The 121,896-nt window shown below is 42.5% G+C and overlaps 3 protein-coding genes across 5 annotated transcripts in view; all 3 read right to left on the bottom strand.

Moving 5' to 3' along the window:
- Positions 1–7,398: 7,398 nt before the first annotated feature.
- Positions 7,399–9,380, bottom strand: LOC306977226 (complement C1q-like protein 4; the record flags this gene model as incomplete). Its single annotated transcript, XM_079575436.1, has 3 exons — positions 7,399–7,799; positions 8,995–9,123; positions 9,212–9,380. 3 exons carry the CDS (start codon positions 9,378–9,380, stop codon positions 7,510–7,512), a joined length of 588 nt encoding a protein of 195 aa, XP_079431562.1. The 3' UTR covers positions 7,399–7,509.
- Positions 9,381–17,439: 8,059 nt separating this feature from the next.
- nfatc2a (nuclear factor of activated T cells 2a) lies at positions 17,440–79,986 on the bottom strand. 3 transcript variants are annotated; one of them, XM_079574888.1, is made up of 13 exons: positions 79,564–79,986; positions 73,500–74,105; positions 71,934–72,237; positions 70,085–70,253; positions 61,672–61,874; positions 59,202–59,374; positions 50,248–50,388; positions 41,702–41,757; positions 41,491–41,623; positions 41,244–41,413; positions 40,174–40,416; positions 38,633–38,873; positions 17,440–17,654 (listed from the first exon to the last, which is right to left on the bottom strand). In XM_079574888.1, the coding sequence occupies exons 1-13, from the start codon at positions 79,619–79,621 to the stop codon at positions 17,599–17,601; spliced, it is 2,553 nt and encodes an 850-aa protein (XP_079431014.1). In that variant the 5' UTR covers positions 79,622–79,986; the 3' UTR covers positions 17,440–17,598. The 3 variants fall into 3 exon arrangements, with proteins under 3 accessions (XP_079431014.1, XP_079431012.1, XP_079431013.1); XM_079574886.1 differs by lacking the exon at positions 79,564–79,986 and adding an exon at positions 76,095–76,250; XM_079574887.1 differs by lacking the exon at positions 79,564–79,986 and adding an exon at positions 76,095–76,250 and having other exon boundaries at positions 38,639–38,873.
- Positions 79,987–118,407: 38,421 nt separating this feature from the next.
- atp9a (ATPase phospholipid transporting 9A) overlaps positions 118,408–121,896 on the bottom strand; it is a 90,156-nt gene continuing 86,667 nt past the window's right edge. The window contains exon 28 of the mRNA XM_079574867.1: positions 118,408–118,571. Within this exon, the coding sequence (XP_079430993.1) occupies positions 118,435–118,571 (137 nt within the window). The 3' untranslated portion in view covers positions 118,408–118,434. The remainder of the gene's footprint in view (positions 118,572–121,896) is intronic.

The following is a 121,896-nucleotide window of genomic DNA, read 5'->3' as shown; positions in this document are numbered from 1 at the left end:
TTTTTTCATTTTTGTGACATTTTTGCCACTTTTTCATCAATTTTTCGTCACTTTTTGTCAAACTTTTCTCACTTTTTTGTCACATTTCCATCATTGTTTTCGTCTCAGTTTTGTCGCTATTTTCACAGCTTTTTTTCCAGAAGCTTTTGGATTGGGGTAAAGCCAAACTGGAGAAAATGTGCTCGGTTCAGGTGGGAGTTAAGGGGTTAAAAGAAAAGCATCCAAAAACAAAAATGCACTGGAAAAGCAACAAAAAAGTGACGAAAACGTGACGACAAAGCAATGAAAAAAGTGATGAAAAAACAACAATAACATGACAAAAATACCCGAAAAACAAGAGACGAAAACACAACGAAAAAGTGACAAAAAAGTGACAAAAAAGCAACAAAAACATGACACAAATGCAGCGACAACGTGACAAAAAGTTACCGTCACTTTTCTAGATTTGAGCTTTCAAATGAGACGTTACAGTGATGCTCTCCAGTCAAGAAGCTTTTAGATTTGGGCAAAGCCGAACTGGAGAAAATGCTCTCGGTTAAGGCGGGGGGTCAGAGGTTCACATGTGTATTTGTGGAAGTGTCACATTTACGCTAGTTAGTTCCAGACTGACCAGAGTCCAGGGCTGGTTTTCAGTCCCAGTCCGGCCCTGCATAAAGCTTTACTCTATGACGCGTTTGTCTCCCTCTACAGGCAGACAGCGGAGGTACAGGGTGATCCGTGCGCTCCCCAGTTCCTCCACTAGATGTCACTGTAACACCAGATAAACACAATCTCCCGAGTCCTGTCACTCTGGTCAGACTGTTTATTTTGACTCATAACTTTTAAGGTCAACATTGATTCATTCCTAATTTACTGATATCCTTGAACAGCTCCATTCAGTCCAGCCTGACACATCTGACTCAGGCTCCGGTTTTTGAGCGTCTCCTTCACACAGACTGTCCTCTCACTCCGGGATTACTGCAATAATGTCATGATGAAATGTTGCTTTGGTTCATATTGACATTAGGGGTGATACCTGTCCCTCTTTGTGTCGCACTGCAGCCATTCAGACCTCACACTGCAAAAAGTGCCCGACTAAAAACAAGGAAAATAAATCTTAAAATAAGACATTTTGTGTTGTTTTAAGGAAGACAATTCTGCCCATGGGATAAGCATTTTTTTTCTTGCTAAGAATTCTTATTTCTAGAATATTTTTCTCATCATAAAACAAGAAAGAAACACTAAATTTAAGCAAATAAATAACTAGAATTAAGCACAATTGTGGATATTTTACTTAAATTACACACATTTTTGAGCAAAATGTTCTTAATAAATACTAATATTTAAGGGAAATACTGCCCACGCCCAGGGACCCGTCTCCATGATGTGGAGCCAGAATCACCTGCTGGAGGATTCACCTATTGTACATGTTTTTAGTGGTAGGGGAAACGTACGCAGACACGGGGAGAACGTGCTCCACACAGAAAGGCCCCGTCCTGGTGGGAACACTCAAAGACGCTTTACATTGCATTATTCATTCACTCCATACCCGGTGGTGGTAAGCTACTATTGCAGCCACAGCTGCCCTGGGGTAGACTGACGGAAGCGAGGCAACCAGTCTGCGCCATCGGCCCCTCCGACCAACACCACTCACTCACTCACTCACTACATTCGCTAGGCTTCCTGGTGTTTCTAAACGGTTTCCCATCCAAGCACCGACCAGGCCCTTCCCTGCTGAGCTTCCGAGGTCTGACGGGCAGAGCAAAGGCGGGATGACCACAATTATTCAATCTGTGAGAATCAGTTCTTAAACTAAGAGTTGTTGATCTTAGTTTTTCTTAAAATAAGAAAAAACATTCTTTGTCTAAAGCTGAAAAAGATTCAAAACGTTTTTCTTTCTTGTTACAAGAAAAATTAGCTTTTTTTTTTAGCAAATATATCTGAACAAGAAATGGCTAGATTTTATTTCCTAAAAGAAGAACTTTTTTCTCAAGAAAACTTTGCTCGGCAAAACAGTATTACTTTTTAGGAAAAAAATAAGAACTTATTTCTTAAAGTAAGAGAGTAGTAGTAGAATCACTTTTTGCAGTGCACCTATTTAGATATTGTCCCACATTTTAATACATTTAGATTTACACAGAGAATGACCAATGATCCATCAGAGTTTTTTGAGAAATTGTGACAAAATCAAGGGAATAAATGTCACTGAAAAGTTGTTTCGATTTGGCGTTACAGCTACATTTCCATAAAGTAATAAAAAATACACAAAAGTATATGCTCCAAAACACATTCACCTGCACGTTTTCATGAAATCAGAGTCAAATAACAGCAACGATGACGCAGGTGCCGCCGTCCCTGTAATACCTCCATCTAGCGGCGGCAGAACAAGCTAGTTTCCCATTAGAAAGCGCTGCTCTTTACACACGTTTTAAACAACTGTAAAGCCTGGTGCCTCATTCTGTTAAACTTTCTACAGCCTTGTCTCCACGTTCACACTATAAACCCGCACATGTTCACAGCTGTCGAAAGCATAACGTGGATGTTTCGTAATATATCGGACAGTAGCCATTTTGTCTTTAGAAATGTGACGTCGTCTGAAAACGCAACAATAGGCCAGTAATTCTCAAACGATGAGCTCATGCGAAATCAAAAGACAGAGAAGAAAATGCCACTCGGGATTTAACGCTCGAGTTTCTGAAAGGCCCAAATGTGGGATGAGTCACAGGGCAAATCTACTCGAGTATTTTCAGGCCTGGACGTTTTAATAAAGTTAGAGTAAATGCGACACTTCCACAAATACGTATGTGAACCTCTGACCCCCCGCCTTAACCCAGAGCATTTTCTCCAGTTCGGCTTTGCCCAAATCTAAAAGCTTCTTGACTGCAGAGCAACACTGTAATGTCTCATTTGAAAGCTCAAATCTAGAAAAGTGACGGTAACTTTTTGTCACGTCGTCGCTGCATTTTTGTCATGTTTTTGTTGCTTTTTCATGACTTTTTGCCGTGTTTTCTTCACTTTTTTGTCACTTTTTCGTTGTGTTTTTCGGTTTTTTTTGTCATGTTATTGTTGTTTTTTCATCGCTTTTTTCATTGCTTTGTCGTCACGTTTTCGTCACATTTTGTTGTGTTTTTGTCACTTTTTTGTCACTTTTTTGTTGCTTTTCCAGCGCATTTTTGTTTTTGGATGCTTTTCTTTAAACCCCTTAACTCCCGCCTGAACCGAGCACAGTTTCTCCAGTTTGGCTTTACCCCAATCCAAAAGCTTCTGGACAAAAGGTGTGAAAATAGTGACAAAACTGAGACGAAAACAATGATGGAAATGTGACAAAAAAGTGAGAAAAGTTTGACAAAAAAGTGACGAAAAATTGATGAAAAAGTGGCAAAAATGTCAAAAAAATGACAAAAAAAGACAAAAAAATGACAAAAAAAAGAAAATTACAAAAAATTACAAAAAATTACAAAAAATGACTAAAAAATGTCAAAAAATGACCAAAAAAATGACAAAAAATGACAAAAAAATGACAAAAAAAATGACAAAAAATGACAAAAGAAATGAGTTACAAAAATGAGTTGAATACCCAACAAAAAAATGCTGGAAAAAACTCTGATGACAGAGGAAAAAGATCCTCTCGGTTCAGGCGGGAGTTAAGAGGTTAAGCTTTTAGATTTGGGTAAAGCTCGGTCACGCCCGGGGGTGAGGGTAAGGTAAAGTGAGAGGCCAGACCGGTGGCCCTTCTGTGCTCTTCCAGAATACAGGACATATGGCCAGTCCGCCCCTGAATATGTTCAAATAAATGATATAAAATCTAAAATGCTGAAAGTGTGCTGGGGGATTCCACAGGGATCCATTCTTGGACCTACATTATTTATTCTAAATGATCCATGTAATGTCTCAAAAAGGCTAAGATCTGTTTTGTTTGCTGATGACACCACCTTGTACAGTTCTGCTGACGATCTAACCTCAAAGTCTGGCTCATGATCTCCTTTTTTATAGGGTTCAAAGACCAATAAACTAAATACAAAATCCCCTTTCCCCGCATGAATCTGACTTTTACTTCTACTTGAGTACATGTACTTTAAAGCTCCCGTTCCTCCTCCCTTTGCCCACGTGCCGCCGCTGAAGGAGCTGGACTGATGTCATGGCCAGGACCCCGCAACACAAGCCTCATTCAGCCGACACAGGAAGTGATGCCAAACAAGCCGTTGCCGTGGGAGACGGGAGCCGCCGGACATCTCCCTCTCTCTCTCTCTCTCTCGCTCCTCCTCCCTCGCTCCCTCTGGCTCATAAACAAGGCATTCATCTGAACATCGGAATATTTGTTTGTAGCTATGGAGCAAACACGCCGCTGTCCGCACTGCGCCGGGAGGACGGGGTGAGGAGGTGCAGCCATGAGTCACTCCTCTAATATTTTGGAATATTTTTGGGTGGAAATAGGCGTCACAGCTCGAGCGCAAGTAAACGGCCACATAATAGTCACTAAATAGAGTTCCTTCCTCGGTAATAGAGATGGGACGTGTGTGTGTTTTCAGCCAGCAGTCTCATTTCAGGCAATTGCTGCCAAAAGAGCTCATCAATGTCCAATATCAGCAAGAGAAACACGAGAGAAGTGGGTTTACTTGATTTGGATACGATTGTTTAGGGCAGTGGTTCTCAACCTGGGGGTCGGGACCCTCAAGGGAGTCGCGAGACACATTTGGGGGCGTCGCCAGATCATGTAGATAAAATACACATACTTTTATTAGCATATAATGTAATATTTGATTGTAGCAGTGACATTATTTGTTCGCAATTTGATGAATTTCATTTTATCCATTTGTTTTTTTTCTTTGTTTTTTCAGAATTATGTAGGCCAGGGGTCGGCAACATCAGGCCCGCACTGCAAAAAGTGGATTCTAAGCAAGTAAAAAATGTCTTACTTTAAGAAATAAGTTCTTATTTTTCCCTAAAAAGTAATAATGTCTTAAGTTAAATTTTCTTGAGAAAAAAAATCTTATTTTAGGAAATAAAATCTAGCCATTTCTTGTTAGATAAATTTGCTAAAAACATGCTGATTTTTCTTGTAACAAGAAAGAAAAACTTTTTGAATCTTCTTCAGTTTTAGACAAAGAATATTTTTTTCTTATTTTCAGACAAACTAAGATCAACAACTCTTACTGTAAGAACTGATTCTCACAGAGAGATAAAACATTCCATTCTTTAAAGTGGGCGGCTCGGTGGCACAGCGGTTAGAGCCTCAGCTTCACAGCTCGAAAGTCCCGGGTTCGATTCCCACCAGGACGGGGCCTTTCTGTGTAGAGCATGTTCTCCCCGTGTCTACCACAAAAACATGTACAATAGGAGAATCCTCCAGCAGGTGATTCTGACCCTCAGCCTGGCTCCACATCATGGAGACGGGTCTCCGGGCAATACTTTCCTTAAATATTAGTATTTATTAACAACATTTTACTTAAATCAAGCAACATTTAAGTAAAATATCCACAATTTTTCACTAAATAAGAATGTTTTCCTTAAATTATTCCATTTTCTGAGGACATTTTGCTTAATTCTAGTTATTTATTTGCTTAAATTTAGTGTTTCTTTCTTGTTTTATGATGAGAAAAATATTCTAGAAATATGAATTCTAAGCAAGAAAATAATGCTGACCCCATTGGCAGAATTTTTTCCTTAAAACAAAACAAAAGATTATTTTAAGATTGTTTTCCTTGTTTTTAGGAGGGCACTTTTTGCAGTGCGAGGGCTAAATCCGGCCCTCCAGCGTAGAAGCTCTGGCCCTCAGGATTTTAAATGATTTTGAAGATGATGTTACTGCACAAACCAGAGGTCAGATTCCTGTTTGAATACTCTAAACATGTGCAAAATACAGTCAAATCTTTCAAAATGTCTAAACAAAACTTTAGGTCATGTATAGGGCTGTGTGCGATGCTTTATTCCATATCTATATTCAAATATAGTGGCGTCGAGAACCAGAAAACAGAACCATAATGTGTGGAAGGAAAATGTGGCTAAAAATAAGGAAAAATTGTATTGGGGGAAAAAATTGCCAAAAATAGGGAATCAATTTAGGAAGATTAGTAAGACGAAAAAAACAATTGCGAAAACTTGGGAAAAATAAGAAAGAAAAAAGATTGTGTGAAATGGGGAAAAACAAATCATTTGATTTGAGCTGAAACAACAAAGTCTCTTCCTTTAATATTGTCCCTGCACTGCAAAAAGTAAATATCAAGCATTGGCTTAAATGACTTGAATTGAGGAAATGTTTCTTGTTTTGAGCGGTTTTCACTAATTTAGTCATTTTTCCTGATCGGACCGAGTTTAATTTGCTTGTTTGAGGACATTTCAGACCAGTTCTAGGGTAAATCTCGCTTGAAATAAGAAAGTAAAATTGCCAATGAGATAAGACCAGTTTTCTTTCCCCATTGGCAAAGAAAATGACCTGAAATAAGGACGAAATGTATCGAAACGAGTCAGAAACATCTCAGAACAAGTGAAACAATTTGGATTATTATGCTCAAATTGAGATGTTTATACTGATCTAGTTAAATACTTTTTGCAGGGTGGACGAACAGCATCAAAGCCTGTTTTTTTTTCTCTCGGTTCCTGCTTTAGATCAGTAGAACCTAAACCTTTTTCCCCGATACCAGACCGGTGTTGTTTAAGTACGGCCATAATCGTGTACAGAGAAGCTGCCATTTGTAGAAAATGGTGCTTCACTTTGGGGTCCGGCCCTTGGTCTTTTTACAATGAAGAAAATCGACCTCCGCCAAGAAAACCTGCCTCCCCCTGATGTCGGCTAATGTTCCTCTTTCTCAGGGTGTGACCCGGACGGGGGTCACGAACCCCTTTAACTGTTAGAATGAGGGTCGCGGCTCCGAAAGGTTGAGCACCGATGATACTGGTATCGGATAACGGAGCCGATATCGGGAATCGGCCACACGTAGGGCGATGGCGGCGCAGCTGGTAGAGCGGCTCGTCTCATGATCGGATCCCGCCTCCTAAAGACTGTTGTTGTGTCTTTGGGCAAGACACTTCACCCACCTCGCCTCCCGTGTCTGCGTACACTGGTGTATGAATGAGAGTGTGTCTAGGTGGAAAATATGAAGTTGTTAAGCTGCGTAGTGAAAGCGATTTGCGACAAAATGATGAGAAGGAGTCAGGTCTGAAGATACGTGGACTTTAATATGACCGAGCTTCAGGGATCTCCTCCTGATGACATCACCAGGTGGGAGGGAGCACGACATGCCGGATACAGGGTCACTCGGACATGAAACAAAGGAATCACATCAGACCAGGGTTAAAGCCACACTGCGGAACATCAGACCAGGGTTAAAGCCACACTGCGGAACATCAGACCAGGGTTAAAGCCACACTGCGGAACATCAGACCAGGGTTAAAGCCACACTGCGGAACATCAGACCAGGGTTAAAGCCACACTGCGGAACATCAGACCAGGGTTAGGGCCACACTGCGGAACATCAGACCAGGGTTAAAGCCACACTGCGGAACATCAGACCAGGATCACGGAGACGACGGTCACATGGGGGAGATCAGGAAGCCGCTGAAGCTGTTCAACTTTTCTCCAATTGCGTCAAAAAAGTGCGTCTTTGCCGGAATCTCCACGAACACCCGGTCTCCTACCTCCAGGGTTACCACGGCGATGCGAGTGGCGGGGTCACTGTTGCCCGCTGTATGGAGGACTAAGGGGTTCACCAGTTCTTCAGTGTTTTTCTTCAGAATGGGACCATTAAAGGGTGGCGAGACCAGACTGGCAAACATGGTCAGGTGGAAGACGTACAAGCCTCTGACTGGAGCCGTGAAGACCCCTGAAGACACAGACCAGTCCAGGTTTAGTCCTGGTTTAGCTGTGGTTTAGTACATTTTACTATTTTTTTTAAGGATGCACATTCTACCCAATTGCTTCAATCAATCAATTGGTGACATTAGCAAGCAGTTATTGATAACCCTTGTGTTGCCTTCGCGGATCATTTTGATGTGGATGCAAGGTGACACAAGGGGGCGCCTTCCAACCTTCTCAGTGTAAATGTGAGTTGACTTTCTTCAGAGTGAGACTTTAGGTCAGACATGAGTGACAGTAACATGAGGCTAAATACAGTGAGCTCTTTGTTTCCAGTAAAAAGGCTGAGGCCTCATTGCTCTTCAGGCACAGACTGAGAAGTGAAGAAGGAAGTCATGGAGCTTCTGACAGAACTTCAGACTTCTGCTGCATGTAAGAGTCATATCATATTCTGAAACTCAAATATGTAGTAAAAACATAGTATATCTATTATTACAATTACAAAAAGAAAAACAAATTGAAAATCCTGTATCTAATAAAAAAAAATGTTTTTTTTAATTTACTCTCATTCTAAACACAAACAAACCCAGGTCATTTGTATCTGCTGTAAAGTCATGTTTGTCCCAGTTCCTCTGAGTCGTGGTGGGTCCTGGTGGACCATGACAGATGTGGACAGGACTGTGGTAGATCTACAGAGGAACTGGGTCAAACATGACCTACAGCAGATACAAATGACCTGGGTTTGTTTTTTTTTAGAATGAGAGTAAATAAAAAAACACATTTTTTGATTAGATACATGATTTTCAATTTTTTTTTTTTTTTGTAACTGTAATAATACTTTTCCATATATGTTTTTACTACATATTTGAGTTTCAGAATATGATCTGACTCTTACCTGAAGCAGAAGTCTGAAGTTCTGTCTAAAGCAGAAGCTCCATGACTTAGCGTCATGTTACTGTCACTCATGTCTGACCTAAAGTCTCACTCTGAAGAAAGTCAACTCACATTTACACTGAGAAGGTTGGAAGGGCGCCCCCTTGTGTCACCTTGCATCCAAATGCCCGGAACATGATTGCGGGTCAAAATGACCCGCGAAGGCGACACAAGGGGAACGGACACAACAGGCAAAACATTTCCTTTTGTTTCGTTTTTTTTTTTCTTTTGTCACCTGGAAACAAACCTTTTTTATGACGACATTAAGTGAAATGCCCCTCAGTCCGTACCTGCGTTATATCCATTGCCGACGTTGGTCACAACTTCAGTGTAGGAGATTGTAGAGGCGACTTCGGTGCTTATGGTTCCTGCTTGTAGGTTTCGGGGGAAAGTAGCAAAGAACGCCACACTAGGACTGTCTGAGGAAACAGAGCTCGAGTCAGACCAGCTCCAAAGAACTGCAATGTGAAGTTTAATGAGTTTTTTTTTTCTTCTGATGACACTCACTTTGCTGCTGTGTCTGGCTGCTCTCCAAGGTCTGGACTTTGGTCTGGAGGGTCTGGACTTTGGTCTGAAGCTTCGTGACCATCGAGAGCAGGTCCGGAGTGTACGTGTCCTCCTCTCCGTGGACAAACAGGCAACCCCCCAAAAGCACCACAAGCACCGCTGGCTGCATCCTGCTGGACCTGGGATAGACCTGGCTTAGACCTGGCTTAGACTTGGTTTGGGAAGGAACTCAGCTGCAATTTCTTTTATCCCAAACGCTGCCCAGGATTTATCCAATGGAAGCAAAGACACTGCACGTTTATTTACCTATTGCTTCATTTGAAATATTGGACTCTGATAAGAAAGCCAGGGTTCATATTTTCCACATCTGTCTGGTTTCAAATGTCTGCTCCGCTGAAGGCACAGACTGAATCTAAGGGCGACACCAGAAAAAAGTCCTGAAACTGAAACTTTATTGACTTCTCACACCGCAATTAGTACTCATTAAATGAGCCCTGGAAAAAAATATTATTTTTGTTATCTATGAAATATGTTCCCCTCCTGGAACCGCCACCTTAACGTGGTGGAGGGGTTTGAGCGCCCGAATGATCCTGGAGCTCTGTTGTCGGGGGCTTCGTGCCCCTGGTAGGGTCTCCCAGGGCAAACAGGTCCTATAGGTGACGGGTCAGACAAAAAGCGGCTCAGAAGCCCCTTATGAGAGACCAACAGGCCCGGTTAGAACCATGAAGCCGTCCTTCTGTGGACCCACCACCTGCAGGAGGAGCCATAGGGGCTGGTGCCATGTGATTTGGGCAACTCCAACAGCCGCCCCCACGACCCGGGAACGGAAAAAATGGATGGATGAAATATGGCTTTGATGTGTGATTTTTTTGGAGATCCTTTGTCCCTGGGTCTGGTTTTGGACCTTCACTCCACCATAACATTCACACTGACTTTCAGTGGGTGCCTCACGTCATTCTCTTTGGTGGCCAGTGCTCATTGTGCCTACACTGAGCTTCAGACACTACGAGAACAGCTTGTTTTCCAGAACTGAGATTGCGGTGCTTTACATCAGTGTTTAGGCTGTACAGATGTACATATCTATTTTAAAGGCCAACTGCCATCTCGCCGATCACGAGTAGTGCGGCTGTCTTCAGTCAGTTCTCCCGCTCTGACCCTCTCCTCTCTCTGTAGAAGCTACATCAACCATTTCCTAGGTTACTTTTAGAAGGACTAATCAACAGTCCTTCCAGGATTTCACGATGTTGCGATCGCAATTAACACAAAATCAAGCACACAACTCTGCACATGGTTCTGTTTTATAGACAATACAACTATTAAAGTAACGTTCATTTAAGTCTTTTCTTATTCCTCATAGTCTCTTTGGTTTCAATCTTGACAAATGAAAAAAAAAACTGATTTTGATGCAAATATGTACTGTTTTAAGCAGAAAGAAAAATCACTTTTCACAGCAACTTTTGGAAAAAAGGGCCCGTTTTAGCCCCGCAACCAGAGCCGGTGCTGGCCCTTCTGGGGCCCGAAGCCATAATCCAGTCGGGGGCCCTACAGTTTGCATCCCATGGTTATTCGACAAAGAGCAAACCCATTTACGGTCAAAAACGGTTCCACTGTGCAGTAGGGCAGGGCCTGTCCCTCTTTGTGAGAGCCACTAACCACTAAGCCACTGTGAATCTGGAATTTTGGACTACTAGTAGTCTATTTCCCAACTTTTTAAAATGATAAATGGCAAACGGTCCCATTCTCTCACTTCTGGCCCCTGACCCACAGTTTGGGAACCGCTGATTTATAACTAACCGACACATGCGCCTGACGGTTGTTTCTGTCTGACCACTGAGAATTAGACTGTGAGAGTAGCCCAACTCGTTTTGTACTGTGCACATTCAGAGAACCAGAGTTCCTGTAAGTAACTGTGTGCATGAGAACCTTGTGGATTCAACTCATCTTTGAGACAAATAGGCCGTAACATCGCGTTGATTCATTAGTGAAACAACACCGTAGTTTGATTGAGATGCGGGGCCCTTGTGGTTGAGCGGGCCCTACGCAACTTGCATAGTTTGCCTATAGGAAAAACCGGCTCTGCCCGCAACGATCACAAGAAATGCCCACAAAATCCTGGAGGGACTGAATCAGTAATCAATAGTTGGATTTCTCTTACGGAGTATTATGCCCAACACGTAGTAGATTGCGTTTATAGAATTTTAGTTTAGTTGTATGGCAGGGGGGGAGGTACATCTTTCAAAGAACTTTCCAAAAAGAAGATGTCCAAATATTTTCCCAGATCATTATTTGGACATGATTGGATTCACAAACTGCCATATTATTCTTTTGGCTGAACCTCCTTTTGATATTGCCACTATTTTGGACACCTTTATGAGGAAATAATTAGACAATAGTTCATATGTGATGGAAGAGATGTAGTCGAGTCATCCATGCCACTCACTGTGGAGAGTTTGTTTCTCAGTGGATTTGTCATGTATGGAGGGTGAATGAACCGTGACCCTTTCAAATATACGAGCAAAGTGCTCCCCATAAAACATGCTGTAGGTGCAATACACATACAAGTCACATTTCATTATGAGGGGGTTGTACACAATAGAAAAAGGCAGAATACACATAGGCCTAAGTATGGTGAGGCGAGACTGGCCTGTCCCAGTCCTTCAGTGAGCTTGACTCATAGACTTAAAAAAGCATTTGAAGACTTTATTATTTAGGACTCAGAGAATAGACTTTAAAACAGCTCTGCTTGTTACAAGTCTCTTCATGGTTTAGCACCAAAGTCCATCTCTGACATGTTAGAGCCGTATGAACCATCTCGGGCCCTGAGAACATCAGGGAGGGGCCTCCTGGTGGTTCCCAGAGTCAGGACTAAACACGGTGAGGCTGCGTTTCAGTTTCATGCAGCTAAAATCTGGCACAGTCTTCACGAGGACGTGAGACAGGCCTCAACTCTGACAATGTTTAAATCCAGGCTGAAAACAGCTCTTTTTACCCGAGCATATGACTGAATGTATTTTAGCTACACTCTTGCCTTTTACTGTAATTGATTAATTTTATGTTGATGTCCAGAGGAGAAGGAGCGACAAAACAGAGGTTAGGTAACTCTGTGTGAACGAGCAAGAAAAAATAGTGCTCAAGACAGAGCGAGTCAAAACAAGACTTAAAAATGCATATAACTGAAAGTATTTTATCTACACTCTTGCCTCTTACTGTAATTGATTAGTTGCTATATAAATAAACTTTACATACTTCCTTTACTGGTTAGCTGGATTTTTCCTCTACTACTACTATCCAACTAACTACTAGGGGGGAAAAAAAGGCTAAAGCTTTTGATGTCTGGACAGAGATGCTGTTCCTTTTTTCCCAGCCTGTCGTTGCCAGTGCTGTGTTTTTGGCTGTTGTGTGCCAGGGGACCTGTATAACAAGCGGGGACGAGAACTGGCTGAATAATTTAGTCCGGAAGTGCGTGTCAGTGATGGAGAGGGGGCTGAACTCTGTGGCAGATCTGGTTGAGGGCAGGATGAGGGTCATGATGAAGGCTATCCTCAGTGACAGTAGTCTCCCTTCGCACGACACTGTGGCCGCTCAGCCAAGCCGCTGCGCTCACAAATCCCTCTCGATGAGCTCCAATACGGAAAGGTTCAAGAGGTTGTTGTTGTTGTGGTCCAGCCACTCCTCCCTTCCTTCCATCTCCCCCTCCCCTTGTGTGTTTACCTTGTTTGTCGGTTCCTGGGCGGTTCCCTCATCAGTTACCTGCTGTGCTCCACACCTGTATCTCATCATGCAATCAACTCTGGAGTTAATGCCACCAGACCTCCACTCCATTGCCAGACTGTTCCGTCACTCATGCGGTGATCATCTCTCAGGCTATTTCATACTATTGTCGTACCTTTTTTCGTGTCCTGTTTAGTTTAGCCATCCGTCCTCTGTCTTTGTATCTGTCTGGATTCCCTACCAACCACCTACCTCCCCTCCGCTGCCGTCCAGGATCCCCCCTTCCACTTACCTTCCTCGCCGTCCAGGATCACCCATCCCCCCCCACAATCCACTTGTCTTGTTACAAATAAAAGAAATCCTTTTGCTTCTGCATTCTGGGTCTGAAGTTCTTGTTCACGACATGTTTATCCTGAGTGCTATAAGACCGTCCATCCATCCGTCTATAAATATATCTAATCCATCTTGGTTCCATCCATCCATCCATCCTGGTTCCATCCATCCATCCATCCTGGTTCCATCCATCCTGGTTCCATCCATCCCATCCATCCTGGTTCCATCCATCCTGGTTCCATCCATCCCATCCATCCTGGTTCCATCCATCCATCCATCCATCCAGCCTGGATCCATCCATCCATCCATCCATCCATCCATCCATCCATCCATCCATCCATCCATCCATCCATCCATCCATCCATCCATCCATCCATCCATCCATCCATCCATCCATCCATCCATCCATCCATCCATCCATCCATCCATCCATCCATCCATCCATCCTGGATCCATCCATCCATCCTGGATCCATCCATCCATCCATTCAACCTGGATCCATCCATCCTGGATCCATCCATCCATCCTGGATCCATCCATCCTGGATCCATCCATCCTGGATCCATCCATCCATCGATCCATCCATCCATCCATCCTGGATCCATCCATCCATCCTGGATCCATCCATCCATCCTGGATCCATCCATCCATCCAGGATCCATCCATCCATCCTGGATCCATCCAGGATCCATCCATCCATCCTGGATCCATCCATCCATCCATCCTGGATCCATCCATCCATCCATCCTGGATCCATCCATCCATCCATCCTGGATCCATCCATCCTGGATCCATCCATCCTGGATCCATCCATCCTGGATCCATCCATCCTGGATCCATCCATCCTGGATCCATCCATCCATCCATCCATCCATCCATCCATCCATCCATCCATCCATCCATCCATCCATCCATCCATCCATCCATCCATCCATCCATCCATCCATCCATCCATCCATCCATCCATCCATCCATCCATCCATCCATCCATCCATCCATCCATCCATCCATCCATCCATCCATCCATCCATCCATCCATCCATCCATCCATCCATCCATCCATCCATCCATCCATCCATCCATCCATCCATCCATCCATCCATCCATCGCGCTTTTTGCAGGTAAAACATTATCAAGTGCTTAAAGAAAAGACAATAAACTACTTGTGAACCTCATGAGATATAACAGACATGTTAAAGTAAAAACACCAAACAAAACTCCACTCGTCTGCTGAATGTGGTTATTTATTGCTCGTTACAGGATACAAAAAACAGCTTTGGCGCAGGAGCTGAAGGCAGTACAGAGTCTAAAGGCACAGAATAAAACAACATTATGTTAAAATCAATCTAAGACGTTTTGTAGCATAATATAAAAATAAGAACACATGAACAAACTTAAATATTTAAGAGAGAATGTTAAAACACATCGGGCAAATGCTCCTTTTATATGATGCAGCTTCTTAATAGCTATTTACAAAGGGGAAGGTTACATTCAAGACTAAAGCTAGTGCACTGGCTCAATAGGAACTGTCTTTCAAAAGGAAAAACGATAAAGTTCTTATTAAATATTAACAATGACATCATTCCCTTTAAAAAGTGATTGTGAATGGCACTTCTTTGGTCAAAATCTACGTCTGGAGATGAAGGCGGACCCTGTTTACCTTTTCTTTGGTTGATATACATATTCCTGCCGTGTTTAGTGCAGTTGGCTTGGTCAAACTTTGGTCACTTGCGTTTGGTCTCTTTGGTGGATATAACGGGGGCGGACGCTGCACTTCTTTTTGGCGACATCACCCCCTCCAGAAAGCGCTCTCTAATATGGAATCCTTTGGTGACTTTACTCTCGCCAAAAACAAGTTTAAAGCCTGACTCTAAATAATATCGTTGTTTCTGAAGATCGAGTTTCCTCCAGTGACAACAACACCAAGGGGAGTATGATATGTTTTAACCACGCTGGGTTTTCCCCTTTAGATGTTTGAAGTTTGAACTTTGATTGATAAGACTGTGGAGGTTCATTGTCGCTCTTCCTGCCCCGTGAGCGTGGGGAGGAGCTTTACCCTTTTCAGGAACATGCTCTGCAAGAGGAGTCTGAACGGCCATCATGGATTCGCTCTCTACTCTTAGTCAAAGAGGGAAGAGTGATACATAAGGGTTTATTGTTATGAGGACTAGATTATCTCCATCAAGTGTGACTCAGGAGTGAATGTTAAGGAGTTAAGGAGCAGGGACCCATCTCTAGATCTTGGGCTCTGAATCCCCCAAAGCTCAAGGATTAACCTCTTGTTCAAGTTCTGAGTAGATGAGGAAACCTTGCCTGGCCAGCCGTCCTCTCCTGCTTTTTTGTATCTGTTCAAAAGCAGGTACATCTGGAACTTTGCCAATAGCCAATCGAATCTCGACACGATCACAGACCGCGTTGTCCCGACAGGAACCAGATTAACTGCTAGTAAAATATTTTCTTAAATGTACTTCACAAGAATGTACCTGCATTATCTTCTCTAGGAGGATTTTCTTCTTATTGCTGTCTATCAAAGTTTTTTTGTTCCGTTCCAAGCATAAGTAAGGATTAAACAACTCGGAGCCGTGCATTAGACGGTTATAATGCACGACTCGGAGTCAAGAACACCACGACACAGTGTTGTTCCTCCTGCATTATAACGTCTAACGCGGCTCCTCGTTGTTTAATCCGCTTATACCAGGGTCCCACAAACCTAACATTTATAATAAATGTTTTTTTCATTGACTAAACACTAAATCTGCCAGACTACGGGACTATTTTGTGTGGGTTATTAGCCGGTCACTGAAGGCTGGTCTCAGAGCGAGTCATTCTCCGCAGCTATTACGAGGATCTCAGTCAGGCTCAACGACACAACATCAGCACAGAATCACAACACAACAGGACGAACCCGGAAACACTTTTCCCTGGAAGTAAACACCGATATGCGGCACTCGTGGGCAGGAGTTATTTACCTTTTACGCTGTTTAACCTGAAGCTAGCTAGCTAGCTAGCTCAACCAGCTCAACTGTTTATGGAAACAGCTGCGGTGGAGTCGCTCACACCTGGGCCCCCCCAACTCAAACTTTTATGTTTGACTTTACTAATCCAGACAAATATGTTTAAATGCAGGATCATTTTATGTACGCCTGAAAATGATGAATAGCCTTAACCGTTTCCAATAGAAATGTAAAGCTCATATGTTATTAACAGTAGCTAACCTAGCTGCTCACTCTCCTCTACAAACATTTAGCAAACACTAAATCCATCTCATACGTTCCTGTCAGTCACTAATTACGCCTTTATCTGACTCAGCTGTGTCATGCGTTGCTATGGCGACGCCACAGCGGAGTGATATCCCAGTGATTTAACTACCGGACTACGTATGCGGTTACACCAAAATAATGCACCAGCCAATCAGAATCCAGTATTCACCCAGACCATGGTGTAAGATGGTTTAAACCACTGTTAGTTACGTTTGATTCTCCTAAACGTTTAGAATCAGAACCTGGTTGCTAATGATACCTTGTTTCCATAGGTTTTTGTTGCAAAAACGCCGCTTGCATCATTTCTGTCCTTTCTCTGATTGGTTAATACGCTTGTCAATCACACCCATTGGGACTTTGAAGAACTCGCCCCTGATCCCAGACTCCTTGTATTCCGGCTGGCCAGGCTAGAGACACGAGGAGAACACTGAAACTTTACATTAGGGAATAGTTGGTCCACTGCGATATGCAAAATACAATATAAACCACTCTAGAAGGCACTGCAAGGATCCGAGGCATAATCATTATCATTATAAAATACTGTATTTGAAGAATTCTATCAAATTTCATCGTAGCTACCTTTAAAAAAACCCACTTACGACAAATATAGTCATACGAGTGAGACAAATCAGACTAAAAACAAAAGACGGTTGGCTCATAATCCCTATACATCATTGTCTCGAGACACTTTGGCACATCTCCTGAATATAAAGCACTTTATAGGCTATTCAACTATATACACTATTTACAGAAATCATTTAAAAAGGAAAACAAAAACAACTTTAAAACTTTAACTCCCTGTTTTTTTCCAACAGTGCAAAAAATTTGAGCCACAATGAAAGGCGGCGTGCGCTTCTTTGCTGCACTTTGGAAAGAGATGAATCGACTTGAAATCTCACGTGAAAATAAAAACAAAATGGCGTCCGTGTTGTGAGAGTGACGTAAATATTGCATCAGAACGATTTTGGAGCTACAGTTTCCACCTGATCCTAAGAAATAACGACGTAGGCACTTTTGTTGTCGGGCGTCGCTGGTGTCGCCGATGCGAGATGCTGACGGTCGCCGTGGTGACGCCTCTCCCCTCTATGTGTGAGCTCTGGCCTGGACCCCGGTCAGGTCTTTCCGGATGATCTCGTTCACTGCGGACAAAGGAGGGAAAACGTCAGTGAGCACAACAGCGCCAGAAAGCAAAAGAGTGGGAAAGATTAATTGATTATAAGTTCCAATCCTGCATACACTGGTGTGTGTGAATGAGAGCGTGAATGGGTGAGTGGTTCCTTGATGTAAAGCGCTTTAAGTGCCTAAAGTAGGTAGAAAGGTGCTGTACGTTTGTTAAGTGTGACGTCACGACTTCCGCTTCCGGGTCCTAGCATACCAGCTAATATGCGAGAAAAAAAAACATTATGCAAAATTGACTTTTTCAAGCTTTCCATCATGTTATTATGTCACTCCCTCATTAAAAACATGGCTGAAGTGTTGCCTTGGCACATTCACGTATTTCTGAGTCATCTGTAAAAACTCTGATGGCGGCCATTTTAGGGATAGGTTTGCCTGAGTCCTCCTAGGAACGCCCCCACCTCCTGGAGACGCCTCCGAGCTTTGGTCACCAGCCGAGTAACCAACCACTGCTCCTCAGCAGAACCCCCTCCCCACTGATGCCACAGGCAGCGTGTGGAGGGGGCGTGTCTAAAGGCTCAGAGGTTCTTAAAGAGACAGAGGCCTATTTCAAGACATTCACTACAGCCATTTTGAGAGAGACATTTTATACAAGGCAGTTATTCTAATTTACTGCATTTACAGACCGACAGAAGGTTTGGTCATCATTGTAGTGTGATATAGACTGGTGCTGTGTGAGTGAAAAAAGAATAGCATGGCGTAGCTGCTCCACCGTTACCATTCATCTCCGCTAAACCGGAAGTACCGATTTTAGTAAAATATTACTTTTTTAGCAGTAGGTGTGGCATTTTTGGCTTATGAGTCTGAGAAATAAGTAGGCCTATGTTTGGCATCCGCACAGTAAAGTGAAGATTACTGCGCGGATTTCGAACTACTCCTGGTATTATTACGCCTTACAATATAGTTCCCCCTTTTATCCGCTTAGAAAATCCACATTGTTTAACTTTGTGTAATTATACTTTGTAGTGGAACACTTCACGTAACCATATTTAAATAGGGAAAACGTGGAAGAGCTTGGTAGCTTCTATCTTGACCTGTTTTGGAGCTATAGAGGAGAGAGGGAGAGGCTAAATGCTAACGCCGTCTGCGCTGTGTTTACGTGACTGAAGGCACGGGGGAAGATCAGACAGGTACAAATGAACTCGTCAAAGCTCAGGTAAGAACATATCTCAGTATGGAAAAACGGTTCCTTTAAATCATCAACTTTCCAGCGGTTTAAACCATAGAAATAAAAAGTTAAACGGTCCAAATCAGAGCTTTCTTCATTGCTTTACGCTAACTATCAATATTGTTCGGTCGTCAAAATAACCCATACCCATAATGCAGCAGGCGACCCGAGAAGGGCATTCGGCTGATTCCCACGTGAATCAACTTTCAGATATGAAATGGCTACAAGAAGCAACAAGTCGCCATCTCTCTCTCTCTCTCTCTCTCTCAGCTAAATGCCCGTCGTGTGTGAATGTAAAAGCGTTCGCTGCGCCTCGGGGAAGTCATTAGGCCCGTGAGTAACGCAAGAATTTCAGCGGGCGCCAAAAAAGCTTTCTGCCGCTAACCGTGCTGTTGCTGTGATTGTGCGTCCATGGCAACGGTCACGAAGAGCCGGTGAGAAAACGCAAAAATGAACATTGTGAGTGAAAGGGCTCAGTGCAGCGGGGAATGTTTTTACTAACCTCTCGTCGGGCAGTGGAGGGTAAAGACTTCCTGTCCACATTTAAAAGCACATTATGAATAAAAGAAGAAGAAGAACTGCCCAACGATCAAGACATTTCCCTAATGGTTTTGTCCCTCATAAACAGGTTCTTGCACATGATGTAATATCTCTTTACGTCAGAGCGGAAAGGGAGCCCCGCGCTCTGCTGTGATCCAGGCTTTTACGGTTTGTGGACCGCGGCGTTCATTGGGCTGTTGCAGCTGTAATGACCCAGAAAACAGAGCATGTGGCCCAGGGGAAAGCTGTTAAAGACACACATTTAGATCTCTACGCAAACCACGCAGCTGTTCGTGTGATGTCAGGACTTTAGAAAGAGTTTCCCAAGAAGAGCCACTTGCCTTGATGATTTTTTTTTTTGATGTGGACAATACTCCCCAGTTATACAAGTGTAGATAAGTAAGTAAAGCCAGCAGGAGTCGCACTTTAGCTCTGGGGACATGGCAAGGTGCTGACAAAAGAAGAGCGACTGACCAGTGACAAAATCAAAACAGGGAAAAGGTGTCTTCTGTGTCTTGGTAGTTGTAAGTACAGGGTGTAGTAAATCTATGAGACTTAGAGGGGTCCCTGTACTCCTGTTGGTTTTGGCGCCCACTTAGTTTCAGTCTTAGTCTTTTGGACGAAAATGCTTAGTCACGTTTTAGTCAGTTTCATAAAAAACATATCACTATTTCCACAAAACATGAATCATAGAAGTGTTTTTAGTTTCTTAAGCTGTTTAGTTTAGTTTATTTGGGCAGCAAGGTCACAGATAGAGCCATTATCAGTCACTACAACAATATTCCCAAAGGCAATGGGCAGAAGAAACTTCTAAATCTCTGCAGTTTAAGTGTTGCACATTTTGCCTCTCATCACGAAGATTCGTCAGTGACACAAATGATCTCTGGTCGCAAGCAGATCAATGGGCGCTGGCCGCTCTGCTTTATGACCACGACACTGGGGGCCGCCATTGCTGTAGTACCTCCATATCGCCACTAGGCCCTCATTGAAAAGCATTGGAGTTTAGACACTTTAAAAACAACTTTAACGCCTGGCTAGATCTTCCTCCTGAGATAACGCTGGGTTAGTCACAATATAAGAAACCAGGCTGGTTTTCGTAAGAAGAATTTTTGAAATCTCGTACTTAATGAGGCTCGGACTGTTAGCATTGGAGCAGCGCCCTTATGCCCTTTTTAGGAACATGAGAGCTGGGGAGGAGGAGTCTGTAATTCCGCCATGAATTCCCCCACGACCGTGGTCATTATGGTAAACGGAGAGGAGTGAGCAGAAGACGTCCATTATTTTTTACAGTCTATGAAGCAGACTTTTAGTCACAGCGTGGTACATTTGGGCTCAAATGAAACATGAAAATGTGTTCTTTACAATGATACCAAAAACAATGGTGTAAATCAGTATCTAATGGGCTGGAAATTGCCTCAACCAAAATATGGACCAGTGTCAAAAGCGACTTTTTTGACATGGGGGTGGTTCACTTCAACAGCTGAAAACTATGAAGAAGCTGTAACTCTGAAAAGGCACAAAAATATAAACCTCAGACATGGACCTACTTAAAAATCAACGATAGCCTTTGCCACCTTTTCGGTACCGATATTTGGTCTGGCCCATGGACTATAAGTAGAGGTGGGCAATTATCCTCTAGAACAGTGGGGTCCGGAGTTCAGAGGCACTACAGCTACAAAGCTTGTCTGCAAAACAAGTACAATGAAAAACGTTCATTTTGACTTAGCCTTCTGTCATTACTAGATGTTGCTTTTTATGTCATTTTAGCAGTAAAATTATTTTAAAAAATGCCTTTGAATTGAGTAAACTATTATGATTTGGGGGGAGAGATTTTCTGATCCATAAGGGGTCCGCGATGTCCTGGACTTTGGGAACGGCTGCTCTAGAATAAAAACAGAATTGCTGTTTGGAAGATATGCAAATGTACAATATCTGCAGTGCTCAGGGGTGGACTGGCCATATGTCCTGTATTCTGGAAGAGCACAGAAGGGCCACAGGCTCTAGGGCCACCGGTCTGGCCTCTAACTTTACCCAAATCTAAAAGCTTAACCTCTTAACTCCCGCCTGAACCGAGAGGATCTTTTTCCTCACGTCATCAGATTTTTTTTCCAATCACTTTTTTGTTAGGTAAACTCATTTTTCTAACTCTTTTTTTTGGTCATTTTTTTGTCAATTTTTTTGTCATTTTTTCGTCTAATTTTCGTCATTTTTTTGTCAAACTTTTCTCACTTTTTTGTCACATTTCCATCATTGTTTTCGTCTCAGTTTTGTCGCTATTTTCACACCTTTTTTCCAGAAGCTTTTGGATTGGGGTAAAGCCAAACTGGAGAAAATGTGCTCGGTTCAGGTGGGAGTTAAGGGGTTAAAAGAAAAGCATCCAAAAAGAAAAACGCGCTGGAAAAGCAACAAAAAAGTGACGAAAACACAACAAAATGTGACGAAAACGTGACGACAAAGCGATGAAAAAAGCGATGAAAAAACAACATAACATGACAAAAAAAACCCGAAAAACAAGAGACGAAAACACAACGAAAAAGTGACAAAAACACGGCAAAAAGCCACAAAAAAGTAATGAACAAGCAACAAAAAAATGAGGCGTTACAGTGTTGCTCTCCAGTCAAGAAGCTTTTAGATTTGGGCAAAGCCGAACTGGAGAAAATGCTCTGGGTTAAGGCGGGGGGTCAGAGGTTCACATATGTGTTTGTGGAAGTGTCACATTTACGCTAATTTGGGCCAGGCTGACCAGAGTCCAGGGCTGGTTTTCAGTCCCAGTCCGGCCCTGGCAGTGCTGCTTATGGCCTCTAGGGGCATGAGTCACCTAGTTCTGCTTTAAGTAAGCAGAGCAGGATGGTCTTGAACTGACTGATACACAGACTGATACCTGACTTTTTTCATGAAAGACCATCAAAAGTTCAAGAAGTAGCGAAGATAATGCTCCTTTAATGGGCTCAGTGTAGTCGGAAAAGGGATCAGTGACCTTCTGGTGAACACGCCGCCGTTGGACTCTCTCCGGGCTGATCACTTGCAGATGTGAGAAAGCCCTACACTGTGCACATTTACAGCCCCGACAGCGCCGCGCAGCCAAGGCCCCGCTGTCGTCACAACCTCGGAGTCTCTGTTTACTTTAGCCGGAGAAGGAATTCCCTCGGACGCCCACCGCCTCGGAGAGCACATACACTTTATTCAGGCTTTTCTGAACGCTGTAAATACATTCTGCTTCGGCGTTTTGATAAAAGATGGATGTTCGAGTGATCCTGTCCGTCTCCAAAACGACTGCCTCGCACCCGCTGATGTCATGGAGTGGTTCTCCGGGAAACACGATCTGAGAAATTGAGGCGCAAACAACATTATGCCGTGGTTGAAAGCTCACAAAAGTTGATTTAGCATCGTTTGTGTGTCTTCGTGAGCCCGATCAGTCAGTTTCCACGTCTTTTCTACACGATTTCAGAGGAACAGGACTGACAGGTGAAGGAACCGATCAAAGAAATGGTCCATCCGTATCACAACATGAATCAAAGACAAAGGTTTTTTAAGCGGTCATCTTTACACACACATCTTGCCTCTCATCAAGAAGATTCGTCAGTGACACTAATGATCTCTGGTCGGAGGCAGACTTTTAAAACCACCAACCACGAAGCAGAGGTGCACTGCAAAAAGTGGATTCTAAGCAAGTAAAAAATGTCTTACTTCAAGAAATAAGTTCTTATTTTTTCCCTAAAAAGTAATAATGTTTTGCAGAGCAAAGTTGTCTTGAGAAAAAAATTCTTCTTGCAGGAAATAAAATCTAGTCATTTCTTGTTCAGATAAATTTGCTAAAAACATGATAATTTTTCTTGTAACAAGAAATAAAAACTTTTTGAATCTTCTTGTTTTAAGAAAAACTAAGATCGCGGCTCGGTGGCACAGCGGTTAGAGCCTCAGCTTCACAGCTCGAAGGTCCTGGGTTCGATTCCCACCAGGACGGGGCCTTTCTGTGTGGAGCAAGTTCTCCCCGTGTCTACCACTAAAAACATGTACAATAGGTGAATCCTCCAGCAGGTGATTCTGACCATCAGCCTGGCTCCACATCATGGAGACGGGTCTCCGGGCGCGGCAATATTTACCTTAAATATTAGTATTTATTAACAACATTCTGCTCAATAATGTGAGTAATTTAGAACATTTTACTTAAATCAAGCAAAATTTAAGTAAAATATCCCACAATTTTTCACTAAATAAGAATGTTTTCCTTAAATTATTCCATTTTCTGAGGACATTTTGCTTATTTCTAGTTATTTATTTGCTTAAATTTAGTGTTTCTTTCTTGTTTTATGATGAGAAAAATATTCTAGAAATAAGAATTCTTTGCAAGAAAAAAATGCTGACCCCATTGGCAGAATTGTTTCCTTAAAACAAGACAAAATGTCTTGTTTTAAGATTGTTTTCCTTGTTTTTAGTCGGGCACTTTTTGCGGTGAAGACAGAGCTCCAGAAGCTCCAGAAGCTCCAGAAGCTCCAGAAGCTCCAGAAGCTCCAGAAGCTCCAGCATTCGACAAAACACCAGACTCCGACTGTCTGCTGGGTCGGGGAACACAAGAGCCCACTCAATGAGTCCAAGTGTTTACCGAGAGAAGAAAGAGAAGAGAGAGCGCCGCACAGGAGCTGACTCGATCACTTTCACTGTGAGTAATGACACCAGAACAAAGCCGAGGCACCACGGAGGAAGTCCACTGACCACAGACATAGCAGGAGGCTGTCGGAGACCTGGACAAGGGCTTTGTTGTCGTCATTTACAGAGAGCAGGGGCGGACTGGCCATATGTCCTGTATTCTGGAAGAGCACAGAAGGGCCACCGGCTCGAGGGCCACCGGTCTGACCTCTCACTTTACCCAAATCTAAAAGCTTAACCTCTTAACTCCCGCCTGAACCGAGAGGATATTTTTCCTCACGTCATCAGATTTTTTTTCCATAATTTTTTTGTTGGGTATTCAACTCATTTCTGTAACTCATTTTTTTGTCATTTTTTGTCACATTTTTGTAATTTTTTTGTCATATTTTTTGTCATTTTTGTGACATTTTTGCCACTTTTTCATCAATTTTTCGTCACTTTTTTGTCACATTTCCATCATTGTTTTTGTCGCTTTTTTGTTGCTTTTCCAGCGCATTTTTGTTTTTGGATGCTTTTCTTTTAAGCCCTTAACTCCCACCTGAACCGAGCACATTTTCTCCAGTTTGGCTTTACCCCAATCCAAAAGCTTCTGGAAAAAAGCTGTGAAAATAGCGACAAAACTGAGACGAAAACAATGATGGAAATGTGACAAAAAAGTGCGAAAAATTGATGAAAAAGTGGCAAAAATGTCACAAAAATGACAAAAAATATGACAAAAAAATGATGAAAAATGTGACAAAAAGTTGATAAAAAAATGACCAAAAATAACAAAAAAAGGGACAAAAAATGACAAAAATGTGACAAAAAAATTACAAAAATGTGACAAAAATTTGATACAAATTTGATAAAAATTTGACCAAAATATGACAAAAATTAGATGAAAAAATGACTAAAAAATTACCAAAAATGACAAAAAAAATGAGTTACAAAAATGAGTTGAAAACCCAACAAAAAAACTATGGAAAAAAAATCTGATGACGTGAGGAAAAACATCCTCTCGGTTCAGGCGGGAGTTAAGCGGTTAAGCTTTTAGATTTGGGTAAAGTGAGAGGCCAGACCGGTGCCCCTAGAGCCAGTGGCCTCTTCCAGAATGGACACATGGCCAGTCCGCCCCTGTTTTTCTAACTCAGATGTGTTGCTTTACAGGTTTACCGGCTGTGGACTCCTCATTGTGACCAGCAGGGGGAGACAGACATCTAATCCAACCATTCTGTGCCACGTTCTGAACAACAGCACCATCACAGAACACACTTCCCTCAAACCTGTCCATCATTTCAAGGCGTAAAGCGTGACACAGCAGGGCGAGCGTGTCCGGAGATGTTTAAGCAAAGCTGAAATGGATCTACAGAGCGGCTCGAGTTCAGTCGGAGTTTGGCCGTCGTTAATGTATGTCCACTGAGCCGCTGCTGCTGTGCTTTATCTCAGTAAGAAGCAGTTGCTCCAGCGCCTCCAGCCTTGTTCCACTCTCCACCGACCTGCTCTGTGCCCCTGGACTCTGCAGCGTATTTAGACTTTCTTCTTCTACACTCAAGGATCAATGCATCAAAGAGGGGAGACCAAATAACCTCAGAATAACAAATGTGTGAATAAGTTTAGAACGTTGCACCGAATCTGACCTCTGTCCCTGGTTTTGTCTCGGGCGGGTCTGTATTTTACACACAAAGCTTGACATAAATAGAGTTTTACTTTTATTGAAATGAAGCTTAAAGGAACCGGCCACCGTTTTTCCATACTGAGATATGTTCTTACCTGAGCTTTCACGAGTTCTTTAGGACCTGTCTGATCTTCAGTCACGTAAACACAGCGCAGACGGCGTTAGCATTTAGCCTCTCCCTCTCTCCTCTATAGCTCCAAAACAGGTCAAGATAGAAGCTACCAAGCTCTTCCACGTTTTCCCTATTTAAATATGGTTACGTGAAGTGTTCCACTACAAAGTATAAGTACACAGAATTAAACAATGTGGATTTTCTAAGCGGATAAAAGGGGGAACTATATTGTAAGGAGTAATAATACCAGGAGTAGTTTGGCATCCGCACAGTAAAGTGAAGATTACTGCAAGGTCGAACTACTCCTGGTATTATTACTCAACAAAAAAATTACAAAAACTCAACAAAAATTTGACAAAAATGTGACAAAAATTCAACAAAAATGTGACAAAAATGTGACAAAAATGTGACAAAAACTCGACAAAAATGTGACAAAAATGTGACAAAAATGTGACAAAAATGTGACAAAAATGTGACAAAAATGTGACAAAAACTCGACAAAAATGTGACAAAAATTCAACAAAAATTCAACAAAAATGTCACAAAATTCAACAAAAATGTGACAAAAATTCAACAAAAATGTGACAAAAATGTGACAAAAATGTGACAAAAATGTGACAAAAATGTGACAAAAATTCAACAAAAATTCAACAAAAATTCAACAAAAATTCAACAAAAATTCAACAAAAATGTGACAAAAAAAATCTTAGAAAATCCACATTGTTTAATTGTGTGTAATTATACTTTGTAGTGGAACACTTCACGTAACCATATTTAAATAGGGAAAACGTGGAAGAGCTTGGTAGCTTCTATCTTGACCTGTTTTGGAGCTATAGAGGAGAGAGGGAGAGGCTAAATGCTAACGCCGTCTGCGCTGTGTTTACGTGACTGAAGGCACGGGGGAAGATCAGACAGGTCCTAAAGAACTCGTCACAGCTCAGGTAAGAACATATCTCAGTATGTAAAAACGGTGGCCTGTTCCAGTTTAATAGATATCATTGATCTGTAACATCATGACAAGAAAAGATAAGAATTTCCTGATCTTAAAATGGAGAAACGAGGAACTTTCACTCAAAAAAGCCACTTGAAAGTCTATTGGTATCAGGTATCAAAAGTATAGTATCGGTATCGGAAGCAAAAAAAGCTGCATCTCTATCAAAGACCTTTTAGAACTTAACACAGAATCCATGTAGTTCACCTCTTCAATCGCTCTAAGGTCAACAATGTCACACGGCGGGTCTTTTCTGGCGGGTTTGTGCGGAGCCAGCGCGACGTGGCATCACCCCCTGTTTTCACACACGGCTGCAGACCGAAGCCTCTGGAGATGACTCATGTTAAAAGCGAAGATCACACCTACGGTAGAGTTTGAAGATGTTTCTGAACCACGGGAAGTCCCCGCTCGAAGGCTGACGAAGGGTGACGGAGGACGAGGGCCCGGTGACGGCGAGCGGCGCTGATAAGAGACGCAGAGCCAGATGTCGAGGTAATGAGGTCTGGGTAACGAGCGTCCAATGAAAGGAAGTGAGGAGGCGGTTAAAGAGGAGGAGCAGGAACAGGACACTGGGTTATTCTACCCACAGCTGAACAGTGTGGACAGGTTACGTGAGGCAGGAGGATTAATCAACTTTTACACAAATTTCAAAAATGTGACGAAAATGTGACGAAAATGTGATGAAAATGTGATGAAAAAGTGAGAAAATTGAGATGAAAAAGTGACATAAATATGACGAAAAAGTGAGAAAAATGTGACGAAAAAGTGACAAAAATGTGACATAAATGTGATGAAAAAGTGACAAAAATGAGATGAAAAAGTGACATAAATGTGACGAAAAAGTGACAAAAATGTGATGAAAAAGTGACAAAAATATGACGAAAAAGTGACAAAAATGAGATGAAAAAGTGACAAAAATATGACGAAAAAGTGATGAAAAAGTGACAAAAATGAGATGAAAAAGTGACGAAAAAGTGACATAAATGTGATGAAAAAGTGACAAAAATGAGATGAAAAAGTGACAAAAATGTGATGAAAAAGTGACAAAAATGAGATGAAAAAGTGACGAAAAAGTGACAAAAATATGACGAAAAAGTGATGAAAAAGTGACAAAAATTAGATGAAAAAGTGACGAAAAAGTGACAAAAATGTGATGAAAAAGTGACAAAAATATGACGAAAAAGTGATGAAAAAGTTACAAAAATGAGATGAAAAAGTGACGAAAAAGTGACAAAAATGTGATGAAAAAGTGACAAAAATGAGATGAAAAAGTGACAAAAATGTGACGAAAAAGTGACAAAAATGAGATGAAAAAGTGACGAAAAAGTGACAAAAATATGACGAAAAAGTGATGAAAAAGTTACAAAAATGAGATGAAAAAGTGACGAAAAAGTGACAAAAATGTGATGAAAAAGTGACAAAAATGAGATGAAAAAGTGACAAAAATGTGACGAAAAAGTTACAAAAATGTGACGAAAAAGTGACAAAAAAGTGACAAAAAATATGATGAAAAAGTGACAAAAAAGTGAGAAAAATGAGATGAAAAAGTGACAAAAATGTGATGAAAAAGTGACGAAAAAGTGACATAAATGTGATGAAAAAGTGAGAAAAATGAGATGAAAAAGTGACATAAATATGACGAAAAAGTGAGAAAAAAGTGACAAAAATGTGATGAAAAAGTGACAAAAATATGACGAAAAAGTGACGAAAAAGTGACAAAAATGTGACGAAAAAGTGATAAAAATGTGACGAAAAAGTGACAGAAATATGATGAAAAAGTGACAAAAAAGTGACAAAAATGAGATGAAAAAGTGACATAAAAGTGAAAAAAGTGATGAAAATGTGATGTAAAAATGTGATGTAAAAAAGTGACAAAACTGACGAAAATGAGACAAAAAAGACACAAAAAGCAACAAAAACGCTACAAAAGAGCAACAGAAATGTAACAAAAACGCAAAACAATAAAAGATGGAAAAAGTAACAAAAACAGCAATGAAAAGAAATATAAAAAAAGTGACTACAACACGGCAACAACGCAAGGAAAACGATCAGTTTAAATGAGTTATGTGTGCCTTAGCTTTCAAATGAGGCGTTGCATTGGCCTATAGGCTGGAACCTTTTAGAAAATAACACAGTATCCAGACTCCACGTGGTCTGGCATCGAACTTGGGAAACTTTAGCCTACTGTACATGTTTTAGGTCAATAGGAAAAACGGAGAAGCCCGGGGATACCAAGACACGCAGGTAAACGTAACCTCAAAAGAGAATTCGACTGGAAAGGAGCATAAATACTAAGAATAGACTCGCACAGAGAACGGCCAAGTTTGAATTCAAGCTAATGCGATTTTCAGGAGATGTTTACGGCTTATTTTGCCAAACGCCCGGAGACAGGGTTTGAAGTTGGATGAGAGAGCGATGTTGTCTGCTCTGAGCGCTTGTCCATTCACAGATTCAAACACGGTCTCTGTTTACTGCTCAGGGAAACCCGGCAGCCGCCGCCAAAAAACACAAATTCGACTTTTTTTCACTCTCTCTCTCTCTCTCTCTCTCTCTCGCTCTCTCTCTTCTCGCTGTTTCAACATTTCCATTGACACAAACACACACATGCGCCCGGGCCCTTTCCCTTTCCTGAGCTCTCCTCCGCCGCCCGCACTCCAAAAAAAAAGAAAAAGAAAAGAGGAATGTCTTTGAGGGAAAATAACACGAATTCATTCAGAGTCATTGTGAAGCCACGAACAATCCCACTTGTCGAGGCAACTTTGGTCAAACCCCAAAACATGAATAAACATGAAACGTGCTCTTCATTATCAACTCGTCTCTGAATGTGCAGTTTTTGCAGTCGGTCAATAAAACGATCCAGATCACGGATTTGGAAAAGCATCTGGAGTTCGGCGTTAATCACAATCATGGGTTTATGTTCTGGAAAAAGAAACACTAATAATCTGTCATTTTTAGTAATAATTTATGTTTTTACTGGAAAGAAAATGTATATTACATATAGGTTTAGCCCCTTATGAGAGACCAACAGGCCCGGTCAGAACCATGAGGCCGTCCTTCTGTGGACCCACCACCTGCAGGGGGCGCCATAGGGGCTGGTGCAATGTGATGTGGGCAGATCTAACAGCTGTTCCCACGACCCGGCAACGGAAAAGTGGAAGAAAATGGATCGATGGAAAAATATGACGAAAAAGTGACAAAAATGTGATGTAAAAAAGTGACAAATTAGTGACGAAAATGGGACGAAAAAGACATAAAAAGCAACAAAAACGCAAAACAATAAAAGATGGAAAAAGTGACAAAAATGTGACAAAAATGTGAGAAAAAAGTGATGTAAAAAAGTGACAAAAATGTGATAAAAAGTGACAAAAATTAGACGAAAAAGTGACGAAAAAGTGACAAAAAATATGACGAAAAAGTGACGAAAAAGTGAAAAAAGTGATGAAAATGTGATGTAAAAATGTGATGTAAAAAAGTGACAAACTAGTGACGAAAATGGGACGAAAAAGACATAAAAAGCAACAAAAACGCAAAACAATAAAAGATGGAAAAAGTGACAAAAATGTGACAAAAAAGTGATAAAAATTAGATGAAAAAGTGACAAAAATTACACAAAAAAGTGAAATAATTGTGACGAAAAAGTGACAAAAAAGTGATGTCAAAAAAGTGACAAAAAAGTGAAAAAAGTGATGAAAATGTGATGTAAAAATGTGACAAAACTGTGACGAAAATGAGACAAAAAAGCAACAAAAACGCTACAAAAGAGCAACAGAAAAGTAACAAAAACGCAAAACAATAAAAGCTGGAAAAAGTAACAAAAACAGCAATGAATAGAAATATAATAAAAGTGACAACAACACGGCACCAACGCAAGGAAAACGATCGGTTTAAATGAGTTTTATGGGCCTTAGCTTTCAAATGAGGCGTTACATTGGCCTATAGGCTGTAACATTTTAGGTTTAGGTTAAGCTGTGGTTCATTGCAAAGGTCTGTCTAATGGATGGATGGATGGATGGATGGATGTAAGGATGGATGGAGGGATGGATGGATGGATGGATGGAGGGATGGATGGATGGATGGATGGATGGATGGATGGATGGATGGATGGATGGATGGATGGATGGATGAAGTCCCTATCTAAGGACGAGGCAGTATGAAGTGAGAGACTTCATCAGGATGTTGGGATTTGGCCTGCGGGCCCTCTGCAGGCAGCGGACAGAACTACACAGGACAGAAAAGTGAACTCAACTGTTAGCTAAAAGCATGCGAGCAAATCTAAGTCATCAAGAACGGTGCAAATTAGCGGGTGCTATAGTGGAACAATATAATCTCCTGTTTTGTGGATGTGCTGCAGCTGATTAAACATTTAAATAATGTGAACAGTACAGTATCAGGGCCACAAATATGTATGTAAATAAGAATGTGTGTCAATAATACGTAATTAAGGAAACGTTGTGCTGTGTGAGTGCTCCTTGTTTTGCACATGAGCAAACGTTTAGTCACTGACCCCCTGAGAGCGGAAGCTGCACAGAGCGGATCCAGCGCTGGATTATGGGGAGGATTATGTTGAGGACTGTCGTTGTGCATCCCCTAAAACTGAATCAACCTCAACTCGTCCAATCCATCCACGTTAGCTACACTGCAAAAAGTGCCGTACTAAAAACAAGGAAAAAATCTTAAAATAAGACACTTTGGCCCAGATCTTGTGGCGGCGCACGGGGCGGCGCAGGCTCTTGGCGAATTATTTTCGAGTGGCGGCGCTATATGTGCCATTGGCCTCCGCCACCTGTGAGGGGGCGTCACAAGAGGAGGCGACTGCACTGATGGAAACACGGCTGACATTCACTTCCTGGTTTACATTGCACTGTCTTGCGTTCTTTCTTAAGCCTTGGGCTCTCACAGGTCAAACTAAAAACTTTATTTACCCCATCGTGAGCTAAACCATGTTCACGTCTCCAGAGAAAAAGAGCTACAGCGTCCGCTGTGGCGCGGATCGGCCGCGCTCGGCGTGAACGCAAAGCAAAACAAAAGCACATGTTCACCCCCCACTCCCACACTCCCACTCTCCTGGAGGTGGAGTCGATCTGGTTGGAGGAAAATGTGTGTCTCCACCCACTTAAATGCGCTAAGTCTGGAGCAAGATCACAAAGTGCTGCTACTGAGGCAAAATGTCTCCGTTTTGATGCACAAGATCGGGCCCTTTGTCTTGTTTTAAGGACAAAATTCTGCCATTGGGGTCAGCGTTTTTTTCTTGCTAAGAATTCTTATTTCTAGAATATTTTTCTCATCATTAAACAAGAAAGAAACACTAAATTTAAGCAAATAAATAACTAGAATTAAGCAAAATGTCCTCAGAAAATTGAATAATTTAAGGAAAACATTCTTATTTAGTGAAAAATTGTGGATATTTTACTTAAATGTTGCTTGATTTAAGTAAAATGTTCTAAATTACACATATTTTTGAGCAAAATGTTCTTAATAAATACTAATATTTAAGGAAAGTATTGCCCGGGGACCCGCCTCCATGATGTGGAGCCAGGCTGATGGTCAGAATCACCTGCTGGAGGATTCACCTATTGTACATGTTTTTAGTGGCAGACATGGGGAGAACATGCTCCACACAGAAAGACCCCGTCCTGGTGGGAATCGAACCCAGGACCTTCGAGCTGTGAAGCTGAGGCTCTAACCGCTGTGCCACCGAGCCGCCCACTTTAAAGAATGGAATGTATTATCTCTCTGTGAGAATCAGTTCTTACATTAAGAGTTGTTGTGATCTTAGTTTTTCCTAAAATAAGAAAAAATATTCTTTGTCTAAAACTGAAGAAGATTCAAAAAGTTTTTCTTTCTTGTTGCATGAAAAACTAGCATGTTTTTAGCAAATATATCTGAACAAGAAATGGCTAGATTTTATTTCCTAAAACAAGATTTTTTTTCTCAAGATAACTTTGCTCAGTGAGACATTACTTTTTAGGGAAAAAATAAGAACTTGTTTCTTAAAGTAAGACATTTTTTACTTGCCTAGAATCCACTTTTTGCAGTGTGAATGTCCTGTATTCTAACGTTCTCTTTGTGCAGTGTAAATGTCCTGTATTCTAACGTTCTCTTTTTGCAGTGTAAATGTCCTGTATTCTAACGTTCTCTTTGTGCAGTGTCCGCCGCGCTACTCGGACCGAGCTGGGTTTCTGGGGGAGAGCAGCAGCTGCAAATAGGATTTCGCGCTGCCAGATACTGTATATTAGCAGAATGTTGTGGTCGGAAAAAAAGCTAATCCTCTGGTGGGTTCCCCCTCAGAAACCAAGGGGCGCGAGGCCAAGGAGGAGTCCCGCCAACTACAACAAACAGAGGCTTCCCCCGCTCTCCCAGGCCGCTTTCCACTTGCGCCGGACAATGGTTGCTATGGAGGTTGTTTTTCGCTTCATAACAGTGTCAACATGTCCACGGCGCGGGACAGTGACACTTTTCTCTCTCTCGCACTTTAAGACCCACTTCCTGAACACATGGACCCGGGGCGGATCACTTTGAACCGTTATGTACTAAGCAGACATTTTAAACATGCCATAATGCGTTTTCCTCGTCGCAAAAAGTGGCAGGACGTTTGTTCTCGAAAGCTGAAAAATGTTTTTAAAGGGACATCACCCTCGCCTCTGGGCCCGTCTGTGTGGAGTTCTTTCTGGGCCCGTCAGCTTCCCCCATCAACCCAAGACATGTCCAAGTGGTCCTTCAGTAAGGGGATATACAGGGGCGGACTGGCCATATGTCCTGTATTCTGGAAGAGCACAGAAGGGCCACTGGCTCCAGGGCCACCGGTCTGGCCTCTCACTTTACCCAAATCTAAAAGCTTAACCTCTTAACTCCCGCCTCAACCGAGAGGATCTTTTTCCTCACGTCATCAGATTTTTTTTTCCATTATTTTTTTGTTGGGTATTCAACTCATTTTTGTAACTCATTTTTCGTCACATTTTTGGTAATTTTGTTGTTGTTATTTTTGTGACATTTTTGCCACTTTTTCATCCATTTTTTGTCACTTTTTTGTCACATTTCCATCATTGTTTTCGTCTCAGTTTTGTCGCTATTTTCACAGCTTTTTTCCAGAAGCTTTTGGATTGGGGTAAAGCCAAACTGGAGAAAATGTGCTCGGTTCAGGTGGGAGTTAAGGGGTTAAAGGAAAAGCATCCAAAAACAAAAACGCGCTGGAAAAGCAACAAAAAAGCGACAAAAAAGTGACAATAACACAACAAAATGTGACGAAAACGTGACGACAAAGCGATGAAAAAAGCGATGAAAAAACAACAATAACATGAAAAAAACCCCGAAAAACAAGAGACGAAAACACAACGAAAACATGACAAAAATGCAGCGACAACGTGACAAAAAGTTACCATCACTTTTCTAGATTTGAGCTTTCAAATGAGATGCTACAGTGTTGCTCTCCAGTCAAGAAGCTTTTAGATTTGGGCAAAGCCGAACTGGAGAAAATGCTCTGGGTTAAGGCGGGGGGTCAGAGGTTCACATGTGTATTTGTGGAAGTGTCACATTTACACTAATTTGGGCCAGGCTGACCGGAGTCCAGGGCTGTTTTTCAGTCCCAGTCCGGCCCCTGGGTATATATCGATACTATACTATACTATATATACTACACTACTATATCGAACTATAATCTCAATAATAGATCACTTTTTTTTGCTATAACATCCTAAAACAAACATGCAGAACTTAAATAAGACTTGATTTTCCTCATTTCGATCCACTGTTGTCTTGTTTTGGGCCTGATTTCGCATTCATCATATACAGTTCCCATCAAAAGTTTGGAAATACTCATACTCGTACTCATTCATGAGGTTCCGATACCAGAAACCGATACCACTTGAAGTGTGGTATCGGTTTCTGAAACCACACGTCCACACCATACCATATCGGTCTCCGCTGAGGAGAGAAGAAGCAACAAACTGGAGAATTGTTTAGTGTAAATACAATAATCCACATAGAGCTGACTTTATTACAGACTGCGCTCTCTAAACCAGAGTCTGAGCTGGATTTAACCAGAGCTTAATGTTGTTAGTGCTGCAGCGTCTGCAGTGTTTACAACATACAGGCAAATGTTGCTAATGTTGCTAACTAGCAGCTAACTCGCGGCTAACAATTCTGGCGATTCTTACGCCGTTTTATGCCCATCTGAAAAACTAATCCAGCGACTAATAAGAAAATGAGCTGCAACAAAACAATGAAAATGCTGAAGCTTCTGGATAAGTTGCTATAAACACATGAGGAAATCCACACGGAGCTGAAGTAAAGGAGAAAAGAGACCATTTATCTGCAGAAATAAGCAACATCTCAATACTATTGTTAAATAAGTAAGGGATAATGTATAGAACGCTGGTCATTATCGGGAAAATAAGCCCCTTCAGGGCGAACCGGTCTTGTTTCGCCCTGAAGGTGCTTATTTTCCCGATAATGACCAGCGTTCTATACATTATCCGCTTATTATTCGGCCATTTGCAAACTGAACACACACAACATAAACTTCGTACACTTTTAAGGTCGAAAGGTTTATTTAATGACTTCCGCGACAAATAGTTCCCAAAAGTTTGCGCGTTGCTCGGCAACGTTTTGCTAGGCTAGAAGCAGCAAGGCTAGCAGCTAGCCTAGCTACTTAGCTGAAGGCGCAGTTGGAGGAATGGTGGTGAATCTCTGGGTAAGTTGAAAGTCAGACTCACGTTAACTTCACGAGCGATTCCCCGACTTCTCTCTCAGTGACGGGACAGAAAGTGTCGCTACTACGTACGTGCGGAGTGATATGAAAGCACCAACTTCAGAGGTCCTTTATCAGAAAATAATGACCGGTAGAACGTTGGGAAATCCCATTCAAATCAACGGAGCTTCTACTTACGTTGTGAAGAGCTGTATAATAAAAGCATAAATAAATGAGTAAAGCAAAAGCATTGAGGAGCTTTATTGCACTGATGGACAGGGCAATAAAAATAAAAAAATATTATTGAATGAAAAAAAATGGCATCTGTTCAATTCTAAAATAACTTCTCTTAAAAGTGTCGCCTACTTTACTGAAGGAAATGTAAATGAGTAAATTAACTAATTACTAACAAATCAACTGTGAAAAAGTCGATGATACAGGAGTACAACGTCCGCACAGTAACTCCTAAAGGTTATTGACGGAAGTGAGCGGGGGAAGTCTTTAGGAGTTACTGCGCGGACGTTGTGCTCCTCGTATCATTACGCCTCACAATATAGTCCCCCTTTTTATTTGCTTATAAAATCCACATGTTACATTTCTGTGTAAATATACTTCGCTTGAAAACACTTCACGTAACTTTATTTAAATAGGGAACACGTGGAAGAGCTTGGTAGCTTCTATCGTGAGCTTTTTTGGAGCTATGTGACATGTGGGAGAGGCTGCGTATGTGCAGAGCGAGAGTATGTAACAGAGCGCACGGACAAAGACCAGACGGGGATATATTAACTCGACTAAGGTTAGGTAAGAACATATCTCAGTATGTAAAAACGGTGGCCTTTTCCTTTAAAAGCATCATCTCCAGTTGCCATTTTGACACTGACCAAAGACAATAAGCGAATCTACGTGAGGAATGTGCCACCCGACAGTTAATTCACTTTCTGGCCTCGCGCGGGGACGGGACGGGGCGGCTCCTGGATGTGACCCGGCATTAATAATCCTCCTGGAGGCTGACGGGGCCGGACAGGCGGCAGCATAAACACATGACTCACGGTCCCGTGTTATTTCCCCCCTCGAGTGGAACATTGCTACACCTTTCGCCGGAGGAGATTGTTTTGCTTCGCGACGCTATAGCGCGGACGCCGATACGGACATGTGCGAGGGGGGATGGAGGTGATACAGTAAATATCCTTGAATTGTTCTTGAGAAAAGCGGCGGTGCCCCGTCTAATCATCCGTTACAGGCAGCTGTCACGGCCGGGTCCAAGACACGCAGCGAGAGGCGAGAGGCGAGAGGCGAGAGGCGAGAGGCGAGAGGCGAGAGGCGAGAGGCGAGAGGCGAGAGGCGAGAGGCGAGAGGCGAGAGGCGAGAGGCGAGAGGCGAGAGGCGAGCTGCTTATCGCCGCGGCCCAGCAACGCAAGCACATTACGCCGAAGATGACCTAATCTGAGCTCCGCGTTATCGGACGGCGGAAAAAGTGATATGAGCTTAACGTGCAGAGAAAAACAGATCTGGTTAAATGGAAAGACGTGCAGATACCGTCAACAATGTGGAAACACTTTAAACAAAATGGCGGCTCTTCATTTTAAACGCTATTTACATTGTGTGACTCTTTGAAGACATTAAAGGGAGTATACGGAGTTTAAAGGGATGTTTCAGGATGTTTGACATAGGGCCTCATTTCCTCGTTATCCAGAGTGATTTCTGGAGATATTTTTTTTTGTAATTCATGCAGTTCTTATATTTGAAGTGTTTCGTGGGGCTAGGATAGTGCAAGGCTAGTGCATGTCTATGGTATCAGCTAGCCTGCATTAAAAACAGTGTGACCTGCTCCACAGAGCACCTGAGGCAAATCACTTATAACACCAGACTAACCATATAAATGTCTGTGTCCGTAGAATCATGTTTGGAATATAACTGACCTGCATCACATGAATGATCGCATTTTGAGGGACTATTTTCTAGCAGATCACTCCGCCGCCGCGTAGCTTATACAACCACGAAGCTGATGCTGCTCAAATGTAAGGTCTTTTAAAGGCAAAATGGTTCAAATTACTCTTAAAAATTATTATAACAAAAACGCCACAAAAGAGGAACAGAAAAATGACAAAAATGTGACAAAAAATTGTTGAAAGTGTTTTGAAAAAGTGACACATTTTTTTGGAAAAAGCGACAATTTAAAAAAAATAGAATAATTTAAATGACAAAAAATGTGACCAAAAAATGTTGAAAATGTTTTGAAAAAGTGACAAAAAAATACTTGAAAAAGCGGCAATAATGGGACAAAGAAAGCAACAAAAACACCACAAAAGAGGAACAGAAAAATGACAAAAATGTGACAAAAAATTGTTGAAAGTGACAATTAAAAAAAAAAATAGTAATAATTTAAATAACAAAAACGTGACAAAAATATAACAAAAAAATGTTGAAAAGGAAAAAAAAAGACTATTTTTTATAGTTGAAAAAGTGACTTTTTTTTGGAAAAAGTGACAATTTAAAAAAAAAATAAAAAAATGTAAATGACAAAAAATATGACAAAAAAATGTTGAAAAAGTGAAAAAAAAAAAAATTATGACAAAAATGTGACAAAAAATTGTTGAAAGTGACAATAAAAAAAAAATAGTAATAATTTAAATGACAAAAATGTGACAAAAATATAACAAAAAAATGTTGAAAAAGTATTAAAAAATATATAGATATTTTTATAGTTGAAAAAGTGACTTTTTTTTTTGAAAAAGTGACAATTTAAAAAAAAAAAAAAAATGTAAATGACAAAAAATGTGACAAAAAATGTGACAAAATATAAAAAAAAATTGTTGAAAATGTTTTGAAAAAGTAACAAAAAAATTATGACTATTTTTTTATGGTTGAAAAAGTGACAAAAATGCCACAAAAGAGCAATGAAAAGAAATGTCAAAAAGTGACTAAAACGTGGCAACAACGTAAGGAAAATGATCAGTTTTGTGGGTCTTAGCTTTCAAATGAGGCGTTACTCTGGCTTCTCGACTGTAACGTTTTACATTTGGGTAGAAAATGCACCTGGTTCAGAGGTCACGGTGATGTTGCAGCCGCAGACAGAGCCTCGAGCGTCTGACTTTACAAGCTCCAGTTTAGTCCCAAAGAGAAGAAGAAAAGCGTGAACTTACACTCACCATCATCTAGGTAGGCCTGGTCCAGGTTCTCCTCTTTGACCGTGACCCTCCTGGGGCCCGTGTGCGCGGGGGAGTCTGAGGCGGCCCGGCCTTTCTGCTGCTGCGGCGGCGGCGGCGGAGGAGGAGCGGGGGGAGGGGGGCTCTTCTGGATGTACTGCTGCTGGATCACGGTGGGGTAGGGCTGCGGGTGGGAGGGGGAGTGGCCCTGGGGGGAGTAGCCCTCGCAGTACACCACCTGGGACACGAGAAGAGGAGATGGAATCAAATACATCAACTACAAGCTTCTGCAGGAGATTACGAGGAAAAATGTGTTGTAGTTTTCTTTCATTTCATGTTTGCACGTAAAAAAGAAGCCATTTTATTTAATATTGTCTCTATTTTCTGAGTAAAATACCAATAATGGATAGATGCAGGTTTATGGTCGGTATGGTTTTCTTTTGTTGGCATATTAGTTACAAAGATTTGTTGTTTTTGAATAAGCTGGGTTTAAGTGAAAAGTCTGTAGGACAGCAGTAGGCAATGTCAGGCCCGGGGGCCAGAACCGGCCCTCCAGCACAGAACCTCTGGCCCACAAGATGAATTTGAGAAATATTATTACGCAAATACGAGATCAAATAATTCTTAACTCCCGCCTGAACCGAGCACATTTTCTCCAATTTGGCTTTACCCCAATCCAAAAGCTTCTGGAAAAAAGGTGTGAAAATAGTGACAGAACTGAGACGAAAACAATGATGAAGATATGACAAAAAAGTGACAAAAATTGACGAAAAAATGACAAATGTGACAAAAAATATACAAAAATTTGACCAAAAATGTATGAAAAAGTGCCAAAAATGTCACAAAAAATTGACAAAAAAAATTAAAAAAAATGGGACAAAAAGTGAAAAAAAATGAAGACAAAATTTCACAAAAAAGTGAAAAAAAATGAGTTGAACACCCCCCCAAAAAAATGATGGAAAAAAAATGTGATGACGTGAGGAAAAAGATTCATTTAGATGAGTTTTGTAGATCTTAGCTTTCAAATGAGGCGTTACACTGGCCTACAGGATTTGGGTAAAGCTGAACTGGAGAAAATGCTCTCAGTTCAGGCGGGAGTTAAGAGGTTAACTGGTGGGTCGGGTTGCAGAAAATGTTTGTTTTTTGTTTATTTGAGGCTTCAATGGTGATGTTCGGCCCTTGATGATAAAAATGGTCCCTCCGCGACACAAACGTGCCTGTCCCGGCTGTTGGAGGTAAAGCTTGGGGAGGGAAGGGCCAGTGCTGTGCATAACATTACCATAGTGGCTACAGTCTGCGATTAAAAACGTAGTGTCATGTGCTACTAAAGTGGATTTGTTGGCACAACAATGTGAGGAAAATGCATTTTGGGAAAATGGCCCTTGAAGTGACAATTTGACGAATAAATCTAAATAGAAACAGCTAAAAAGTGCAATAACTCAACATCTTGTTGTGAAGATTAGGCCATTTCTTTGTTTCACGGTGAAAGTTCATACGTTAGGAGAACTATAAGTTGAAATTGATAATACGAGTCCCACCTGTTGGTTCTCGTGTGGGGGCGGGGCTAAGGCGTCCCCCGCCCTCGGTAGGAGGTGCTGATTGGTCGGGGAGAACTGGATGATTGACGGGTGCTGGGCCGGTGAGCCGGTGTGGACCAGGACGGAGCGGTGGTGCGGGTCGGGCATCACGTCGTGGCCGTGCTGGTGGTACAGGCCGGGGCTGACGTTTTTACCCCCACGAGAGTACACGATGGCTGGGCTCTGCTGCTGGAACCTCCCCTCCTGTGGACAGAGGTGAGAGGAGAGGTCCCAAAAGAACGTGTTAAAGAAAGGAAAGAAACGGCCCACGAAAGAGCAGCACAAAGTATATGTGACTAAACTGTGTCTGATTTAAAGTATTGACTTGGTCTGAAACTCAAAGGTGCAGGTGAACAGGGATTTCTTGTTATACTGCTAATATGTTCTTATAGCCAGACCTGTATCTTATTTCGTATAATGAAATAACATACAGGGCGTGACCCCCAAAATGTTTAAGGTGCAATATGCAACTTTCTATGTGGGAAAAAAAGTTTATTTGCCGCTGTACGAGTGGTCAGCATGGCACCTTTACTTTCCATCACAGTGGTCTCTACGACGCTCCAGGATCAATTGTTTGGAAGGTTTTCACTGTTGATGGAGCCTCTCACCAAAAAAACCTACAAAACAATTGATCCTGGAGCGTCGTAGAGACCACTGTGATGGAAAGTAAAGGCGCCATGCTGACCACTCATCAAAAAAGTTACATAATGCACCTTTAAGGGAGAAAACTTAGCTAAAAATCTCAACATTGAACCCTGAGAGAAAAATGGAGGTTCCAATTGTCGTGTTTTGCCTTAATATAAATCTTTTGTCATCTTTAAAGGGACTATACGGAGTTTAATAATGTCAAAAATTATGTATTCACTCAAAGTGCCGTCATGCACGAGCTTAATATCAAAGGTGCAGTTACACGTATGACCTGAGGTGGCAGGAGTGAGAAAAAAATGTCTAATTTGCATCTAGCCCCTTTTAGACTACTCAAAAGTTTGATGAAACATTGATTAAAGGTACATTTTGTGAGTTCTACCCACCTCTGCTTGTGGCGGGACTCCGGGGCCCAGGCAGGAGGACAGGCTGGACACTAAGCTGTTGTCCGGATGCAGGACGCCCCGTGGACTGTGGTAGTACGTGTGCCCCCCCAACATCTGAGGCATGACGAAGCCCTCGTACTCATCCAACGGCTCGGTTTTGATGGACGGAGCTGAAACAACAGTTCTAAATCACTCAAAGCCATCTATTTTATGTACTGAGAAACATGTGAAACAGCCGTGCTCTCACAGGGCAGCGGGGTGTAGGTGAAGTGCTGCGGCTGGCTGCGCTTCCTCTTGCCGTTGATCACGTAGAAGTTGACTTTGACGGGGCGGCACACGGACGAGTCCCGGTACGAGGGCACCTCCACGAACAGAAGGCTCTGGAAAAGAATTCAGTTCAGGTTTTTTTTTTAAAGCTCGAAACGTACGATCACAGCAGGAGCCTCGTGAACACTCACAGGCTGGCTTTTGTCTTTGTCCACCGTGGCCTCCATCTCCCAGATCTGCTGCCCATCTGCAAAGACAACAACATGTATGTACTGTGTTAATACGACTTCCGAGCAGGAAAAAAAAAAAAAAAATCATTTCAGCCAAAACAGCAGCTGAATATAATATACACCATAGTTTTTGTTTTGTTTGGGATCAAAAGTAAAAAAAAAAAAGATACATTTACTATTTTCTCCAAAAAATAGATTCAATTTGCAACTTTTATTAACCTCTTATTTTCTCCAGATTGGCAATAACCAAATCTAAAAGCTTCTTGAAACAATTGTAGAAATAGCAACAAAAATGAGACGGAAACAGGGATGAAAATGCAGCAAAAGATCGACAAAAACATGACGAAAGATGATGAAAAAAAAGAGACGAAAACACAGCAAAAGAGAGGCGAAAATACGGCAAAAAAGAGACGAAAACACGACAAAAAAGAGACGAAAACATGATATAAAAGAGACGAAAACACGACAAAAAAAGAGACGAAAACACGACAAAAAAGAGACGAAAACACTACAAAAAAAGAGACAAAAACACGACAAAAAAGAGACGAAAACACAACAAAAAAGAGACGAAAACATGATATAAAAGAGACAAAAACATGATACAAAAGAGACGAAAACACGACAAAAAAAGATACGAAAACACGACAAAAAAAGATACGAAAACATGATATAAAAGAGACGAAAACACGACAAAAAAAAGAGACGAAAACATGATATAAGAGACAAAAAAAGAGACGAAAACACGACCAGAAAGAGACTTAAAAGAGACAAAAACACGACAAAAAAAAGAGACGAAAACATGATATAAAAGAGACGAAAACACGACAAAAAAAGAGACGAAAACATGATATAAAAGAGACAAAAACACGACAAAAAAAAGAGACGAAAACATGATATAAGAGACAAAAACACGACAAAAAAGAGACGAAAACACGACCAGAAAGAGACTTAAAAGAGACAAAAACACGACAAAAAAGAGACGAAAACATGATATAAAAGAGACGAAAACACGACAAAAAAAGAGACGAAAACATGATATAAAACAGACAAAAACACGACAAAAAAAAGAGACGAAAACATGATATAAGAGACAAAAACACGACAAAAAAAGAGACGAAAACATGATATAAAAGAGACGAAAACATGACAAAAAAGAGACGAAAACATGACAAAAAAAGAGACAAAAACATGATATAAAAGAGACGAAAACATCATATAAAAGAGACGAAAACACGACATAAAAGAGACGAAAACATGATATAAAAGAGACAAAAACATGATATAAAAGAGACAAAAACATGATATAAAAGAGACAAAACACTACAAAAAAAGAGACGAAAACATGATAAAAAAGAGACGAAAACACGACAAAAAAAGAGACGAAAACATGATAAAAAAGAGACGAAAACACAACATAAAAAAGAGACAAAAACACGACAAAAAAAGAGACGAAAACACAACAAAAAAAGAGACGAAAATACAACAAATAAGAGACAAAAACAGGACACGAAAGAGACAAAAACACGACAAAAAAAGAAACAAAAACGCTTTCAAATGTGATGCGGTGAAAACAGAACAAAAAAGTCACGATTAGTTTTGTGGGTCTTTCAAATGAGGCACACAGCTACACTGGCCTATCGGCTGTGAGCTCCAGTCAAGAAGCTTCTAGATTTGGGTAAAGCTGAACCGGAGAAAATGCGCTTGGTTAAGGCGGGGGGTTAAGCCACCGCTGAGACCGTGAACTCGCTCACATCCACGCCATTAAGCGGAGAGTGTTTGGTTGTTACTGTAGGTGGGAAACCCTGTTCGACTTGAGAATGAGAAACACATGTCCCGAATGAGTCAGCAGCTTAAGAGGGGGATTCCACTGCGCCCGCCAACATTTACTATCCACTACTTTACTACGAGTACTTCGGGATATGTGGAAGTAAAAGCAGCTGAGCAAATAACAGCACGAGTAAAAGCAAATGTAAAATGCTACCGTAGCTGATCTGACCAAGAAAGACCGACTGAATACCAGGATGGATGGACACCAGGGGACCCTGTTATACATGTTTTAGTGGTAAGGGAAACTCAGAGACATGTGAACTCCAAATTGGCGACATAAATGTGTGCAAAAGTTCAGTTTCAGTCGTTTTTCCTAACTTTTTCCGACCAAATTTGATGAAAGAATAAATTGCTTATGATTTTCTTTTGCAGTGAACATGAACATAACATGGCTACAAGTTAAAAATTAAAAGAAATAATCTGTTTACCCAACTAAACGTGAGTAAATGCGCCTCCTAATTGTTATTTTTATGAGCCGTTCTCTCCGCTCCTGCAGTAAAACGTGACTGGGGCCGCTCACTTGGCAGCGGGGGATGTTTGCTCGGTGTTGGAGGGGCCTGACGGAGCGGGATACCCCTTTTTTTTGTTTTTTTTTGGGAGATAATTGTGAACGCATGTGGAAATAATGGACTTTACGGAGCCTGAGGAGGGTTTCCCTGCGCTCGCGCCGTCCAAGAAGCAACAGTTACATGGGCGGGATTCTCTACAGGGCTTTGCGTGGCGTGTTTCCCAAACTGATCATTTCTATTTTCTTGTGGTGTCTTCATTTGGACACATCGTGCATCATTTTCTCCCATGAACTCGCTTGCTTGAACATTGATAATCCAAGTTTTATATCTAAAGAAAGAGGCCTAGTGAATGCTCTTTAAAGATTTCTGTACGGCACTTTGAATTGATTTTTGTACATGTCTTATGAATGAGCCTAAAGCTGAGCACAGACTACATGGTGTTTTTTCAGTCTTAAAAGATTTTGAGAAAAAAGGCCACACTACACGACTGGATTTAGAGCCGTTATAACGACTGGGGGTCACACATAATGAGAGAGAAGCTAGTGGAGAGAAGCTAGTAGGGTTGTGCCGATTTACGATGCCATCAACCATCGTGATGAATGAGCAACATCACGATGGAGAGCCACCATCGTGATGCCACGCCCCCTCCTGTCAGAAACAGGCACTGATCTTCTGTGGGCCTTGTAAACCTTCAAACTTTGCAGGGATTGCACTGTAAATTAAATCACGGATATAACTAATATGCGCGCTAGTTTCAGCAGCCTGTCAGAAGCCATGATGTGTTAGCCGTAGTATCAAAGTAAAGACGCTGCGCTGCTCTATTTGACGCGCGGGTCTCTCTCTCTCTCTCTCTAATAAGCTTCACTTTAACACCGCGTGGTCTCGCTTTGCTTCGTACGAAAACTAAACTAGCTAGCTGAGCGCGCATGGGTTTCACGAAGGACCGAGAGAGGAGAGAGAGAGGCGGTGCAGGACTTACGAGGTTACGGGCGGCGCGTGGAGCAGCTTCAAAAACGTGGCTACGACGCAAACGTGTAAATATTGTCCCGCTCACCCACTGTTTCTTAAACATTACGTTAACATTGAGCAAATGCAAATAATAAGCTCCGATTTACATTTGTATTACAGTGATAAGAGTCTTGGTATTGAGGAGCAGACGACGCTCTGAATCGTTTTCCTCTCAGACTTTACGCACTAGTGTTAACACATTTCTTTTGCAAAAGTCGTGTTCAGATCATGTTTAGTTTAGGTCCATTTATCCTGCAATCTCACATTTTTCCTAACATAAATAATATGCAGCTTCTATATGGGCTATGTAAATGTCTTTAAAAATGCTTATAATGAGAGATGGACGATATCATCGTCCATCACGATGGTTCATTGTAAACATCATCAACGACCAATTAAGGGGACATCGCCCAAGCCTGGAAGCTAGTGGAGACTATAATGCTAGAAGCTAGAAGTTTGAAGCTAGCGAAGTCAAGCTAGTGGAGAGAAGCTATTGGAAAGAAGCTAGTGGAGAGAAGCTAACGGAAAGAAGCTAGTGCAGACAAGCTATTGGAGAGAAGCTATTGGAGAGAAGCTAGAGGAGAGAAGCTAGAGGAGAGAAGCTAGTGGAGAGAAGCAAGAGGAGAGAAGCTAGCGGAGAGAAGCTAGTGGAGAGAAGCTAGTGGAGAGAAGCTAGAGGAGAGAAGCTAGAGGAGAGAAGCTAGCGGAGAGAAGCTAGAGGAGAGAAGCTAGCGGAGAGAAGCTAGAGGAGAGAAGCAAGAGGAGAGAAGCTAGTGGAGAGAAGCAAGAGGAGAGAAGCTAGTGGAGAGAAGCTATTGGAGAGAAGCTATTGGAGAGAAGCTAACAGAGAGAAGCTAACAGAGAGAAGCTAACGGAGAGAAGCTAGTGGAGAGAAGCTAGAGGAGAGAAGCTAACAGAGAGAAGCTAACAGAGAGAAGCTAACGGAGAGAAGCTAGTGGAGAGAAGCTAGAGGAGAGAAGCTAGTGGAGAACTATAACGCTAGAAGCTAGCGAAGTGAAGCTAGTGCAGAGAAACTCAAAAGCTAGCAGAGAGAAGCTAGCAGAGAGAAGCTACCAGATGGAATCTTGCGGAGAGAAGCTCGGTGAGAGACACTCTCTCTGCCCTTACGAGGCCGATGTCTGTCCACCTCCTTTTCTTCACTCTACACTTCCTGCTTCTTTGTGTTGCCTACTTTTAATTTCCTTTGGAGAGAACTATAAACAAGCTCGGGTTCAGTAGCTAGCGGAATTGTCCGAACTCTGTTTGCGGTTGAAATGTGGCTGGAAATAAAAGGCCTGGTCGTCGTCTGCACGTGCATGTTTATAAAAGGCTAAAGCGTTTCACAATGCATTACTTTCTTCTCAGTCACTCTCTGGAATTGAGGGGTAGGGCCTGTTATTATTAACTTCCTCCTACTCCCTTTGAGCAGCACCGCACCAAATATTTATGCTGTTTTGAGTATGCATCTTTTAATGTTGATCAAATAAACTGAAATTGCCACTGTAGTTCGCTCTGGGCAGACAAAATTAGCTACCAACAGTATTAGTAGTAGTTTTAGTATCAGGTTGGAATACTAGTGCCTATATTTACGGTGCTTTATACCCTTAAAGCCAGTGCTAACAGCTGTGTCGAATTGGGAGGTTATTACAAGAGCTTTGCGTAATCATTCTCCAAACCAATGCCATTCCTTTGTTCGCATTGTTTTTTTTTTTTCCAGTTTGGGAGGAAACCAACGACTAGGAAAAAAACAATTAACTGGTGGATGTGCCTCCAAGTTCTTAATGAAAGTTTGTAGCTAAATTCAGAAACTTTGCTGCTGCGGATTCTGTGAGTCATCACTATTTAACATCTCCACCAGACTTTAGTAAGAGTTTTGAGCTGTGTGAGCTTGCTTGTGCGGGCCTAAATGAAAATAATGTTGAATTTCTTGAGCTTTGAAGAGACAAATTCGTAGAAAGTACAAAAAGTGTGGTCCAAAGCACATTCAACTGCATGTTTTGATGACTTTCAGTATTTGTGTGCAGCACTTTGGCCTTGGGGAAACATTTTAAGTTCATAGATATCAATTTGAAACTTTTGCACTACAAAAAGTCAATATCAAGCATTGGCTTAAATGACTTGAATTGTTTTGAGCGGTTTTCACTCATTTAGACACTTTTCCTGATCGGACCGAGTTTCCTTTGCTTGTTTGAGGACATTTCAGACCAGTTCTAGGGTAAATCTCGCTGGTATCCATTGAATTGTCAAAAAACAAAACAAAAACAATAGCAATATAGATTAATCCTGGAGCTACTGTTCTTGTGCCTCAGGTTTTGTTGTTGTTGCAAATTTAGACTTTATTTCATGGTGTAGAGAAAGTTTACGCCAGTGCAACAACATTAAGTCCAACCTATAGGTCTGGTTTAAGGATTTTGGAAGGTAAAAAATGATTTCAAGCATTGGCTTAAATGACTTGAATTGAGGAAATGTTTCTTGTTTTGAGCGGTTTTCACTCATTAAGACACTTTTCCTGATCGGACCAAGTTTCCTTTGCTTGTTTGAGGACATTTCAGACCAGTTCTAGGGTAAATCTCGCTTGAAATAAGAAATTAAAATTGCCAATGAGATAAGACCAATTTTCTTTCAAGAAAATTACCTGAAATAAGGACGAAACGTATCGAAATGAGTCAGAAACATCTCAGAACAAGTGAAATAATCTGGGACAAATGCCCAACAACTTCTTAACTCGTCAAAACAACTAAAATTTGGATTATTGTGCTCAAATTGAGATGTTTATACTGATCTAGTTAAATACTTTTTGCAGTGTGCTGTAGATTACTGACAAAAACGTGTCATGTAATCATGTAAAAATGCCCAAATTGTTTTGCCTGCAGTGTCTTCCCTTAATTTCGCATAAAATGTACAATGTCCTCACTTTCCAGATTAGAATACTTTGTGACACGTGTCTATTTCTGTATGGGTGACTTTGGGCCCAAATAGCAAAGGAAATGATTCAATGCTGATCTAATCTAAGTTTTAGTTTCTCAGTTCTGTCCCTCCATGTCCCACATCACAAAACATGTCCCACTTTCACTACTATTTGAAGCAGTCACCCTAACACTAATCCACAACAGACACATAAGGAAACTTCCCTTTAAATGTTGACTTTGTTTCTAGATTTTTGGCACTCTGCCGCTTGTGGTTCACAGTGAATGTCATTTGATAGAGATCGCAGCTGTCAGCCAGAGAAAGTTTAAGGAAGTCGCGTCTTATCTTTCAGATCACGCAAACGTCTCACGGCACAGGAGCAACGCTTCAAAGCTCTAAAGGCAGAAGTCAAAACATGCAGAGACTCCATTGTTGTTTTCGTAACCACACATTGGGCAATTGTCAGGCACCGATCTTGAACAAACGTGAACAAAGAACATGAAAGGTCATAATGAACTCATGCAGAGGAAACAATGCAACGGGAGACAGGCCACAAACTGTCGCATAAAAGAGACCACCGAAGAGCGCCGACCTACTTGCTACATACTGAGGGGAAAATCCTCTGCGGCTTTTTTAGTGGAGAGGTGGCCCAGAAGGAAGTGAGTGACAATAACTGGGTAATCCTTGGTAATAATGTGTGTATTTAGGGGACACTTTTTGGCCTCTGGAATCTTCAATTTGCTTTGTCCACTTGTATTACGGCAACAACTGTCTGTGTTGGTTGTATATAGGGTAGTGGACGTTTTACCGTTCACCACAAATACTTTGTCGGACACTGAAATGTGCAAATAAAAGTAGCAACCGGATTCATTTACAGATTTAGGAGGAAGGAGCTTTATCTCGTCATTTTTTTAAACTCGGAAATCTACTCTCAACTTCTAACCGAGTATCTATGTCCCTGTAAACAATGACTAGGGGGTCGAGAAATACATGCCTCTGTGACAAAAGGTGGAAAGCTCAAACTCAATCAATGAACATGTTTTGTAGAGCCCAATGTCGCAACAGGAGCAGCCATTAAAAAAATGAAACAGAACAAACAACAATGTGATGTGTAAACAACTGTAGAGTCCAGGCAACCATACTGTAAACGACCCATTCCCAAAGGTGCGCCGCGACCCCCTTCTGTACAAGAAGGGCCAAAGTCGCCTCCATCTTCTGAGGAGACTGAGGTCCTTCGGAGTGAGCAGAACTGTTTATGACTCTGTGGTGGCCTCTGCTCTCCACTACGCTGCCGTGTGCTGGGCCCCGGGCCGCACAGAGCGGGACAAGAACAGGAGGGCCACACTACAAAAAGTAAATATCAAGCATTGGCGTAAATGACTTGAATTGAGGAAATGTATCTCGTTTTGAGCGGTTTTCGCTCATTTAGACACTTTTCCTGATCTGACCGAGTTTGCTTTGCTTGTTTGAGGACATTTCAGACCAGTTCTAGGGTAAATCTCGCTTGAAATAAGAAAGTAAAATTGCCAATGAGATAAGACCAATTTTCTTTCCCCATTGGCAAAGAAAATGACCTGAAATAAGGACGAAATGTATCGAAACGAGTCAGAAACATCTCAGAACAAGTGAAATAATCTGGGACTAATGCCCAAGAACTTCTTAACTAGTCAAAACAACTAAAATTTGGATTAATATGCTCAAATTGAGATGTTTATACTGATCTAGTTGCAGTGTAGCTCTGTCCTGGGCTGCTCCCTGGACTCTGTGGAGGAGGTGAGGGACAGGACAACACCTCTCACCCCCTGCACAGGACTGTAGAGGGGCTGAGCAGCTCTTTCAGTGGAAGACTGAGGGCCCCCTTAGTGCAAGAAGGACCAAGTTCTTCATCCCCACTGCTGTCAGACTGAACAACTACGTGTAATAACCTCTATATCTACGTCACTTTATCTGCATCACTGTTTAGATATTTTTTGTCAATGGCTCCATATATGCCAAATAATTAAAGTCGTTCTGTGTTTTTGTGGTAGTTTAGCGATTTTGCTCCAAGAAATCGCTAATGTTACGTATAAAGTCGACAGTATTTCCTCCTTGATCCTGTCACGGTTTGCCAATAAAAGTCTTCCTCCTTACGATCAATCAACTCTCACATCCTTGAAAGTATTCTCTCACAGCCATAACAACCCTCGTCTCCACCGCAGCAGCAGAACCAGCAGCCTCCCCATCCACAGTGTCTCGTGGCGCAGCGTTTGCACTGACCTTGCGTTTTCTCCGTGAAGAGGACTTTGGAGTCCGAGCTGAAGTTGTGTCCGGTGAGGATCATCTGCTGCCCTCCGAGCACGCAGCAGCTGTCCATGTCCTGCTGCTCCACCAGGGGGAGCTCGTGGGCCGACCGCTGGGCTGTGGAGACATACGGGACAAGAGAAGGGAAAGGAGGATTCATTTATTCTCAGTGGTGTCATGGCGGACATCATTTGACTGGCCCTTTATGCAGTCAAAGGTTTAGCTCATCACTGCCTTAGGACTTGACCAGATGGGTTTCAGAACAGTCTTCTTTGGGGCAGCCACACACATAATCTGAGCCTAATTCCTCTCCACAGTCAACAGACCATGTTAAATAAATGACTTCAATACCTTCATAGATTGTCATAAATTATATAGTGAAAAAAACATCTCAGTGTCCCTTTTCTGCTGTTCACCTGCTTCCAGGCCACATCGTCCTCTCTAATCAAGCCATACATCAGCAAAACTTCACATAAACATTAAAATGAAACAATAAAATATCTCCTTTTGTGGCACTAATGTGTCAAAATGCGATGCTGGCCAGAGTTTGTTGCCCTCATTCGCTGGCTGAGTGACGGCCGGGACTTGATGAGGCAATATAAAGCTTTTTTGAATATCTGAACATTCTTGATTTGCATTTGCTGCAATATCACCTCCAAATAACACTTGGTAAACAGGATTCCAATGGAGACTTTGCACCTCTCAAGCACTGCTTAAAAGCCTGGCTCCAAAGAGTTTATTTTTTCCCTAAAAAGTGCTATGACCCATATGGCAACGCTGGGGAAGGTGTCATATTTTTTTACCACACTGCTTTTTGTACATCAGCATTAAAAAGGTGAAGCCTAAATCTATGATTGACAGGCTCTGGAGCTCTGAAGAGGCTCGTAGGAAGACGTTGTGCAACCGTGTACATTTCACAGACCACTCAGGATCATTACTATGAATGCGGATGAATGGATAACCGGTTATCTCCTGTATATTGTATCTATGGACTCACTTAACAACTTGGTAAAGGGGGGATATTATGCAAGATGGACTTTTTCAAGCTCTACATCATGTTATTCTGTCACTCCCTCATTAAAAACATGGCTGAAGTGTTGCCTTGGCACATTCACGTATTTTTGAGTAATCTGTAAAAACTCTGATGGCGGCCATTTTAGGGATAGGTTTGCCTGAGTCCTCCTAGGAACGCCCCCACCTCCTGGAGACGCCTCCGAGCTTTCGTCACCAGCCGAGTAACCAACCACTGCTCCTCAGCAGAACCCCCTCCCCACTGATGCCACAGACAGCGTGTGGAGGGGGCGTGTCTAAAGGCTCAGAGGTTCTTAAAGAGACAGAGGCCTATTTCAAGACATTCACTACAGCCATTTTGAGAGAGACATTTTATACAAGGCAGTTATTCTAATTTACTGCATTTACAGACCAACAGAAGGTTTGCTCATCATTGTAGTGAGATATAGACTGGTGCTATGGGACTGAAAAAAGCAGAATTTAAGTAAAGTAGGTAAAGTAACAGCGCAGCTAATAAAACACATTCATTGTGCATGACTTAACCCTCTGTACAGCAACACGGGCACAAACCTTCTTCCTTGATTTGATTGAACTTTATTGTGCACCTCGGTGGAAATTTGTCTTTGTCTTGTTGAGAGAAAGTGAAAAAATTACTTTTACTTTAAAGAGGGTGTTCTGCTTTTTTCAATCCCATAGCACCAGTCTATATCACACTACAATGATGACAAACCTTCTGTTGGTCTGTAAATGCAGTAAATTAGAATAACTGCCTTGTATAAAATGTGTCTCTCAAAATGGCTGTAGTGAATGTCTTGAAATAGGCCTCTGTCTCTTTAAGAACCTCTGAGCCTTTAGACACGCCCCCTCCACACGCTGTCTGTGGCATCAGTGGGGAGGGGGTTCTGCTGAGGAGCAGTGGTTGGTTACTCGGCTGGTGACGAAAGCTCGGAGGCGTCTCCAGGAGGTGGGGGCGTTCCTAGGAGGACTCAGGCAAACCTATCCCTAAAATGGCCGCCATCAGAGTTGTTACAGATTACTCAGAAATACGTGAATGTGCCAAGGCAACACTTCAGCCATGTTTTTAATGAGGGAGTGACAGAATAACATGATGGAAAGCTTGAAAAAGTCCATTTTGCATAATACCTAAAGAAATGTAGTGGAGTCGAAGGGTAAGTTCTCAACAAAAACGCTACTCAAGTACAGACCCTACTGACAAACAACCACCTCTGCAATGAAACAACTAGCTTCAGACTCTATGTTTTGTTATTATAGTCCATCTCATTAAGTCGTAGTGGTTTTACAACAACTACCACAACCAGTCATACAGGCTGTGCTTGGCCTGAGCAAACAGCAGCTCCAACACTTCTATCTCTCTCTCTCTGCTCTTCCTCTGGCGTACAGACGAGGCAGCGAGGTGAGAGCAAACAGCCCGCCTGAACTTTGAACAGCTTCACTTCTGCTCCATCGGCCATAAAAAAAAAAAAAGAAAACACAAAGAGGATGAAACTACCGCCGCCTTTGTCTCTTTTCATCCACAGAAGAGTTACACAACCAGTCTGACAGATCGTTTCACACCAAAGAGCATTGGCTTCAAAGATCGAAAGCACAATAGTGGCTTATTCCTTTGCTGAGCTCTTTGCTAAAATGGCCAGATAAAATCCATTTCAACATTGGGGTTTTGGAGACTTTCCGAAACAAGTACAAAGAAGAAATCATGAGGTTCTCCAGCAGCGATTTACGGAGATTTCACTCAAATCGTGAGAGAAACTATTGTGTTGTTTCCTTGCACCAACATGTAGCAAAATAAAAATCAATAATCAAATCAACCAAAAATCAAGATCAGCATCGTTACACTGTCAGAAATATGCAAAACTGTGCTGTCAGACTTCTTAATTTACATGGGTTTGTTGCTCTAACTATTTGGCATCCGCACAGTAAAGTGAAGATTACTGTGTGGATTTCAAACTACTGGTATTCTTACGCCTTACAATATAGTTCCCCCTTTTATCCGCTTAGAAAATCCACATTGTTTAATTTTGTGTAATTATACTGTTGACTTGTTGTGTTCCATACAATTGACCTACTTTTGGGTGTGGGCGGGGCTACACACCGGTGTGCAATTGACAATAAATGGCGGCTGCTCATTCATAAAAAACCTGTTCGCAGGCACGCCAAACAGAAACCTGTGTCTAGTATTTTCCTCCGTATTTTACCCGGCATCTCAAAGCTCTTCATGAGTATGGCTGCGCCAACAGGTTATGGGCCCAGTAGAGATTTTGGGAGCCGATGGAACCGTTTATGTTTTGACGGAGATGAAAAGAATTATGAACTGTGGGAAACGAAATTCCTGGCACATTTGCGTCTGCACGATCTGAAGTCCACTATCCTGAGTGAAGCCCCCGCTGCAGACGCAGAAGGTGCAGAAGCGGACGCCAGTAAAAATGAAGAGGCGTATGCAGTTCTAATTCAGCTGTTGGACGACAAAAGTTTGTCTCTAGTAATGAGAGATGCCGCCGATGATGGCAGGAAGGCGCTGCAGATCCTGCGTGACCATTACGCAGGGAAAGGGAAGCCGCGCGTAATCAGTCTGTACACGGAGCTGACTTCTCTCCAAAAAGGTGTGAATGAGAGCGTCACAGACTATATAATCCGTGCAGAGACTGCCATCACAGCGCTGCGTAATGCAGGAGAGACACTGAGTGACGGTTTACTGACCGCAATGATTTTAAAGGGCCTGCCTGATGTATTCAAACCATTCTCTGTTCACGTTACGCAGAGTGATGAAACGTTGACTTTTGCCGACTTTAAAACTAAACTGAGGAGCTATGAAAGCACGGAAAAGTTTGTTGCTTCTAGCTCAGGAGAAGACAGTGTGATGAAGGTGAAAGGAAGAGACAATTGGAGCTCTAAACTCACCTGTTACACCTGCGGACAAAAGGGACACAAAGCAGCGGAGTGCGCATCGGCTGGGGAGCGCCGAGAGCAGAGGCAGTGGTGCAGCTTCTGTAAAAGCGCAACCCACAAGGACGCAAACTGTCGGCGGAGGAAGCGGGACCAGGTGAAGCAAGCAGTGGATGAGGAGGACCACACGTTCGCATTCAAGGTGCAGTTGGATTCCGCCCCGGACTCGGTCAGCGCGGTGAAGGCGAAGGGCCTCATGGTCGACTCGGGAGCGACGAAGCACATCATCACGGACATCGGGAGATTCGAGGAGTTTGACCCAAGCTTTAAGCCTCAGAGCCATGTTCTGGAGTTGGCTGATGGAGAGCGAGCCAGCGGGATTGCGCTGAAGAAAGGCACCGCCAAAGTGCGCATAATGGACCGTCAAGGCCGCGATGTGGAAATGATCCTGAAGGAGGCGCTCTACGTCCCATCATTTTCCCAGGACATTTTTTCGGTCAAAGCGGCAACAGCGCAAGGTGCGACAGTCATCTTCAAGGAAGGACAGAATCGTCTAATCCACAAAAATGGTACTGCTTTTGACATTAACACACAAGACAGACTATTTTATCTAAGTACTCTGCTAAACGAACCTGATAAATGTAATGTGTGTTATGATGTCCATACATGGCATGAAATATTGGGTCACTGTAATTATGATGACGTGTTACAGTTAGAAAGTGTCGCAGAAGGCATGAAAATTAAAGGGAAAAGTGACAAGGCAAATCTAAAATGTGAAGTGTGTATCAAAGGAAAATTCGCACAGAGCAGAAATACAGATCCAGATGAAAAAGCTAAGGATGTACTGGAACTTGTTCATACAGACCTGGCTGGACCTATAGAGCCAGCAGGTAAAGATGGTTTCAGATATACTCTTGCTTTTACAGATGACTATTCAGGAGCTATGTTCACTTATTTTCTGAAAGCTAAAAGTGATACAGTTAAAGCTACAGAGAGATTCATTGCTGATGTTGCCCCTTATGGAAAGATCAAATGCATAAGGTCAGACAATGGAACAGAGTTCACAGCTTCTGTATTCAAGTCACTGCTAACTCAAAATGCCATCAGACATGAAACCTCAGCTCCTTACTCGCCCCATCAGAATGGGACCGCAGAAAGAGCATGGAGAACCTTGTTTGAAATGGCAAGATGTATGCTGATTGAGAGCAAACTACCAAAAGATTTGTGGACATATGCAGTACAAACGGCTGCAATAATCAGAAATAGATGCTATAACAGACGTCTTGGACAAACCCCATATTACGTGTTGACTGGGAAGAAACCGGACCTGTCCAGAATGAGAGCTTTTGGCTCAGAATGTTATGCATACAAACAGGACAAGAAAAAGTTAGACACACGGTGTGAGAAAGGAATATTTGTTGGTTATGACAAAAACAGTCCAGCATTGTTGGTCTTTTATCCACACACAGGGAAAGTGTCGAAAAACCGACTGGTGAAGTTTGTCACAAAGAAAACAATTGAAAGTGACACTCAGACAGATGAAGACATGTATGAACATTTTGGAAAAGGAAAGAAAGCTGAAAGTCAGCCACCAAAACCTGATGTGACTAATGAAAACCCTCTGGAGGTGAAAATTGAGTTGTGTGAATCTAATACCAACTTAAAGGGTGAAGGTGAGAGCAGCAATAGTGCTCGTTATCCAATGAGGGAGAGGAGACGTCCTCAGTTCTATACTGACTGTGATTATGAAGTCAAATTTGACGAAGATCAAGCGTTGACAAATATTGACTATTGCTATCGTGTGACATGTGACATCCCCCAGACACTGCAGGAAGCCTTGAGCTCTTCAAAATCAGAGCAGTGGGTTAAGGCTATGAATGAAGAAATGGACTCTCTGATTGAGAATGATACCTTCACATTGACACCCTTACCTGTAGGTAAACATGCAGTGGGGGGCAGATGGGTTTATGCCATCAAAGAAAATCCTGTTGAGACAATTTACAAGGCTCGATATGTGGCAAAAGGTTATAGTCAAGTGGCTGGTATTGATTATAACGAAACCTTTTCTCCTACTGCTGATATGACTTCTGTACGTGTCTTAATGCAGCTAGCAGTTCAGTATGATTTAGAACTACATCAGATGGATGTTAAAACTGCATATCTGCATGCCCCAATAGACTGTGAGCTGTACATGGAGCAGCCTGAAGGTTTTGAGGTCAAGACAAAAACAGGAGAAAAATTGGTGTGTAAGCTCAATAAGTCGCTGTATGGTCTGAAGCAGTCAGGACGAAACTGGAATAAGATGCTTCATGATTTCCTTATTGAAAACAAGTTTGTCCAAAACACAGCAGACAATTGTGTTTACAGTAAACAATCTGACAATGAAAGGGTCTTATTGATCATTTGGGTTGATGACCTTATCATTGCAGCAAGTGATTGTCAAATACTCAAAAGTGTAAAGGAAATGTTGGGTGCAAAATTCAAAATTAAAGATCTTGGGAAACTGAGACATTTTCTTGGCATTGATTTCACCCAAAAACAAGGGGAAATAAAAATGAATCAAAAGAGATACATCACCAAAATTTTGGAAAGATTTGACATGACTGACTGTAAACCAAGATTAACACCATGTGAAATGAAAATGAAATTTGACAGTGAGGGTGAACCTGCTGATTCAAAGAAATATCGTGAAATTGTTGGCAGTTTGATCTATGTAATGACATCTACTCGACCAGATCTGAGTTTTGTTGTTGGAAAATTGTCACAATATCTTTCTGAACCAAAACAACAACATTGGGTGGTGGAACACTTCACGTAACCATATTTAAATAGGGAAAACGTGGAAGAGCTTGGTAGCTTCTATCTTGACCTGTTTTGGAGCTATAGAGGAGAGAGGGAGAGGCTAAATGCTAACGCCGTCTGCGCTGTGTTTACGTGACTGAAGATCAGACAGGTCCTAAAGAACTCGTCAAAGCTCAGGTAAGAACATATCTCAGTATGTAAAAACGGTGGCCTGTTCCTTTAAGAATAAGCCAGTGTTAGCTTAGCGCTCATTCATTTCTATGGGTTAGCCTAGCCTAGCGGTGTCCATTGGTTTACATGGAAACAGTTAGCAATGGACATTAAGTTTTCTAGGGGGGAACGACACAAAACCGCTTTTAATAACCAGTGTTAATTTCCTTGATATTTGGCCTCATTTTTGTCAAAGCTATGACTCTGATCTCCTGATATTCTCATCATTTGATAAAGACTAAATAAAAATGAAAAGAAGGGATTAAAGACCTTCCAGTGACGCAGATCGAAAAAGCTTCATGTCGTTTAGATTCACTTCGAAAGGAACAAGTTTAGTCTCTTGTCCATGTGGGAGAAGCTCCATGAAGCAGTGCAACGTGATAAAATATGTTTGAATACTATAAATATAAAGTTATAATACACCATAAAGACCACATTTCAAAACGTTGTCATAAAAGCACTGCTACTGACCTTCTTTTCTCACGTTTATTCCACATTCTGCCGCTATCTAAAGGCAGACAACCAGACGGTGTGTAGTTAAACATCATCTTGTTTGATTTGTGATTAGGCCACTTGCTTCAGTAACACTGTGTACATTTGTGCCCATGTTCCCAAACAGCCGAACATGCAGCTCCCACAGACGGCACAGAGGAGGCTCTGTGTCGGGGCCAACTCATTTGAATATGCCTCCCTTTAATGAGGTTTACGTTGTATCAGGTTCTGGAAAAGACCATCAGGCGCGCGGCCGAAGTTCGCAAACATTTGGATGAATTACTGACCAGGTTTTAAAAGCGCTGAGCCTTGTACCGACACGAGTGATTCGAGTAACTGTCAGTCAAAGCGGCAACCCAGAACAGTCCCATTTACTGTTGGATTAGCGCGAACACTTTGCTCAGAACAATTCAATGCAAGCTAACTTCTTTTTTGTTGTTGTTTTTAACTGGTACTACAATTTAAAGCTGAATTACCCAAATCAAATCGTGAGAGTATAGGAGATAGTCGAGTAAAATCTCCTGCATATCCTGATAGTTCACTTGAGTTCATTAGAAGCTCGTCACAGCCGGAGTTCATAGCGAGACAGAGCTGAAACGTGAACAAGATGGTACGCTAATGCTAACACTGTGCTAATTTAGCCTCGGACTTCCTGGTACATGGAAAGTCCGGGGAGAACATGCTCCACACAGAAAGGCCCCGTCCTGGTGGGAATCGAACCCAGGACCTTCGAGCTGTGAAGCTCCCACCTGAATCGAGCACATTTTCTCCAGTTTGGCTTTACCCCAGTCCAAAAGCTTCTGGAAAAAAGGTGTGAAAAAGCAACAAAACTGAGACGAAAACAATGATGGAAATGTGACAAAAAAGTGACGAAAAATTGATGAAAAAGTGGCAAAAATGTCACAAGAAATTGACAAAAAAATGACCAAAAAAATGACAAAAATGTGACAAAAAAATGACAAAAATGTGACAAAAAAATTACAAAAATGTTACAAAAATTAGTTGAATACCCGACAAAAAAATGATGGAAAAAAAATCTGATGACGTGAGGAAAAAGATCTCTGGGTTCAGGCGGGAGTTAAGAGGTTAAACCTTTGAAAACAAGGTCTCTCTTCTCTTGAACAGTGTTAATTGGGACACAATATTTTAATTCTGTTTTAATCAATTCCTTTCAGTTTTAGTTCAGTTATTCTTATCATGTGAATCAAGTCAATTGAATCTAAAATGTATTGAGTCAACTTTACATTATATTGCTGTATTCAAACATATTTAGTCATAATGTCTGCCTCGCGGAACAAAGCACAGACTTGTTGCCTTGTTTTTTAAATGATAGGAGGATCGTTCAAACTGCGTCATGGAAGTTCACATATTTCTTTTCATTAGTATTTTGAGACTAAATTGAGAGTTGTGAGTAATCCCGCACAAAACAGGTGGAAGTGATTCAGGAAGTTCTGGGCACACAGCACGCGTGGACGCCCCTGAACAATGGACCTTACGGCGATAATGTTTCTTACAGCACTCGATGGGGTGCGAGGCGGCCTGCAGCGACACGGTGGATCCTCCGGGCTGCGGGATGTGAACTCTGAACACCAGACGCACCCGGGTGTTCTTACGACCCACGTCCGTCTCTCCTTTTCTCAGCTCGATGTCGGCGTTTCGGAGCTTCAGGATCCCGGCACAGTCGATTCTGCGAGAGGCAAAAGCAGCGTGAAAAACAGGGAAGTCTGGAGTCTGTTTGAAGGAGTGTGAATGGGTGAGCGGTTCCTTGATGTAAAACAGACACAGTCCCTACATTTAAGACTAGGCTCAAAACGTACCTCTGAGAATGAGCTAAATCAGGTTAGTTTGGTAAAGCTCTGACCCACAGCCTGAAGTAAAGCTGCCTCAGGAGAAACACTGCTGTGGGAAGTACGGTCCACTGAGCGCCTTCCTCTTCTTCTTACTGCTGACTTTGTCTCATCATGATACAATATTTAATTTCGGGAGCGAACGGAGGAACCTGGGTGAACGGAGGAACCTGCATTCTGGAATCTGAGGACTGGACGGTCTGTGATCTTGGCCCGTCTGCTGAGGGATCCTTCGGCCCTGGGTCTCTATAGCCTGTCCGTCCATGGGAGTGGATCTCTCCTCCTGTGGTTCTCCCCAAGGTTTCTCTTTTCTCCTGCCGGGTTTTTGAGTTTTTCCTCGCCGTGCTGGAGAGTCTAAGGACGGGGGACGCCCACGCCGCTCGTCGCTGCCTCCTATTGGACATTATATTTGCCTGGATTCACCTGAACTTTAAATTGTCATATTTATTGCTCTGTTTTATTGCCTTAATGTTCGGTGCAGCTGTGAGGCCACTTCTGTTGTGATATTGGGCTTTACAAAACCATTAAACTTGAAACTTGAAACACTTTGAGTGCCTAATGAAGGTGGAAAAACTCTCTATAAATGTGACCATTTAACCCCACCAGACCCGAGGGGCAAAGGGGTCTAAGGTTGGATCACTTTGGAGGTTTATTTTTGGTTGATCATGTACCGCTCCTCACTTCTATTATATTTATCTGTGTGGACTTTTATTTTGCCCTTAGGCTTTTAATGTGGCATTGTTTGTTTGTTCTGTTTTTTATATTGTGTCTTTTTACATGTTTTACAAATCGCACTTTGAGCTCTTTGCACATTTTTTTCCAATCTGTGGAAATGGGGCTTTATTGAAAGTAAGTGTTGTGGATGAAACCTTTCAGTTTCAGTATGAGTTTGGTTGCCAACCCTGATCAGATGAGAGAAAAGAAGCCCGTGAGACGAGAAGCAAACAACCCAGTCCCAACGCCGGCTCGCAGACAAACTGACTGAGAGTCCATCGGAGTTTTAAAGGGGGGGGTATTATGCAAAATTAGGGCTGTGCAATTAATCGAAATTCGATAACGATTTCGATTACAACAATAAACGATTACAAAATTAGCATAATCGCAAAAAATCAATTATAATTTGTTTTTTCTAATTGTTTTAATTTTTAAAAAAAATAAAAAAAAAATCACGTTTTTTTTCCTAATTTTTAATTTTTTCACTTTTTTGCTGGATTTTTGTCTTTTTTTGATGGATTTTTGTCTTTTTTTGCTGGATTTTTGTCTTTTTTTGATGGATTTTTGTCATTATTTTGCTGGATTTTTGTCACTTTTTTGATGGATTTTTGTCACTTTTTTGATGGATTTTTGTCTTTTTTTTAAAGTTTTTTTGTCATTTTTTTGATGGATTTTTTTAAAGGCAACAAATAATCGTTTGAATAATCGTGATTTCAATTATGACAAAAATAATCGTGATTATTATTTTTTCAATAATCGAGCAGCCCTATGCAAAATGGACTTTTTCAAGCTTTACATCTTGTTATTGTGTCACTCCCTCATTAAAAACATGCCTGAAGTGTTGCCTTGGCACATTCACGTATTTCTGAGTAATCTGTAAAAACTCTGATGGCGGCCATTTTAGGGACAGGTTTGCCTGAGTCCTCCTAGGAACGCCCCCACCTCCTGGAGACGCCTCCGAGCTTTCGTCACCAGCCGAGTAACCGACCACTGCTCCTCAGCAGAACCCCCTCCCCACTTATGCCACAGACAGCGTGTGGAGGGGGCGTGCCTAAAGGCTCAGAGGTTCTTAAAGAGACAGAGGCCTATTTCAAGACATTCACTACAGCCATTTTGAGAGAGACATTTTATACAAGGCAGTTATTCTAATTTACTGCATTTACAGACCAACAGAAGGTTTGTCATCATTGTAGTGTGATATTGGTGCTATGTGATTGAAAAAAGCAGAACACCCCCTCTTTAAAGAGTCGAGATCCTCTTTATTTAACTACTTTGTGATGCCTGTCCAGTCCAGTCGATGATATATGTAAATAACTGCTAAATCAGGACCCATCCGGTGAATCCAGTCATGGAAAGAATATCTATAAAATGATGACTTTATACATAACAGCATCATTCTTTCACACGCTTGCAGGTTGCTTACATTGCCTTCATGTTGTTCTTGGGCTCCAGGGGAATCTCCAGGACTTTGGTGCCGTTGAAGACCTTCTCGTAGCTGCTGGTGGTGACGGTTTTGCCCGTGATGCGGTGGACCTGGTAGAAGGCGTGCGGCTTGAGGATCCGTTCGTCCGCGGTCCCGATGAAGATCTGCAGGCCCAGCGGCTCCTTCCCCCTGTAGCCGTGCAGCTGCAAAACAATCGAGCTCATTCATTCAACGCTGTCGAACATTCTACGGCTTCATTACACATTTACTTTTTAGTCGTAGTTTTCAGGTTGTTGGTTTGCATACAATGTGATAACCAAAGACTTTGTGAGGAAGCGCTTTTTGGGCACTGCAGTTACACGTCAAAGGCAGGTGAAGGTGAAACAGTGAGACCTGAAAGTTTCCATCTGAGGAAGCCTGCAAAAACCACAGAATGTGCAACGCGCTTCAGAGCTGCTCATGCGTATCTCCCACCAGGCAGAGCTTTGTACAAGATAAACGCTAAGTCAAAGTGTCGCTGCTTTGTGGAGGAGAAGGAGGTTTTTAAAGAGCTTACGACATAATACTGTGTGTTAGTCAGAGGTGGCTTGTTTTGGTCCCATAGTTTAATCTTTCAGGTTGGATTTTGACTCTGCAAACAATGAATATCCTGTCTCTGGTAGAGGTGGGCAACATAGATGAAAGAATATCGAAACTGCTGCAGATTTACTATAATGAGTTTATCTCCCCAAGAAAATGGGAGGGGGAGGGGTGGAAATAATGAATTGGGAAATTGTGGATTAGGGAAAATGTTTGAAATAATGAATATCAAAATAATTGGAAAATTGTGGGGGAAAAAAATTAAATAGTGAAAAAAATAATTTAAAAAATGGCGCTAAAAAAATGACAAAAAGAATGTGATAAGAATGTGAAAAAAAGACAACAAAAAAAAGACAAAAATGTGCTAAAAATTTTGAAAAAAAATACAAAAAAATGACGAAAAAATGACAAAAATGTGACAAAAATTTGATGAAAATTTGACAAAAATATGACAAAAAATGACGAAAATGTGATGAAAATTTGGAAAAAAAATTACAAAAAAATACAAAAAAATGACAAAAAAATGACAAAAATGTGATAAAAATTGGACAAAAAAATGACAAAAATTGACAAAAATGTAACAAAAAATTGTCAAAAATGTGATAAAAAATTGACGAAAAAATGACAAAAAAGTTAGGTCTCAGAAAGGTCTCTCTAGCCTGAAAATCTTCTCTTGAACAGTGTTAATTTGGACACAATACTTTAATTCTGTTTTAATCAACTCCTTTCAGTTTGAGTTCAGTTATTCTTATCATGTGAATCAAGTCAATTGAATCTAAAATTTATTGAGTCAACTTTACAACTATATTGCTGTAAAAAAAAAAAAAAGGCGCTAAAAATGAAGAGAGAATGAAAAAAAAATAGAATAAATTTGGAGAAAATGGTTTGGGATGCACCGATACGAGTACGAGTACTTTGATTTAAGTACTCGCCGATACCGAATACCGATACGAGTACAAAGCATTTTCTTCAACATTCTTACTTTCTTCACAGCAGATTGGTTTGTAATTAGTTAATTTACTCATGTACATTTCCTTAAGTAAAGTAGGCGACACATTTAAGAGCAGTTATATTAGAATTGTGCTGCAGCCATTTATTTATTTATCTTATTTTCATTCAATATGATTTTTAATTTTTATGTCTCTGTCCATCATAGAGAGAAAAGCCCATGTCCTAAAGCTCCCAATGCCTGAGCTTTATTCATTTATGTGTTTTTATTTAACAATAGTATTGAGATGTTTCTTAAATGGTCTCTTTTCGTCTTTACTTCAGCTCCTGTAGATTTTCTCGTGTGTTTGTAGTAACTTAGCGAGAAGCTACAGCGTTTTCATTGTTCTGCTGCAGCTCATTTTCCCTCAATATAAACATGCTGTGTGTCTTTAGTTTGGATTTTCTGAGGACTTTTTAGTCGCTGGGTCAGTTTTTCAGATGAATAAACCCCTGGGCTTAAAACGGCGTCAGAATGGCCAAAACTGTTAGCCGCGAGTTAGCATCGTTAGCCTGTATGTTGTAAACACTGCAGACGCTGCAGCACGAACAACATTAAGCTCTGGTTAAATCCAGCTCAGACTCTGGTTTAGAGAGCGCAGTCTGTAATAAAGTCAGCTCTATGTGGATTATTGTGTTTACACTAAACTATTCTCCAGTTTGTTGCTTCTTCTCTCCTCAGCTGAGAGCTGCGCCTCGTAGCTGCGCCTCGTAGCTGCGCCTCGTAGCCGCGCCTCGTAGCCGCGCCTCGTAGCTGCGCCTCGTAGCTGCGCCTCGTAGCTGCGCTCACCGCACGTGAAATGGTATCGGTTTCTGGTATCGGGACCTCATGAATGAGTACGAGTATGTGGTATTGGTATCGGTGCATCCCTAAAAATGGGGGAAAAATAAAGTGTAAAGTGTAAAGTGGTGGTTTGCAAAAATATCGCTTCATCATAGTTATTGAGTCCCCAAAAACACTGAGATATATTAATTTTTGTCAAGCCCTGCTCTCCGGGTTCTTCTCATTTGTAAAGTTTGTTGCCACAGTTCACCCTCAGACTTCCACAAACATGCTCTGAAAAAGAATGGGAGTCTTGTATTAATCGTCAATTTGATATTAGAATCCACAACTTAAAATATTTCATGCGTCGGGTCCTCGAGTTGCCCAAAAGTATTTTTAAAAGCCGACAGGGGCATTTCATGGTAAATTTAACCGGCGCTGACGAAGGAGGAGCTGCTCAGGGACATCTGGGCCTGTTTAAATGCGTCAGTAAAATCGGTGTCTGCAGGTCACCGGGCTCAGAGTAAGCACTAACTATGGCAACCGCAGAGCTCGCACACGATTGGCCTAAACACAGGAAGCAAACGATCTGAAACGGGCCCGTCGTCATGGCAGCGGCTGAGCGGGTGAGTCAGAAGAGAGAGGGATGGTTAAGAGAAGAGAGGCAGAGAGAGTGATGCAGGGACCATGGAATCACCATTCATTCACTTCATACTTGGTGGTGGGGACCTGCTATTGTGGCCACAGCTGCCCTGGAGTTAGACTGATGGAAGTGAGGCTGTCAATCTGTACCATCAGCCCAAACGACCAACGCTCACTGACATTTTCACATATCCAAGATTGGTGAAGTGTGAAGGACAATGACAGAGCTGGAACCACCGACTTTTCTACCATCTGAGCGACTTAAGCTAGACACAGAAAAGACTGTCCATGGAGGAAACATCTATGATAACATGTGGGTGCAATGCCTTCAGTGAAACAGCAACCCTTTGGTCACAAAACAAACTGATTTTTAACTTCAGCAGATTTAAAATACAAATGTACTTTTTGTACTTTTGTATAAGTACCACTTAGGGGGGGCTGAGCTTTGCCTGGTCAGAGGGAACATTCATTTGAGCAAATGATATGGTTGAAATTCATGAAATCTGACTGAGAAAGGACTGCAGGTGCATTAAACACTTATTAGTTTGAAATATAATAGTCATTAGCAATTATTTTCCTGTTCTGATACGTTTGTGGGGGCCACAGTTTGGATGGGGGCGCGGCCCGACTACAGAACACACATTGGGGGGTTTCAAGAACAAAAGTTTTGGTTGGTTTTGGTAGTTAAGGTGGTGTCTGTCGAGCGGGTTTTGTTTTTTTGTTTTTTTGGGGGGGGCCCTAGAAGGTACCGTTCTAGGGCCAGAACTCCCCTGAATGAACAGGAGTCAAATACAAAACATTGTAACCCTAATTTTGGGTTCCCAAACGGTTGAGTAAAGGGCCTCTCTCACCGGCCGAGAGACGAGTCTGGCGACTCGAGCTGGTCATGGAGACGTCTCTGAGACGACCTGGAGACAAGGCGAGTCTCCGGGTCGTCTCAGTGAAAACAAGTAGGTTCGATTTCAGTGGAGACCACATGGAGACCACATGGAGACCACATGGAGACCACATGGAGACCACATGGAGACCACATGGAGACCACATGGAGACTACAAAAAGTCCACATGGTCTAGGAGAGGTCTACGTGGTCTCGAGCAGTTGTGACGTTTCTGTGACGTCCCTGTAATTCCTCTGAGACTCCGGCTCGGTGGCACAGCAGTTAGTGCTCATGCCTCACAGCTGGAATGTCCCTTTCTGTGTGGAGTTTGCATGTTCTCCCCGCGTCTGCATAGGTTTCCTCCGAGGACTCTGGTTTCCCCTACCACTAAAACATGTACAATGGCCAGGATGAACTGAACAGCAAGAGTGTGGGGTGAATATAAAATTGTCTCATGCTTTGTGACTATCAGTGTTAATTTTGACAACATATTTTAGTTTAGTTTTAGTCTTTTGATGAAAATGTAATTCGATTTTAGTCCAGTTTTAGTCAAAAAAATCTCTTCAATATTGGTCTAGTTTTAGTCGACTAAAATTAAGACGAATTGAGTGGACTTTGCATTGATAATATTGATTATAATCATATTTAATGTTGTTCCTCTGCTTCATGTTTCTGCTCCACATGAACAAAGCTCAGAGCTGATCCTTTGGCAGAGAATTTACCTGATCTGAGGCTCTTTCAGACGCTCAATACAAGTTTGGATGATTTTAGTCTCTACTTTTCATTTTTATTTAGTCTTATTTTAGTCGACTAAAACATCTGGACATTTTAGTCACAGTTTTAGTCTCATGAGAAACTTAAAATTTAGTTTTAGTCCAATTTTAGTCACAAAAATATCACTTTGACTAAAATTAAGACTAAATATTTTAGTCGACGAAATTAACACTGGTGACTATGTCTTTGAAATCTCTGACAGGTCAAGGAGACATTGCAGGGACGTCACAGAAACGTCTCACAGGTTTAGGACAATAAATACAGCTGCTGGAGACAGAGTCGACCTCTCGAAGAGTCTACCTGGAGACTCGCCTTATCGCCAGGGGACGTCTCGGAGACATCACCGTGACCAGCAGCAACTCGAGACGAACAAGCCAGGTTTTGTTTTTTACCTTCCATCGTCTTGGGCCGCCGGCTCCAGAAGAACTGCCCCACAACTACTTTCGAGTGAGTTCTTTTTTAGATTAACATGCTTCAGTTACTCCAAGTTACTCTCACTGTTACCACCGCTGTGATTGTAACTACTATAAATACTCGTACTTCCGTTGTGAAGACGACTTGTGAGCCCAGTGAACCTTGAATCCTGCGTTTACTCCTCACTGATACTTGTTCTGTCACTAACAAACTCCACGTTCCTCAAGCCGCTCTCGCTTCTTCCCACCGCTGTTTACAACATCGCCACAGTAACGCAGTAAAGTTATTTTTGGTCGGAATGAGTCACGCTGCGGATTTAACGGGCCACTTTCATTAATTACTTTAAATAGCTCCACGGACGGGCTTTTAAAACGTTGTGTTGCAGTCAGCTTCCTAAAAACCAAAAGTCACCAAACAAAAGGGGAAGTGGACGCAGATATGGTAGTTCTGGTTTGGACTCGATGCGGCGAAACCAAGGTACAAACAGAAACTATTCTGACTCTATATGGGTAAGAAAAAGTCACTGTTTAAGTGGATTTTGAGACGCGGGTTAAAAAAAGGCAGTGAATTTGATATTAGAGCAATCGAAAGTGTCGAAAGTTTAAATTTGGATGGAGAACGTGTGAGATTTCTATGGTGAATGTGTTTCGTCTCAGACCTTGCTCCCATGTGTTGCTGCTTCATAGTGAAGCTACGGCCGGTGTTTTTGCCTGTCGTTGCACTGCGATGGAGGGCAGGTGTGGCAAGAGGCTTTGAGGTTAGAAAAGTGCTGCAAAAACTCACATCTAAATGAGTCAAAATGAGTTGAATTAAGAATATTTGACCATATTTTCAGTCATTTTGACTTGAGTCGACAAATCCGCCAAATGACTGAGTATCTGTCAGGGCTGAACGATATGGACGAAATTTAACATCTCGATATCGATGCGATATAACTACGGGTTAGGTGAAAACCAAGCATTTTTCAGAAAAATAAAATCATAATACAAAAGAGTGCAGTTTTATTGATGAAAATCTATACACTGCAAAAAGTAATTAACTAGATCAGTATAAACATCTCAATCTGAGCACAATAATCCAAAGTTTAGTTGTTTTGTCTAGTTAAGTTGTTCTTGGGCATTTGTCCCGGATTATTTCACTTGTTCTGAGATGTTTCTGACTCGTTTCGATACGTTTCATCCTTATTTCAGGTCATTTTCTTTGCCAATGGGGAAAGAACATTGGTCTTATCTCATTGGCAATTTTACTTTCTTATTTCAAGCGAGATTTACCCTAGAACTGGTCTGAAATGTCCTCAAACAAGCAAAGGAAACTTGGTCCGATCAGGAAAAGTGTCTAAATGAGTGAAAACCGCTCAAAACGAGATACATTTCCTCAATTCAAGTCATTTAAGCCAATGCTTGATATTCACTTTTTGCAGGGTACATCGTTGATATCTTGCTTTTTTATTTTAATATTTTGAATGTTTATATCTCGATTTCAATACGATAACAATATATTTTTCCTTTGCGATATTGATATCTTCAATGTTCATATCCCGATATCGTAGGCCTGGGCGATTAATCGAATTTTAATCTAATCGAGATTATACATCATACATGTGGAGGAACTCATCCAAATCTGAGAGGGTCACCAGGGGAGGATTCTGAGCATGTGGGTTATATGGGACGGAATGACCCTTAAGACAATTTATGCAGATTTTTGAGAAGGTTTGCACTGAAAAAAGAGCCAAAGATACAATCATTTATTTGCTTAAAATAAGATAAATTAACCTACACACTTAAAATAAGACAAAAACACTCGAGACAAAAAGTCAAAAGCACGAAAAATGGTCCAGACCTGCTCAGAATCAGTACAATACCTGGTAATTCAATGCCATTTTAAGTTTTACTCAACCTTCCCAATAACTGTAGGAATCAGAAACATGAGGCACAGGGTCGACGAGTTCAGCCAAAGTAACTGCCTCCCTTTGACATCGACAAACGCTGGAACAGCTCTGGTTTTGTTCAGAGCTCTCATTTTCATAGCGCGAGCCGGGGCATAATGAGCGTATTGTACCGTGTGCGTAGGCAAATAAGATCTTATGCAAAGCTCTTACCAAAACTGAACTCAATATAAATATAAAGTCTGCTTGATAAGAAAGGTTCATCTCAATGCAATTCAGCTTTTCAACAATCAACATGAGCAGGGCTGGACTGGGACTGAAAACCAGCCCTGGACTCTGGTCAGCCTGGCCCAAATCAGCGTAAATGTGATACTTCCACAAATACACATGTGAACCTCTGACCCCCCGCCTTAACCCAGAGCATTTTCTCCAGTTCGGCTTTGCCCAAATCTAAAAGCTTCTTGACTGGAGAGCAACACTGTAACGCCTCATGTTTTTGTTGCTTTTTCATTACTTTTTTGTGGCTTTTTGGCGTGTTTTCGTCACTTTTTTGTCACTTTTTCGTTGTGTTTTCGTCTCTTGTTTATCTGGGTTTTTTTCATGTTTTTTGTGTTTTTTTCATCGCTTTTTTCATTGCTTTGTCGTCACGTTTTCGTCACATTGTTGTTGCTTTTCCAGCACGTTTTTGTTTTTGGATGCTTTTATTTTAACCCCTTAACTCCCACCTGAACCGAGCACATTGAGAAGAGCGACAAAACTGAAACGAAAACAATGATGGAAATGTGACAAAAAAGTGACGAAAAATGGATAAAAAAGTGGCAAAAATGTCACAAAAATGACAAAATAAATGACAAAAAAATTACAAAAAAATGACAAAAATGTGACAAAAAAACGACAAAAAAATGACAAAAATTAGACGAAAAAAGTGACAAAAATTTGATAACAATTTGTCCAAAAAATGACAAAAATTAGACGAAAAAATGACAAAAATGTGACAAAAAATGACAAAAAAATGAGTTACAAAAATGAGTTGAATACGCAACAAAAAAAATGAAAAAAATCTGATGACGTGAGGAAAAAGATCCTCTCGGTTCAGGCGGGAGTTAAGAGGTTAAGCTTTTAGATTTGGGTAAAGCTCGGTTAAGGGTAAGGTAAAGTGAGAGGCCAGACCGGTGGCCCTGGAGCCAGTGGCCCTTCTGTGCTCTTCCAGAACACAGGACATATGGCCAGTCCAGCCCTGAACATGGGTTTAAATGACTTGAATTGAGAATATGAATCTTGTTTTGAGCGGTTTTCACTCATTTAGACTCTGTCCTGATCAGACCAAGTTTACTTTGCTTGTTTGAGGACATTTCTCACTAGTTCTAAGGTCAAATCTTGGAACACCCCGCCTTTCAGATGTATAAAATACATGAATGAACAGTGTTTGATAAAAGCAGCACATTTACTCCTCATGTAAAGGGAGAAACCGTTAGCGTGAGCCTGGGCTGACCTGCACCACTGGGTGTCCTCCGGTGGGGGCCTTGACTGCGCCCCTGCTGCCCTCGGTCTCGTAGTGCGCCCTGTGGTGGGGCTTGGGCTGGACCTCGATGTGCAGCTCGAACTGCTCCGTGCGCTTCGGCAGCGGCCACTCCAGCGGAGGTAGCGAGGACACCGGGAGGCTGCGGGAACAGACGGTACTGTCATTATATTTCACAATCGTGTTCAGGCGAGACAGTGCAGTGGAAAAATAAACTACATTCACAGGCAGTTTGAAACTTAAAGGTGCATTATGCAACTTTTTGTGTGGAAATAAGTTGATATTTCTGAGTATTTGACCTTGTACGAGTTATTAACAGCTGGTAAACTTTGTCTTGCATAATATTACGTAACTAAAGAGCAGACGACTCTTCCCTCAGCAACTTTTATTACATTTAAACGCTCATGCTTTCTGATTATTGACAAAACTTGTACTTTTTTTGTTTTGAAAGCCTACATTTACTACAGACAGATATTTAAAGGCAATCATTCACTAATTACATGTAGAATAAACTGCCTAATTCGACAGTAACATTTATGAAATCATGTTATTTGCTGAAAAAGCGGAACTCGACGGCTGAATGTAAAATGACTCGATAGTTCTGCAGTTCGAGAAGTAGTGCAACTCGACAAGCCGTCTGTTTCGATTGTACGCCGGCCCTTTGCCAGCATGCCGTTGGCTGAAAGTGAAAGCTTGAATTTACTTTTTTACACCTTCTCATTCCTACAGCTGCCTGGCCAATTCAAAATCCGAACAAGCCCAGACTCCTCACGGTCTGTTCCGCACTAAAATCCATGTTTCAGGCAGTGGTTTTGAACCTCAAATGTCATTACGTGAATTAAGAGAAACTAAGGCTTTGAATGTCATTAAAAAGCAAATTCAAACAGGCATTAAATCTCATTATCCTGGAAAATCATGACCGTTTTAACTGTATAAGTTTATCGAAAATACCAATTGTTGCTGAAATTGCAAGTTTTGGCTGAAATTGACCACATTTTCTTGCTCAAAGGTTTCCTGTTTTGCCCAATTCTCTTTCCTCTGATTGACGAAATGTTTGCAAATATTTTTTTCTACGTTTGTGGCATTAATATAAAGTATTTGGCCGTTAAAAATGGCATTAAAAAGGATTCAATTAGATTCAAACAGGCGTTAAATCTCAATATCCTGGAAAATTATGACCGGTTTTACTGCATAAGTTTATCGAAAATGCGATATCGTTTCTCTAAAACATATTTAGTTGTAGTTTTGGCTGAAATTGACCACATTTTCTTGCAGCTGTGGTTGTTGTAAATGTGCTATAGGAATAAAGTCGACCTTGATCAAATTTAAATTGGAATAATAGAGCCAGATGTAAATGTATGGTTTATACAGGGTTTACACGGGCAGAAGGAAGTCAAATGTAAAGCTTCTGAATGCCCAAATACTATGTTTTAATGCAACAAACGCAGAAATCAGCGCATACTTCATTTCTTAAGATTTGCAAACATTTCATCAATCAGAGGAAAGAGAATTGGGCAAAACAGGAAACTTTTGAGCAAGAAAATGTGGTCAATTTCAGCCAAAACTTGCAATTTCAGCAACAATTGGTATTTCCGATAAACTTATACAGTAAAAACGGTCATAATTTACCAGGATATTGAGATTTAACGCCTATTTGAATCTAATTAAATGCTTTTTAATCACATTCAAAGCCTTCATTTCTCTTAATTTAGGTTCAAAACGCAATAAAATCTCAAAATTGACCACAGCGTGAAACATCGATTTTAGAGAGGAATATAGAGTAAGCATAGAGTAAGTAAGTAGACTGCGCCGCGTTTCTCACCTGCAGAGGCTCGACACCAGCGGCTTGGGCCAGATCTGGGGGATGACGAAGAACGGCTCCGGGGCGGCCTTGGTCTTCAGCTCCTGGTCACATGACACCAGGTAGTTGGGCTCCCCGTTGTTCTCCGGGTACAGCGTGTACAGCTGGTTGGCCGTCTTCACGATCTTGGTGGGCACGAGGCCGGGCTGTCCCACGCCAAACCCGTTCATGGCGTCGCCGAGGCCGGGGTAGTGCGCCCCGATGGCGAGCTCCTCGTGCCTGCCGTGGGGGGAGGGGCTTCTCGAGCGGTGCCCTGGGAGCAAAGCTGCGGGGTAGAAAACACACAAGGCATTTTCTTCAACGTTCTTACTTCTTTCACAGCAGATTGGTTTGTAATTAGTTAATTTACTCATGTACATTTCCTTAAGTAAAGTCGGCGACACATTTAAGAGCAGTTATATTAGAATTTTGCTGATGCCATTTATTTATTTTCATTCAATATAATTTTTTATTTTTATGTCTCTGTCCATCACAGACAGAAAAGCCCATGTCCTAAAGCTCCCAATGCCTGAGCTTTATTCATTTATGTGTTTTTTATTTAACAATAGTATTGAGATGTTACTTAAATGGTCTCTTTTCGTCTTTACTTCAGCTCCTGTAGATTTTCTCGTGTGTTTGTAGTAACTTAGCGAGAAGCTACAGCGTTTTCATTGTTCTGCTGCAGCTCATTTTCCCTCAATATAAACATGCTGTGTGTCTTTAAGTTGGATTTTCTGAGGACTTTTTAGTCGCTGGGTTAGTTTTTCAGATGAATAAACCCCTGGGCATAAAACGGCGTCAGAATGGCCAAAACTGCTAGCCGCGAGTTAGCATCGTTAGCCTGTATGTTGTAAACACTGCAGACGCTGCAGCGCTAACAACATTAAGCTCTGGTTAAATCCAGCTCAGACTCTGGTTTAGAGAGCGCAGTCTGTAATAAAGTCAGCTCTATGTGGATTATTGTGTTTACACTAAACAATTCTCCAGTTTGTTGCTTCTTCTCTCCTCAGCTGAGAGCTGCGCCTCGTAGTAAAGTGAAGATTACTGCGCAGATTTCGAACTACTCCTGGTATTATTACGCCTTACAATATAGTCCCCCCTTTTATCCGCTTAGAAAATCCACATTGTTTAATTTTGTGTAATTATACTTTGTAGTGGAACACTTCACGTAACCATATTTAAATAGGGAAAACGTGGAAGAGCTTGGTAGCTTCTATCTTGACCTGTTTTGGAGCTATAGAGGAGAGAGGGAGAGGCTAAATGCTAACGCCGTCTGCGCTGTGTTTACGTGACTGAAGGCACGGGGGAAGATCAGACAGGTCCTGAAGAACTCGTCAAAGCTCAGGTAAGAACATATCTCAGTATGGAAAAACGGTGGCCTGTTCCTTTAATAAAAACAGCATTTAGTGGTAGAGTAACCTCTTTGTTTTCCCTCTCTGGCAGCTTCGAAAATGACCATTTATGGGCAATTCCAACAATGCCATCTGTATCTACACCCCCTCTTTAAAACACATTCTTAGCCTTCCGACAGATCCGTCCCACACAAACCTGGATTGCGGTACATGTCGTAGGTGCGTTTCCCCTGCGGAGACGTGGAGCGCGAGCCGGCCCTGGGGGAGGGAGATCGCGGGCCCAGGCAGCCCTCTTCGGTCAGGCTGGTGCGGGGCGAGGTGCCTGGGGAGGTGCGGGGAGATCCAGTGTGGATGTTCTGGAAGCGCGGGCACAGGTCACCCGGGTTCTGACCGGTGTTGCTCGGGGACACGCAGGGGGACGCCCAGGGGGAGTAGCTCTCCGAGTGCCAGGAGGTGGAGGAGTTGCTGCTGGCGGGGCTCAGGCACTGCGGCTCTCGGTAAGCCAGGTTGTCGTGCCCGGGGACGGTGAGCGTGGGTCTGGGGCTGAGGTTCTGGTGGTGGTTGTGGAGGGGGTCATGCTGGAAGTGCTCGCGGGACGGGGTGATCTCGATGCGGGGGCTGAGGGCCAGGTGGTACCCCCCTCTGGTCTCCGGGTGGTCGTACCCGGGCAGGGCCTCTCCGTGGGTGGGGTCGCTGTAGTGCGGGCTGCAGGACTTGAGGGGGAACGGAGACGGTTCGTCCAGCGGGAAGGAGTGATCCGAGTCGGGACTGAGGACTTTGTGGGAGCCGAGGTTTGGGTCATCTGCAAAAAACACGGATATATCCATATGTTAGGACATGTTTTCAGGATATAATTAATAAAACACATCAGGTTAACTCTCAGACACCCACGCATTCACCTGACCATTCCTAGAACAGTAGAGTTTGTTTGACCCCAGGCTGATTTTTCCCTCGTCATAAGACTAAATATTAGTAGGGCTGAAACGACTAATCGATTATTGAAAGAGTCGACAACTATTTTAGTAATCGATCAATCGTTTTCTGGCTCACACAGACTAAAATGGAGCAAAAATGACCAAAAAATGTAGTATTTTAGATGAAAGCCTACTTTGATTTTATATTTAGGGTCTGTAGTGGTTTGTACAATGTGAATTTCATGATTAGAGCCTTCAAGAAACATTTCCCTTAAGTTTACTCCATCAGCACTTCCTTAACCCCTTAACCCCCGCCTGAACTGAGAGGATCTTTTTCCTCACGTCATCAGATTTTTTTTCCATATTTTTTTTTGTCAGGTATTCACCTCATTTTTGTAACTTTTTTGTCATTTTTTGTCACATTTTTTTCATTTTTTCATAAATTTTTCGTCACTTTTTTCTAAATGTTTTCTCACTTTTTTGTCTCATTTCCATCATTGTTTTCGTCTCAGTTTTGTCACTATTTTCACACCTTTTTTCCAGAAGCTTTTGGATTGGGGTAAAGCCAAACTGGAGAAAATGTGCTCGGTTCAGGTGGGAGTTAAGGGTTAAAAGAAAAGCATCCAAAAAAGAAAAATGTCCTGGAAAAGCAACAAAAAAGTGACAAAAACACAACAAAATGTGACGAAAACGTGACGACAAAGCGATGAAAAAAGTAATGAAAAAGCAACAAAAACATGACAAAAAGTTACCATCACTTTTCTAGATTTTAGCTTCCAAATGAGGCGTTACAGTGTTGCTCTCCAGTCAAGAAGCTTTTAGATTCGGGCAAAGCCGAACTGGAGGAAATGCTCTGGGTTAAGGCGGGGGGGTCAGAGGTTCACATATGTATTTTTGGAAGTGTCACATTTACTCTAATTTGGGCCAGACTGACCAGAGTCCAGGGCTGGTTTTCAGTCCTTTCAGTTTTTTTTTTTATGTTGCATTTTCATGACTTTTTTGTGGCTTTTCGTTGTGTTTTCGTTGCTTGTTTTTCGGGTTTTTTTTCATGTTATTGTTGTTTTTTCATCGCTTTTTTCATCGCTTTGTCGTCACGTTTTCGTCACATTTTGTTGTGTTTTTGTCACTTTTTTGTTGCTTTTCCAGGACATTTTTCTTTTTTGGATGCTTTTCTTTTAACCCTTAACTCCCACCTGAACCGAGCACATTTTCTCCAGTTTGGCTTTACCCCAATCCAAAAGCTTCTGGAAAAAAAGGTGAGAAAATAGTGACAAAACTGAGACGAAAACAATGATGGAAATGTGACAAAAAAGTGAGAAAAGTTTGACAAAAAAATTATGAAAAAGTGGCAAAAATGTCACAAAAATGATTTAAAAAAAGTGACAAAAAAATTAAAAAAAAAAATTACAAAAATGTGACAAAAAATTTATACAAATATGACCAAAAAATGACAAAAATGAGTTGAATACCCAACAAAAAAATTATGGAAAAAAAAATCTGATGACGTGAGGAAAAAGATCCTCTCGGTTCAGGCGGGAGTTAAGAGGTTAAGCTTTTAGATTTGGGTAAAGTGAGAGGCCAGACCGCGGTGGCCCCTCTGTGCTCTTCCAGAATGGACACATGGCCAGTCCGCCCCTGGTCCAGTGTATCTGTTTTGGTCAGTTATACAATGTCCCTGTGTCAAACAAAAACTGCAGTAATGAAGTATCCGAGAGTCTCACATGGAAGCGCGCGCCCAGAGCTGAACAAGTGCACTTCCTCCTTACAAAACTGTGGTAAATAAACAAAGAACCGAAGCACCGTGGAAACAAAAGCCTCAGTGGAAGAAAGTGAAGACTCTGGAGCGCGTGTGACCGTGAAAGCCTGACGGGACCCACCTTGATTCCCCCCCGCCGCGTCGCTGCCAGGAGGCTCGTACTCAAACAGGTACTCAAACTGCAGGTCCTCCTCCGGGCAGCTCACGCCGCTCAGCTCTTCCTCCAGGTCCTTCTGCTCGTAAAACGCGCTCATGTGTCCAACTTTTCCCCCCTCGTTCTCCCCGAATGGTTTTGTTTGGTGTTTTTTGAAAGAAGGAGCCTGCACGCGCGTCGGTGCGCCCTGGGGGGTTTCCTGCTTTCGCTGTCACAGGCGGAGGGAGGCGTGTCCGAAAATGTCAAACTCCGAGCGCCTCTTTTTCAGGTTTGGTTTGGTTTGGTTTGTGCGTCACGCGTCTGTGGCGGAGGAGAGATGAAAGAGGAGTCCCAGAAACGAGGCGCGCGGACGCAGACTGGGGAGGTGCTGCCCCCACGCGGAAGAGGAAGGAAGTGATGAGGCAGACGGGATTTATCACCAAGTTACATTTGGTGTGGCTTTACTTTGAGAGTCGTTTTTATGAGCCTGCCACTGTTGGGGAAGCTACTTTAGAACTGTAATATATTCTATGTTAGTAGTTACAGCTATATCATGTGTTTGTATTACATATTACTGTTTCAAAAATGTAATCCAGTTACACTACTTTGAGTTACTTTTTAGTTACTCTTGGCCAGGGGCGGACTGGGACTGAAAAACGGCCCTGGACTCTGACCAGCCTGGCCCAAGCACTTCCCCAAAGACATATCTTAACCTCTTACCTCCCGTCTTAACCGAGTGCCTTTTCTCGAGTTCAGCTTTACCCAAATCTAAAAGCTTCTCAACTGGAAAGCAACGGTGTAGCGCTTAATTTGAAAGCTAAGCCTACAAAAGTGATTGCTGCATTTTTTGTGTTGTCTTTTTGTTGCTTTTTCATTGCTTTTTTGACTCTTTATTCCTTTTCCATCGCTTTTTTCATTGCTACGTCGTCACGTTTTTGTCACTTTTTTGTTGCTTTTCACCCTCGTTTTCGTCGCTATTTCAATGCTTCTCTTTTAAGCTTTTAGACTTGGGTAAAGCTCGGTTAAGGTGGGGGGTAAGAGGTTAAGGAGAAAATTCAGAGGCGGGACCGGTGGCCCGAGAGCCAGTGGCCCTTCTGTGCTCTTCCAGGATGGACATGTGGCCAGTCCGCCCCTGATCTTGGCAAAATACGACCCGAAAATAGTAATAATGCCACTGAGTAAAACTGCCGTCGAAGATTTCCTTTTTCTTTGCTTCCCACATTCTCTCATGTTTGTTTTGACGACGTTACGGAACCGCAGATCTTACACCAGCGTCGCTGTTAGGGGGAGTTTGGCTTTTTTTTCCTGTACATCAACACAAACCATTTAAATGCACTTGTAACTCTCGAGTTACTTAAAGAGACCAGATGCAGTTGGTCGTTTTATGCTCACTACTGCCACCTCAGGTCTTACGCATAACTGCAGTCTCTATATTCAGCTCGTGCATGACGGCACTTCTGACCCGAAGTAACAACTTTCTGAGTGACAGAGACAGTTGTGGTGAAAAGGTTTGGGCTCATTCTACACATTAGGACATGGAGGAACATACATAATTCTAAAAAAAAATTTAAGGGGGGGTATTATGCAAAATGAACTTTTTCAAGCTTTCCCTCATGTTATTCTGTCACTCCCTCATTAAAAACATGGCTGAAGTGTTGCCTTGGCACATTCACGTATTTCTGAGTCATCTGTAAAAACTCTGATGGCGGCCATTTTAGGGATAGGTTTGCCTGAGTCCTCCTAGGAACGCCCCCACCTCCTGGAGACGCCTCCGAGCTTTCGTCACCAGCCGAGTAACCGACCACTGCTCCTCAGCAGAACCCCCTCCCCACTGATGCCACAGACAGCGTGTGGAGGGGGCGTGTCTAAAGGCTCAGAGGTTCTTAAAGAGACAGAGGCCTATTTCAAGACATTCACTACAGCCATTTTGAGAGAGACATTTTATACAAGGCAGTTATTCTAATTTACTGCATTTACAGACCAACAGAAGGTTTGTCATCATTGTAGTGTGATATAGACTGGTGCTATGGGACTGAAAAAAGCAGAATACCCGCTCTTTAAACTCTGTATAGTCCCTTCAAACTGTAATTACTAATATATTACCATAATTGGTTCAAATATTATGGTTCACCTCTGTGTAACACCTTTGCCTGTCTCTCTGCTGAAATACGCCTCCCTGGAGAAAACAGCCAAATATCAATAACTTTTTCTCCAGTCAAACCAGAACTGACTCTTTATTTGTTCACGTATTGTTTAACCATGTGGCCCCTCGACTTGGTTCAGGCTGATATTGTTCCACCACTTTCCCTTTAATCTGGCAGCACGAGTGCCCTCTGCGGCAGCGCGACATGTACCGCGTCAAATCTCACGCCAAACCCAGTGAACTCGGGCGTGGTGGTGGCAGTGGTCGCTTATTTCCTCTTCTCCGCGCGTAAACGGGGTATTAAACATTCATCACACGTGGATAAACCATCTGGCTCGGCTTTTCCTCCTCTGGTGTTTCGTATCGAGCCTGGACGTGAGACCCGTGTGTCCGCCTCTGATGGGAGTCCCGAAGGGGTTCCCCGAGCCTTAATCCAGCAGCACGTGACCAGCGCACCGTGCGTAAAGAAAAGCAAAGGCGTTCACTGTCACTGCAGGGCGCGTAACTGCTGCGTATAGATTATTTTCCAAGTGTTTTTCGGTTACAAAGGCAGGAAAGGCGGACTTAACACGGATTCACTGCAAAAAGTAAATATCAAGCATTGGCTTAAATGACCTGAATTGAGGAAATGTATCTTGTTTTGAGCGGTTTTCACTCATTTAGACACTTTTCCTGATCGGACCGAGTTTGCTTTGCTTGTTTGAGGACATTTCAGACCAGTTCTAGGGTAAATCTCGCTTGAAATAAGAAAGTAAAATTGCCAATGAGACAAGACCAATTTTCTTTCCCCATTGGCAAAGAAAATGACCTGAAATAAGGACGAAATGTATCGAAACGAGTCAGAAACATCTCAGAACAAGTGAAATATTCTGGGACAAATGACCAACAACTTCTTAACTAGTCAAAACAACTAAAATTTGGATTATTGTGCTCAAATTGAGATGTTTATACTGATCTAGTGCAGTGTTGTTTCTGTCTTTGAGTCTCGTTACGCCGTCATTACGCACAGGCGATGTACAAACGCTCCACAACAGTGATCAATACTCACTTCAAGACCGTAAACACTTATAGTTGATCAGAGCTGAAGTGCCCATGACTGTGGTAAATATGGCACACATGACAACAGGCAACACAGACATGAGTCAAACATGTTCCTCGAGACATCAAATCCAGATCATCCACGCGCACATCATTCACACACAGGCTCGTCCAGGTTCACACATGACATGAAGTAACAAAACGTTGCCAAAAAAGTGAATGAAAATATCAAATTGTAAAGTGTTAGTTACCAGAGACACAACACTGAAGCTGTACCTTGATCCATTGCCCTCATGGCGTGGTACTGCGCCAGCCTCCACGTCTCTCTAAACATCTGGAGGAAAAAAAGTCTTTCAAAAGCGCGAAGTAATGAAAGAATGAACGTCCTTAATCAAAAAAGTCGGTTAGAAACGCCGAAAGGAAATGGAAGCGCACTACAGAGGGAATTGCCATACAGTTCTTGTGCGTAAAAATGCCAAAGAATGTGTCCAAAAACAGGCGTCTGTGGCGGAGAAGTCTCCCCTCGCTCGTGTCCAGGGAGTGTGGAGCGGCTTCCTTCCCCGCTGCCGTGTTTATAATGCTCCCATGCTGTAAAATAACGGGATTCCCTCTTGTGTTTCCTCCTGTTTGCGCGCCTTCGCCATGGAAACCTGGCCGGCGTCCATGTCGGAGACTCAGGGCTTTCCTGCAGCAGGAGCCCCACACTCAGGAATCCATGACGTCTCCGGCCGCCGGAGCCAAGGCATTTCGCTTCACTCTGCGGCCGCGCGCGCTCGCAGTTTCAGACAGTAGCGCACAAGCGGCTCATTGTGGGCGCGAGCGCGTACACCACCCTGCCTGGACTGGGAGGGAGGAGGGAGGGAGGGAGAGAGAGGGGGGTGAGAGGGAGAGAGGAGAAAGAGGAAACAGGGGAGGGGGAGATAGAAGAGGGGGCAAAGGAGAGAGGGAAAGAGAGACAGCAGAGCGCGAGAGGAGAGGGGAGAGAGGAGAGAGAGGAGGAGAGAGGAAACAGGGGAGGGGGAGATAGTGAGAAGGGAGAGGGGGAAAAGGAGAGAGGACAGGAGAGGAGGGAGAGAGAGGGGAAAGAGAGGTGGGAGAGAGGGGGAGAGGAGAGAGAGAGAGGGGGAAGAGAGGAGAGAGAGAGAGGAAACAGGGGAGAGGGAGATAGTGAGAAGGGAGAGGGGGACAAGGAGAGAGGACAGGGAAGAGAGGAGGAGAGAGGAGAGAGAGGGGAGATACAGGAGGAGGGATAGAGAGAGAGGAGAGAGGGAAAGAGAGACAGCAGAGCAAGGGAGGAGAGGGGAGAGAGGGGGGCGAGAGGGAGAGAGGAGAGAGAGGAAACAGGGGAGGGGGAGATAGAAGAGGGGGCAAAGGAGAGAGGGAAGAGAGGAGGAGAGAGAAGAGAGAGAAGAGAGAAAGACAGCAGAGCGAGAGAGGGGAGAGACGAGAGAGAGAGGGGGAAGAGAGGGAAAGAGAGAGAGAGAGGGGGGGAGAGAGGAGGAGAGAGGAGAGAGAGGGGCGATACGGGATAGAGACAGAGCAGAGGGGGAAGAGAGGTGGGAGAGAAAGGAGATGGGGGAGGTAGAGAGGGAGGAAAGAGAAAAGGGAGGGGAGAAAGGAGAGAGAGGGAAGAGACTTTGTAGTGGAGGCATCTGTCAGTGTTCATTTTGAAAACACTCTAAATCTTAGTCTTGGTCTTTAAGAGTCTTTTAGTAATATTTCTGCATGGCTTTAATGTAATTATATTTATACTTGTGTTTTGTGTGTTGCATTGCATGTCTATTAAGCTACAGAGAAAACTGAAAAACAAATCTGAATTTATCTGATTCTACATTAAACCTTTCTCACAGAATCTATTGCACATATCGGATAAAGTGCACGTGTGAAAGCTGGTCAACAGTGGGGGGGCTCATCTGCACATGTTTTACTCACACAAAATGGTCGCTTCAACAGGCCCACAGATAGATTTAGATTTTCCAGCTTGTACTCGCTGCACCTGATGTTGATGTGGCCGCCTCGCTTTACAGGTGTCCAAACATCAGCTTTATCCTGAGAGCAGCGTTTTGGGACAGTTTAGTTGATCTAGAGACGCTAGAGACGTACACGGCGTTCAAAATGATTATGCAAATTGTGTTTCAGTGTCAAAAAGGTAAAAATAACTGACAATCAATCCAGTGTTAATTTTGACAACATATTTTATTTTAGTTTAGTCTTTTGCTAAAATGTAATTTAATTTTAGTCAAGATTTAGTCAAAAAAATCGTTTCAATTTTAGTCTAGTTTTAGTCGACTAAAATTGCATGTCAATTTAGTCGACTAAATTTAAGACTAATTTAGTGGACTTTACATTTATAATATTCATTATAATCATGTTTAATGTTGTTCCTCTGCTTCATGGAGCTGCTCCACATGAACAAAGCTCAGAGCTGATCCTTTAACAGAGAATTTACATGATCTGAGGCTCTTTCAGACGCTCAATAGAAGTTTGGATGATTTTAGTCTCTCCTTTTCATTTTTATTTAGTCTTATTTTAGTCGACTAAAACATCTGGACATTTTTGTCACAGTTTTAGTCTCATGAGAAACTTTTAATATAGTTTTAGTCCAATTTTAGTCGTCAAAAATATCACTTTGACTAAAATTAAGACTAAATATTTTAGTCGACGAAATTAACACTGCATCAATCTCAGGGACCTGGGATGAGAAGTTGTCAGATAAGCCCAGGAAAAACTACTGAAAAATGATTATTAAGCAGATCATCATTTTCAAGCAATATGGGAAAGAAAAAGGATCTCTCTGCTGATGAAAAGCGTGAAATAGTTGAATGCCTTGGACTAGGTGTGAAAACCTTCTTAATCATCGCACTGCTGGTGCCTCTGGAGTCTCCCGAACATGAAGGTGTCGGAACCTCCAGAGGCTGCAGTTGGGCATAAACCTTCTCTCCGGCCTCCCCTAAACTGTTCATTGAAGCTGAAGCAGAAACGGCTGCAGTGGCTCAGAAATACATGAACTCATTTTCAAACAGTCTTGTTCACTGATGTGTGACCCTGGATGGTCAGATGGATGGAGAAGTGGATGTTTGGTGAATGGCCACCATGTCCCAACAAGGCTGTGACGTCAGTAAGGAGGGGGCGGAGTCATGTTTGAGCCAGAATCACGGGGAGAGTCGGCCTCTTTACGATCCCTGACGGTGTGAAAATGACCTCTCTCTGACTGACCACTGTCTTCTCTGGTACAAAAAGAAGAGCCGTGTTTTCCTGAACAAGATCATCTTCCTCATGACAACGCACCATGTCCTGCTGTAAAGAAAACCTCTGCATCACTGGCTGCTATGGGCAGAAAAGGAGAGAAACTCATGATGTGGACCCCCTCCTCCCCTGACCAAAACATCTATGAGGGCGGGAGGCAGTTTTCATCCAAGCAGCAGCTCTTTGAGGCTATTCTGACATCCTGCAAAGAAATCCAAGCAGAAAAAATGAAAATCTTAGAAACATGTCATTTGCATTTCAGTGCACATGGCCTGGAATGATCCTGACCCCAATTAATCCATTAATAATTTCACAGACTGTACAATGGACACCCACTATTCTTAGTCCTGTAAGGATGAGGAAAGCTCAGAGGAAACCCGCGGGGAGCCCCAGGGGAGCGCACACAGACAATAGCTCCTGTCAGGACGTGTAACTGATGAATACAAATACTTTATACACTGGGCAGTCTGTGAAACTACTGGCAGCATCTCGAGGAAAAATGTCATGCGTCGAGAGAAGCAAAGGATGAAGCCAAAAGGTGACGTAAATCACATGTCGAGGTTAAGACAAACTCATAAACATAAATATTAAAGCTCCAAATCTGGAGAAGACATCTTCATCAGGCAGGACTGTGTCACCCTCGGCCCTGCACACGTTCATCACTACATAAGGCAGACATGGACCTGGTAGTAACGTGGGAGTCGTGTGATGTTGCTCCTCAGTGTCTGTCTGACCTGCTGCAGAACCTACACCCCTGCTCGCTCCCTGAGGTCAGACCTGTCCTTGTTGCCAGATTCACACTGACCCAAAAGAGCCGCACTCGGGTCGAGAGCTCCTTTAGGTCGACTGGTCGAGCCTGTGTAAAAACCTCCAGAGTTGAAAGTGAAACTACAGTTTGTTATTAGCGGTCTTTGTGTTTTGTATATACAGTGGTAAGTATGGCCCCTCCATTTAAAGGAACAGGCCACCGTTTTTCCACACTGAGATATGTTCTTACCTGAGCTTTGACGAGTTCTTTAGGACCTGTCTGATCTTCAGTCACGTAAACACAGCGCAGACGGCGTTAGCATTTAGCCTCTCCCTCTCTCCTCTATAGCTCCAAAACAGGTCAAGATAGAAGCTACCAAGCTCTTCCACGTTTTCCCTATTTAAATATGGTTACGTGAAGTGTTCCACTACAAAGTATAATTACACACAATTAAACGATGTGGATTTTCTAAGCGGATAAAAGGGGGAACTATATTGTAAGGCGTAATAGTACCAGGAGTAGTTCGAAATCCACGCAGTAATCTTCACTTTACTGTGCGGATGCCAAATTACTCCTGGGAAAACATGGAAGAGCTTGGTAGCTTCTATCTTGACCTGTTTTGGAGCTATAGAGGAGAGAGGGAGAGGCTAAATGCTAACGCCGTCTGCGCTGTGTTTACGTGACTGAAGGCACGGGGGAAGATCAGACAGGTCCTAAAGAACTCGTCAAAGCTCAGGTAAGAACATATCTCAGTATGGAAAAACGGTGGCCTGTTCCTTTAACTTTTCAACATTTTGCCATACTATGGGCCATAAACATAAATGTATTTAATTGAAATTTTCACAATAGTGAAGTGAAATGAAATGTATGCATGATTTTTTTTTAAATAAATAAATAAGCTGAAAAGTGTGATGTGCAAAAGTACTGCCCCCCCTTTCCCCTTAGTACAAACAATTGCCTTCAGAAGTCAAAATGTGATCGTTCAGAAATCATCAAGTGATGATTTCTGAACAAAATGGACTTTTTCAAGCTTTCCATCATGTTATTCTGTCACTCCCTCATTAAAAACATGCCTGAAGTGTTGCCTTGGCACATTCACGTATTTCTGAGTAATCTGTAAAAACTCTGATGGCAGCCATTTTAGGGATAGGTTTGCCTGAGTCCTCCTAGGAACGCCCCCACCTCCTGGAGACGCCTCCGAGCTTTCGTCACCAGCCGAGTAACCAACCACTGCTCCTCAGCAGAACCCCCTCCCCACTGATGCCACAGACAGCGTGTGGAGGGGGCGTGTCTAAAGGCTCAGAGGTTCTTAAAGAGACAGAGGCCTATTTCAAGACATTCACTACAGCCATTTTGAGAGAGACATTTTATACAAGGCAGTTATTCTAATTTACTGCATTTACAGACCAACAGAAGGTTTGTCATTATTGTAGTTGGATATAGACTGGTGCTATGGGACTGAGAAAAGCAGAACACCCCCTCTTTAAGAGACTATTGTGGAGCAGAAGCTTCATGAAGTCCAAGGACACACCAGACAGGACCGGGATGAAGTTATTGAGACTTCTTGGTTTCTTTTAAAAAGGCCGCTCTGCCATAAAGGCCAGATTTGTGCAGTGTGCGACTCATAGTTGTTCTGTGGACAGTTTCCCCCACCTGAGCTGTGTCTCTCTGCAGTTCATCCAGGGTCATCACAGGCTTCTCTGTAACAGCTGTGGTCAGTGCTGTCCTTGTTCGGTCAGTAAGTTTAGGAGGACGGCCGGGTCTTGGTAGGTTTGCAGTGATGCCAGACTCTTTCCATTCCTGGATGGTGGATTTAACCCCTTAACTCCCACCTGAACCGAGCACATTTTCTCCAGCTTTACCCCAATCCAAAAGCTTCTGGAAAAAAGATGTGAAAATAGCAACAAAACTGAGATGAAAACAAGATGAAAATGTGAAAAAAGTGAGAAAAAATGGACGAAAAAGTGACAAAAAATGTGCATGTGAATAAAAGTTATTAAGTCAACAATTCACTCATTGGCCTTTGACTTGAAATATTGAATAAACACAGCAGAATATATTGCTTTTTATATTAGATTTTCAGTTTGTTCTGACAGCACATCCAGGTTAATCCGGGTTGTGATCTCTCTGATAAATTCACTGCTGTGCGTGATCTCTTTCTTCCCACTAGAAAGAGCTCTATTATCTCCTGACGTGAACATAAATATTGAGGATTGCGGACGCGTTTGGCCCGTTAACAGACGAGGCGGCCCCGCGCTCTGTGGACATGTTCCACTGAGCCTCGAACCGCTTGTATAATTTCCACATGGACTTTCAGACTGATTTAGTGAGTGTTGAGATGCCTGGAGATGAAGATGGCCTCCTCCTACAACTGAGGCCAAGGCAAAGTCTGCGGCGCGAACCTCGGAAGAAATGGAGTTATGAACTGAAATGTCGATCGATAAAGTGAAATATCCCCTTCTGGAACCGCCAGCTGAACGTGGTGGAGGGGTTTGAGCACCTGAGTGATCCTGGAGCTCTGTTGTTCCCCTGGTTGGGTCTCCCATGGCAGGTCCTAGGTGACGGGTCAGACAAAGAGCGGTTCAGAAGCCCCTTATGAGAGACCAACAGGCCCGGGTAGAGGCTTCTGTGGACCCACCCCCTGCCTTTATGCACTGCAAAAAGTGCCCTACTAAAAGGAAAAAAATCAAGACATTTTGTCTTGTTTTAAGGAAAAAATTCTGCCAATGGGGTCAGCATTTTTTTCTTGCTACGAATTCTTATTTCTAGAATATTTTTCTCATCATAAAACAAGAAAGAAACACTAAATTTAAGCAAATAAATAATTAGAATTAAGCAAAATGTCCTCAGAAAATGGAATAATTTAAGGAAAACATTCTTATTTAGTGAAAAATTGTGGATATTTTACTTAAATGTTGCTTGATTTAAGTAAAATGTTCTAAATTAAACACATTTTTGAGCAAAATGTTCTTAATAAATAGTAATATTTAAGGAAAGTATTGCTGCGCCCAGAGACCCGTCTCCATGATGTGGAGCCAGGCTGATGGTCAGAATCACCTGCTGGAGGATTCACCTATTGTACATGTTTTTAGTGTTAGACACAGGGAGAACATGCTCCACACAGAAAGGCCCCGTCCTGGTGGGAATCGAACCCGGGACCTTCGAGCTGTGAAGCTGAGGCTCTAACCGCTGTGCCACCGAGCCGCCCACTTTAAAGAATGGAATGTTTTATCTCTCTGTGAGAAGCAGTTCTTACATTAAGAGTTGTTGATCTTAGTTTTTCCTAAAATAAGAGAAAATATTCTTTGTCTAAAACTGAAGAAGATTCAAAAAGTTTTTCTTTCTTGCTACAAGTAATATTTGCATGTTTTTAGCAAATTTATCTGAAAAAGAAATGGCTGGATTTTATTTCCTAAAATAAGATTTTTTTTCTCAAGAAAACTTTGCTACACAAAACATTATTACTTTTTAGGGAAAAAATAAGAACTTATTTCTTAAAGTAAGACATTTTTGACTTGCTTAGAATCCACTTTTTGCAGTGTGTGTGGACTTTGCATGTTTCTCTCCCTGTGTCTGAATAGGCTTCCTCCGGGTGCTCCAGTTTCCCCCAACAATCAAGAACATGCACAATAGGTGCCGGCCTATATTAGAGCATTTACGGTGTAACACATAGTTTTAGAAACTAGAAGATCTTGGCTTTCAGATGAAGTATCACACTGGCATAAAGGCAGCAAGCTCTCCTGTCAATACATAATCACTGCTAACACAAACTCTAAACCTAACCCTAAACTGGCTCATGTGATAAAGGAAGATTGCAGAAAGTGAATTAAAAACCCACATTGATCTGAAAAGACAACATTTCGTTTAACACAAGAAGAACAAATGAACTTTTATTAGGATTAAATGAAGCTTAATACTTTCTTTCCCATCAAAGCTCTAAAGAGTTGCACCACATCTTGTGTTTTCCAGCCCCCGGCCCAGAAGCAGTAGCCATAGTATTCAGTGGTGGTAATGTGGCGAGAGTATGAGCAGTGGCAGTGGAAGTGTCCAGATGTTGGAAACGGCGAGTTGCGTGACCTACATAGAGTCCGAGGCAGGGAAGCCCGTATCCCGGCGCGGCGCTGGGACGTGGCCGGCGGCCTCGTCTGGCAGCTGTAAATTCCTCCACCGTTACGGAACGCTTATGCAACTCAAATTATGAATGAGAAAATGACACGGGGAGGGAAACTGCCCGTGTCCAGACGCCCCGCTCTGCACTTCCGCTTTTTAAAGGCTTTTTTTTGTTTCCGTCCCTGTAAAAGCGCTCGGTGAGGTAACGTTGTCTGGGTGACGGGACAGTCAGCGGCGGGCGAGCCGTGATATGGAAATAGAAATTGAACGGTCGTCTCGTTTGCAAACTTTCCTGTCTAGAGCGGAGAGCGGACAATTTATATTAGCGAGCGCGCGGTCTGAGTTGTGTCTGGGGAGGGTTGGGTATCAGACGGGCCAGTGAGGTCTGGAAAATTACATCCAGAGACAGTTTCAGGAGGGATACGGCGCTGTAGGACAACTCACCATCACCTTACGACAAGCCAGGGAGAATATTCATCACTGTTGAAATATTGTTTTACTAGAAACCATTGTACGTCTTTGCTCTGATGTCGTGAGGCTCAGTGGATTTTTGTCCGTATTTGAGACCTGAGGTATCCAGGCAAGGCTCAGAGTTCTACTGGGCGGCAGTGGTGCAGATGCAGCAGTTTGTCTAATAAGCGGAAGGTCTGGGGTTCGTATTCACCTTATTCCGGACGTTCGCGTGGGCGCCGCCATGAATTGTGCCCGCCCCTTTTCTCCTATGTGTTAACCTGGGGCTGGAGAAGTCCACATAAAATCAGTCACTACAAGAAAACAAAGCCGTTTTCAGGCCGCACAGAGAAACTCTGTCGGTGCAAATGAACATCGGACATTTTACACAAATCAATCGACTAAACATCAGATTTGAGCGGAGAATATTTTCCCTCGTTCTCCGTTAAAATGAACGGGCTTCGCGCTCGACCAGAAGTGCTGAGACAACACAAAAAGTGGCAAAAGTGGGCGGGGTGGAATAGATACAGACGGCATCTCGTCATAGAAGGGGGCGTGGCTTTCGCCGAGGGGGAAAATAGAATCTTTAGAGAAACACAATTTTCCCTATTTTTAGCCATTTTCTGGTGGAATATGAACTTATTTATCACATAATTAAAGTCAGGTGTAAATCGGGTCCATATGGATATTTTCTCTCAGCAGATTGTTCAGTAGAAGTGAAAAAACGGCAGTTGTAGCTAGCGCTAGCTAACGTTAGCATTAGCCCGATGCTAACATGTAGCATCAGGTTAGCATTCTCCGTTATTCATGTATTTATGGGCTGTTGAACCACTTTGCTCCTCTCCATGTCTTTGTATCATTATTTAGTAGAAAACTATGTTCATAATTCAACGTTTGTTAAAGCAGTACTAAGTAACGTGTTTACCTTAATAAACCCTCTCCGTAGTCCCTGTGGGGGTGATACAAGTGTTCATGGGATGATTGGAGGGTCTTTCATCGCCCCCTGGTGTCTCTGGACAGAAAACCATGTTTGCAACTTTCCTGCCACCGGTCCGGAGAAAGCAATACACACTAATGGAATCACGAAGAAGAAGCTAACATGCTAACGGGCAAAGCTAACTGCGGGCTAACGTCACTTTAAACAGTATCTCTCCCTTCGCCTTTCCTGTCAGCGTAGTATTTACTCTCCAAGACAATTAATAAGTTAGAAAAAATGTAACTTTAGGGGGAAGAGTTACTTAGTACTGCTTTAAATACCAGAAAATGTGAGCTCCTTTTAAACAAAGGGTGTTTTATTAATTAGCAATTGTAAATACATTGAACACAACTGAAATGAAATGTTTTCTACTAATGCAAAATAAAGTTTGTAAACCAAATGGAACCAGTGTGTAAAGACCAACAAAGTACTTTTGCATCATTCTCACTATAGCTATTGTATCGAGGTTTTATTTTGGTAACTATAGAAACCGGAAGCGTAACAACGGAAGTTAGCTTGCACGGAGAAAAAGACGAAAGAAAAAGTCGGAAAAAGGTTCACGGTAAAAACGGAAAAACTACGGGAAAAGCAATTCAAATTACAAGGTTTAGCTTCGGTCAATTGGGAACAAGGTTTGTACATTTATAGAAATATTTTTTGAGCAACTTGAAATGTTTATTGTATTTTTTGGAAATGCTAATATAACGGATGGTGTTGATTTGTTTTATTCAGCTCTTGGATGGATGGATGGATGGATGGATGGATGGATGGATGGATGGATGGATAGATAAACTTTATTGTCCTCAATGCGGACATTTGTCTTGGGCTCATTGCCGCAGCTGTCACTCATACAGTACAACCATTCATATAAAACAATTCAGTAAGTCAGTGCAGCCAGTACATCACAATAAAACAATTGAGTTCATCTTAGTTCTGACGCCTCTTCACCTGCTCTTTATCCTTCAGTTTGTTTAGAAGAGACACAGAGTTGGGGAGGAATGAGAGCTTGTATCTGTTGCTCTTGAACCTGTGTGCTCTGTACCGTCTTCCTGATGGGAGGATTTCATATTCACCATTCAGAAAATGTGATGGATTTTCAGTGATTTTCTGAGCTTGGAAGAGGACAGTGCTTTCAAAGGTTTCTTTCAAGGACGGAAACTCCTTTGTGTTGGTCAGCTTCCCTCAGGACGAGTCTCTCAAGTTGTGTTTTGCTCTTCACAGTTAGAGGACCGTCCCAGGCTGCGATCCCGTACCGGACAATACTCTCAAGAATGGCATTGTAGAAGTGGATCAACATTTCTGTGCTCACACCACGCTCTTACGTTGGTTGATGACGACAAGGACGGGAAAAAAAAAGTCATTTCACCACCAGTTCTGGCCTTCGTAAATTGACTGGATGCTACACCTTTGCTTCAGTAGACTTACTTGCGAGCCTCTAAGCTGTAGTACTCTCTTTCCCCAGGAAGTCCGGGGTGGCGTTGTTGGAAAATCTATACTATTTTAAGATTATAATTATAATTTATAGTCTGTTAACCCCCCTACATTCGCAAGAAAACTTGAATGTACTGATAAATACTGAGCCCAATAACATAACAGCCTTATAAACTGACTCTTACATGTACTCGTTTGAGCAACACCATCATGAACATTCATAACCATGCCTGTCATGTTTGAAGACCACTACAGAGGGATTCTGCTCTGGGCCGGGGCTGTTACTATCATTGTGCAATAAGGAATCCCATTTCCTTCCTGCCGCAGCTCCGGACCCTGGAAAACATCGGCCTCTTTTTTTCCAAAGTGCATGAACTAATATATTCCACCAACATGGAAACTACATACGTGCGCATCGCTGTTACGTAACACGGGACTCAGATGTTTGTCGAAGGAATTTCAGAAGCCTTGAGTCCAGTGGAAAGTTGTGCACCGAGCGTCTTACAGATTTTTTCCTCCTTTTTTTTCCTCAAAATCCCATGAAACAATATCCCCCCCTCCGTCGAGACGCTTTCCTGTCCGCTCCAAGTTTCCAGGCAACACAAAGCGGCCGAAACTAAGCATTTTAGCTTCGAGCAACACGCAGCGCTCCTCCCATTAGCGCTAAATAAAGACAGCATTAAGGAGCTATTAAGCGACGAAGGGAAAACTTTGGGGATTTGGGAGAGGCCGAGCGAGTTTCTCGAATGATTGTGGGTGCGAAAAACAATTGAAAGCAGTCCAGAAAGCCACAGGACTAAAAATAGGGCTGGGAGGGCGTGTGCCAGCGCGGTGTGACGAGGCCTGTCAGGCTAAATCCAGGGTTTACACATGAGTTACGCACAAGTTCATTATTTGGGGGGGTCAATCATTCATCGTGGCTTTGACGTTGCTATTTTTACCCCCCCCCGGAGTTGTAGAGCGTAGACGAGTGGAGAAAGTTGAATGCAAATTAGGGCGAGTTCAGACGTGGAACAAAGGCTTCACTGAAACATAGAAATATAAATTAAAGCCCCATTTTGACCGGACCGGACAGGAGCGGTTTGAAGGCGTTTCCACGGCCAAAAGTGATCTGCCCCTGCTCAAGGCCGGATTTATGAAGGGGCTTACAGGGGCTAGACCCAGGGGCCCAGCAGGTTGAAGGGCCCCCGGGCATAAGGAGAAGAACGTGTGCTCAGCTCCCTCTCTGTGAGACTCCCTCACATTTATCAGATTATTTTTTACCCAAGAATAAACCAGGTCTATGCACCATTATTAAAATAAAAAAGATCTCTGTGTGAGGACCCCCAGACCCCCTTTTTAAATGTGTCCCCCCACCAGTCTGGCAGTAGCAAAGGTTCTTCCACGAGGGCCACGGAGCTCAAATTGGGCCTGAAGTGTTGCCTTGGCACATTCACGTATTTCTGAGTAATCTGTAAAAACTCTGATGGCGGCCATTTTAGGGATAGGTTTGCCTGAGTCCTCCTAGGAACGCCCCCACCTCCTGGAGACGCCTCCGAGCTTTCGTCACCAGCCGAGTAACCAACCACTGCTCCTCAGCAGAACCCCCTCCCCACTGATGCCACAGACAGCGTGTGGAGGGGGCGTGTCTAAAGGCTCAGAGGTTCTTAAAGAGACAGAGGCCTATTTCAAGACATTCACTACGGCCATTTTGAGAGAGACATTTTATACAAGGCAGTTATTCTAATTTACTGCATTTACAGACCAACAGAAGGTTTGTCATCATTGTAGTGTGATATAGACTGGTGCTGTGTGGCTGAAAAAAGCAGAACACCCCCTCTTTAAGAAATTACTTCTGCATATTCATTGTAGAGAGAGAGAAATCCAACAGACAGTATATGTACAGATGTTGTTAAGGTGCTATATAAATAAATATTGATTTTACTTAAATCCGGCCCTGGCCCTGCTCCAAAAGGGGGGTCCAAACCCGCTCCAGTCCCGGACCACTTCAGCCATGGGGTCTGGAGCAAACTCTGCAAACTAGACCGGTTTGGGGGGGAAAGGGGAGGGGGGCTTGTCACCGCTCTGATTGGTCAGGCCAATAGTCAGCTTGCATATCGTTCGCCACAAAGCATAACTTATTTTTGTTTTGATTTTGGAAAACATGTAAAAAGTTGTTTTATAGGAAACACATTGTTTTTCTCTTATTGCCTTTTTAACAATACAAAATGACTTAGGCAGTTATGGTTTGTGGCTAACGATATGCAAAGTTTCTTTCTCTTCACAAGGTTCAACTGGTTCACAGAAAATATAGACATTTTTTGCCATCTCTACTCGTAGCCTAAGCCTGATTTTGATGTGAAATCATTCATCCATCCATCTATCCACATGGCACCCCCTGCAGGTGGTGGGTCCACAGAGGGACGGCCTCATGGTTCTAACCGGGCCTGTCGGTCTCTCATAAGGGGCTTCTTGTCTGACCCGTCACCTATAGGACCAGTTTGCCATGGGACCCCGGCCAGGGACACGAAGTCCCCGACAACAGAGCTCCAGGATCATTCGGGCGCTCAAAGAATAGACGAGGAGAGAGATATAACGAAATGGACACTATGACAAATCGAATAAGGGAAGACGTCGGGAAAGAGGGGCAAAATACTGTCGTTTCCCGGCTGTTACTAGACTAACATCACTGAGTAAGTTCTTTTGTTATGTCTAGTGTTGATAAAATGTTACTGTTATTGTTAGGTCAACTCTGCTCGCTGAACTTCCTCAGACCTCTGCTGACGGCTGCAGTGGCTCTGTCTCCCCCGCGGCTGAGCAACATGTTAGTCACAATTCTCCAGCCACGATGTCCTGCGTGTTATCAGTGCAGAGGCAAAACTAATCCACCCACAGACACGGGTATGACAGGTTTCAATGCTTTTGCAAATGGATAACTGATAAGATAAATCTGTTGTAAGTTATAATTAGGATTTTATTTCAGTGAAGCAGCAAAATTAGGCCCTGCCCACACGAAGTCAAGCTGAGGACCAAACACAAAGATCTTTTATCAATCCAGTGTATCGTTCATACGAGCCGGCATTTTGAGGGTCTGTAAACGAACATTTTCCAAACTAGGTCCCAGAGTGGAAAGATCTCAAAACGCCGTTTACGCGGCGCTGTTGATACGACGTCTCTGAAACTTTTGCTAAAACGATGACGTCACAGCTCCAGAGTGATGTCTGTGATCCATAATCTACTGACCTTATAATGAGCTCATGGATCTATGATGGTTTGACTCCGCCCCTCTTTGCTCCACTGCCGTCCACAAGCCACAGGTGACGAGTAGAAAAACACGAGTCAGTCTGTGGTTTTGGACTGACAGTAAAAGTCACTGACAGGTTTTTCTGCTTTAGTCCCGTTACGTGTGAAGAAACAAATAAACTCTCCTCCTCGTCTCTTCTATAGATCCTAAATCCTTAGTTTCATTTTCACTGTTTACATTCCACAAAAGTTTACAGCACATGCGCCTCTACATCTTGTTCTATTATCTGTGTTAGCGTCACAGCGCCTCACACAGGCCTGGAAGATGAATTGCGCCGTTTTCACAGACCTGAGTCGACAATACAAGATGGATATTTCTGAGTTTGTGAACTCTGTTGCCGTTACTGACCTGGTTTGTGTGGAGTCTCGGGCCCAGACCCAGCCCTCGGGCCCAGACCCGGCCCTCGGGCCAAGACCCGGCCCTCGGGCCCAGACCCGGCCCTCGGGCCCAGACCCGGCCCTCGCTCCTCTCTCCATGTCTCAGCATCTGCAGCTCGTCTGTTCCATCGGAGCAACAGTTACATGTTTCCACTTCTGGAAACAAAGACCAAGATAAAACCTTCGGATCATTTGCCTCAATGCTGTGAGTTACATAAGAGCCAAAAAACATGAAGCACAGTGAAAAAAACACCGATCTATGGTCACACTGCAAAACATTTAAATAAATAAATGGGATAAAAGTGTTTCCTTTGATTTAAAAAAAGGGTCTCACTCTTTACTGAGTGCATTGAGATGTCTTGTGTATGAAATGCGCTGCATTAATAAAAATGATAATTAGAACAGTTATTGCTGCAGTGACTAATGAGGATCTGTAATAAAGATACATATTAGAGATTATTAGATAAACTAGATTGGATGGGAGACCGTTTGGGAACTCCAGGACGCCTGAATGTAGTGACTGAGTGATGGGTGGTGGTCGGGGGAGCCAATGGCACAGATTGGCAGCCTCACTTCCATCAGTCTACCCAAGGGCAGCTGTGGCTAAAGTCGTAGCCATGCATTATAATAAATAATTACCCAAGTAAGAGTAAAAGGGTACCTGAGAAAATGGTACTTGAGTAATGTGAGTACTCAGTAACTGAGCATTAAAGTCTGATTTACGATTCAATAGAGACATAAAGGATGACAAACAAAACATGAAAAAAAAATTATGTAAAAATCAGTATTTCCAAAGGAAATGCCAGAAACATATGAACAAACATGAAACACAAACTACATCTGTTTGTGCTGCTTAAAGATTTACTCACATTGGAACGAGCAACTTTTTTCTTATGCAAGTGTCACAGGATGATAAATTTGCACGCAGCATTTTGCACATTTGATTTTATTGTTTGTGTGTGCTTTTATTTTGAAGTGTTTTTATCGTGGTGCGTTGCTGTGCTTTTTATTTCCTGTTTTTAATCACCTGGACCCTCACACCTGTGGCAGGCTGTTTTAACCTAGTTTTTATCCAATGAGCGTGGCGGCTGGTGGCGGACAATGAGCTTTTATTGGACACTGGGCCATTGGAAAGGGGGAGCGGGTAACGAGAGGGAGGACCGGCTGGTTTGGTTGAGGCACGGAGACGGCAGAGCGCAGGAACAGCACCGGGAGCGGCAGCAGCAGTGAAGCCAGAGTACGACGTGCAACACGGCAGGCGGGCAGAGTTTCTCTGCCCCTGCGCGTAAGTAACGCTCCCTAGTGCTCTGGCGTATTTTGAAGTTAGCTGCTGCCTGAAGTGGGTAGCTGTGTGGGCCAAGTGACTGCCCCTGAGTTTTGTCCTCCACAGCGGCTCCGCCAGCGGGAGGACCAGTCACGCACCACCATCCAGTGAAGCCAGAGTACGACGCTGATCACGGCAGGCGGGCAGAGTAACTCTGCCCCCGCGTGTAAGTATCTCTCTAGTACTCTGGCCGGATTGATTGTGTTGGCTCTAGAGCCGTCTGCCCTAAAAGGACAAATCACTGCCGTCGCCCTGTTTACTTACAGGGACGCCGAAGAACGAGAGAACGGAACCAAACTCTGCTGGCCGCCCCCACCCCTCACTACCGCTTGGGTCCTTCTTTTATTTTATTTTTTAATGAACTTTTAGATTTTTAACGTTTTATTTTTCTGGCATCATTATTCACTGTTGTTTTTAGTTCCTGTAATAAATTATTTTTTAAAAAACCTTTTTAACTCCGTATTTGGTTGATTACACTGCTTGCCTTGTTTTAATTGGTTTTAGAGTTCCTAGCCTCTTAAAATACTAGGTGGCGTTGTCGCTTTTTGGCGCAGCTTACATTTTGGCTGTTGTCGGCAGGACTCAAGCACGAGCAGTGTAACAACCATTTACTTTTTTGTTTTTAAAGGTTTTATACTTGTTTTAAAATGATGATGATGCCAATATATCCCGGTGCACCTTGGTTGCCAAAGTTTCATGGGCCAAACAGTGACATTAAGTATGGGGACTGGAAAGAGCAAATGTCTGGCATTTTGAATGCCCAGGATCTGACTGAACTTAGAAAAACTGAACTTCTATCGGGTGCTTTGGCTGGGGAGGCCAAGTTACAGATTAATGTGTTAGATGCTAGAGAGCGGGACACAAGTGCTAAAATTTTTACACACCTTGAATCCCTGTATGGCGACAACACTTCAGTTGCTGTGCTTAGGTCTCGTTTTTTTGGTTGTGTCCAGAAACCTAATGAGTCTGTTAAATCTTTCACTCTGCGTTTAAGGGAACTGTATGGCAGGCTGCGGCGGCACAGCCCTGATGACGCACCCTCCGAAAGCAATCTGCAGGACCAAATGCTTCTGGGACTTAGAGAAGGACCACTGTCCCAAACCCTCCGAACATATGTACGCCGAAACCCTGACCTTGATTTTGCTGCCATACACCGTGAGGCACTACTCTTGGAACAGGAGCAGAGTGGACAAGGAAGTATCGATACAACCTGCTCCGCTGCTTTTGGTGAGTCTCGGCAGCACACACCGCCTACACCTAGCTGGAGGGAAGCCCTAAAACAAGAAATTCTGAATGATGTTAAGGACCAGATGAAAGGACTTGCTCAAGAAATCATAAATGAAATAAAACCACTCATGCAACACTCGGGTCTAGACCATCCTCCTATGCACTACCGACCCAGACAAAGAACTCAGAGTAGTCCCAATGAATGGACTAGAGATGGCAAACCCATATGCAGGCAGTGTAAACAAGCTGGCCATATGCAAAGATTTTGTAGAAATGCCTCTAATGCACCGCCTTTAAACTAGCCTCCCCTGCTGCTGAGGCCCAAGCAGTAGGGACAGCTTCTGAAGCTAGCCACCAGGGGGCCACCACCCAATTTGTTGGAAAGTGCCCAACCATTGAAGTTTGTGTTGGTGGAGTGAAAATGACTGGGCTACTAGACACAGGCTCACAAGTCACACTAATTCAACAAAAAGTTATGGAACAACATTTTTCTCAAGTTGAAAAAGGTACATCGCCCTTGGTGTTAACTCTCAAGGCTGCAAATGGCCTTAACATACCATACTCTGGTTATGCAATAATGGACTTTGAGGTTGAAGGTGTAAAGATCCCAGAAAAAGGTGTCGTAATTGTCAAGGACAACTGCTCTACTCACCCACTGCTCATTGGAATGAATGTGATTGGTGCATGTTGGGATGCTGTTTTTAAACAAGAAAAACAAGCTCTTCCCCCCCAGAAATGGAAGTCCCGGCAGGCGTGGCAGGAAGCTTTTGCTGTGTGCCAGAGGACCATCGCAACACCATCGGGAGATGGGTTTTTGGGCTACGTTCGACCCGCAGGCCGTCGGCCAGTTCAGGTACCACCCACAAGTGAGATTATTGTGTGGGGCCGCACGTCTATGGGGCCAGGTGGGTCCGACTATTCTGCAGTTCTAGAGGCTATGCCTGAAGCGGAAGCATGGGGAGTAGCCAGAACCCTATCTGTTGTGCGAGGAGGGAGGGTCCCTGTCCGTGTCTGTAACCCCCATACGTACCCAGTCTCTATAGGACGCTATCAGAAGCTGGGCCGGTTATACCAAGTGGAGGAGGCGGATGTCCAGGGAGCCCGCGACCTGAGCCTGACCGTGGGCCCGGATGGTGTCGTGGAGGTTGGTGTAGTGGATACCATGGGCGCCAACAAAGAGGGACACACCGAAGAGGGGGTGAACAAGCTCATTGACTGTCCACATTTGACCAATCAACAACAGCTGGAACTCCAAACCCTGCTTCAGAAGTGGAGAAAGGTCTTTGCCGCAGATGACGAGGATTTCGGGAGGACTGACTTGGTGCAACATCGCATTCACACGGGAGATGCCCCTCCCATCAAAGAAAGGTACCGACCTTTACCACCTCTAATGTACAAAGAGATCAAGGCCTTGCTTGCAGATATGCTGGAGAAAGGTGTGATACGCGAGAGCTGCAGTCCCTGGGCCGCACCAATAGTCCTAGTCAGAAAGAAAGATGGCACTTGGAGGTTTTGTGTGGATTATAGGAAAATCAACGCTGTTACCCACAAAGACGCATTCCCACTTCCTCGAATTGAAGAGACCTTGACTAGTTTGACTAGAGCAGAATGGTTCTCCACGCTAGATTTAGCAAGTGGGTACTGGCAGGTCGAGATGGACCCAAGAGACCGGGAGAAAACTGCCTTCACCACACCTATGGGCCTCTTTGAGTTTGAACGCATGCCCTTTGGCCTCTGCAATGCGCCTGCTACCTTCCAACGATTGATGCAGCAGTGCTTAAGTGGTCAGATAACTGAATCCTTGTTGGTGTACCTTGATGATGTAATCATTTACTCTCCTGATTTCTCCTCTCATTTGCAGCATCTGGAGGAAGTTTTCCAAAGACTGTGGCAACATGGACTCAAACTTAGGATGGACAAGTGTAAACTGTTTCAGCACGAGGTGAAGTTTCTGGGCCATGTGGTTGACAAGGCGGGGGTAAGACCAGATTCGGACAAAATCTCTGCCGTCTTAGATTGGCCTGCACCGGCTACTGTACGGGAGGTCAGAGCCTTCCTTGGCCTAGCCGGTTACTATAGACGCTTTGTGCCAAATTTTGCTAAAATCGCTCGGCCACTAACCGCCCTCTTGACTGGCGTCTCGGTCAAGAATAAATCGGAGATCCCAATCTATTGGTCCCCAGAGTGTCAAGCTGCTTTCGCACAGTTAAAATCTTCCTTGACCCAACCACCAGTCTTGGCCTATGCAGACTTTACCAAGCCATTTGTCGTGTACACGGATGCCAGCCATCAAGGCCTCGGTGCTGTTTTGGCACAAGTACACGATAACCGGGAACGTGTGATCGCATACGCTAGTCGGAGTCTGCATCCAACCGAGAGGAATGACGCAAATTACAGCTCGTTTAAACTGGAGCTCTTGGCTTTGAAATGGGCCATAACTGAAAAATTCAAAGACTATTTAACTGGAGCCAAGTTTACGGTCTTTACAGACAATAACCCTGTTGCCCATTTACAAACAGCCCGTTTAGGTGCCGTAGAGCAACGTTGGGTTGCCCAACTTGCCTCCTTTGATTACCAAGTGAAATATCGTGCTGGTCGGGAAAATGTCAATGCCGATGCCCTGTCTAGATTTCCTGCTGACCCATCCGCAGGAGTAAGCGGCGAGGTTGCCCAGCTCACTGCAGCCTTGGAGGTGAACCCTATAACTCAGGAGCCGGGTTTGCACCTGGAGGACCAGTGGAAGACCTTACAAGACGCGGACTACGATATCCAAACAGTGGCAAGGTACGTGACTGAAGGATCTATGCCTGATGGACCGACCAGACGGTCGTTACCGGTGAAAACCCAAAAACTTCTACAGCAATGGGAGAAACTACAAATGGCGGACGGGCTATTGTGCAGAAGGGTCAAAGACCCCAAAACCTTTGAGATTTGTGTCCAGGTTGTGTGCCCAACTGTCAAGCGCCAGGAAGTCTGGAAAAGATACCATGAAGCGGCCGCCCACGCAGGAGCTGAAAGGACACTCTCCAGGATACGACAGTTCTTCTATTGGCCAGGCATGGACATGGAGGTGCGTCAGTTCCAACAGGGGTGTGTCGCCTGCAGTTTGCAAAACAGGGCTCAGCCAAGGGCCCCGCTAAATCCTTTTATTGCCACTTTCCCTTTAGAGGTTGTAGGCATGGACTACCTGACTCTGGGCAGAGCCACTGACCGCTTTCAAAACATTTTAGTTATGACTGACCAATTTACCCGCTATGCTTGGGCAGTCCCCACAAAGGACCAAACAGCAGAGACTACTGTCCATGCTCTGTGGTCGGCTGTAATCCAGGTTTTTGGTTGCCCTGCCAGGTTCCATTCAGACCAGGGTGCTAACTTCGAGTCTGCCCTTGTTCAACAGCTATGTCAGCTCTATGGCATTAGCAAGAGCAGGACCACTCCATACCACCCGGCTGGTAATGGTAGTGTAGAGAGAATGAACCAAACCTTGCTTAATATGTTGCGCTCGCTTGAGGCTGAGAGACAGCATAGGTGGCCAGATTACCTACCTGAACTTTTGGCAGCTTACAACAATACCGTCCATAGCGCTACTGGCTATGCGCCCTCATTTTTAATGTTTGGCCGACACTTAAGACAACCGGTGGACGTAGGTCTAGGTGTGAGCAGACAGCCCGAGAGTTATGATTTACAGGGTTGGGTTAGAGACCACCACCAAAAGCTCTCTCTTGCCTATAATATGGCCAGGCAAAACATAGAAAAGGCAGCAGACAGTAACAAACAAACCTACGACCGTAGGGCTAACGCTTTGCCCTTAGCCCCTGGTGAACGAGTGTGGGTGAGGGACAGGAACCGTAAGGGTCAGGGCAAGCTTCACCCTGGCTGGGACCCGGAACCCTACGTAGTACTAGGGCAGACTGGGGACACCGGGGTCGTTTATAAAATTAGGCCTGAGAAAGGAGGGAAGGAGAGGACTCTCCACAGGAACTCTTTGAAACCATGTATTGGACCCATTGATGAGGACTCTGAACAGACTCTTGATGCCCCATTAGAGACTGGTGCACAAGGCCAAGGCCCATACTACTGTTTTTTGTTTAATCCTCCTGTATACCCACCGGAGCCTCCGTCAAGCCCACGACGTTCAGTCAGGTCAAACATTGGGCAGCCACCAGCTCGTTTTAGGCCAGATGAAAACTAAGGTGACAGGGACTGCCACCCTTAAAGTAGGGGGGGATGTCACAGGATGATAAATTTGCACGCAGCATTTTGCACATTTGATTTTATTGTTTGTGTGTGCTTTTATTTTGAAGTGTTTTTATCGTGGTGCGTTGCTGTGCTTTTTATTTCCTGTTTTTAATCACCTGGACCCTCACACCTGTGGCAGGCTGTTTTAACCTAGTTTTTATCCAATGAGCGTGGCGGCTGGTGGCGGACAATGAGCTTTTATCGGACACTGGGCCATTGGAAAGGGGGAGCGGGTAACGAGAGGAAGCACCGGCTGGTTTGGTTGAGGCACGGAGACGGCAGAGCGCAGGAACAGCACCGGGAGCGGCAGCAGCAGTGAAGCCAGAGTACGACGTGCAACACGGCAGGCGGGCAGAGTTTCTCTGCCCCTGCGCGTAAGTAACGCTCCCTAGTGCTCTGGCGTATTTTGAAGTTAGCTGCTGCCTGAAGTGGGTAGCTGTGTGGGCCAAGTGACTGCCCCTGAGTTTTGTCCTCCACAGCGGCTCCGCCAGCGGGAGGACCAGTCACGCACCACCATCCAGTGAAGCCAGAGTACGACGCTGATCACGGCAGGCGGGCAGAGTAACTCTGCCCCCGCGTGTAAGTATCTCTCTAGTACTCTGGCCGGATTGATTGTGTTGGCTCTAGAGCCGTCTGCCCTAAAAGGACAAATCACTGCCGTCGCCCTGTTTACTTACAGGGACGCCGAAGAACGAGAGAACGGAACCAAACTCTGCTGGCCGCCCCCACCCCTCACTACCGCTTGGGTCCTTCTTTTATTTTATTTTTTAATGAACTTTTAGATTTTTAACGTTTTATTTTTCTGGCATCATTATTCACTGTTGTTTTTAGTTCCTGTAATAAATTATTTTTAAAAAAACCTTTTTAACTCCGTATTTGGTTGATTACACTGCTTGCCTTGTTTTAATTGGTTTTAGAGTTCCTAGCCTCTTAAAATACTAGGTGGCGTTGTCGCTTTTTGGCGCAGCTTACACAAGCAAGATTACAGATACTTCATAATGTTTTTACTCAAGTAGAAGAATAAAGTACCACATGGTAAAGAGTCCTCGCCTCAGGTCGTACATATACAGTGGGTTGCATAAGTATCGCCAGATTTGTGCTGTGTACGACTAAGAGTTTATCTGTGGACAGTTTCCCCCACCTGAGCTGTGTCTCTCCGCAGTTCATCCAGGGTCATCACAGGCTTCTCTGTAACAGCTCCGGTCAGTGCTGTCCTTGTTCGGTCAGTGAGTTTAGGAGGACGGCCGGGTCTTGGTAGGTTTGCAGTGATGCCAGACTCTTTCCATTCCTGGATGGTGGATTTAACTGCACTTTAAGAGATGGTTTTATAACCTAACCCAGCTTTTTACTTCTCAATAACTTCACCCTGGACCTGTCTGGTGAGTTCTCATTGCTCATTGTCCACATAAGCCTGTTTCACATGCTCTCCTCCTCGTTTCTGGATGCTCTCTCGTTCTTCATCAGCCTGGACAGATAGGACACAGTCATTTATCCCTCCGATACAAGACACTTTAACCCATGTACATAGACAGAGCTTTTTGCAGTGTGTGGATTTGGCGGCGACCCAGCTGGCCCTGAGCAAACAGGAAAGGCCCGGGACGTGAGCGGCAGCCGGGCCTGTGTGCTCTGGAGTGGAATTACGCGTTTCTTGGGGCTGATTGAGGTAAATGCCTGCTTTAACGCTGCGACGTATGCACGGCTTTAGCGAAATAAGAGGAGCGGGTGTGGGGGGGTGGACGTTTCATTTGAACATTCAGTGCCCGGGCTGTGGAAGTGAAGAGAGAGAGAGAGAGAAAAATAAGGATTTATGAGCGAGAATGTGGTCCAACTCAAACTGTGTCCCCGTAAAAACATTAACACCTCGGTAGCTTTAAAACGTCTGTAAAATAAATGCAGATTTTTTCCAACACGTGGATGAATTGGCCGCACACACGACACATGAGTCTGTGTAACGTTCAGAGGAGTCCGGCTGAAACGTCAGAGGTTCTGAGAGGACAGTAGCTCAGTTAAGGCGAGACGCTGCTGCTGGTGAATTTTAGTTTGAAACCTTTGCTGTAACTGAAATAAATAGGAGGAAAAAATGTATTGCAAGTTTCTGTCATTTGTATGTTTCCATAAGATTTGCTGGCCGTTCTGGGGCCCTGAGCAAAAATCTACCCAGGGGCCCTACAGTCCCATAGTTATTTGACGAAGAGCGAGATGACCATCAACTTCCAACACTTTGCACTCCAGCTCTACCTCACTCACTGTCAACAACGAAATAATAGAAAAGGTTAATTCATACAAATACCTGGGTTCCATAATCGACCATAAACTCACATTCAAACTCAACGCTGAACACATATTTTCAAATTGTCAACAACGCCTCTTTTTTCTCCGTAAACTCCGCAAACTCCAAGTCCACCCGTCCATTCTCGCCTCTTTCTACAAATGTGTCATTGAATCCATCCTTACATTCAACATCACTGTCTGGTTTGGTTCACTCACTCTCACCCACCGCAACCTGCTCAATAAAATCATCAAAATCAGCAATAAAAGCATGGGTCAGGAGCAGGACTCACTCAGCAGCATCTATGACTCCAGAGTTCTGAGGAAGGAACCCAGATCTCCACAGACTCCTATGACTCCAGAGTTCTGAGGGAAGGAACCCAGATCTCCACAGACTCCTATGACTCCAGAGTTCTGAGGGGAGGAACCCAGATCTCCACAGACTCCTCACACACTCTACACTCTCACTCTATCAAAGGCCCATTATATATATATATATTTTTTAATGTATTTATTATTGCTGTATGTTGTTGAATGTCTGTGGATGTGCTGTTTTTATCGGGCCCGGACTGGCACTTCTCCTGCAAATGAAGGCAAGGCAAGTTTATTTGTAGAGCACAATGCATACACAAGGCAATTCAAAGTGCTTCACAGTTGCATAAATATAAGAAAACAAATACAATCAATAAAAAACATCAACATAAAATTAATCAATTACAGTAAAAGGCAAGAGTGCAGATAAAATACTTTCAGTCATGTGCTCGGGTAAAAAGACCTGTTTTCAGCCTGGATTTGAACATTGTCAGAGTCGAGGCCTGTCTCACATCCTCGTGAAGACTGTTCCAGATTTTAGCTGCATGAAACTGAAACGCAGCCTCACCGTGTTTAGTCCTGACTCTGGGAACCACCAGGAGGCCCCTCCCTGAGATGGTTCATACGGCTGTAACATGTCAGAGATGGACTTTGGAGCTAAACCATGAAAAGACTTGTACACGAGCAGAGCTGTTTTAAAGTCTATTCTCTGAGCGACAGGATGAAAAAAAATGAAGGTGACAAATGAAGTTCCTAACGGATAAATAAAATGAATTTGTTGATTGTTTGATTGATTTGAACCCATTTCTGTGGACCCACCCCCTGCAGAAGGAGCCATAAGGGGCTGGTGCAATGTGATTTGGGCAACAGCTCCAACAGCTGCCCCCACGACCCGGCAAAAGGACAAGTGGAAGAAAATGGATGGATGGCAAATGGTCACATTCTGTCACCTCTGGTCCCTGAGCCACAGCTAAAGTTAGTATGGAGGGGTAGGTTAGCATTAGGGATGTCCTCTCCTGGAGCCTGGACACTGGTGGTGGTTTGGGAGACCTGTGAACGACCAGCAGGGTGAAGTCGTGGATAGAAGAGGTGGTGAAAGGGGTGGAGGTGGGTCAGGTGGGCCCAGAGAAAATACATTTATGTGATTTTCATTATGCTGCGTTGGGTCTCTGGGTCGCTTCATCTGGCACTGCAAAAAGTAATTAACTATATCAGTATAAACATCTCAATTTGAGCACAATAATCCACATTTTTAGTTGTTTTGACTAGTTAAGAAGTTCTTGCGCATTTGTCCGAGATTATTTCACTTGTTCTGAGATGTTTCTGACTCGTTTCGATACATTTCGTCCTTATTTCAGGTCATTTTCTTTGCCAAAGGGGAAAGAAAATTGGTCTTATCTCATTGGCAATTTTACTTTCTTATTTCAAGCGAGATTTACCCTAGAACTGGTCTGAAATGTCCTCAAACAAGCAAAGTAAACTCGGTCCGATCAGGAAAAGTGTCTAAATGAGTGAAAACCGCTCAGAACAAGATACATTTCCTCAATTCAAGTCATTTAAGACAATGCTTGATATTTACTTTTTGTAGTGGGAACTTTGGCATTTTGATGGCCTAGATGTTTTCCTAACACACGTTTTCCTACAGGCACACGTTTGTGATTGTTTGTGATTGCAATAGTGAGAGAAGGTAAAGTAGGTTTCGGGTGGATTCGACCCAGGGTTAGGGTAAAGCCTTCACCAGGGAAGTCTCACATGTCCCACGAATGGGTGGACCAAACACCAAGTTTCCATCTTCATTATTATTATTTTTTTTTAAATGTTTTTCCCAGTTATTTTGGCGCGTTTTCAGATGGTCCCCCCATGACGCTTTTCTTTCATTGACATGACACAGTTTAAAATAAAAGATCACTACTCAAATGTGTCACGTATTGTCATGTTTTGATATATTTTGATGAGAAGTACTTTTTATTGGGTGTATTTTCCAGGTAAAAACCCTTAGTGTTCTCGGGTTAAGTGTTGTAATCTGTGCATGTGTCTGCATAATATTATTTGATTTACTTCTTACTTAACTAAGATGTTAACGGAGAAAACTAGTTAAAAATCTCAACATTGAGCACAGTGTGGAACATGTATGTTTTGACCTGCCATGTCCCGCCTTAATATGAAAACATTGAAACATCACAGACAATAATAACCGATGTTGTTGTTATAAATGTATATGAATAAACTGGAAGTATAATTTGATTTCCTTTCAGCAGATCATCATTGGATTCATCCTTTGTTGATGTATTTTAGCAGAAGTTTCCAAATTTTAAAACATGACGGTTGATTCCTTATTGTTAATATTTGTCACACATGGGAACATCACAACACAGCCGCACTGAACCCCGAACTGTCCTCAGAAATGGAACTCACCCCGTTTATACGCAGCACCTCAGGACACACTGGGCTGATCAGAGACGAAGGACCACCAGAGCCACCGCGGCACAAAGGAAACTCCACCGCATCATTACCGCTATTGTTTACCATTTCCGTGGCTCTAATCATCAAACCGCAATCGCCCTAATCAATACATGCGGCTGAAAATGATCCTGAGAGCAGAGTTCCTGAACAGTATTTCGTGTCTTGGTTTAGGTTTTGTCCGATGAACGTCCTGTATTGTATCTTTGTAATCTGTGTTTAGTGTTTATGGACCCCCTGGAAAACGACATGACCCATCTTTATCCGACACCTGCACTAAGCACTGAGAAGGAGTTTCCTCACTGGGCTGCACTAAACATTAAGGCAATAAAACAAAACAGTAAAAAAGACAATGTTAAGTCCAAACATGCAGGGCCGGACTGGGACTGAAAAACAGCCCTGGACTCTGACCAGCCCGGCCCAAATTATCGTAATTGTGACACTTCCACAAATACATATTTTAACCCCTTACCCCCCACCTGAACCGAACACATTTTCTCCAGTTCAAAAGCTTCTGGAAAAAAGCTGTGAAAATAGCGACAAAACTGACGGAAACAATGATGGAAATGTGACAAAAAAGTGATGAAAAATTGATGAAAAAGTGGCAAAAATGTCACAAGAAATTGACAAAAAATGTAAGAAAAAATTACACAAATGTGACAAAAATGTGATAAAAATGTGACAAAAAATGGACGAAAAAATGATTTAAAAAAATTACAAAAATGTTATAAAAATTTGACAAAAAAAAAAAAAAAAATAGACGAAAAAATGACAAACATTTGACGAAAAATGACAAAAAAATGACAAAAAAGTAAAAAAAAAAATGAGTTGAATACCCAACAAAAAAATGATGGAAAAAAAATCTGATGACGTGAGGAAAAAGATCCTCTCGGTTCAGGCGGGAGTTAAGAGGTTAAGCTTTTATCCCCCGCCTTAACATTAACGAGTGCATTTTCCCGAGTTCGGCTTTTTATTATTATTTTTTGATCGGTGTCATCAACAAAAAGAGTGGGAAAGGCGGTCGTAGAAACAGAAGCAAAATCATTCATATAAATAATAAATAATAATGGTCCCAAAATTGACCCTTGTGGTGCACCATACTCTACGGAATTCCTTTTAGCCAAATCTAAAAGCTTCTCGACTGGAGATCAACAATGTAATGCCTCATTTGAAAGCTAAAGGTGCGTACAGACCAAACGCTTTTGGGGCGTCAAAAACGCGGCTAAAGGCCGTAGTTAGACGCTTGTGCTGACCTGACGTCAGACGCTTGTCTGGCCGTACGTCAGCGTGTGTTTGTAGCTACAACAGTCATCGTCAGCCTCGAGGCCCAAACACATTCCCAGCGCAGATTCAGCCACTGAAATAAGTTTTCTTGTCTTTTAATCCTGGGTGTTTAGGTTAAGAAACACTGAAGTGCGTCTTTGTAAAAGTCCCAGAGCTGCAGTAGCTCCGGTTCACAATGAAGCTCCGTGACTTGTTTTCATTTTTTTTTTCTCTCGGCCAGCACAGAATCTGCCCCGGTGGCTCAGCTACAACGTACGTCACTGTTGGAGAAAGCTCCTGATTGGTCGACGCTCGCAAATTTCTCCAAAAAGTTCAACATTTCCCAACTCTAGCGTGGGCTGCGCTGGACGCCCTGGAGGCGCGGAAAGCTTCAAAACGCGCCGCACAGGAGGCGCGTGATATTTTGATATTTTGACGCCCCCTGAGGCGCGTCCTCCAGGTATTTTCAATGTAAACCCGACGCTTTGCCGCCTTTGGTGTGAACGCACCTTAAAGGAATAGGCCACCGTTTTTACATACTGAGATATGCTCTTACCTCACTTTAGTCGAGTTAATATATCCCCGTCTGGTCTTTGTCCGTGCGCTCTGTCAGTCAAACGCAGCCTCTCCCACATGTCACATAGCTCCAAAAAAGCTCACGATAGAAGCTACCAAGCTCTTCCACGTGTTCCCTATTTAAATAAAGTTACGTGAAGTGTTTTCATGCGAAGTATATTTACACAGAAATGTAACATGTCGATTTTATAAGCAAATAAAAAGGGGGACTATATTGTGAGGCGTAATGATACAAGGAGTAAAACATCCGCGCAGTAACTCCTAAAGGTTATTGACGGAAGTGAGCGGGGAAGTCTTTAGGAGTTACTGCACGGACGTTTTACTCCTCATATCATTACGCCTCACAATGTAGTGCCCCTTTTTATCTGCTTATAAAATCGACATGTTACATTTCTGTGTAAATATACTTCGCATGAAAACACTTCACGTAACTTTATTTAAATAGGGAACACGTGGAAGAGCTTGGTAGCTTCTATCGTGAGCTTTTTCGGAGCTATGTGACATGTGGGAGAGGCTGCGTATGTGTGAGCGCACGGACAAAGACCAGACGGGGATATATTAACTTGGCTAAAGTGAGGTAAGAGCATATCTCAGTATGTAAAAACGGTGGCCTATTCCTTTAAGACCTACACAAGTGAAGTTTTCGTCACGTCGCCACATTTTTGTCACATTTTTGTTGTTTTTTGAGCTATTTTTTCTATCATTTTTTGTTGTGTTTTTCTCATGTTTCTGTTGACTTTTCATCCTCTTTTTCTCGCTATTTTGATGCTTTTCTTTTTAGCTTTTAGATTTGGGTAAAGCTCGGTTGAGGCGGGACCGGTGGCCCCTCTGTGCTCTTCCAGAATACAGGACATATGGCCAGTCCGCCCCTGCAAACAAGTGAAGTATGGAGACAAACATCAAACATAAAGTCCCCTAAATGCTCATGATGTCCCTCAACATGTGGTCGTTTCCTTACAAAGGTCGTGTCATGGCGGGTTATCGGAGCTCCAGTTCATAAACGAGCCGCATCATAAAAGAAAAACATGTTTATTCATCACAATATTGACACAGTTCTCCCTTTTTATTCCGCTCCATTGAGAGCAACATCATTCCATAAATTAACAAAAAAAGTTCCATAAATAAAATAATTTACACTCCCCCAAAATCAGACATTAGCGAGTTCAAAATCCAGTCACAAACATAGAGAGTCATCAGTAGTGGGAACAAAAACATGTGGGTTTAGAAAGGCGAGGTTATGGCACAGTCACAGAAGCCACTCAAACGTGACCATGTTCTGACAAAGGAAATCAAATAAACGGACAGAACAAACTTAAATACTTTGAGCAAATACATGTGCAGCAGCCATTTTGATCCCTTCACTGTTTCATTAAATACAACGGGACTGACACCGGAGGAAATATCGGCCAAATATCGAAACGTTTGGTAAAAATAAACTACCGATCAGAGAAGTTTCAGCAAATCTAATAAATAACACGTTTCTCCTGAACAAAACGAGTTCATATTTGCCGACTTCAGATTGAAATGTATGTTTGGCGCCTTCAGTCCTTTGTGATAGAAACAAAACCGTCCCTTTTTAACACTCGATAAACTTCTGTTTTAACTGGGAGGGAAGATGTTGAACTTTGTGCCAGTTTTAGTTCAAGCGGCTCAGTAAATACGGAGATATCGAGCCTGAAGCGTCAGACAGATAAAAAGCCAATGTTAATTTCGTCGACTAGTCTTAATTTTAGTCAAAGTGATATTTTTTGTGACTAAAATTGGACTAAAACTAAATTAAAAGTTTCTCATGAGACTAAAACTGTGACTAAAATGTCCAGATATTTGAGTCGACTAAAATAAGACTAAATAAAAATGAAAAGGAGAGACTAAAATCATCCAAACTTGTATTGAGCGTCTGAAAGAGCCTCAGATCATGTAAATTCTCTGCCAAAGGATCAGCTCTGAGCTTTGTTCATGTGGAGCAGAAACATGACGCAGAGGAACAACATTAAATATGATTATCATGAATATTATCAATGCAAAGTCCACTAAATTAGTCTTAAATTTAGTCGACTAAATTTACTTGCAATTTTAGTCGACTAAAACTAGTTTTAGTCAAAAAAATATCTTCAATTTTAGTCTAGACTAAAATTGAATTACATTTTCGTCAAAAGACTAAAACTAAATTAAAATATGTTGTCAAAATTAACACTGATATAAAGCCAATGTTACTAAAGAATATGAAAGAGCCAATGCCTGATCTTTCTTTTATCACAAACAAAAAGAAAGAAAGAGGAGAAAGAGGCCATTACATTGAAATGTTAGTCGTGTCCAAACTTCTACTTACCCCCCGCCTTAACCCAGCACATTTTCTCCAGTTCGGCTTTACAAAAATATGAAATCTCAATCATGCCCTTATAGCCTTGAAGTTTTAAAGTTTTTATAGCTTATATTTGATCTAAATTCTAGGTTGCACATTTTGACCATTTTGTTCATGTTTTTGTGTCACCTTTTTGTTCTGTGTCCGCCGTCATGTTTTCATTGTTTCTATTGCCCCCATTTTGTCCCCGTTTTTGTTCACGGCCTATAAATCAATGCAATTAATGATTTGAAAGCTAAGACCTTGTTGTTTCTGCTATGGTGGTGGATGGCAGGGATGGGACCGGTGCCACTGAGGCCGTCCCGCCTTTGCTTTGCCCGATCCCGTCAGGCCTCGGAAGCTGAGCAGGGAAGGGCCCGGTCGGTTCTCGGATGTAAAGCTCTAATGAAGGTGGAAAAGTTGAAACCATAATATTAATTCTAGTCTTATTTAATCAAGGTCAGTGCTTCATGTTTGTTCTGTGAGCCGTTCCTTTGGCAGTGAAATGATGTGACGCTCTTTCAAACTGTCATTGGATTTTGATGATTCAGTTTCTTCTTTTGATTTTATTTTTAGTCACGGTTTAGTCGGCAAAGTTTTAGTCTCATGAATAACTCTTGATTTAGTTTTAGTCTAATTTTAGTCACTCAAAAACATGCCTTTGACTAAATATTTCAGTTGATGAAACTAGCACTGGTTATGATCAGCAACAGCCAAGTCTGAACAAACTCTGGAGTGTTTTATTCATTTTCAGTCGATCAACTTCTTAAAGGAACAGGCCACCGTTTTTCCAGACTGAGATATGTTTATCTGAGCTTAGACGAGTTGATGTGTACCTGTCTGATCTTTGTGCGTGTCCTCAGTCACGCAAAATGACCAAAGATGTTGTTAGCATTTAGCCTCTCCCAGCATATGGATGGAAGAACTGTGACCTGTTCCTTTAAGTTCAGTCTTACCCAAAGATTCTCCAGGGTTAGTGCTAGATCGTCTGCTCCGGAGGGACGGTCTGCTGTGAGTTTGTATAGATGTATGAGTTGGTTTGTCTAAAAATACAAATAATCCTAATCCTTAAAGTTAACCCCTTAACTCCCACCTGAACCGAGCACATTTTCTCCAGTTTGGCTTTACCCCAATCCAAAAGCTTCTGGAAAAAAGTGATGGAAAAAAAACAATGATGGAAATGTGACAAAAAAGTGACGAAAAATGTCACAAAAATGTCACAAGAAATTGACGAAAAAATGACCAAAAAAATGACAAAAAATGGATAGAAAATTGACAACAAAATGTCAAAAATGTGACAAAAATGTGATAAAAAATTACATTTTTTTTTTTAAAAGATGACAAAAATGTGATAAAAATGTGACAAAAAATTGACGAAAAATTGACGAAAAATTGACAAATAAATGACAAAAATGTGATAAAAAATGACAAAAAAATAAATAAAAAAAATAACAAAAATGTGATAAAAAATTACAAAAAAGTTACAAAAATGAGTTGAACACCCAACAAGAAAAATGTTGGGAAAAAAATCTGATGACGTGAGGAAAAAGATCCTCTGGGTTCAGGCGGGAGTTAAGAGGTTAACCATTTCCCTGGCCCTAACCTTAATTTGTGTCATGATATCTCACGTTTTCACAGCAGACTGTCCCTCCGGAGGAGACGATCTAGCACACAGATTCTCCAGCCTATGGGCCAGTGTAAGGCCTCATTTGAAAGCTAAGATCTACAAAATGAATCGTCACTTTTTTAAAGCATTTATGTCGTGTTTTCGAAGTTTTTCACTGTGTTTTTGTCGTTTTTTTATTGTGTTATTGTTGCTTTTCCGGCACGTTTTGATCTTTCTTTTGTGGCATTTTTTTGTTGCTTTTTCATCACTTTTTCACCATGTTTTTGTCCCTTTTTCCTGCGTTTTCATCCTCGTTTTAGTCACTGTTTTAATGATTTTGAAGCTTTTAGATTCGGGTAACACCGGACTGGAGAAAATGCTCTCGTTTAAGGCGGGGGTTAAGAGGTTAAAGCAGAAAGAAGCCCTGGAAAGGCAGAAGATGCACCGAAACAAAACCAGCTTCCCTTTCTGTTTCATGAGCGAGGTTCAGGCGGCGGCGATGAGAAAGCCGTGGGCGCGGAGTGGCCAAAAACGGCGGGTCAGAAACGGTCACTCGTTTCAATTACGGCTTTCGGGGCAGTTCTGCTCAGTGACTCACGAAGAAAAGCGCGGCCGCAGAAAACACGACGCTTTCTCCACTGGAACCTGGGGCAGAGTCACAAATAGCCGGCGCTCCTTTGTGGTCGGCGACGCTTCCCCCGAAAATACTCACATCTCGGCTATTCGGGGCCACAAACAGACGCGGATTTAGCCGAAGCCGCCGTCGGTTCGAGGCTAAAATAAACTCCGGTCGAGCCGCGTTAAGCTGCGAGTGACGCATAAACAAATACACACAAAAAAAAACCTCGTCAGTAAACTTTGAGATTCAGGGACGTTTTGGGAAAAGAGTGAATCAAACTCAATCATTTCTTCCAGTAATTTCCCTTCATAAAACCTGTGCAGGACTGAAGAACCACAAATATCCTATGATTTGACGATTATTATCAAAAAACAAAACAGAAAAAGTGTCAGATTTTAGTTCACGCTTCAATGTTAATGGAGACATACTGTATCACACAACAATTTCAGATTTCCTTCATATTCCAAGTTGACAAGGCCAGGGTTCGCATTACGAAAGAGTGGATCAGGGAGAATGAGTGTCCACACTGCAAAAAGTATTTAACTAGATCAGTATAAACATCTCAATTTGAGCATAATAATCCAAATTTTAGTTGTTTTGACTAGTTAAGAAGTTGTTGGGCATTTGTCCTGGATTATTTCACTTGTTCTGAGATGTTTCTGACTCGTTTCGATACATTTCGTTCTTATTTCAGGTCATTTTCTTTGCCAATGGGGAAAGAAAATTGGTCTTATCTCATTGGCAATTTTACTTTCTTATTTCAAGCGAGATTTACCCTAGAACTGGTCTAAAATGTCCTCAAACAAGCAAAGGAAACTTGGTCCGATCAGGAAAAGTGTCTAAATGAGTGAAAACCGCTCAAAACAAGAAACATTTCCTCAATTCAAGTCATTTAAGACAATGCTTGATATTTACTTTTTGTAGTGCAGTAGGGCTGAAACGACTAATCGATTAATCGACGACTAATCGATTATTGAAAGAGTCGACAACTATTTTAGTAATCGATTAATCGTTTTCTGGTTCACACAGACTCAAATAGAGCAAAAATGACATGAAAATGTAGTATTTTTGATGAAAACCTACTTTGTTTTTATAGTAAGTGTTTGTAGTTCACTTTGCACATTGTAAATTTCATGAATATCTGTTTGTGTCTCGTCCGATCAGAAGCAGAATTAGCGCCAAGAGCCTCCAACAAACATTTCCTTTACGTTTACACATCAACATGTCTTCAAGCGGATCCACTAGGGCTGCAACTAACGATTATTTTGTAATCGATTAGTCTAACGATCATTTTTACGATTAATCGATTAATCGCTTGGCTGTGAATGGTGTAGTAAGTTTTAGTCGTTTTTTTATTTTTTTTTATCACATTATAGCTTAAGTCGCGCTGTTTAACCCCTTAACTCCCACCTGAACCGAGCACAGTTTCTCCAGTTTGGCTTTACCCCAATCCAAAAGCTTCTGGGAAAAAAGCTGTGAAAATAGCAACAAAACTGAGACGAAAACAATGATGGAAATGTGACGAAACAGTGACGAAAAATTGATGAAAAAGTGGCAAAAATGTGACAAAAAAATGAGTTGAATACCCAACAAAAAAATGATGGAAAAAAATCTGAAGACGTGAGGAAAAAGATCCTCTGGGTTCAGGCGGGGGTTAAGGGGTTAAGGAAGTGCTGATGGAGTAAACTAAAGGGAAATGTTTTTTGAAGGCTCTATTCATGAAACTTACATTGTTCAAACCACTACAGACCCTAAATATAAAATCAAAGTAGGTTTTCATCAAAAATACTACATTTTTTTGGTCATTTTTGCTCCATTTGAGTCTGTGTGAGCCAGAAAACGATGAATCGATTACTAAAATAGTTGTCGACTCTTTCAATAATCGATTAGTCGTCGATTAATCGATTAGTCCTTTCAGCCCTAGGATCCACTTTAGCTTCATGTGATAAAAAAATGGAAAAAATAAAATGTTCCTACACCACTCACAGCCAAGCGACTAATCGATTAATCGTAAAAATAGTCGCTAGATTAATCGATTAGAAAATAATCGTTAGTTGCCGCCCTAGTGTCCAGACCAGATTTGAGACTCTTTGGGATGTGCTGGAGACGGCTTGGCCCAGTGGTCACGCTCTCCCATCATCAATTCAAGATCTTGGTGAAAGATGGATGCGCTGGACAGGGTTTCTGCAGGCAGCAGGAAGTCAAATGTAATGAACCTCAGCCGCCTTAAACAAGTCCATTTTATTTTGGCTTTACCCAAATCTAGGGCTGGGCGATTAATCAAATTTTAATCTGATGGTGATTTTAATAAAGGTCGATCGCGATAATCGGGTGGTGCGTTATAATCGAGGAGAATATACCGGTCCTGTCGCGTTCTGGGAAAAAACATGGACGCCACAATGCTGGAGCGCCTGTCAGGTCAATCCCAGGGAAACACTCGGCCCAAACAAACAGGAAGCACGGACGGCACATGCGGCACCAAGAGGACCTGGTGATATTGTTTTTGCTGATGAGTTGAGCTGCAGTTTTCAGTTTGTAACTTATTTCGTCACATTTCTGAAGTGTTTTTGCCTCTTTATTGTCTCTTTTATGTCACGTTTTTTGCTGCTTTTTCGTCGCTTTTTCGTTGCTTTTTTGTTGCGTTTTCATCCTCGTTTTTGTCGCTCTTTTGTTTTCCAAGAAGCTTTTAGATTTGGGTAAAGCAAAAATGGAGGAATGTATTGCAATAGCTGTGGATTCTGTCTCTAAGGAAAATCATGTTCTCTGAGAAATTTTGATTTCATGACAGTTTGAATCCAAATGAATGCCTTTAAATGCCTCTTAACCTTTAACCTCTTAACTCCCGCCTGAACCAAGAGGATCTTTTTCCTCACGTCATCAGATTTTTTTTCCATCATGTTTTTGTTGGGTTTTCAACTCATTTTTTAACTTTTATGTCATTTTTGGGTCACATTTTGTCACATTTTTGTCATTTTTTCGTCCATTTTTTGTCACATTTTTGTCAATTTCTTTTGAATTTCTTGTGACATTTTTGCCACTTTTTCATAAATTTTTCATCACTTTATCACATTTTTTTTTGTCATTTTTTTGTCAATTTTTCATAAAATGTGTGTCTTTTTTCGTCAATTTTTTATCACATTTTTGTCACATTTTTGTCACATTTTTTGTCATTTTTTCGTCACTTTTTTGTCAAATGCTTGTCAATTTCTTGTGACATTTTTGCCACTTTTTCATAAATTTTCCGTCACTTTTTTGTCATATTTCCATCATTGTTTTCATCTCAGTTTTGTCGCTATTATCACAGCTTTTTTCCAGAAGCTTTTGGATTGGGGTAAAGCCAAACTGGAGAAAATGTGCTCGGTTCAGGTGGGAGTTAAGGGGTGAACCAGCCTTCACCGATTGCCTCCAGTTCGGCTTTACCCAAATCTAAAAGCATCTCGACTGAAGGGCAACAGTGCAATGTCTAATTTGAAAACTAAGGCCTAGGTCGCCTTGTTATTGTCACATATTTCAAACGTTTGTGTTTTTGTTTTGCCCATTTTGCAACTTTATGGTTGTGTTATTGTTGCTGCTTCTTTGTGGCATTTTCATCACTTCTTTCATCACTTTTTTGTTACGTTTTATCGCTTCTTTTATATATGTTTTTTTGTTGGTCTTTTGTCACATTTTTGTTGTGTTTTCATCCCCCTTATTGTTGCTATTTTGACGCTTTCAGATCTTTCGACACTGCAGAATGTGCTGTAATCAAAGCTAAAGGCTTCAAACACAGTATTGGATCTTTTTTTGTGGTGACTTGAATTGTTTTGTTCAGAAAGTGTATTTTGCTTCACTCACAAAGTTAACTTTCTAGTCATTTCTTCTTCTGCTGCTCCTGAAGCGCTGCAATCCGTGTTTCCTGGATTCTATTACATCATAGCTGAAACAAAGTTCACATAAACTCCATAAAACATCACTTGTTCTGAGCGGTTCAAACTGTGTTCATCACGGTGCCATTCATTTGCTCGCTTGAAGTTGCTTTTCATTGTTTTATAATGCGTCTTTCCCTCTGCTGCCTGTAGAGGGCCCTCCAGGTCAGCCCAGTCTCAAGAATATCAATAATGAGGAAGTCCAAAAGCACGATATGTCCACAACGTTTTCCAGTAACGTCCCTTCATATAACCCGATATTTACAGAACTGAAGTGCCATGTTTTTTTCTGAATATTTTCATTTTTTAAAAAGAGCAGTACATTTCCAGTTCACGTTTCCACTTTAAGGGTTAGAAAAGCTAGTCCTGTTTGTTCTCTGCAGTTGGCACCTTATTTCAATCACAAGCTAGACAGATAAATTAAAGGGCATTTCTGTCGTGTCCATGAAGGAAGCCGTTAAAGTTCCCCCATGTTACGCCCTTTTTTCTGAAATGATTTTGGAACAAAGATGCCACGCGATTAGTAGAGATTTTAGCGTTAATGAATCAAAAAGACGGCCGTGTTTGGCGGCGATGTGGGAGCTTTCAGTGCATCCCAGGCAGAGGGAGAGGGCGACATGACAAGATACGATAAACGAATGATGACACGATGTATCAGAGGCCGGACGAGCTCAAGAGGATCGGGAATCAGGCTCTGGGGGTAAACTCACACGTCCGAGCTGCTCAAGCGTGGAAAGGCCCTTTAGCGTCGTTTGCTTGTGTCGTCTGAGAGAACCATTACCATTCCCAATACCATTACGAGTACAAGGCGTTTTCTTCGACACACTTTTTGAAGTGAATGGACGGTTTATAGACTGACTTTCACAGCAGATTGGCGAGTAATTAGTTAATTTACTCATTTACATTTCCTTGAGTAAAGTAGGCGACACTTTTTACTCATTGACTGCCAGCCATTTTCAAATCAGAGAGGTTTTTCAGAATTTTGACTGCTTTTTCCAAGACCCACAGAAAATTTAGATCTATGTCAACATGAAACCCACCACAAGAAAGATTAACTCTTTTCTTCCATCCAACAAAAAATGTCTGTTTGTTTGTACCTCTTTCCATTCTTTCGTCCGTAGAAAATAGGTGAAATCCCCCAAAATGCTGTTTTCTGACCAAAAAGCTGAGAAAACGAAAGAGCAACGCTGCCACCTAGTGACTCAATAAAATAACTTGTAGTTCTTTTACTGAGTCACTAGGCGGCACCACTAAGATTTTAACAGCAGACACGCTCAAGGCTTTGCTGCAGCTGTTCCCAATGAAAAACCTAATTCTATAGACGCCATTGGCAGTCAATGAGTTAAGATAAGTTATTTCACTAATTTGCACGGTGTGGCTATGCAAGTTTCTCTGACCTGAAGTTGTGAGTTCCAGTACTTCCTGTCTGTTTTCTTTTACTGGAATAATAATCATATTTTCTAAAGATTATGTTGTGGGCAGTGAGTTCCCGGTAGATGATCATTTACTGTGTTCAAATCTTGATGTAACGAGTTCAGAGGAGACGCCTGTGATCATAAAGGATTGATGGTTTGTCTTGAAGCTAAAGGCTAACATGCTGTAAAAAAAAAACAATTAATAAAAGGCACTATTTCAAATTGAATAATGCATGAAAAGAATGTTAGCCTTTAGCTTCAAGACAAACCCACTGATCCTTATAAACATTGACGTCTCCTCTACGGAAATAATTACACTGTACAGCAACTCGTTCACCTGCAGGAAGTGATCATCTACCAGGAACCCATTGTCCACCACAGAATCTCTAGGAAATGCGATGATTCGAACGGGTCGAAGCTCATCTTAATGGAGATTAATACAAACAGGAAGTACTAGTGCCCACAACTTCAGCTCAGAGGAACTAGCGTAGCCACATTGCGCAACAAGCCAAATGAACGGATGCCTTTTTACAGAACAGCTCATGTCCAAGAAAGAGTTTTATTGATTTATCTATTCTTATTTAACGATAATATTGAGAGTTACTTGCAGCTAAATGGTCTCTTTTCACCTTTACTTCAGCTCTGTGTAGATTTTTCTCATGTGTTTATAGCAGCTTAGTAGCTACAGCGTTTTGATTGTTTTGTTGCAGCTTAGACTTGCATTACTTCATGCTGTTGCTTATCACTATTTTTTCCCTCCGCATTGCTGATATACTCGACCACGGCTCGTTTGTGTAAGTCGGTGACTTTTCCTCTAACGACCAAGAGCACGGCGATGTTTAGTTTGTCATATCGCCCGCTCCCCAGCTCCTGTAGTGTTCTTGTACTGCAGTAAAAGTGATCGTGTGGTAGTGCTCCTTCATTAGTAGTAACTATAGCAGTAGTAGTGGTGGAAGTAGCCGTCGCGGTGGCTATGTGGTGAGTTTGGAGTAGCTGGGCGGGGAGAAGCGCCGGCGCAGGTACTTGAGGATGTAGAGGGGCAGGCAGCTGACCAGGGTGATCACTGTGACCTTCCACAGGAACGACACGGTGGCGATGAAGTACACGTCTGCAACGGAGAGCAGGGAGGGGGGAAGGATGGCAGAGTTAAAACAGTATGCAGAGAGAGGTACGGAAAATATCAATATACACATTGTTTGACCATTATTCCCTCATCCATGTTTAGTGTCCCAGGAGGAGCACGTTTATGAATTTCAATTGTCTCCTTCATTTATCCACGGTGTTTACTGTCCTCTTTCCTGATCATTTTAGCTCCATAAACTCCGCCATCTTTGACCGTTGCAAAAAGGAAAACAAAATTATGGACCAAGATGGAGTGAAAAGCTTTGAAAACATCAGGTTTCAATGAGACGAAGAATAAAGTAAACTTCAAGTGGTCTGTGAATGTAAATATTAGACATAATATTAGATAATTATAATACCGTAAATGCTCTTATATAGGCCGGGGCCTTTATTTACTCAAGGGCATCTGGGACCGGGCCTTTATTGGAACCAGGCCACAATTAGAGACAGGCCTTTATTTCTATTTGAGCAAAACGGACGACCAGGAAAATGAAGAAAAATGAGATTTGTGTCCATTTGCACCTAAAATATTAGGTTCATTTATTGATTAACATTTCAAACCCTCTCCCAGCGGCTGGAACACTGACGCCTTTTATTTTGTCGGGACAACAGGAAGTGTTTCGTTGCTGTTAGCGGAGCTTTGACATCAGTGTCACTGCAGGTTTCTGTTTCGCTTTTACCGCGGGCCGGATTATTTGTTGTTATCTTGTGTAAAAGGCGAGTTTAGACGGAGCGTTTGTGTTTGTGATCGATCATGAGACTGACCCGAGAGAAGACGAGACGCTCGCGCTGATGGGAGGAGTTATTTTGAGGCGTGGGACTGACCTGCACACGGAGCAGCTGGACGCGATCGCTCGTATAGCATTGGGCTTAAGACACGTTCTAAACAACTGTAAAGACTGGTGCCTATTTTTTAACACCTTTCTACAGCTAGATATTGCTCCTGTGATAACGCTGGGCTAGGCACAATTAAAGGGACTCGTACTAATGAGGGCCGGACTGTTAGCATTGGAGTTGCGCGGCTATGACCGAACAACACGTCACGCAAGGGTAGTTATTTTGTCAAGGAGTGAGGAATGACTGTCTATTGATAATATGTCTATGGTCCCATCCCTAATAACAATTGCAATTCTGGTCAAAACACCACACAAAATACCACACAATTGACACAATTATCAGTTTAAAACAGGCATTCTGATTCGGATTCTGACGACATTTTATTTCAATGCTTTGAAGACGTGATGTGAAGAAGGCTCGGCCAGGATAACTGTTCACTTGACCCATCCTTCTATGTCACTGGAGTAACTGCTCAGAGGTTGAACACTGAGTTGCAAAAGGAACAGACACAGGGAGAACATGCAGACCTTACTGAGGCGAGAACTCCTGCCACTGTTCCTCCACTCGTCCCCAAAAAACTCACGAGACGGCGTTCCTACATGACATATCTTCACCATGGTTTCTTTCTGTTTACGGTTGCTTGTTTTTGCGAAAGCTGCGCCGGCTTTAACGAGCGTCTAAAGTTAATCTTCTGCTAATCCTTACATAAAACAAGGCTCTCGTGGAAAAACTCCAAAAGGAGCCCGACAGCTTTTTTACATCGACCAAAAGCGTCAGAAGAAATGCCCTTAAAATCTATTCCCAGTCTCACATCCCGAAGGAAAGAAAAGCATCCAGAGGGCTTCCACTTGACCACACGCCAGTCACGCTCCACACCCAACATAAAGCTCTAAATAAAGGCGTGGAGCTTTTGGCTACTGGGCTTTTCTTAATATGGCAAGGCTGGGTTTATTTTCTCTACAGTTTTAGGTAAATACACGTTACAAAACCTGGCAGCGCGTACGTCTCACTAACAGTGGCCATTTATGTACAAACAATGGACGTTTGCCCGTTTAAGACACAAAACAAGTTCGATAGTAGTAGTTCGTAGTGTCAATTTGAGAATAAAATGAAAGGTGAAGGGACAGAGGGTTACTGTGCATCCAATTATACAATGGAAATATTCTTTTTTCACTCAAACTTGGCTGTAAATACTGTTTCAAGTGACGTTAGCCTGCAGTTAGCTTTGCCTGTTAGCCTGTTAGCTTCTTCTTTGTGATTTCATTAGTGTGTGTTGCTTTCTCCGGACCGGTGGCAGTAAAGTTGCAAACATGGTTTTCTGTCCAGAGACACCAGGGGGCGATGAAGGACCCTCCAATCATCCCATAAACACTTGTATTACCCCCACAGGGACTACGGAAAGGATTTATTAAGGTAAACACGTTACTTAGTGCTGCTTTAATGACAAATTTCACTCGAGTCCCACTACTACCACCATTACATCACATGACCACACTTTCCTGATGAGCACAGTTAAAACTGCATCTGGGATTATTGAATCGCCTCTGGTCGAGGTCAAGGTCAAGTTTATTTCTATAGCACATTTACAACAACCACGGCTGCCCAACGTGCTTCACAAACAGATGATAAAAACTATGAATACAAATACAAACAAGGCATAATAAACTTTACGTCAAAATCAATTAAACAAAAATACAATGTAGAAACAGCATATTAAAAAGCCTGTGTAAAGAGGTGGGTTTTAAGGGAGGACTTAAAACTGCTTAGAGGACCTGCAGAGAGAAAAAGGCTCTGGACATTATGCAGGACCCGAGTCATCCCGCACACTCTCCTTCCTCCCCACTGGGAGACGTCTGTGGATCCTCAAATCTCGTTTCAGAGACAGCTTTTATCCTCAGGCGTATGCTGTACTGTACTGTCATATACTGTGTCTTGTGGTGTAAAGTGCAGTATAATAACTTTTAGTTACTAGTTACTGTCAGTGCAATAGTTAGTTGCCGAGTTTTTGTCGTAGTAGTGATACAATATTTAATTTATCTGTAGTCTGTTCATCACTATTCACATGGTGTCTCCTGTCCCCCCCCCCCCCCTTCGGGAGTGCCTGTCTAGATCTAACGGAGGAACCTGCATTCTGGAATCTGAGGACTGGACGGTCTGTGATCTTGGCCCGTCTGCTGAGGGATCCTTCGGCCCTGGGTCTCTATAGCCTGTCCGTCCATGGGAGTGGATCTCTCCTTCTGTGGTTCTCCCCAAGGTTTCCCATTTCTCCTGCCGGGTTTTTGAGTTTTTCCTCGCCGTGCTGGAGAGTCTAAGGACGGGGGACGCCCACGCCGCTCGTCACTACCTCCTATTGGACATTATATTTGCCTGGGTTCACCTGAACTTTTAATTGTCATATTTTTTGCTATGTTTTATTGCCTTAATGTTTGGTGCAGCTGTGAGGCCACTTCTGTTGTGATATTGGGCTAAACAAA

The sequence above is a fragment of the Gobius niger genome (genome assembly GCF_951799975.1).
Source record: "Gobius niger genome assembly, chromosome: 17".
Classification (NCBI taxonomy): Eukaryota; Metazoa; Chordata; class Actinopteri; order Gobiiformes; family Gobiidae; genus Gobius; species Gobius niger.
This window is presented reverse-complemented; position numbering and strand designations above follow the sequence as displayed.

What these genes read in the sequence shown, in the direction of transcription:
- nfatc2a (XM_079574886.1), bottom strand. Translation starts at nt 76,227, where the DNA reads ATGAGCGCGTTTTACGAGCAGAAGGACCTGGAGGAAGAGCTGAGCGGC. An exon ending in GAGGACACCCAGTGGTGCAG is followed by an intron (nt 61,875 to 70,084) that starts GTCAGCCCAGGC and finishes ATTGTTTTGCAG; the next exon opens with CTGCACGGCTACAGGGGGAA. An exon ending in ACAAAGACAAAAGCCAGCCT is followed by an intron (nt 41,624 to 41,701) that starts GTGAGTGTTCAC and finishes ATTCTTTTCCAG; the next exon opens with AGCCTTCTGTTCGTGGAGGT.